Source organism: Microtus pennsylvanicus, chromosome 3, assembly GCF_037038515.1.
Source record: "Microtus pennsylvanicus isolate mMicPen1 chromosome 3, mMicPen1.hap1, whole genome shotgun sequence".
NCBI classification, from domain to species: Eukaryota; Metazoa; Chordata; class Mammalia; order Rodentia; family Cricetidae; genus Microtus; species Microtus pennsylvanicus.
The window spans coordinates 85,175,378-85,297,273 of record NC_134581.1 but is presented as its reverse complement, the minus strand read 5'-3'; the positions used below and the strand labels follow the sequence as shown (position 1 = coordinate 85,297,273).

General features: G+C 44.1%; 5 protein-coding genes, 1 long non-coding RNA gene and 1 pseudogene across 13 annotated transcripts; 3 read left to right on the top strand and 4 right to left on the bottom strand.

The window, feature by feature from the left end:
* Positions 1 to 3,421: 3,421 nt before the first annotated feature.
* On the bottom strand, positions 3,422 to 19,767 carry Tirap (TIR domain containing adaptor protein). 4 transcript variants are annotated; one of them, XM_075966414.1, is made up of 6 exons: positions 19,500 to 19,616; positions 18,911 to 19,014; positions 9,941 to 10,002; positions 9,659 to 9,805; positions 7,009 to 7,662; positions 3,422 to 6,493 (listed from the first exon to the last, which is right to left on the bottom strand). In XM_075966414.1, the coding sequence occupies exons 4-6, from the start codon at positions 9,723 to 9,725 to the stop codon at positions 6,474 to 6,476; spliced, it is 741 nt and encodes a 246-aa protein (XP_075822529.1). In that variant the 5' UTR covers positions 9,726 to 9,805; positions 9,941 to 10,002; positions 18,911 to 19,014; positions 19,500 to 19,616; the 3' UTR covers positions 3,422 to 6,473. The 4 variants fall into 4 exon arrangements, with proteins under 4 accessions (XP_075822529.1, XP_075822531.1, XP_075822530.1 ...); XM_075966416.1 differs by lacking the exon at positions 19,500 to 19,616 and adding an exon at positions 19,685 to 19,767 and having other exon boundaries at positions 3,439 to 6,493; XM_075966415.1 differs by having other exon boundaries at positions 3,439 to 6,493; positions 18,893 to 19,014.
* Positions 19,717 to 20,910, top strand: LOC142846242 (uncharacterized). Its single transcript, XR_012910046.1, has 2 exons — positions 19,717 to 19,833; positions 20,156 to 20,910. It is a non-coding gene; the product is annotated as an uncharacterized LOC142846242 (long non-coding RNA).
* A 3,603-nt stretch (positions 20,911 to 24,513) lies between these two features.
* On the bottom strand, positions 24,514 to 31,407 carry Foxred1 (FAD dependent oxidoreductase domain containing 1). Its single transcript, XM_075966395.1, has 11 exons — positions 31,252 to 31,407; positions 30,436 to 30,656; positions 29,586 to 29,699; positions 29,207 to 29,325; positions 28,098 to 28,192; positions 27,705 to 27,806; positions 26,390 to 26,466; positions 26,003 to 26,163; positions 25,712 to 25,841; positions 25,426 to 25,530; positions 24,514 to 25,194 (listed from the first exon to the last, which is right to left on the bottom strand). The coding sequence occupies exons 1-11, from the start codon at positions 31,334 to 31,336 to the stop codon at positions 24,940 to 24,942; spliced, it is 1,464 nt and encodes a 487-aa protein (XP_075822510.1). The 5' UTR covers positions 31,337 to 31,407; the 3' UTR covers positions 24,514 to 24,939.
* Positions 31,408 to 31,595: 188 nt separating this feature from the next.
* Positions 31,596 to 37,306, top strand: Srpra (SRP receptor subunit alpha). Its single transcript, XM_075966394.1, has 14 exons — positions 31,596 to 31,845; positions 32,424 to 32,507; positions 32,789 to 32,952; positions 33,159 to 33,319; positions 33,575 to 33,731; positions 33,854 to 34,007; positions 34,201 to 34,289; positions 34,395 to 34,513; positions 34,641 to 34,727; positions 34,809 to 34,981; positions 35,097 to 35,310; positions 35,745 to 35,908; positions 35,990 to 36,088; positions 36,216 to 37,306. The coding sequence occupies exons 1-14, from the start codon at positions 31,729 to 31,731 to the stop codon at positions 36,342 to 36,344; spliced, it is 1,911 nt and encodes a 636-aa protein (XP_075822509.1). The 5' UTR covers positions 31,596 to 31,728; the 3' UTR covers positions 36,345 to 37,306.
* A 203-nt stretch (positions 37,307 to 37,509) lies between these two features.
* On the bottom strand, positions 37,510 to 80,911 carry Fam118b (family with sequence similarity 118 member B). Of its 5 annotated transcripts, XM_075966400.1 has the most exons (9): positions 80,815 to 80,851; positions 67,783 to 67,922; positions 60,565 to 60,657; positions 54,250 to 54,502; positions 44,710 to 44,937; positions 42,952 to 43,080; positions 40,361 to 40,646; positions 38,233 to 38,289; positions 37,510 to 38,021 (listed from the first exon to the last, which is right to left on the bottom strand). In XM_075966400.1, the coding sequence occupies exons 3-9, from the start codon at positions 60,648 to 60,650 to the stop codon at positions 38,008 to 38,010; spliced, it is 1,053 nt and encodes a 350-aa protein (XP_075822515.1). In that variant the 5' UTR covers positions 60,651 to 60,657; positions 67,783 to 67,922; positions 80,815 to 80,851; the 3' UTR covers positions 37,510 to 38,007. The 5 variants fall into 5 exon arrangements, with proteins under 5 accessions (XP_075822515.1, XP_075822514.1, XP_075822511.1 ...); XM_075966399.1 differs by lacking the exon at positions 67,783 to 67,922 and having other exon boundaries at positions 80,815 to 80,911; XM_075966396.1 differs by lacking the exon at positions 67,783 to 67,922 and having other exon boundaries at positions 38,233 to 38,292; positions 80,815 to 80,903.
* A 70-nt stretch (positions 80,912 to 80,981) lies between these two features.
* On the top strand, positions 80,982 to 90,433 carry Rpusd4 (RNA pseudouridine synthase D4). Its single transcript, XM_075966392.1, has 7 exons — positions 80,982 to 81,184; positions 81,565 to 81,730; positions 83,010 to 83,211; positions 86,145 to 86,238; positions 86,314 to 86,458; positions 88,122 to 88,219; positions 89,525 to 90,433. The coding sequence occupies exons 1-7, from the start codon at positions 80,996 to 80,998 to the stop codon at positions 89,762 to 89,764; spliced, it is 1,134 nt and encodes a 377-aa protein (XP_075822507.1). The 5' UTR covers positions 80,982 to 80,995; the 3' UTR covers positions 89,765 to 90,433.
* A 7,001-nt stretch (positions 90,434 to 97,434) lies between these two features.
* Positions 97,435 to 97,929, bottom strand: LOC142847227 (CXXC motif containing zinc binding protein pseudogene; annotated as a pseudogene).
* Between the last annotated feature and the right edge of the window lie 23,967 nt (positions 97,930 to 121,896).

The window sequence follows — 121,896 nt, the reverse complement described above, 5'->3', positions numbered from 1 at the left end:
TCTAGAATTAGTAATTAGTACTCTATATGACCATTAATACTATGACAAATATATATATATATATATATATATATATATATATATATATATAGTCAGCAGTCAGTTCTCTTAACCTCTGAGCCATCTCTCCAGCCCTCTACTCTCATATATATGGCTTAATTTTTTTTTCTTTATGGGCCTGGGGTTAGAACGCAGCAGCCAGTTCATGCGCAGGAAGAGCTCTACTATACCCTTCAATAAACTCCTTCTTACAGTAAGTTTTTATGAGAAAAGGTTATTATAAAAAGACTGTGCGGGCTGGAGAGATGGCTCAGAGGTTAAGAGCATTGCCTGCTCTTCTAAAGGTCCTGAGTTCAATTCCCAGCAACCACACGGTGGCTCACAACCATCTGAAATGGGGTCTGGTGCCCTCTTCTGGCCTGCAGGCATACACACAGACTGAATATTGTATACATAAAAAAAAAAAAGACTGTGCTTGGCCCCCCAAATCTCGTTTTCTGTCTTTCCGTGAGATCTTATAGCTACATACTCTTGTTATTATAATGGTGTGGCCTCCTGATCTGGGACTTCAGTTTCTAAACCCAAGCTAAATAAACTTCCTTACAAAGGACCTAGGCTCAGGTATTTTATTATAGTGTAGAATAGATCAAGATGACTTCTTCTCAAGTAGGTTCTACAGTTAGAAATTTGGTAAGAATTTGTACATTTTCAGAGCTGTGTATGATGGTGTACACTTGTAATTCCACCACTCTGGGGGCAGAGGCATGAAGATCAGCCACAAGTCCGAGGCTAGCCTGATCTATACCGTGGGTTTCACGTCAGTTAAGGGCAAGGTAATGAGATCCTATCTCAAACAAACATATGCACATTTTTTTTCCTGCTGACTTCTGCCAGTTTTTCTAGGATTTTAATCTGTGGGTACCAGAGTAAATGACACATTCCAGAATCTCCTGGCTGGTTCGCCAAATAGGAGAGAAAAAGATTTTTTAGTCCTCTGTGGTTTAAATGATAAACATATATAATTACATAGGACTGTATATATGAAAGAATATAGTTTCTGGCATTGAATACTTGATTCCTGATTGATGGAGCTGTTTGGGAAGGATTGAGGTATGGCCTCGCTTGAGGAAGTATGTCACCAGAGACAGGCTTTGAGAGCTTAAGGCCTCAATGTATTCCCAGTTGCTCTCTCAAATACCTGCCCGTGGTTCAGGTGTGAGTTTCAGCATCCTGCCCCCGGCCTTCTGTTTGCTGCCAGCTTCCCTACTGTAATAAACCTGGAATCCAAACTCAAATAAACCCTTCCTTCTGTAAGTTGCTTTGGTCATGGTGTTTTATCACAGCAATAGGAAGGAACTAATCTACTCTCATACATTTAAAAATATTTATTATGTATTAGTGTTCTGGGCACCAGATCTCATTATAGATGGGTGTGAGCCATCATGTGGTTGCTGGGAATTGAACTCAGGACGTCTGGAACAGCAGTCAGTTCTCTTAACTTCTGAGCCATCTCTCCAGCCCTCTCATCTCATAAATTTATACTTGGGCATATATCTGTAAGAAATAACAAAGTGAACGGGTATGGTGGCTCACACCTATAGTTTCAGCATTTGGAAGTTGAGGTGGGAGGATCACCATGTGCTTGAGTCCGAGAAGTCTTTGCCTCTCATAATGTGGGCCTTACATCCAATAAGATCCTGGCTGGTTACTCCCACAAGCTTTGTGCCACTGTGGCACTAGAAGAGCTAGTCCACTTTGAACCTCACCTTAGGTGATTTTGGAGTAACCAGCATCAAAGTCTGTGAGAATTCTCTCTTGTGCAGTTTTGATTCCCCAGGATAGTCCTCTAGTCTTCTGCTTAGGAGACAGAAGCAGCTCACTTCCAGTCAAATACAAAACAATTCTACTAGAGCCCGGAGGGGCAGCACTTGAGCCTGCTCTAAGAAGAGAAAGTGGGGGAACTGATGGCTCCACAGACACTCATTCAACCTTTCCATCATGACTTTCAATTGTAGACACGCAGAATCCACTGACATGATTTGGCTACTTGATTTCCAAGTCAACAGTTATTCAACAAAAGGGTAGTTCAATCTACTTTAAAAAAAAAAAGATTTATTTATTTATTTATTTATTATGTATACAACATTCTGCTTCCATGTATGCCTGCATACCAAAAGATCTCATTATAGATGGCTGTTGGCCACCGTGTGGTAACTGGGAATTGAACTCAGGACCTCTGGAAGAGCAGTCAGTGCTCTTAACCTCTGAGCCATCTCTCCAGCCTCAACCTACTTTTATTTTTTCTTAAGACAGGCTTTCTCTGCGTAACTGCCATGACTGTCCTGGAACTCACTTTGTAGACCAGGCTGGCCTTGAACTCAGAGATCCACCTGCCTCTGCCTCCCGAGCTGCTGGGATTATAGGTAGGCACCACCACCACTCAGTTCAACCTACTTTTTAATGCTTTTAGTAATAAAAACTCACAGTTCAGATTGTCCTAATTTTTGTCAACCAGCTTGTAGAGTCTTTAGAATAAATAAAAACATAAAATTAAAAGAAGTCTGAGCTAGCGCCGGGCGGTGGTGGCTCACGCCTTTAATCCCAGCACTCGGGAGGCAGAGGCAGGCGGATCTCTGTGAGTTCGAGACCAGCCTGGTCTACAAGAGCTAGTTCCAGGACAGGCTCCAAAACCACAGAGAAACCCTGTCTTGAAAAACCAAAAAAAAAAAAAAAAAAAAACCACAAGAAGTCTGAGCTACAGAGTGGGACCCTGTCTCAGAAAAAAAAAAAGTAGGGCTGGAAACATGGTTCAGAAGTTGATCATGCTTTCTGCTCTTCCAAGAGACTCCAGTGGATCTCTTCTGGATTCCAAGGGTTCTTGCACTCATGTAAACATACTGCCCTTCCCTCACATAAAAACATACAGCAGGCACATTTTAAAGATAAAATGTTAGAGCATTCCCTTTAAGCAATATGACATCAGTGCTTGAATGGCTGTAGCTGTCAATTCTTTCATAATTGCACTGGAGGTCACAGGATGCACAGAAACCAAGTAAAATGTACAGTCATTTAAAATGAATAATGTAGCATGGTTCTTAATGTTAGATCAACAGATTATATATATGCTTTTGATGGCATATATATATATAATTTAAAAATACTTTATAATAGGGCTGGAGAGATGGCTCAGTGGTTAAGAGCATTGACTGTTCTTCCAGAGGACCTGAATTCAATTCCCAGCAACCACATGGTGGCTCACAGCCATCTGCAATGAGATCTGGCGCATTCTTCTGGCCTGCAGGCATACATGGAGGAAGAATGTTCTATACATAATAAATAAATAAAATCTTTAAAAAATACTTTATAATAGCAGCAGAATTATGAGGTGAGAAAAATAAATCTAATAAAAGATGAGACTATTAATGTGAAAAATATTATATAACTTTATTGAAATACATTTAAAGACATAAGTGGAGATGTTCCTTTATGGATAGGAAGGCTTTATCATAAAAGTACCTGTTTTTCCTAGTCAAATCCATAAACTAAACGTAACTCCAATAAAAATACCGACTTTTCCCTGGCAACTGACAATATGAATAAACAAAGCAGAGAAGTACAAATTAAGAAAAGATAGAGTAATTTTGATAAACAAGAAGAGCGGGAAGAATTGATCCTCAGGGTATTAAAGCTTTTTAAAGACCTGTGGTACTAACACAGGGTCTACTTGAAAGAGACCAGAGAACCAGCAACAGACACGGACATGCGACAGTATGCAGCAGCAGTGGCTGGGTCTGGTGGCACACACCTTTAATCCCAGCACTGCGCTGGAGACGCAGAGGCAGACAGATCTCTGAGTCTGAGGCCAGCCGGGTTGACATAGTGATTCTTGGCCAGCCAGGGATACACAGTGTGATCCTACCTCAAATAAACAGAAAACAACAAACAGCTATCAGTGGAGACAGGATGTAACTGATAGAAAAGAATTGGATTTCTGACTTGAAAACCAAGAGCAAACCATGCATGATAGCTTATAATGTGTGAAATCCCAGGGCTTGGGAGGCTGAGCTCGGAAGATCTCAAGTTTGTGGTCGATCTGGGCGACAGACCCTGTTTCCAAAAACCAAAAGAAAACAAGTAACAGACAAACAAAAACAACCCCAAGTGGAGGAAAGATCTAAATATTAATAGAAATACTTTGGAAGAAGATATAACCAGCTTTTTTTTCCTTCAAGATTGACTGTAGAAGGTAGGAATAACACAGGAAAGACTTTGTAAGACACAAAAGCGCTGGCTACAACTTCATAGACAGCATTTTATATTAAGATGAAAATAGAACTTTATCGTGCTCAAAAAAAAAATCCCTCATGATTTAGAGGAATGTAACTAAATGTTTAGGGAGAAAGGACCTAGAAATTGTTTTAAAGAGCTCTTAGAACAGTGGTTCTCAACCTTCCTAATGCTGTAACCCTTTAATACAGTTTCTCATGTTGTGGCGACTCCCAAACATAAAAATTATTTTTGTTGCTACTACATAGCTGTAATTTTGCTCCTGTTATGAATCATAAATATTTGACAAGTAGAGCATCTGACATGTGACCTCTGTGAAAGGAACGCTCGACCGCAGACTGAGAACTGCTGACCCAGAACAAGAGGAAGCTCATGAGTGACGTATCATAACATCAACGTACCTCACAAACAGGTCAAACAACGGAAACACACATTGTGATGCAATGTGTATAAAAGATAAAGCCATAAAAATAAATGACATTTTGCTGGGATGCATCTATCTATAGAAACCTCATACCGAAAAGCTCACAGTAAGTTCAAAATTAATTCAAAATAGTGGTTATTTCTGTTAGGAAACACGAGGGGCCTGGAACTCAGAACACGACGGAAACAAACATGTTGGGAATAAGGTTTGTTTACTGTATTTTTTATACTAAAGTGGTAGGTGCATGAGTATGCTATAGCATCCTTTAGATATTTTGTATGTAACAAAAAAAATAATAATTTAAAAATAATTTGTTTTCTATAAAGGGACATGGCAAAAGGAAGAGAAGAGGCTAAGGGTATACACCAGGGGAGACAGTGACGGCTGACCATGTTTCTGTTCTCATTGAGAAGATAGGGATGCCTTGCCTCTCCCTGGGAACACATACTGTGCTAGATTGAGAACATTGATTCCTTTCAGTTCATCATAAAGACAGGTGCTATGAAGCATGGGCTCTAGCAGATGTCGGAGGAGGTCCGATGTGTCAAAGGATCCAGGTGAAGAAGCTGAGTCCTGCACCCTGCTTTTCCTTCTCCCTACTTGTTCATGCGGTCAGAATGGTTTCCAGGTTTGTTTGGTTTTTTCATTTTGATGGTGCCAGTGGTCGAAGCCAAGCCCTCATCCGTGCTAAGCAAGTGTTCTACCACCAACTCCACCTATAACCCTAGATTTGCATTTCTAACCTTTTAGAAAAAGATTTCTTTATGAGTATGCCTGTTTTGCCTGCAGAAGTGTGTGCGTTCCATATGTGTGTCTGGTGCCTAAGGAGGTCCTGGTCAGAGAAGGCATTAGATCCCCTGGAAGCAGAGTTATAAATAAGCACGTGAGCCTTATTTATAACTACCATGTGGATACTGGGAATTGAACCTGGATCCTCTGCAAAGGCAACAAGAGTTCTTAGCCACTGAGCCATCCCTCCAGCCCCTAGGCTTGCTTTTGTTGTTATTGTTGTTTGAGAGAGGGTTTCGCTGTATAACAGCTATGACTGTCCCGGAACTTGCTTTGTAGATCAGGCTGACCTTGAACTCACAGAGATCTGCCTGTTTCTGCCTCCTAAAGGCATGTGCCATCACCGCCTGGCAAGGTTTGTATTTCAAACCTTTTTTGTTGTTCAGTAAGTGGTATTCAGTGTGGGGCTGGACGTGCCTTTCCTCCAGCTCTGTAAAGTGAGTTGATGTCTCTGGGAAAGAGCTACAGTAGTGTGAGTGTGAAGGACCTGATACCTGCCATCTCTCCCCGGTTTCCCAGGCAACTGAGAAGAGCATTGACTTCTAGTTCATCAGTCAGGCTCACCCCTTGGTGAGGAGTGGTACCTATTTACTCGGGTGCCTGACTCCCGAGAAGAAGAGCACGGTGTGTCAGCTTCCTGTTCAGTTAAGCAGCAGACAAGACACTGCTGCCCCTCCTGACGTCACAATCTCTTGACAACTCCAATTTCTGACTTCCTCGTTGCCTTCCTGGGAGAGTCCCTGGCTCCTTCTGCCCTTCTTGGGGAATCCCCATCTTCCTCCTGGTTTCCTTGGTGGTGGTGGGGAGCATCTTCCACCGGGCCTTCTTGTAGAGCCCCCAGTAATGGAAGCGGTGGCAAGCTGACCCTGTGCCAGGTCCACAGTGCAGCTGGCGCTGGCGTCTGAGGCCATAGCTACTGGAATCCAGCACCTGGAGTGAGCTATCTCCAACTTTTCTCATGAAAACTCAAGTGTCAACTTAGTGTTTCCAGATCTGAAAGAGACCAAAGAGAATCACAAGGCTTATCACTCTTACCAGACCTAGCATCTGTCATTTCTCCCCAGCAGGCCCTCCCCTGATACAGGCTGCAGTTGGTTTCTATCACCTTTTTTTCTTTACCATTTTGCAGTGTTAAACTGATGTCACTCCTTGCATCTGCCCAGCTCCTGGAACACGCCTCTAATCCAGTTTCAGAGAGAAACCTATTACGCTCACTAATACTACTGCTAATTGATGACTCAGTTTGTGCTAGGCCCTGCCTGTTATAAACACTTGACACGTACTCATTCTATACTAATGGAGTCCTGATGAAGAATGAGAAATTCAAGGTTCAGCGGGGCTAAGTGACATGCCCAAGTAACCCAAATGCTAGTGGGTGAAAGAGCCAGGGTACAAACTCAGTCTTCCCCAGAAGCTTTCAATTACTGGAGCTACAGAGACTGCGTCCTAAAGTCCTTACACAGACACTGGTTGACACTTTACCCCCTCCAGGCCCGCCTGTAGCTTACAGCGTATGACAGCCTCCTTGACTTGGTAAAAGCCACCATCCTGGCCTCTGCCGTCCACATAGTACATGAATCGGAGTTCCGGTGGGTAGGCGGCTCTGGTCAAACCGGATAGCAGGGGTATGGTGCAACCCTCTGCCCCGGGGGCCTCCGTCAGGGCCTGCAGCATCTGGTACTTGCACCAGGGGTCCCGGAGGAAGCCTGGGGTGATGAGTAGCACACGGCAGTGACTACTACTCAATGCCTGGCATAGTTCAGAAACAATGGCGCCGCCTGGTGTTGCATCCCGAAGCTGCAGGAAGCAGCGTAGGCTGGCCCTGCTACCCTCTAAGTAGGAGACCAGCTCCTGGGCGGTCTCTAGGTCCTCCTCACTGTGGCACACGCAGACGTCATAGTCTTTGCTCCAGCGGCCACTGCTGCAGCTGGTGTCCATGTGTGTTGATTGCAGGGTAGGAGACATTACTGAGCTGCAGCTCGGGGGTGAGCTTCGGTTGGAGGGTGAGTCGTGGCTCAGGGGTGAGCTTCGGTTGGAGGGTGAGTCGTGGCTCGGGGGTGGGAGACCGTCCTGTGTGGCTTTCTGTGAACCATCACTTGGGTGGCTTTCCCGGGGGGCTGGCATCTTCTTAGGCTTCTTCAACAAAGCCTGCCTAAACCAGTCTACAGGGGGAAAACACAGAGCTGAGACTTGCTGCCTGCAAGTTGAAGCCCCACTCCCAAGGAAAATGGGCGGGACTCTGCCAGCGACACCTTACCCGCTGTCCTACTGCCCACTGCCTTGCTGTTAGGCACACCCCTGAGGTCTTTCCTAAGAGTTCTTGCTGTCTTTAAAGGTTCCCCAATACTTAGAGATCTTGAATCCTGACCAGGCGGTGGTGGTGAACGCCTTTAATCCTAGCATTTGGGAGGTGGAGGCAGGCAGATCTCTGTGAGTTTGAGGCCAGCCTGGTCTACAGAACTAGTTCCAGGACAGAGAAACCCTGTCTCAGAGAGGGGATAAAAGAAAGAAAAGAAAAAAAAAAAAAAACAGGGCGGCTTTAATGGAGTCACTGTGGTGAGGGAGTGTTTGTTATAATCTAGCTACCCAAGAGGCTGAGACAGTTAGGGGTAATTCAAGGCCAGACTGGAAAAAAAAAATGATTGCCATAGAAATAAAGTAAAATTTGCTGTGCGTGATGGCACACGCCTTTAATCTCAGCACCTGAGAGGCAGAGGCTGGTGGATCTCTGAGTTCAAGGTCAGCCTGGTCTACAGAGAGTTCCAGGCCAGCCAGAGCTGCATAATGAGACCCTCTCTGAAACATAAAATAAAATTAGAATAAAACAAATTATTTGATTATAAATTAATAATTTAATTATAAAAATAATAAATATAGATGACCTTGTTCTGTTGTAGATCATCTGCTATCTGCTACCCAGAGGCCACCTTAGTCAGAAGGCTCTGTAGAGTAGTCAACTGTCTATGTTAGTGCACATCCTCAGATGGGGACTAATCAGGCTCAAGGCCTAGCTGCAGCCCTAAGAGGAGGGGAACTGATCAAGGTAAGAATGGAAAGGGTGAAGGAAAATGGGTACAGTAATATATGCCTGTAATCCCAGAATTTGGGACATAGATACAGAGGACTGGAAGTTTAGGGTCAACCTCTACTACAATGATAAGTTCAAGGCAGCCTGGTTAATACAAATGAGTAGCTAAATAAGAGAAAAAAGCGGGCGATGGTGGCGCTTGCCTTTAATCCCAGCACTCGGGAGGCAGAGGCAGGCGGATCTCTGTGTCTCTGTGAGTTCGAGACCAGCCTGGTCTACAGAGCTAGTTCGAGGACAGGCTCCAAAGCCACAGAGAAACCCTGTATCAAAAAACAAAAAAAAAAAAAAAAGAGAGAGAGAAAAAAGGTCCAAGGGGCTGGAATCTGTTGTGTTGTTCAGAGGCCAAGGGCTGCTAGTCCGAGCTCTCAGGGAACACAGAAGCCACACTTGCCCGCCCCAGATCTGACTGCAGACCTGTCATGCCTCTTGCTTGGTGACCTTAAGCAAACTGGCCTAGATCTCCATTTCCTCATGTATCAAATGAGTTTGTTAGTTCTTTTTTTGTTTTTGTTTTGTTTTTGTTTTTTTTCGAGACAGGGTTTCTTTGTGGCTTTGGAGCCTGTCCTGGAACTAGCTCTGTAGACCAGGCTGGTCTTGAACTCACAGAGATCCATCTGCCTCTGCCTCCCGAGTGCTGGGATTAAAGGCATGTGCCATCATCGCCTGGCCGAGTTTGTTAGTTCTTGAAGTTAAATTGTAAGTACTCTATAATGTTAAAACTCAGCTGTACTGGGGATTGTTACTTTTTTCTTTCCTTGTTTCCTTTCTTTGAATAGTTCTGGGAAAGAATTCAGATGTCAGGATACACCACCTCAAGCCTTCGGAACAATGGTTGTCAGGCCAATAGGCTGGAAAACATCTGAATCAAAGGCCTGCAGAACCCATCATGCATCCCTGATTCCTCCCTCTCCTCGCAGCTTTGGGTCATCTCACCAGCAGCTCTGTTCCCCATCCCAGACTTTCCGCATCTCTCCTCTGCATTTGGAAGAGTCCCTCTTCTCACCTCACCAGCAGACTGGGAATTACCCTCTCAGGGACCAGAGCGTAACTAGGAGACAGGCTCTACTCACCAGCTATCTTGTCTCGAGGCTTCTTGGACTGAGTGGAAGAGGCTGGGACGGAGGAGGACGAAGCCATAGTGCAGGCCTCCAAACTAACCCTGGGAGAGCAGGCATTGAGGGCGTGGTAGGGTGGGAGAGAGCCATGGAGCAGCCATCCTGCAAAGGACAACAAAAGTTGTACTTACCTACCTGGAAGTTCTGCTTTTCTCCTAGTCCCTAAGGGCTCAGTCTCTCACCAGGTCCATGGGACCAGGGAAATGACCCAGATCTGGGAAGTGTGACCAGACTTACAAGGTACAAACTTGGTAGAGTGACTGTTCTCTGCTGCAGCTGGCCAGGAATGCATCTGAGATCTAGGAAAACAGAGAGGACAGGCAGCTCTTTAGAAGGACTTCCTGTGTCGATGCCGAAACAGGAGAGGGACTGGCCATTTGGACAGGTAGGTGAGTGTTAAGCAGTCTTGCTACATTGTCTCTGTCTATCTTGCTCTAACCCCATCCACCCACTTACCTAGCCCTTGCCTGTCAGCTAGGGAAACAATGTCATAAAACGGTGAAGACTGCCAACTACACATACATTGCTGGGATTTGCACCTCATGCTGATCAGGGCCTTCAATAATCTTTCTAGGCTTTGGTGTCTCCATCTGTGATGCTAGGAACTGCAACTCAGCATTACCATGTGAACAACATGAAGAAATTTACTAACAGCACCTCGTGTGTAAAAAATTGTTAAGAAAGTATTGTGGATTAGTATGTCTCAGGTACACAGGAGGTTGAGGCAGCTGGATTACTTCTATCTATGAGTTTGGATCAGCTTCAACAATCTTTTGAAACACCCCCCCTCCTTTTGTTTTGTTTTTCAGGACAGAGTTTCTCTGTGTAATAGCTCTGGTTGTCCTGGAACTTGCTTTGTAGACCAGGCTGGCCTTGAACTCACAGAGATCCACCCACCTCTGCCTCCCAAGTGCTGGAATTCAAGGTGTGTGCCACCAGTGGTCTTGAGATCCCATCTTAAAACGGTCAGGTGTGGTGGTACGTGCCTGTAATCCTAGCACTCACAGGAGGACTGCTGCAAATTTCAGGTCAGCTTGGGCTACATAGTTAGTTCCTGGCTACCTAGGGATATATAGTGAGCTGTGGGAGGGAATTTAGTCCTCAGTACTTTTGTTTTTATTTCTTTAACTTATTTTTTATGTTTTGTTTTTTTAAGAAGGTTTCTCTCTGTAGCCTTGGCTGTCTTGGAACTCAGTCTGTAGACCAGGCTGGCCTTGAACTCAGAGATCCACCTGCCTCTGCTAGGATTAAGGTGGCACTGTCTGGCAGTCCTTAGTACTTTTAAAACCCAATTCCTAGTTCGAGTTTATCCCTTAGTCCTTAATTCTTTTTTTTTTTTTTTTTCCGAGACAGGGTTTCTCCGTAGCTTTTTTGGTTCCTGTCCTGGAACTAGCTCTTGTAGACCAGGCTGGCCTCGAACTCACAGAGATCCGCCTGCCTCTGCCTCCCGAGTGCTGGGATTAAAGGTGTGCGCCACCAACGCCCGGCTCCTTAATTCTTTTAAATTGTGTGTGTGTGTGTGTGTGTGTGTGTGTGTGTGTGTGTGAGAGAGAGAGAGAGAGAGAGAGAGAGAGAGAGAGAGAGAGAGGGGGAGAGGTGCAAGCACATGGTATTCCACAGCCTATGTGGAAGACAAAAGGCAGCTTTTAGAGGCTGATATCATTCATCTATCTGTCTGTCTGTCTGTCTGTCTGTCTATTTACCTATCTATCTCTTTGTCTATCTACCTATCTATCTACCTACCTACCTATCATTCATCTGTCTATCTATCTATCTATCTATCTATCTATCTATCTATCTATCTATCTATCTATCTACTTCTGCTTCCCAAATGCTGGGTAGAAAGACCTGCACCATTATACCCAGTGCTGTTTTTTAAATATTTATTTATTTGTCATATTGCCCTTTCATGTGGGAAGAATATATTTGGTTTATAAGATTCAATATTATGACATTAATCTTCCCAAAATTGATCTTTAGTTCAGTGCTATCTCTGACTAGCAGGTTTTTTAAAAAAAATTTCTATTTTTATTTTTATTTTGGGACACGTTATCAAATTGCTTCAGAATTTGTATGAAAACACAAAGGACCAAGAATGCTCTTCTGTGTTCTCTGCACACCACAAGTGTGGTTCTGATGCTGGAGCTCTCTTAGCTTTGGTTTTAGGGAGAAGACTCTGTGGGAGCAGAGCCTGTTCGAATGCAGGGGAGCCCTAGCATTCTCGAGGCAATTCTCCAGCTGAAGGAAGGTAGAGAGCTGGGTTTGGGAGCTAGTAATGATGAACACAGGGTTGTTTTCTGGCTTTTTGCTGAATCTGCAGGCGTCATAACAAAAGTTTCCTCTGGGAATCCATACAGAAACAAATCTGTAATCAGAAGTTTCAAAATTTTAAAAATGTAAATTTTGTCTGGCAGTGATGGCACATGCCTTTAATCCCAGCACTTGGGATTAACGTGCTGCAGCAAAGGCAGGCACATCTTTGTGAGTTCAAGGCCAGCTTGGACTACAAAGCCAGTTTCAGGATAGCCAGGGCTACACAAAGAAACCCTGTCTCGGATAACAAAACAAAATATATAAATTTTAAAAAATGTAAGTGTGTGTTGGACATTAATGAACAAGTACCACAGTTCAAGGAACGTACGGTGCTGCGCGATGAAGGCAGTGTGGTGACCGATCCTAATTGCTGGCCTGGTTAGGATGAGACTAGCAAGGCACTCCCATGGGGGTGTTTGTGAGGTTGCTCTCCGAAATGACTGGAACACAGAGCGCTGATGTAATGAATGCATCAATCCCTTCCCGGATTCATGATCTAATGCCATGACAGGGAGGCATGGAAGTGTAGCCTAGCGGAGAAATCAATTTTTGTTTTAATAGAAAATGTATTGTTTGCCCTTGATAAAAACTGGAGAATAACTTAATTTTTAAAAATGATATTATAAAGTTTAAGATAACATAAAAATAGTATGAAAACAAAAACATCATATAGTATGATATTTAACTTGAATATCCAGATGTAACTTTTATGAAACAGGGCTGGGGGTAGCTTAGGGGGAGAGCAAACACTTAACTGATACAGACATATTTGTGTTCACCTACACTTAACATGCACAAAGCCCTGCATGGATCCTTAGTAAAAGGAAAAGGAGGAGGGGGAGGAGAGGAAGAGTGTGTAGAAGAGGAGTAAGAGGAAGGAAGGAAGCAAGTAAGGTTTTTGAAATAACTCACCCTTTTATAGCACATCCTGATTTGGGGCAACTGCCTTTTTTTATTGCTTTAGAACAACAAAGACAAAAACAACAACAAAAAAACTATGGCTGGAGATGTAGCACTGGGGTAGAGTGCTTGCTTAGCTTGCACAGATGAGGCCTAGCGCCGAGGTCAGGGGAAGAAGGGTGAGAGAGAGGAAGAGGAGAAGAAGATGAAAAAGGAGCAGGGGAGAATTGAGTCAATAGTTTAACAGTACATCCATTGGAAGCAGGGGTGGGTGGGTGGAGGGGGATATGCCCATTAACTGTCATTATGGAAAAGTGTAAGCATAGGAAATAACAGCATTTCTGACAGGATAATTGTGCGAGATGGCAGACAAGTTCCTGTAAGCATGTACTTCCCAGATAAAACCTCATGCACCTTCCTTTTTTATTATAAGTTCTTTTGCAGGCAGCCAAGGCTGGGGAGCAATCAGGCATGACTAAACTTTTCCCAGATGCAGAGGAACTGTCACCCCCGTCGAGCAGATAAGATACTGAGTCCAGGCCTCCTGCTGGCAGATCTGATCAACAGCTCTGTCCAATCTGACTCATAGGGACTCTCAAGAGGTCACGTTCCCTTTTTAAATGCACACAAAGCAGAATGACATGAACCTCAGAGGCCCACTTTATAGAGAATGACACACATTTCACAGAAAGCTGGCAAGGAGCTCCCTCAAAAGAGAACCCGCTAGAGAACTGGGCATGGTGGCACACGCTTGTGCTCCCATTAGGGATTTAGGAAGCTTTGGCATGAAGATCACTTCTAGTTCAAGGTCAGCCTGGACTACACAGTGAGTCCCAGGCTAGCTTGGGATATAAATTGAAAACCCTCCCCAATAAAAAGCAAAACAAAACAAGACATACACACTCACACAGACACACACACACACACACAAAACAACCCCACTTGAGAAAAACAAAGTAAAATGTAAAGACATTCCTGGAGATTCTTTTTTTTAAAAATATTTATTTATTTATTTATTTATTTATTTATTTATTTATTTATTTATTTATTATGCATACAATATTCTGTCTGTGTGTACGTCTGCAGGCCAGAAGAGGGCACCAGACCTCATTACAGATGGTAGTGAGCCACCATGTGGTTGCCGGGAATTGAACTCAGGACCTCTGGAAGAGCAGACACTGCTCTTAACCACTGAGCCATCTCTCCAGCCTGGAGATTCTTATTGGGTGGTTTAGAAGAGAAGCCTAAGTTTTATGAGTTTTCTATAAAATTCTAATGCATGAAAGCATTAATCTAGATGTTAAAAAAATATATATATACACACACATACTTGATGTGATATTTTATGTGTATATGAATATATAATATACATGCATATATAAACCCATAAAATACGCATAATAATATATATTAAGACACACACATGTGTGCACACTTACACAATACTAATACACTTTCTAATTTTAAAAGCAAATAAATTGTCGATATTTATAATCAGTGAAATTTACTTATTTATTTTTATTTTGGAGGGAGTTAAGGTAGGGTCTCTTATAGTACACACTGGCCTCTACTCACTCTCTAGCCCAGAATGACTCTGAACTCTAGATCTTCCTGCCTCCACATTCCGTGTGCTGGGATTACATGCAAATATATTGTGTATGTTCTAAATATATATGCCTAAATGATGTGTTTGTTTTGTACTTATTATGCTGTGAATTTTGTGTAAATATGCAAGTAGTTAATATAGATTGTGTCAGGAGCATTCAGGAGGCAGAGGCAGGAAGATCTTTGTATGTGTTTGTGTGTTAAGGCCAGTGTGGTCTACATAGTGAGTTCCAGACCAGGCAGACCTGCAGAGTGGAAACCCTGTCTTAAAAAAACCAAACCATGGGCTGGAGAGATGGCTCAGAGGTTAAGAGCATTGCCTTATCTTCCAAAGGTCCTGAGTTCAATTATCAGCAACCACATGGTGGCCCACAACCATTTGTAATGGAGTCTGGTGCCCTCTTCTGGCCTGCAGGCACACATACAGACAGAATATTGTATATATAATTAATAAATAAATATTAAAAAAAAACAAACCATGGGCTGGAGAAATGGCTCAGAGGTTAAGAGCACTGATAGTTCTTCCAGAGGTCCTGAGTTCAATTCCCAGCAACCACATGGTGGCTCACAGCCATCTATAATGAGATCTGGTGCCCTCTTCTGGCCTGCAAGCATACATGCAAATAGAACACTATACAAAATAAATAAATAAATCTTAAAAAAAACATCAAACCATCTAGGTGGTGGTGGTGATCACCTTTGATTCCCTCACTCAGGAGGCATAGGCAGGCAGAGCTCTGAGTTGGATGTCAGCCTGGTCTACAAAGCAAGTTCTCGGACAGCCAGGGCTACACAGAGAAACCATGTCTTGAAAAACAAAACGAAGTGAACAAACAAACCAAAACCTGTCTTCAGGCATTAGTTACCCCTGGAGCTTAAAAATGGCTCTCCCCCACTCTTTTTTTAAGTAGTGCTGGAGATAGGGAATCTAGCTCATTGTAAGCACTCTACCGCTGAGCTACATCTTACAACTCCAATGAGTGCTTCTAATACACTTTCAAAAAAATTTTATTTATTTATTTATTATGTATACAGTGTTCTATCTGTATGTATGCTTGCAGGCCAGAAGAGGGCACCAGGAGGTCTCATTACAGATGGTTGTGAGCCACCATGTGGTTGCTGGGAATTGAACTCAGGACCTTTGGAAGAGCAGGCAATGCTCTTAACCACTGAGCCATCTCTCCAGCTTCTTAATACACTTTTAAAAGGCACTGTAGATAAAGGTAGTGAAAAGTACCTACGATCTTAAAGACAAGTGCTGACCTGTGCACTACCGGAGTCGTAAGGATTTACTGTAAAGCAACAGCAGCTGAGGCAGAACGACTGTTGGGGAAGGGAAAGCAGACAATATAAAACCAGAGTGTCGCTATGCAGACCTGCATCCCAGCCATCTCCTGCCTTACACAATGGTGACACTGAGATGTGCTATACAGACCTGCATCCCAGCTATCTCCTGCCTTACACAATGGACACTGAGATGTGCTATACAGACCTGCATCCCAGCTATCTCCTGCCTTACACAATGGACACTGAGATGTGCTATACAGACCTGCATCCCAGCTATCTCCTGCCTTACACAATGGACACTGAGATGTGCTATACAGACCTGCATCCCAGCCATCTCCTGCCTTACACAATGGACACTGAGATGTGCTATACAGACCTGCATCCCAGCCATCTCCTGCCTTACACAATGGACACTGAGATGTGCTATACAGACCTGCATCCCAGCTATCTCCTGCCTTACACAATGGACACTGAGATGTGCTATACAGACCTGCATCCCAGCTATCTCCTGCCTTACACAATGGTGACACTGAGATGTGCTATACAGACCTGCATCCCAGCTATCTCCTGCCTTACACAATGGACACTGAGATGTGCTATACAGACCTGCATCCCAGCCATCTCCTGCCTTACACAATGGACACTGAGATGTGCTATACAGACCTGCATCCCAGCTATCTCCTGCCTTACACAATGGACACTGAGATGTGCTATACAGACCTGCATCCCAGCTATCTCCTGCCTTACACAATGGACACTGAGATGTGCTATACAGACCTGCATCCCAGCTATCTCCTGCCTTACACAATGGACACTGAGATGTGCTATACAGACCTGCATCCCAGCTATCTCCTGCCTTACACAATGGACACTGAGATGTGCTATACAGACCTGCATCCCAGCCATCTCCTGCCTTACACAATGGACACTGAGATGTGCTATACAGACCTGCATCCCAGCTATCTCCTGCCTTACACAATGGACACTGAGATGTGCTATACAGACCTGCATCCCAGCTATCTCCTGCCTTGCACAATGGACACTGAGATGTGCTATACAGACCTGCATCCCAGCTATCTCCTGCCTTACACAATGGACACTGAGATGTGCTATACAGACCTGCATCCCAGCCATCTCCTGCCTTACACAATGGACACTGAGATGTGCTATACAGACCTGCATCCCAGCTATCTCCTGCCTTACACAATGGACACTGAGATGTGCTATACAGACCTGCATCCCAGCCATCTCCTGCCTTACACAATGGTGACACTGAGATGTGCTATACAGACCTGCATCCCAGCCATCTCCTGCCTTACACAATGGACACTGAGATGTGCTATACAGACCTGCATCCCAGCTATCTCCTGCCTTACACAATGGTGACACTGAGATGTGCTATACAGACCTGCATCCCAGCCATCTCTTGCCTTGCACAATGGTGACACTGAGGTTCAGTAGAGAAAAATTATGGTCTTTCCACCTTGTCCTCCTATTTTGAGATAGGGTTTGTTTTAGCCCAGGCTGGCATTCAATTGTTATGTAGCTGAGGATGACACTGAGCTTCTGGTCCTCCAGCCTCCACTTCTGAAGTGCTGGGATCATCGGCAAGGGCTATGAAGCCCAGTTTTATGCCATGCTGGGGATCCAACACACGGGTTTGTGCATTCTAGGGAAGAGTTCTACCAACTGAGCTACACCACCAGTCCCAGAAAGGTGCTCTTTGCAATCCATAGGATTAGTTCTCCTTAGTATTGTGGGGAATTTTAATCTCAATTTACATCTCAATATACACAAACTAAATTTCAAATAGGTATTAGAGATAGCTGTGACTAGCAAGACAATAAAGATCTTATAGGAAAACATATGACATGATTTATGACTTTGGAGTAGACAAAACAAAAAAAATATTGAGATATGGTCTCATTTTATAGAGGCTGGCCTAAAACACAGTACATAGGCCAGACTGGTCTCAAACTCACAGCCATCTGCCTGAGTGCTCAGAGTACAGGTGAGAACCATTACATCTGGCTTTAAAAAAAATTCAGATGTGATACAGTCTGTATAAGGGGAAAATGATAAATTGGAAAACATTAATGTAAAGACTTTTATCCCCAAAGATATCATTAGGAGAGTGAGGACAGAATCTGCTGAAACAGAGGTGATGTTTAAAACTATGTATCTAGCCGGGCAGTGGTGGCGCACACCTTTAATCCCAGCACTTGGGAGGCAGAGGCAGGTGGAGCTCTGTGAGTTCGAGGCCAGCCTGGTTTACAAGAGCTAGTTCCAGGACAGCCAGGGCTGTTACAAAGAGAAACTCTATCTTGGAAAACAAAAGTATCTAACGAATGCCTTTAACTCCCAAATATTTCTAGAACTCCCATATGCTGCTGAGAGGCATGTATGGAGAGAAGACTTGAACAGTCATCTCACAGAAGGGATATTCAAATGATCAGCAGACAGAAAGATAGATGCTCGGTTTACCGTCCTCAGAGAAATGCAAATTGAAACCTCAGAGCATCAACACTGGGCAGTCAGCAGAAACAGCTACAGAAAGGACACTGGCTGGAGCTTAATAAGGACAGAAGAGTGAGCATGCTCACACTGCTGCTGGGAGTGCGGGGCTAACCCAGGCTGGCCAGCCTTGACCTCACCTCCTCTCCGCTCCACTGTGCTGAGTACAGGTGTCTGCTGTGCTACCCAGGAAGCATAGCCTTCTTTTTTTTTTTAAACTTAGAAAATATTAATGTCTTTGGATGTTTTGCCTGTGTGTATGTCTGTGTACCACTTTCCTGCCAGGTGCCTGCAGAGGCCAGAAGAAGGTATTGGATCCATGAGGGTTCTGAAGATCGAACCAGGGTCCCCTAGAAGAGCACCCAGTGCTCTTAACCACGGAGCCTTTGCTCTAGCACCCAGCACAATTATTTTGGAAAGATGCTGCACACTATATAATCAAACCGAGCAATCACACACAAGTCACACTACTCAAAACAGGCCAAAGATGAAAACAAGCATGTCCATCAGTAAAATGGATAAACAATATGCAGTCCATCTTTCTGACAGAATATCATACATCATACATACGCGCATACAAAGACTTACTGTTCTGGATGCAGGTTACACAAACAAGCCTGTGAAAAGTGGTTTGGCGGGACTCAGGATCTGTGCACTTTTCCATATGTTTGTTATGTTTTGTTTCTTAAAGTCTGAAAACAAAGCAGGCAAGATTTCCACTGAGTCATTCCCGGGTAGGTGTGTCAGCCAGAGTACACCCTACTTCCTTCTCTAGTTGGCACTTCTCGGGTTTCTAGATTACCTGCCACCCAGTGGACCTAAGTCCGAACTATTACTACACCCCCCTTGGTTCTTGGCACGACAGTCGTCCCTGTGACTGTGGTAGCGACAGAACACCGCCAGAGTCAAGCCCAAGAGCAGGGGCCAGGTTGTGACCAGAGCGAGACTGCCAGGAGCCAGAGAGAGCCACCTGATGCGGCCAGGCTGCTGAAGCCCAGCCACACTAACGGCCCCGCGCCCGCTGCGGTGCCACAGGAAGGTGGCGGCTTTCCGGGAGTGCAGGACGGCGGGTTGGAAGGGGCGGGGCAGGGAAGCGGGTGTCCCGGGAAAGAAAGAGCGACTCCCAGGGCCCGGCCGCCCACCGCCCTGCGTCCCCGCGTCCCCACCGCCCGCTCACCTGCGCGACCCCGCGCTGCCGGCCGCAGGCTCGGCCGGGAAGTGCCAGCGCCCCGGCTCCCGGAAGCTCCTCGGCCGCCGCCCTCCTGCCCGCACCAGCCGCCCTCCTGCCCGCGCCCGCCCGCCGGTGTGCCCGCCCGACCCTAGGGGGCGCTCGCCGGTCCGCGTCGCCCGGGCTTCACCCACCCGCTGCTGAACCCTTGCGCCAGTTCCTCAGGGCCGCGGTGAAGTCCTCAGCCCAGGCTTGCCCCGTCTGAGCGCGTGGGAACGAGGAGAAAACTCCTCCAGCAAGGGAGGCACAGAAAAATGAGGCATTTTCCCAAAGGTCTCTCAAGGTAGGTTAAATGGTACCAAGGAGACGGACCAGCCCCGGGGAGGTGGATACCTTTATGGAAGGAGGGTCCTATTAATGTTGACGCCCACAGCCTGGAATGAGTCTTGCCAAAAGTGTTTGCCCTCAGGGCAGGGATTTCCGGATGGATATTCAACTGCAGTTCCCAGGGTACCAAACTACTGGGGGGGGGGGGGGGGGAGGTGGTTAGGCAAGACGTTGGCACGTCCTGATGAAATACTTAAGTTCTTTGCACCTACTTCCTAGAGTTCTTGCTGTGAACTTTGTGACCCTCCAAGGGAATAATACAACATTTCCTTCCACAGAAGTCTTCTTAAAATGTCAACCTCAGACTGAGCGGTGATGGCACATGCCTTGATCCCAGCGCTCGGGACACAGACAGGCAAACCTCTGAATTCCAAGACAGCCAGGGCTGTTTACACAAAGAAACCCTATCTCGAAAAACAAAAGTAAACAAAGTCAACCTGAAAACAACACATGAAATGCTGGCAGGTGGGAGTTGAATGGGCCTTATCTACCCCTCTAGACTAATTTCTTTTGCTCTCCAGCCAGTCAAAAAGGATAACTTGGTCTGAGGGAGACAGTTTGTGCTGTGGGGGCTGTTCATGAGTGATCTTTCTAGGCTTACTCACCAAAATTACACTCTTCTGGTTGCTGATGTTGAAAGAGATGGATATTCATCAGGAGAGCACTGGCAACCAGAATTCCTGGAAAGAAGTTGTGTCTGCAAACGCGGATTGATTAGACCTGTAGTGATGTGGAGAGGTTGGGGTGTTGCCTGTGCAGAGGCTAATCACTTCACCTCTCTGAATAGCCATTCCTTGAGCATATTCCTAGCTGCACACCCCAAAAGCTAAGGATGCCATCAGAAAACATGAGGCCTTTAGGAAAGCTTCTCCCATCATTACATTGGCTTGATTTATGAATTTGTTCTGTAAAACTTTAAAACTTTGTGAAGCCATTTCCACATTGGGACATGTAATTTGGGGTAACTTAAATCTGTGTTCTTGAGCCTTGGCCAACTCAAATATGGCTCAAGAATAAACGCTTATTCCCTTTACGGAAAGAGCTGTCCTGTGTTTTTGCTGTCAGCATCATCGTCGTCTGTGTTTGTGTCTCCTACAGTTGCTCACACTTGGTGAATGCTTGCTTTTGCTCCTTGGTGAGGATGGGCCTAGCTGCTGTTTGTTAAAAAACAAAACCAAACCCTCTAGCCAGGCTCATTTCTGTGCCTTAGGAAAGTCTTTCTTCCTCTTTTGTTTGTTTTTGAAGATAGGGTCTCCAGTAGCCCTAGGCTAACCTCAAACTTGCTAGTAATTTAAATGACCTTGGATTTTTCTGATCTTCCTGCTGCTGACCCCAAATTCTGGGAAACAGGCTTGTGCCACTTCACCTGGCCAGGAAAACCCTTAAAAAAGAAACTGAGGCTGAAGAGTGGTTAATATCACCTCCTGCTCTTCCAGAGGTTTGATGAGTCCCAGCACCCTCATCAGGTGGCTCACAATTGGCTGTAACTCCAGTTTTCCAACTTCCTCTTCTGGCCTCCACTCCCCTGCCCCCACAGCATAAATGCACAGACAAAATACAAATCTTAAACGTTATTACTATTGCATATGTATAGGTCATAGGACAGCTTTTGGGAGGTCTCTTCCTCTCTCCTTTTTGCCATGCTATGTGCTCTCCGCTGACTGGCTCTTTCTCTACTTCCCTTCTTGACAGGCTGAATCCTGGGAATACTGACATATGCAACCGTACCATGTTTTTTTTTTCCTTAGGTTCTTGGGATTTAAATTAAATTGTTGGGCCCAAATAGTGTTTTGAGCCCTTGGAAAGCCTTTTAAGTTCTGCCCTCCCCAGTCCTTCCCAGAAATCCCTTTGCCTTGGCCCTACCTCTCATTGCAGTATAGACTCCCTGGGTCCAGGGAAGGACCTTTGGGGTCCAGCAGGAATGCTTAGATGGACACCCAGACTACAGGACAAGCTCCGGGATGTCTGGGTTTGAGGGCCAAGTTGAGGTCTTGGTCCAGCTCCTCATATAGTTTAAAGGGCAAGACAGTTGTAATCACATGCCCATAAAGGCTTTCCCATGAGATCAAATTAAAGTCCTGCAGGAACAGAGGATTCCTTAGGCATTAACGTTTATAGCACCTATTTCTTTGGACCCTTAGACTGTGATGGCTATACCAGATCACTATGGGGCACCTAAAGAGCTACCATCCAGGGCTAAGGAGTTAATTCTCTGGCCTGACTGACCCCAGGGGCTAAATAAAGCCTATTGGCTATGCTCCTGACAAGTCCCCTCTAACATTTCAGTACTACCTGCTGATAGCTTTTCTGTTGCTTACTGCCTCATGCCTGGCTCTCTCCAAACCACACACAGACTTAAGGTCTCCCAGCTGGCCCATCTCTCCTGTACCCATCGCTATATGATGTCTGTTAGGATTTTTTCCTAGCAAGCTTTTTGCTGATGCAAAAATCCCAATCAAGCCAAATTAAGAAATATCCAGGTTTAATGGGATTCCTGTGCTCTTGGGTGGTCCCGAGGGGGAACCGGGAGGCAGCGAACAGGGGTGGGGGTGGAGGTGAGGGGGGCACAGGGGACCACCATGAGGGGACTTTCCGGGGAAGCAGTTTAAGTAGACTGGGGGAATGGTCAAGATTTTGGCGGGCTCGTCTTGACACTCTTCCAGGGAGGGGTCAAGGCTTGGTGGGCACAGGGATGGGGCCTCCAAAGATGGAGACCAGAGACCGGGGCTTGGGACTTACAACTTCTACCTTTACCTTTTACTTTTCATCCTCTCCAAAGGACTTTTGATGGAGCCATTTCCCCAGGAAGCTCTATTCTAATTCACTCTTCTGCTGCTACCATGTATGCCTTAAACTGCATTCCGTGGTCACCTCTGACCCGCTGGGTGCTGAGTTCAGCTGACACGTGACATTTCTTCTGGTGCCTACTTCTTGGTTTTCACGATTCTACACTCCTGGATTTTCTCCTGCCTCATGGGTCCCTTCCGCATTCATTCAGTTCTCTCTAAGTGCCAGTGGGTCCCTCCAGCTCTCGTGTTCTCCTTAACCCTTTACTCTCCTTTGATGATGCTGTTGTTCTATGGCCTCTCTACAGCCCAGTCACCCATGACTGGTGTGGGATGTCCTTCTGTATATGTGTTGTGTTTATTGGTGGATGAATAAAGCTATTTGGGCCAATGACTTAGCTGAGTAAAGCCAGGCCGGAAATCAGAACAGAGATAGAGAGACAGAGTAGGTGGAGTCAAAGAGATGCCATGTTGCTGCCGAAAGAGAAAGACACCCACTAGAACCTTACCAGTAGGCCACAGCATCATGGTGACACACAGATTAATAGAAATGGGTTAAGATATAACAGCTGGCTAGAAATATGAATGAACCATTGGTCAAACAGTGTTAGAATTAATATAGTTTCTGTGTGATTATTTGGGGTCTCGGCTTACACATGACACCTACCACAGGTACTTTCCTTTCAGCATGTCCCACACTAGGCTACTCATTTTGCTGTTCTTTCCTGTGTCATTTCTGTGAGAAACATGGTACCCATTTGGCTGTTTAGCCGGAAACCTAGGAAATAATGGCTCCATTTCACATTGTCATTGTCACTACATTGCTCCATGTGTTATGTGTTTCCCACCATGACTGTCACCTGCTATTTGGGCTGCAACAGCCTTCATCTAGAATTGTTTTCTGTGACTTCCCCAGATCACCTCTTGTGTTGTTGTTGAGGATCAAATCCAGGGCCATCCACATGCTGAGCGCTCTGCCACCAGGCTGCACCTGAGTCAGAGGGAGGTTTTTTTTTTTTTTTTTTAAGATTTATTTATTGGGCTGGAGAGATGGCTCAGAGGTTAAGAGCATTGCCTACTCTTCCAAAGGTCCTGAGTTAAATTCCCAGCAACCACATGGTGGCTCACAACCATCTGTAATGGGGTCTGGTGCCCTCTTCTGGCCTGCAGGCATACACACAGACAGAATATTGTATACATAATAAATAAATAAATATTTTAAAAAAAAGATTTTTTTTTTAAAAAAAATACATATACAATGTTCTGCCTGCATGTATGTCTGTTTTTGGTTTTTTTTTAAGACAGGGTTTCTCTGTGTAGCCCTGGCTGACCTAAAACTAGCTTTGCAGACCTGGTTGTCCTCAAACCCACAGGGATTCTCTTGCCTCTGCCTCTTGAATGCTGGGATTGAAGGCATGGGCCACCACCACTCTTAGCCGGAGAGAGACTTTTACAAGGGAAATCTGATCATGTTGCTCTCTATTTAAAACTCTTCTGCTGGACTTCTGCCAAGAAGAAATCCAAGCTTCTTAGGGTGACTCTTCAGACCCTGGTTCCTCGTCTTTCCCGCCATGATCCAGTCAGAATGCTACTTTGAATCTTGCGATAGACTGAATGTTGGTAGCCAGAAGCTGGAGCTTTATAGGTTGACTAAACGATTTCATTTCTCCTGTCTGGAACCATCTGTTCCTGTGGAACTCAGGGACAGGGCATACTAGCTTGCAAACAGGATGCCTCCCACAAAGGATCTGAGAAACACTCCTGAGAGGATGAGGCTGCCTTTTTAATGGCATGATACTTCAAAAGTTTCTGCTGTACAAGAGAAGCAGAAAGAACACAAGACCAGAGGAAAGGGGTTAATCACATATATTGATTAAATAACAGACGAGTCCATACATTTGGGACAGGTGATCCTAGAATGCTGTGTACCTGGGCTCTGGTCAGGGGGTCAGAGACCCATTTCCTCTACCAGGAAGGAGGCCAGTCCTGGGCCCCATACCCAGGATACCAGCCCAATTTTTTTTGGATGATGGCATTAGCCTGGGCTACAATCAGTCTGGAGCCCCACTTCACCACTTTCCATTGGCCTGGGCCTCTGTGCCTATGCTCATACCATGTCCAGAGACACACACAGGGAAGAGTGGTCCAGCTAGGAGGATGGTGAGGAAAGGGATGCAGCCATGACATGGTCCTGGGGAGACTCAGGCAGTAACCACAGCCAATGTGAGGCAAGGACAACACCTGGGCTGGCGAGGCCCAGAGAAGAGTTTCCATGCTCAGAGGATATTGTACTCCTGTAACTTCTCTCCTAAGTAAAAGCGGGTGAAGAGGAAGGAGCTCATGTCGATGGTATTGAACTGGCCATCTAGTACCATTTCTGCCACTGCTCGGCCGATGCCAGGTGCATGCTGAAGTCCATGACCACTGAAGCCCGTAGCAAAGTACATGTTGACAACTAGTGGGTGCGGGCCCACCACGCCATTCTGGTCAAAAGTGTTATAGTCGTAATAGCCAGCCCAGGATCTCTGCACCTGCAGGTGCAAAAGATGCTGAAGGTTTTGGCAAAGCTGCAGACATGCTCAACCCACACCCTTGCTTAGGGATTAGCTGCTAAAGGGTTCATGGATGGGACAGATCCACAGATTCCTTAGCAACTGTTAGGTGGAGGGAACACGACAGGTCAAAGGGACTAAGACGCTCCAGGATCATCAATCTTATTTGATTCCCAGGCCCAACAGGAACATTTATTCCCTGTTAGTTACCTTCAGAGTCTTAAAAGATGGCACCCTCTGGGCCAAATGGGGCCACACTTTGTTCTGGAAGAAATCATGGTCCACTTCCAGATTGGTTGGGTCTGGTTCTTCCTCCTAAGTGAGCGGTAGAGGCAAGGCTTATATACTGCTTATAATATGAGGGCAAACCCAGATCTGATTCCTATAATCAATCCCTTCAGTGGATTCCAGTGCTAACCTCAGTAACAACATAGAGTGCTCAAAGGCTTCCCTCTTTAATGGCATCTCGTCTCTGTCCCCTTGCAACTTAATTTACCTCAGTGGGGCTGTAGCCACCTAGGTAGTTGCTGCCCAATCCTTCTCGCCGAAAATAGACTCCACTGATGTCTGCAACCAATGGTGTCTCCAGACCTGGTCCCTGGGGGCAGTGCCATAAGTGCACATACCTGTCATGATCAGGGGGGTTAAGACATTGCAGGAATAGCACCAACCCTCTGTCCAGACTACACACACACACACATACACACGCACACACACACACAAAACAAAAGTTTAGGAACTTTTGTATCATTTCTTTCTCATCCTTAGCTGCCCTGAAGATAGTTACCTTTTCCTTGGCTCCACAGGTAGTTTGGTGCCCTGAAGGGTGCCAGGCAGTCCCTTCCCAATACCAGCCAGCTCTGCAATCTGCCCAGACCAGGGTCCTGCAGCATTGATCACTGCAGTACACTCCACTGGCTGATACTCCAGACTCTTGTCCATTTTTACCTATAGACAACAGAGGGTAAGAGGAAGGAGGCTGGGGTGTGTGAGAGATGTAGTACAAGGGCACAACAGACGATATGACGCTCAGAGTGGACCCTGAGAGGTTTATTTCCTCCTAAGCCTAACTTCGTCAGTACTGGGAAGCAGACAGAAGGCCTATATCCGGGCAGATTACTACCCTTCTTGCCCCATTACTGGAGTAAGGAAAAGACTGGAACTTGGGACTTACATGGACTTCGTTGATCCTTCTCAAGACTACCTGTTCCCCACTTGGGGTCTGCATATGGCCAGATGAAGTGATGAATCCTGCAGGAAAGAAATTAAAAAATAAGTCCTCCAGGAAAGGTTATTTCAGCAGTAGGGCATGTGCTTAGCATGCATGAGACCCTGGGCTCTATCCCCAGTGCTGCCATCAACACAGGCACGCACGCATGCACACACAGAGGTGGTTGGAGAATGGCCCCCATAGGCTCATATATTCAATGCTTAGTTCCCAGTTGATGAACTATTTGGGAAGAATTAGGAGGTGTGTTCTTGTTAGAGAAGGTGTGTCACTAGGGAGAGGCATTGAGTTCAAAAGCCCACACTAGGACCAGGGTCAGTCTGTCTCTCTGCCTGCTGCCTGTGGATTAGGATAGAACTCTCAGCTACTTTTCTAGCACCATACCTGCCTGCTCGTTAGCATGCTCCCCACCATTGCTGATAATGGACTAACCCTCTGAAGCTATAAACAAGCCCTTAATTAAATTATTTTAAAAGACTTGCTTTGGTCGGCCGGGCGATGGTGGCGCACGCCTTTAATCCCAGCACTCGGGAGGCAGAGGTAGGCGGATCTCTGTGAGTTCGAGACCAGCCTGGTTTACAGAGCTAGTTCCAGGACAGGCTCCAAAGCCACAGAGAAACCCTGTCTCGAAAAAAAAAAAAAAAAAAAAAAAAAAAAAAAAAAAAAACAACAACAACAACAAAAAAAGAATTGCTTTGGTCATGGTGTTTTTTTCAAAGCAACAGAACAGTAACACACACACACACAGTCCTTGAGGGAAAGGGGGATCACACTGGTTTCTTTTGAGAAAGCATCTCATGTATGACAGATTGGCCTCAGACTTGCTATGTAGTTCAGGATGACCCTGAACTTCTGATTCTTCTGGGATTACAGGCATGTATGACAGACTGTGCTCAGTTTCTGTGATGATGGGAATATAACCTAGGGGGATGGATCGTAGGACTTCATGCATCCTAGGTAAGCTCCCCACTAACAGCTACATTCCTAGCTCCATGACCAACACTGGTTTCTCAAGGAAAGGAGATGGGAAGGATAAGTGCTTTCTCATAGGTACCCAAGTGAACAGATATCAAGAGACCAGAATGAACTTGGCCACACAGGAGCAGGGCAGCGCAGGGAGGAGAAAGCTGAGCTGTTTAGCAGTACCCCTCTCACAGAAAACAGCCAACCCTGGGTGTGCTGTGAGCAAAAAGGCAGAGCCTGGTCTAGGCCTTGTCCTGGCTGCAAGACATAAGTTAAGGGAATGAGACTTCGGACTCACGTGTCACCTCTCCCTGGTAGAGTAAGACTCCCATTGATTGGACCTTTCGACGAAGACCCTGGAGCAAAGACCAAGCATCAAACCAACCTTCATCCTCCATCCCTGACATGAGGAAAAACAAATTCATGAAGCACTGGGACCCTCCTCTTCCTACTGATTACCCCACACACTTTTTTAGGGCTTTAGAAGCAGAAAAGGTCATCTTGACCAGCTGTACTGGAGTCTAGTCATGCTGAAGGCCAGAGATGTAGCATGATTTTGGGAGGCCCTGTTGCTCAGAAGGAATTGGTCCTCCTTCAGTGTGGAGAAGTCACACTGAGACTTCCAACCCAAGGAGATCTTCAGTGCCCATGTTCAGGGAAAGCAAGCACATGTTCTGCAGATGAACCTCACCATAAGAGGCCAGAGCCACTCCTTCTGTGTTTATCCAGGGAAACTTGTTCTGTAGCTGCTCGGGAGATATCAGGCAGACTTTGGCTCCTTCCTGCCTAAAAGAAATGTGTGCATCTCAGTTAATGTCTTAGGAACAGTATTCAGAGGGAAAGAACATAGACCCCCCATTTCTCCTGACTGCTGAATATGAAGGTTCATCTTTCCTTCCCTACACTCTTCCTCCCTTCAGAACTCTCAACTCCTTCTTGCCCAGCCTACTCCATCTTCTCTCACAACACGGTGAGGAACCACGTTCCGTCTACTCCTGTAAAACCCTCTTTTCTCTACTGCCTAGCACAACCCGGACCCTCAAGTGAGCATCTCCTCTGCAACACTTACGGGCTGGGGAATGAAAGTGCTCAGAGATACTGCTCTGAGCCAGTGTCTAGCTTAAAGTGAGCCACAGTGCCAGCTCTACTAGGTCTTCTTGCCTCAGTTTCCCCACATGTAAAATGAGATGTTCTGATTAAATGAGTTAGCATCTGCAAACATTTATCTCTTGTCACCAGTGAGATTTATATCATATCAGAAGAGAGCCTGTGAGTAACATATTACAAAGATGTCTGACCCTTAACTGATGTGAAGCTCACATGCTAAAGCGAAGCCACTGCTTACTTTTATATATGGGCCATACTCAATTAGTTGTATTTTTTGTCTGTGGCTGCTTTTGTGCTGTAATGGCAGAGCAGACAGGTTGTAACAGAGACAGAATGACAAGCAAAACCTAAAATATTTACTGTCTGACCTTTATAAAAAGAACTTTGCTGACCCCTAAATTAGGATTCTTACTAGAAGCCCAGTTCCCAAGCCACTCCCTAGAAATTCTGGGTTGTTGGGCTTGGGGTGTATCTTACATGGGTGTTATGATTTGGTAAATGCAGGAGCCACATTCTGTCCATGACTGCTCATGGGCCGTGAAGGTCTGAACAAGCTTATCTTTCCTGGTAATATGAGCCAGTGGAGAGGAGGTCCCTGTGACATCACCTTTAGCTTCCCCATTTCTATCTTGGCACAGGAGCTCATCAAGTATGGAAGCCAAGCAGCAGCTCAGGGCAGTGCTATGCACCCACCTTTGCATTTTCACGTTGTTTTCCAAGGTGGCAGCATCCTTTTCTGAAGCTAGCAAGAGACAGCCTGAGGGGTTGAACCGGAGGTCTACAAGAGGGGCATCCACTACAGCCAGGTGTTCCTGTGTGCAGAGAAAAGCTGCTCTCCAAAGAGGCTGACGTAAAGGGGAGTCCCCTGGCCTTCTCACTATAGCTCCCAGGGTCAATGCCCCAGATCAGGGCAAACCCTTCTCTAGGCATCAACCCTGGAAGATGGTCAAGGATCACAATGTCTTGCTGCCTCTAAGACTACATATTCTTGGTTCCCCTTGCCAGCTAGGCTTCTGCTCTTTATGCTAAGGAAGGGCTCCCCACCCAACCTCTCGAATCTCACTGTACATACATTTATGTTCCGTAGAAAGTCGATTGAAAAGAGGGAGAGTTGGACATTCTCAGGCACAGAAAACTGCTGCCAAATCCCACCCACAGAAGGCCCTGTGGAGGAAGCCCGTGAATACTGTGAACAACAGAAACAAAAAACAAAACTGAGGTAGATTGTCATGACATTGTATGTAATGGAATCCTGCAATGAAAAGTTCTCAGTTACATATCTACACTTAAAGGGGAAATCCTTTCTCAAGAAGCAAGGATGTATAAACCTGTATGCAAGTCAACCCACAGATCACAGATGAATATAGCATTTTCAATTGATGGCAGATGAACTGAGCAGAAGTCAATTGTCTTCATAGGGATGGACATAATAGAACAAAATAGTAATGGCCTGGAAGCCCAAGGGTAGGAAGTTAACCTGCAACACATTTACAAAAGAGTTTACAAAAGGCTATAAATGAAGACAGACAGGAGATCTGCCGCCATCTGCCAATCTCAAACAAGAACAACTAAGACCTCAGAAATAATGGTCCCTAACAGAAGGCACAGGAAGCTGCACTAATTAGTAGCCCAAATACAGGCTATTGTGGACAGACCTTCAAACACTGAAGTACAATCAGTGTAGAATCTGCTTTTATAGGGAAACATCTGGGCAACTGTGCTGGAGCACACTTGTAATCCCAGCACTTGTGAGCCTGAGACAGGATGTTGACTTGTAGACTGGCCAGGCCAGTCTGTATTGAGACCTTGTCTCCAAAGAGGTTAACCAACTGTAACACCACCTCCTCCCCTCCCCACACAAAACAATCTTGTTGCACAGGCTGTGTCCTCACTAGGATGAGCAACCTACTCCCTCATCTCACCGTGTGGTCTTGTTCCACCACCAGCACCCGAATGGCACCTCGTCTACTTTCCAGCTTCTTCAGCCAAAAGGCCACGGACAGACCAAGGATCCCACCTCCGACGATGACCACATCCGACTGTTTCGGGGGCAGGTGGCTCGTGTCGTACGGCTCTTCCCATTGCTTTCCAGGCAGAATGCACTCAATCTTCTTCTTAAACTCAGACACCTTTGCATCCCAGTCTGCAGGGCATAATTCCAGTTAGAGGGACTTATGTTTCCTTCCTACGTGGTGTGGGCTTGAAGGGTAGGCACAGGAAAAGGTGGGCTGAAGAGACTAGTCGGTTGGCATGACTCCAATGTCATCCTCGCTCCCAAGATCAAGACTCGACTTTTTAAAATACGCTTTCTACTTCCCCGGACAAGCTAGGTGACCCACATATTTAGCTCCTGCAGATCTCTCTCCCTCCTGAACCTCATTCTCAGATATTCAACTGCAGTCATCTCCAACCCAAGTATCCCATGCCCAGGGAACACGAGTTCCTAGTATATTCCATACTGCACAGGCTTGTAAAGCTGGTCACCCTTATCCTTAATATCCATTACTACCAGCAAGCTTCCATTTATATGGAATTGTCTCTGGGAAGGGCCTCCTTGAGGTCCACATACCTGCCTAAAATCTTTAATCTCTAGCAGGCAAGTCTACCCCTTTCCCCAGCTAACTCGGTGTTCCGCCAGCGTGAGACAGGGTGTCAAACCTTGAAGGTCACATATGTGGAGGTTATGGGTACCCCAGAACCACTCTGTATAGTATAGTCTCTGCTGCCCTCAGCTTTACCCAGAGTAAAGCCTCCTCTGCGTGTGCGTAGGCCACGGTTTGAGAGGCCCGAGCCCAAGCCAATTCGCAGCACTTTGCGAAGCATGGTCTCTCAGAGCCCGGCTTCTTCCAGCTTGAAGTGCCGCTCAGCCCCACTCCCGTGCCACTAGTCATCGCTCCGCGCCACAGGGCATTGACGTAAATGCGCCGATTAGCCAGCACTGCCTTTCGGGCCCCACCCCTCCACCCTATAGGCACTCAGCGCCCCGGGAGCCACGCCCACACCCGCTATTGGTCGGTCTTGCTTTACGTCAGTCGCCCGCGCCCTGGGCGGGGAGAGGGCGGGATCCCGGTGGCTCGTAGCGGAAGTGCGGTTGAGCCGGTTTCCGGGGACTGCTGGTGTGACGTGTCCCGCGCTTGGCGCAGCAGGAAGCGGCGGCGGACGCGGCCCGAGTTCCCGGCGCCGGCTTCGGCCCCAAGTCTTCTCCCGCTCCAGTCATGCTCGACTTCTTCACCATCTTCTCGAAGGGCGGGCTTGTGCTCTGGTGTTTCCAGGGCGTGAGCGATTCGTGCACCGGGCCCGTGAACGCGTTGATTCGTTCCGTCCTGCTGCAGGTACCACCCCCGCGGGGCAGAACTCCGGGCTAGCCCTCAGATCCAGTCTGTAGTCCCCCTTCCAGGCATCACCCCGTGCCTTTCGCCCTGCCCTCCGCATACTGACCGCTTACCGGCCACCTAGACTCGACCGCCTTGCCTGCCTGCCATCACAGTATCCCGAAACTTTGCGACGCCCCCCGCACTTCCCGTGTCTGGGGCTGTAGCCGTATTCCGGCTTATTAGGAGGCTCTATTCCTCCCTTCGCTTATCCGGGACAGCTTGGTTTCCCGTTGCTTTGAGGCTGGGTGAGACTGTGGATGAGAGAACACCTTTTAGGAACATTTAAGTGGTTCCCAGCTGCTAGGTCTGATTGTTTATATATGATTGTTTGTTTTCCGACTCCCACGTGTCATGCCTTCAATCCCAACATTACCCCTCGGCTCCAACTTGGTGTCTCTCTCTGTGGCGGGTGCTAGAGAGAAATGTCCCAGGACTCCTTTGCTGAGGCCAGGAATAATATCTGGTTGTTGCCCAAACGTAGTTCAAAGTCTGGTTTTGCTGTCGATTGCCTGAACGCTGAAACACTGTTTTTCCAGGAACGGGGAGGTAACAACTCTTTCACTCATGAGGCCCTCACACTCAAGTATAAACTGGACAACCAGTTTGAGCTGGTGTTTGTGGTAAGTGAAGGGTGTGCTAAAAAGATAAGTTATGTTCTCTACAGGATCCGCATTGATCAATCCAATTAACTCCATTATGTGTGTGGTGTGTGATGAAATAATAGATAAAACATTTGAAATTTGGAGGGGAGAAAGCAAGCAACTTCTGGGCAAGGTGGGAAGATTGGCTACCTCTCAGGATGGGAAACTTATATCTCTGGAGGCCTGGGTTGAGTTGGCCTCGTTCCATTCTGGGCTGCCATGTAAGGAGATCTTTTGGCTTTGTTTCCTTCCATAAACAGGTTGGCTTTCAAAAGATCCTCACACTGACCTATGTAGACAAATTGATAGATGATGTGCACCGGCTGTTTCGGGATAAATACCGCACAGAGATCCAACAGCAAAGTGCTTTAAGTTTATTGAATGGCACTTTTGATTTCCAGAATGACTTCCTGCGGCTCCTTCGGTGAGACTTCCCCATTTTAAAACCAGTGATGGTTTGATAAGTGCCTTGCTTGCAGGTGGCTCAACAATATTAACTTCCAGGTTCAAAGCAGCCACATTTTGCAGCTCATTTCTGACTGTCTTTGACGTGTGGGACCTTTTTCTGGAGGCAGATTTTTTTTTTCTCCTATGTGAGTTCAAAGACCAACCATTCTATTTTCTCTTTAGTGAAGCAGAGGAGAGCAGTAAAATCCGTGCTCCTACTACCATGAAGAAGTTTGAAGATTCTGAAAAAGCTAAGAAACCCGTGAGGTCCATGATTGAAACACGGGGGGAGAAGACCAAGGAAAAAGCAAAAAACAACAAAAAAAAGGGGGCCAAAAAGGAAGGTGTGTTTGATCTTCCTGAACATGCTAGGTCATCAAAAGTGTTAAGATGGTGCTGTAAAAGGTGTGTGGTGGCCTCTTGTCATTGCTGGCCTCCCTCAGTGTAAGTGCTCACCACCCTGTTCTTCCATCCCCCTGTGGTCCAAGTTTGCTCTTAAGGATCTGGAAGAAGTGTAGTTATTATCTGGGTGGTTAGGGCTTGTGTTGTTGGGTTTGTTTTTGTTTTGTTTTTCCTTCAGTGAGGTTTCTCTTTAACAGGTTCTGATGGCCCTTTGGCTACTAGCAAAATAGCCCCTGCAGAAAAGTCAGGTGTATCAGTGGGACCTGAGAACGGAGAACTTTCCAAAGAGGAGCTGATACGCAGGAAGAGAGAGGAGTTCATTCAGAAGCATGGGAAGGGTCTGGACAAATCCAGGTGAGCACAAGGCTAATCAGTCTCTCTGGTGACTTACCCAGCTGTGTTAGATGTTAGGGAACTCCTGTTTTTTGTTCTTTCTACTTTCTTACCATAACCCTTTCTCATATGATCCTTTGCAGCAAGTCTACAAAGTCAGATATTCCAAAGGAGAAGGGCAAAAAGGCACCCCGGGTTTGGGAACTAGGTGGCTGTGCTAACAAGGAAGTCTTGGATTACAGTACTCCTACCACCAATGGAACCCCAGAGGCTGCTTTGTCTGAAGATATCAACTTGGTAAGAGGCATAAAGATCAGAGTAAAGGTCACCATTAGCCAGAAAGCCTTGGAGGGTATACCTGGATTTGAGAGAGGAGTGAACTGTATTTGGAGTTTCTTCAAGGTCTCAGACAATGTTGACAGGGTATGGGATCTTTCCTTAGCTGTTAGTGTTCCTGATCCCATCTTCTTCCTTTACCCATGTCCTCCAGATTCGAGGAACTGGGCCTGGGGGACAGCTTCAAGATCTGGATTGCAGCAGCTCAGATGATGAAGGGGCCACTCAAAACACCAAACCTAGGTAGAAGACTTTCAGGTGGGAGGTGGTGTGGATGGCTGCAGAATTGATGAGCCATACCTTCTACCTGCTGGCCTTATGTGTATTTGTGGTCTTCTATGCTTGTAGTGCTACCAAGGGAACTCTGGGTGGCATGTTTGGGATGCTGAAGGGCCTTGTGGGTTCCAAGAGCTTAAGTCGTGAAGACATGGAGTCTGTGTTAGACAAGATGCGCGATCATCTCATTGGTGAGTTTGGAGGACTGGGCTGACTTAAGTGGCATAGAGTCGATAATGGGTAGAACCGTTTTCTAAACTGTACTCTGAGAACAGATCACTGTTAACACAGAACTCATAGCTGTCCCACTCTTCTCAGCTAAGAATGTTGCTGCAGATATTGCTGTCCAGCTCTGTGAATCTGTTGCCAACAAGTTGGAAGGGAAAGTGATGGGGACATTTAGCAGTAAGTATCTGATCAGAAAGATGTTAGGTATCAAGTATGATACTTGGTTTTCTGACTGAATCCCTACATCTCCCCTTTAAGCTGTGACTTCCACAGTCAAGCAAGCTCTACAGGAGTCTCTGGTACAGATTCTGCAGCCACAGCGTCGCGTAGACATGCTCCGGGATATCATGGATGCCCAACGTCGCCAGCGCCCATATGTTGTCACCTTCTGCGGTGTTAATGGAGTGGGGAAGTCTACCAATCTTGCCAAGGTCGGTTCAGATCTCCAGCCTGCTGCTTTTACTTTTTCACCCTGTGCTTTTAGAGTCCTGTTTCTTCTACATGACAGCTTTTTTTGTTTTTTTTTTTTTTTTTTTTTTTTTGCAGATTTCCTTTTGGCTTCTAGAGAATGGCTTCAGTGTCCTCATTGCTGCCTGTGATACATTTCGGGCTGGGGCTGTTGAGCAGCTTCGTACTCACACCCGACGTCTCACTGCCCTCCATCCCCCTGAGAAGCATGGCGGTCGTACGATGGTGCAGTTGTTTGAAAAAGGCTATGGGAAGGACGCTGCTGGCATTGCCATGGAAGCCATTGCTTTTGGTAGTGTGGGAACCAAGAGGGCTTACGGTGTCATTTTTGTATTCCCTAGGAATTTGCAGACTTAGGCTTACCAGAGAAGGCAGAATAAGTTACTGGTATGGGTGATGTTTTTGGGTGGTAATATATGTAGTTGAAGGGGGAAAAAAAGCTAGTGTATCTTAACCACAGCCTTTATCCTATTTATATCCTTTCCCTGAACGGTTTTGGTGGTGACCAAGAATAGGACAGGTTTTTTCTTACATTACCTTGTAACCAAATCCAGAGTCTGAGTAAGTAAACAGGATAGGCTTTTCAAATGGCCAGACTGGGACATCCCAGGAAGCTAGCAGTAAGCATGAGCGACAGTGGGTGACTTCACAGAGTCAGAAATCTTATTAAGTTCGCAGTATGAGTGACAGTGGTGTGCTTGGAGTTAACTATTTTTCTCTCTCTAGCGCGCAACCAAGGATTTGATGTGGTGCTGGTGGACACAGCTGGCCGCATGCAAGACAATGCCCCCCTGATGACTGCCCTGGCCAAACTCATTACTGTCAATACACCTGACTTGGTGCTGTTTGTGGGGGAGGCCTTAGTAGGCAATGAAGCCGTGGATCAGCTGGTGAGGGATTGGGCCTAGTTCCCCTCACAACTTAAACCTGGCAAATGAGATGGTTTCTTATGTTACTTTTTCCCTTTTCAGATCAAGTTCAACAGAGCCTTGGCTGACCATTCTATGGCTCAAACACCTCGGCTCATTGATGGTATTGTTCTTACCAAATTTGACACCATTGATGACAAGGTAAAGGTGGATAATACTGGAGAATGAATGTGACTGGAAGGTGGAATGAGCTTCTTTACAAAAGGAAGCTGAGGTGTTTGTGTAAATAGAACTTGAGTTGATTGGCCATCCTCTTTTCCTTCTTCAGGTGGGAGCTGCTATTTCTATGACATACATTACAAGCAAACCCATCGTCTTTGTGGGCACTGGCCAGACCTACTGTGACCTACGCAGTCTCAACGCCAAGGCTGTGGTGGCTGCCCTCATGAAGGCTTAACGTGGCTTTGCCTAATACCAAATTGCCGCTTGCCCGAAGTCCCCATTCCTGTATCAAGAATGTGCTTTAGAGTATGTGAGCAACTTGTCTTCAGTGTAGTACAAAGGCAGAGTGAGGGGACTTGCAGCTCCTAACTCTACTCCATGTTCAGCCCTACCTCCTGCAAGGAGGGCCTAATCATGTTACAATCACTGCCCGATGACCCCCCCCCCCCCCCCCATGACCACAAACCTCCCTCTTCCTTCTCAGGCATCTCCTTCACTCTGCCTAGATTCAGTATCATAGCTTTGACCAATGGTTGGAAAACCCAACACCTGGAGTATTGCTAACCAGTGTGATCACAGAGCCATCTGAGATAAGGAACAGTTTGAAGTCCCAGCTCTATTGGGTTACTTCCAGAGCCAGCTCTGGGTCTTAATGGCACCTCTCTCTAGAATATACAGCTTTCGGGTCCCTGGTGCCAGGGTGACAGCCACCTCACTGTGGCAGTGATGGTGGTCTATTTTTAATTGCTGCTAATTCTACTAAATCTGATGATGAACTCTATACCTGATTGTTGCCCCAAAGCATCAGTTAGGCCTTGTTACAAATGAGTGAAAGGTGAGTGCTCACTTCTCTCAGAAACAAAGGGAGCTGAGTTGCCTTCCAACTTGTCCCTGCTCCCAAAATCCAGATGTAAGCTTTGCATGTTTACCTTCCTGGGAGAAAACCAGTTGTCCGAAGGGTTATCGTTGTCCTATACCCCACTCCACCCAACCCTTGGCCTCCTGAGCAGGTCCTGGCTTTTCCCCATCCTCTTCTACAGTGCCTGGTAGACAAGTGCTACGTTGAAGAACACAAACCTCTTGTTAAGACTTGTCCTGTAGTTTGGTATTACAGATGTGCTACTAGTGCAATAAGGTGAAGGCTGTCTGCCCAGAGAAATACATAATTTATATAAGAAAATAAATTTCATAAAGAAATTGCCTCTTAGATCTATATTTACATATAGGATTTTAAACTAAAATGCTAACTCATTCTTGGGTTTCTTTTTGGCAAGAAGGGCATGAAAGGAGCTCTGAGGAACTGGACAACTTGTCCTAAGACCATCCTGTCTAAGATGAAAATAGAATGCAAGTTTCATGTTTAACAATCAACTCTTAAATGTAGAATCAGGGCCCTGGCATGTAAATGAACAAGCTTTTAATACAGCTCAGTTATGTAAAATACTGTACACTGTAAAAGATCTAGAAAACTAGAGCTTCAAGTCATGTTTTAAAAAAGCCATAGCTCATTTGAAAAAACCAAATAGAGTACAAAACTGCAACAGAAGCCCACGGACTCCACGACTTCTTGCTCCCCAAGTCCTGCAGAGCTGCCAACCATAGCCAGGAGCCATCATATTGGTCTGCTGTGTAGATAAGGATGCCCTGCCGTGGGGTGGGTAGGGGCTGCATTGAGTCCTGATGTCACTGGGTATTAAACTGAACCAGGCAGCAGAGTATCAAGAAACAGCCAGCATGAAGGGAAGGTGCAACACTGCTACCCCTATTCTACCCCAAGCTTCAACTTAGGGTGTTGGTACTTCCTGGGAGCTGTTCTGAGTTCTTGTATGTTTGCTTTTGTCACACACATCCACAGGAAGGGCCCATAGCATGGTCTAATGGTGATGTCTCCAGCTTGCTCATGTACTACAGCCTATGGGGAAACAAAAGGAAAAGAATGAAGTCCACAAAAGAAGTTTATGCATCTAAAACTGCTGGTGCTTGCTTAAGTCACTCAGTCCTAAGTTTTCAGAAAGCAGATTCAGAGAATTTCAGATAGGTAAGGAAAGGCAAATTTTGATTTTCCACAATCTAAAAGTTTTAGGAAGTTTCTCTGCTGACTGATAGAATAGGAAGTAGTATACCTCTTACTTCACCGTGTGCTGCAGATGAACCATTTAGCTGGCCTTCTCTTGCCATCCCTGCTAAAAACAAAACGTTGGTATAGGCATTAGGTGAAGAAGTGGAATTTTTCTTTCCCATTTTTCTTTGTGTGTGTGTGCACATGCAAGTCAGGCTACTTTTGGGTGTTGGTTCTCTTCACTGTGTGGACTGCAGAAATACAACTCAGGTCGTCAAACTTAGCAGCAAATGCCTTTACCCACAGCCTTCTTAGCTGTTCCTGGGAAAGCTAAAACTATTAATGGCAAAAATGAAAACTAAGGGGAGCTAAGGGCACAGGGTATAACTAAAGATGACATGATACAAGATGAGGTAAGAGTAACTTTCAGACTCAATACTAAACAGAAGCAGTGGATTCCTTACTGCACTAAGATTGGTTTTTGTCTGAATGGATCTCACTGTGTTACCACATTAGGCTATAGCTGCAGATCCTCTTGCTCTGGCCTCCCTAGTAGTTAGAATAAGTGTGTACTACTTCATAAGACTTTACAAGACTGCTTGTAAACTTTTTTGTTTTGTTTTTTTTCTGAGACAGGGTTTCTCTGTAGCTTTGGAGCCTGTCCTGGAATTAGCTCTTGTAGACCAGGCTGGCCTCGAACTCACAAAGATCCACTTATCACTGCCTCCCAAGTGCTGGGATTAAAAGCATGCGCCACCACCACCCGGCTAACATTTTTTTTTCCAATTTTAATTTTTAGACTACTTTTTTTTTTTAATGTGCATGAGTATTTTGACTGCATATATGTTTCTGCACCATGTGCATAGCTGGTGCCTGAGGAGGCCAGAAAAGGGTGTCAGAACCACCGGAACTGGAGTTACAGTTGGTTGTAAACCATCAAATGGGTGTTAGGAGTTAAACTCAGGTCGTCTGCAGCAGTCAGAGCTCTTACCCAACTGAGCTGTGTCTCTAGTTCCCAAAACATTTTACGTAGACAAAACTTGGCTGCTTACTTTATTCCCAGCAAGCACGCCCACAATTTGAATTAAATTTGAATCCAAATTTAAATAAAAGTATGTTCGTTTGAATTAAAAATTCTGTACCTCAGTCTCACTAGCTTTATTTATACAAAGGAGGGCATTGTGATGCATGTTTTAGGAGGGTGAGGGTGAACGCTGCCTGAGCTACACAGCTATTTTCAGACAAATATTTTCATAGAGTGAAACTCTTGTGTTTTTATTTTTTAAAGTGTACAAGATTAAGCTTTGTTTACAACTGTGAAAGAATACATTGGTGAAATCAGTTATTTAGTTAAACTGGTTATTTAGCTAACTTAAGTAGCTGAAATAACATTGTACTAATAAGATAGGTGCTGCTATAGTAATGCTGTACACTTTTCTGTTCCCCTTGATGACATCTTAGCAGCATGTATCGACTGAGACAGAAAGCATAATAGATGGAAGACAAGCTTGACTCCATATTTATCTCCATTTTGAAATCTGAATTTTAATTGAACCTCACTTGAACTAAGCATCTTCAAAATTTTATGTGTGTGCAGGTATGTGTGTGTGTGCACACACGTGTGCACGCACGGAGACCAAAAGAATGAGTCAGATCTCCTAGAATTGGAGTTACAGGAAGTTGTGAGCCTCCTGACATGGTTGCTGGACCTAAACTTGGGTCTTCTAGAACAACAGCAAGTGCTCTTAACAAGTCATCTCTCCAGTACCTCAAAGATTTTTTTAATTCTGTGTATGTATGATACATGAGCAGGGCATGCATGTGCCACAGCACAGGTGTGGAGGTCAAAGGACCACTTTCAGGAGTAGGTTCCTTTCCATAGTAGGCTAAGAGACTGAGTTCAGGTAGTCAGGCTTGAGTGGCAAGTGCATTTTCCTACTGAGGAAAGCTGGCTGGCCTGAAGCTAAGAATACTTATGTGTTTTTCTTACTCTCTATGTGTATGATGACTTGCAAGGGTATATATTATGATTATTTCCCATTATCAAAGTGGTACTTTGGCGTGACCTGAAGGCTGACACTTTTTCCTCTTCCCAAACTGGTCAACACAACACATCCTCATCTTGTCTTTAGCGATTTTATTCCTCACCAACACAAAAAGCCAAAGGGTTGCTGCTTTTTGACCTTCCTTACCTGATCTGCCTCTTGTGGAGATCTCACATGTCAGTCTCTTGAAATATTCCGGAAGATCAGCATAGTCATTTCCATAGGAGATGACCTTAATCCCCTTGTCCAGCATGTTTTCTCGAAGCTTCTTGAACTCATCTACATCTCCTCTCCGAACCAGCATGAAATGTTCTAGGTCAGATTTATGCTTGACAGCCTCTAGGAACAGGGCCTGGAAAGTAGTGTCGTCCACCGTCCAGCCACAACCCAAGAAAAGAAATGACTTGTTTTCATAGAGTTTCTGAATCTCTCTCTTCAAGGAAAAGAAAACAACAGATTACTGACACAGAAGACAGACAAAAGATTTGGCTGAAGCAAAAAAGGTCAATAGTCTATAACTGCTACATTTAGCAGACTGAAGTGGTCCACTGACCAAAATTTTATTTATTTATTTATTATGTATACAATATTCTGTCTATACATATGCCTGAAGGCCAGAAGAGGCCACCAGACCTCACTACAGATGGTTGTGAGCCACCATGTGGTTGCTGGGAATTGAACTCAGGACCTTTGGAAGAGCAGGCAATGCTCTTAACCACTGAGACATCTCTCCAGCCCCCCACTGACCAAAATTTAAGAGGGAAAGAGATCACAAGGTTTGATTTCCTAGTTATTATTACAATAATGCTGCTTGATCTAAAACTACTTCTTATCTGACATTCATCTGAAGGTTCTTTTGTTTCTTTAAAAAATATACATTATTTTGTGTATATGATGTAAGTACATGAGTGCATGCCACAGGATGCACGTGGATATCAGAGAACAACTATGAATTCATTTTTCTCTGTCCTATCTTTACATGGGTTCCGGGGACTGAAGTTAAACTGCAAGGCTTGCACAACTGAGTCATCTCACTGATTTTTCTGTTTTGTCTTTAAACAGTTCACCACATTGGCACTAGTTTACTGATTTTGCACGTTTAATTTTTTAGATTTATGTACTTGGTTGATTAGACAACCAACGGGTCTTTGATGTATCTTACCCCTTTCCACTTTCTGGAGAAAAAAAATTGACAACTTTAAATTTTTATTTGTTTTTTGAACGTGTATGTGTACATGCATGTTACATGTAATCTGTGGAGGCAAGAAGTTGACGTTGGGAGTTCTTTTCCATTGCTCTCCATTTTATGTACTGAGGCAGGTCTCTTATTTGAACTCTTAACTTGCAGATTCAGCTGAACCAGATGGTCTGCTCCCCTGTCTCTACCTTCCAAGTGTTGGGATTATATACACATGCCACTGTCTTTGACATTTATGTCAGTGCTAGGGCTAGAACTAAGTTCTCATATTGTGGAGCAAGTGCCTTACCCACTGGGCCATCTTGCCAGCCCTCAAATGTTTTTTGCTTTAAAAACTGAACCACTCGCCAGGCAGTGGTGGTGCATGCCTTTAATCCCAGCACTTGGGAGGCAGAGGCAGGCGGATCTCCGTGAGTTCGAGGCCAGCCTGGTCTGTAAGAGCTAGTTCCAGGACAGGAACCAAAAACTACAGAGAAACCCTGTCTTGAAAAAATTAAAAACAAAACAAAACAAAAAAAAACCTGAACCACTAGTCATCAGAAAACATAATTCTATCATTAGATATGGTCAAAGAAACCTTACTAAAAAAGCATCACCGTGAATGTATACATAATTTGTGTCTGTGCATATAGTACACACACACACACACACACACTCAGTATCAATGATGGATATAGTTATAGTAAATATTGGGGAAGGATATGGCCCTTATACTTCAGAAAACATCATGTTTCCTGGTTTTTCTCTGGCCCCGTCCTGTAAAGATTCCATGTGACACTGTTCTGAAAATTTGTAGCACTGAGCTGGACCCAAGAAGCATTTCCAGTTTAAATATGTATATGTGAACAAGTTCAAAACTTGAACCCCAAAGATCAACAAACCCAAAGAAGAAAACCTCCATTTTGTCATCCAATCAATTTGCTTTTCAATTTTCTAAGTAAAGAATTAAGTGTGAATAAGTGGATAGTCTTTTTATAATCTATGTCCCAACTATAACTGCTTTTTAAATATTTAATTATTTATTAGGTATACATTATTCTGTTTGTTTGTATGCCTGCAGGCCAGAAGAGGGCACCAGACCTCATTCCAGATGGTTGTGAGCCACCATGTGGTTGCTGGGAATTGAACTCAGGACCTTTGGAAGAGCAGGCAATGCTCTTAACCACTGAGCCATCTCTCCAGCCCCTATAACTGCTTTTTAAAAAGTTGCCTAAATTATTTTGGACATGGACTTATTAAGAAATCAAATAATGAAGAAGGAAAGTAATATATTCTTGGTATGTGAAGGTGCCAACGAGAGAGTGCCGTCTGCTGGCTGATCACCAAGCATAGGCAAATAAATACCTGTCCTTTGATCTGACACCTGAAGTAAATTGTCTGCGTTTCTCAGGATGGCATGCAAACTCAGGGATAAAACACAAGGGAGTAAGGTCTAACTTTCTTCTTGTTTTGATTGAAGTAAATGCTCCCATGTTAATATTTAGAATATGCTTAGAAATGTCTGCAGGAGTGAAAGCCCAGCTAGATCAGCACCACTTACCATAACTTCAGTGTTCCTGAGCACGTTCTGATATCCAGCTGGGTGGAGGACAATGCCACTAGGATTGGTATAAACCCCATGGATGTGTAGCACACTTAGCTTCCGCTTCTCCTGAGCCCACTCCAGAACCTGCACAATACATACATAGCTTGACAGGATGGCAAGGCGAGCACCTGCTTCAAAGTCACAATGTGTAAGAGGCTGCCTAAGGATTAGACTTCTGACATAACTGTCCAGCTTCACGCTATCATAGGGACAAAAACTTGATGGGCCCAAGTTCCTATGTTAGGACTGTTAGGAATGATGGCAACAAATCTAGTGACTTCTCTTTGAAAGTAGCTGTCAGTAGTTAGAATCTGTCAGCATTTGCAACTCAATACGGATAGTTTCCTCTGGTGATGGTTCAAGCACTGGTACCATCTTCCCATCTCTCCCTCATGGATATCTCTGTGAAGCCCTGGCTGTCCTCAAACTCACAGAGATCCACCTGCTTCTGCCTCCTGAGTGCTGGGATTATAGGTGTGCACCGCTATACCCAGCTTATTTTCATTCTTCTTCGCTCATTATTTAACACAGGCTGGCCTTCAACTTAAAATCCTCTCACCTCAGCATTATGAGTACTAGGATTACAGGAATGCATCCCCACACCTTGTTCAATTCCCAATCTGGGTCCCAGGTCCCAATCAAAGTAGTATTCCAGCTACTACCCTAGCAGAGGCAGGTCTGTGGCACTGAGGGAATCATTTATTCAGACTATTTATCTGGGCACTAACTAAGCTGGACAAAAAGGCAGGTTCCAAGGAAACAAAACAATGAAAATGACAAAATCACAGAGCAGGGCAAATGACCATAAAGGAATCATCGCTTCATCAACACCTTTCAAATTTGTGTGTGTGCGCGCGCATGGTGCATGTTGGGGGTGGGGGGTGGTATCATGGCACACATGCAGAGGTCAGAGGAAAACTTGCTGAAGTCGGTTCTCTCCTTCTAGCATGTGGGTCCTGGCAACTGAACTGAGGTCATTGGGCTTGGTGGTAAGTGCCACTGAGCTATCTCACAGCTCACTCCCATTTGTCTTCTTAAAATTTTGAAATGGGATTTCTCTCTTTGCCTCACTTGCTGGAAACTCCCAAAGTTTGGTTAGATAGCCGACCTGTTGAACCACTGTTCCAGTATCTTCAAATGACTAACCTCATCCTTATGACTGGGCAAAACTGCAATACTCATAACTTTAAAATCTTTGTATTTTATTGTATGTATACTGATTTTACCTAAAAAACCAAACAACCAAAAAGTACAAGCAAGGAAAGCAGCTTTCTTTCTCACTGTTACAGCTTTAACTGGAGATGTCTATCACAGGTTCATGGTTTAAGTGCCGGCCCCCAATTCATGATGCTATTTGGGGGGGGGGGTCTTGCCAGTAAATAGAGCACTAAGGGAGAGCTTTTATGAAGGTTATAACCTGGTCGATTATGGTCCACTCTCTTGCTCTGTTCTGCTATGATGTGAATGGTCTCTACCACATGCTCCAACCGCCACAAAAGGGAGCCTTTCCACTGTGCTCTTCTTACTGTGATGCCTAAAGTTCCCTGCACTAGTGAGCTCCAAGAAGCCTTTCCTCCTTTAGCTGGTTTCTGTGGGATATTTTAGTCCTAGCAATGTGAAAGTATTACTGATACTCTTCTGCTACAGAAGGTACATTTTCTGGGGAAGATAAAACCCATTACCCTAAGAGAAGACTACTGGTTAACATTTTACCTTTTTCTCGTCAGTAAGGTCAAGGGATTCAAGCTGTTTTCCCTGGTCAGCTGCATAGAGTTCTAGGAGATTATCAAAATTTGTAGTTAATACTAGGGCTCCATTTTCCATCAGATGGAGAACAGACTGAAGGAGCTGTTTTCCCGAATCTTCCATCTTTGACTCCAGGTCATCAAATACTTCATATAAACAGTCTTTGAAAAATGTGGACCGCACATTACTGGTACGCTGCATGTGTGGGAGATTTGAAAAACAAAACAAAACAAAAATTCATAAGTGCTTTGTTAACTTGTTTCAGTTGCAGAAATTATAAATTTTGAATACTTTATAACTTAAAACGTCATCAGCTCACATTGCAATAATGCAAATAGGATGGTACATGCCAAACACAATGTCTAGCAAACAGTAAGTGATCAATACTACCACATCAGACAGAAATGAGCACAAGCCTTTTAGACAGACATTTTGAATCTGGAGAAATGGTCTGGCTGCGGATTTCTGGCTGGCCTAGAATTCAGTTCACTTTGACTAAGCTCGCCTCACATTTTCAATGATCTTCCTGTCTCTGCCTCCCTAGTGCTGGGATTACATGGGTTATCATGCCCACCCAGCTTCTAAGTTATCATTTTCTAGAAGGCAGAAAATGGACAAGGCTAAGAGATCAGGACTAAAGGATGAGGGTAGAAAGCAAAGTACCAACTACCCTTCAATCAGGCTTCTGATCAGAAGGCAGCACTCAGACCTAAGGTGGCTTAGTATTTTCTGCCCCCTTTATTCTTTTAGAGAGTCTGCTTTTTGGCAACTTGACACAGGCTAAAGTTATTTGGGAATAGGGACCTCAACTGAATAAAAAGCTTCATCAGACTGCCCACAAGTCTGTAGGGCAGTTTCTTGATTAATGATTGATATGGGAGGGCCCAGCCCACACTGTGTGTATGGAGTGGGGTGACACCCTGAGGCGGGTGAGTGGTATAAGAAAGCAAGCTACAGCACAGCGGTGCACACCTTTAATCCCAGCACTCACGGAGCTCTGTGAATTCAAGGCCAGCCTGGTTTTCTAGGTAAGAGAATTCCAGGACAGATAGACTATATTGAGAGACTGTCTCAAAAACAAACAAACAAACAAACAAACAAAAACAAAAACCATCCTGCCAGAAAAAGAAAAAAAACCAAAACAAGCAAACAGAAACAGCAAACACGCAGCAGGCTGATAAGGCAATGAGGAGTAAACCAGTAAGTGACACTCCGGCACGACTCTGCTTTAGTTCCTGCCCTGTTGGAGTTTTTGCCCTGACTTAACCTGGACAAGAGACCTCAAGCTGTAAACTGAAATAAACCCTTTTCTTCCCAAGTTACTTTTGGTCATGGTGTTTTCATTATAGAGAACACGGGGAAGAATACGCAGCTCATGCTAGCTTTGAACTTGTTCCATAGTAGACTGACACTGGTCTCAGACTCATGATCCTCTAGCCTCAGTCTCCAAAGTGCTAGGTTACAGGTATGTATTGCCACATTCAATTTTGCATCTCTTTTTCAATTACAGATACTTGGTTGCTTATGGAGTTAGGAAAACCACTTAATACTTCCTTGTATTGTCTTGCTCTGACCTAATTCAGCAATCTGTTTATAGATTTGCTGTGAAGAATATCTATTAAACGACAAAATTATGAAGAGATTTAAAATAAATTTCACAATTAAAATCTTGGCATTTTGCAATTGTTTTAACAGGGCTGGGGATAAAACCTACAGCTTTGGACATGCGTGACTGGACTATATCCATAGCTATCAATGATTAAAAATACTAAACCCAGGGACTGAAGAGATGCCTCCAAGGTTAAGCTTGTGTTCTACTGTTGCAGAGGATCTAAGTTTGGTTCCTGGTACCCAGACCAGGTGGCTCAAACTGCTACCTGTAGCTCTAGCTCCAAAGGATTCAGCACCTTCTGGACTCCCCAGGCATTTTCACTCACTCATACACACACCCACATATACATAATTAAAAATAAAATTAACCAGGTTAGAGAGATAGCTAGTTGGCTAAGAGCACTTGTTGCTTTTCCAGAGGACCTGAGTTCAGTTCCCAGCAGCCACATTGGGTAGCTTACAACCACCTGTAACTCTACCTCTAGAGGATCTGATTACCTCTTCTGGTCTTTGCTGACAATAGGAACACATGTGGCGCATATACATACAAACAGGCAAAACACACACAAAAGTAAGTAAAACTAAAAAAAAAATTAAAAAAAGAAAAGAGGGGCTGGAGAGATGGCTCAGCAGTTAAGAGCATTGGCTGTTCTTCCATAGGACCAGGTTAAATTCCCAGCACCCACATGGGCAGCTCACAACTGTCTGTAACTCTAGTTCCAGGGGATCTGATACTCTCATACAGACATGCATGTAGGCCAAACACCAATGCACATAAAAATAAATAAAACTAAAAAAGGTTTTATTTATTAAAGAAAACCAGGTGCAGTGCCACGCACTTTTAATTCCACTATTTGAGTCAGAGGTAGGCAAATCTCTCTGAGTTTTAAGTCAGAATGGTCTAATGGTGAGTTCTAAGACAGCCAGGGCTTTATACAGCAACCCTTTCTATAACAAAAGAAAAAAAGAAGAAAAGAAAGAACAGTAATAATTACTAACCACTAATGAATTTGAAATAAACCATTTAAACATTTGGTTTACCTACCTCTCCGGCTTCATGTGGAATATATGCATAAATAGATTTTGTGCTGCATAACAACTGCACATTTATAGTTGGTCCTGTACAACTATATCATCTAAGTAGTAATCTTGATTTGAACAAGTACACTCTACCAGATTTTCTTTTTTGTTGCTGTTATTTTGTTTTGCTTTTGTTTTTCGAGACAGTGTTTCTCTGTAGCTTTGAAGCCTATCCTAGAACTTGCTCTGTAGCCCAGGCTGGCCTCAAACTCACAGAGTCTGTCTGTGCTGGGATTGAAGGTGTGTGCCACCACTGCCCAGGCACTCTACAAGTTTGTACAGCAGCAAAACAGCGTAAGAATGTGTTTCTCAGCATGTACCCACTGTTAAACAATGAATGAGCATATTTCTGAGGATGGAGGAAATACAATGCCACTCTAAGGTGAGAAGTTGATTTTACAACCAAGAACACAGTAACTCCTGGGACAAAAGAAATCTGAAATGGGAAAGTAATTAGGTGAAGTGTTTTAACAAACACGGATCCCTAGTCTATTCTTGATGTTATTCCATTAGATGAGCTCAGAGGAAGAACTGCTACACTGCTCAAGCTGCCCTTGAACTTCTATACTCAAATGACCTTCCTTCCTCAGCACCCAGAGAAGCTAAAGCTACTGGTTCAAGAGATGAGTTGCCGCACCTAGCTACCAGGGCATAGGTTTCAAGCTCCTTGGAATAGAGAGTTCCTTCTAGGTTCCCTCAAAGCAGCCCTCTACACCTTCCAGGTTTCCTTGTTTCACAGGAGTGAACCACTTAAGCAGATACAGCACATTCAGTGTTCCTTTCCTACTGTGACACAGTATTTTATAAAATAACCTTTTTTCAGAATACTTACTAAGTAAGTGTTATTTTCTCAGTGAAAACAGAGCACAGTTAAAATTGTCCCTCAGTCTGCTGGAAACAAGCCATTTCTCTATGCTCTGTTCATCATGGTTCTATGCAGCTCTATAGGACAGCACAGAGTTCTTTCTGCCACCTGCTGTCAGCAGCTGCAAGATTCTTTTCTAGTGTGTAAACAGATCTAGAACTCATTTAGCTAAGAATGCAGGTCATGGTCTTAAAAGTTTACCTAGCTTCGTACACAATCACATAATTACACCACACTAATGGCGCAAGGCAGTCAACAGGAGACTCTAATACTACTTAATTAGATGAGTAACCCAATCAAAAACAGAGAAAGGAGGCTGAAGAGATGGCTCAGTTATTAAGAGCACTTGCTGTTCTTATAGAGGATGCAGGTTAGATTTCCAGCATCCAAATGGCTCACAATCATGTGTAATTCCAGTTCCAAGGGATTTGAGAGCCTCTTATGGTTTCCACAGGTCCTAGTCACACACAAAGTATGCATACATACAATCAGGCAAAAACTCATATAAAATTAAAAATAAAAATCTATCACCTATTAAAACAGTGATGAGTATTAACTCTAGTTACTAAGTTCACGACACACAGCAGTCAACAACTATAAATGTTAGCACTAGATTTACTATTAAAGAAGCATGATGCCCCCTTAGTTTATCAAACTCACAAGTCTATTCACCCAACCCAACATGCTGCAGCTATTTTATTTCTTGGATGGAATCCTGCAAATATAACTGCAACTGGATAAAATGACATACACAAGGCTATCACTGCTTTGTTATCTCCAATAGCAACAGACTACGCACCCATACATGGAAGACTGGTTTGGTCCAGGACCATATCTTATCATTGAATGTATCCCAAAAGTCCAAAGTATTAAAGGCATGAGAACATGGGTTGTTCCGTTAAGAAATTATGGAACCAAGTGAAAAATCTTTGAGTCATTGGGGGCATATTCTAGGAAGGTGAGTCTGGGGCCCCAGCCCTTCCCTTTAACTTTTTAATTTTTTAAGTATTTTTGTTATACTACATGCTCCTGTCATGATGTACTGCCTCACCACAAGTGCAAAGTAGTTGGAAAAACTGACCATAAAGTGAACCTCCTCCTTTCTTTTCTTTTTATAAGGCAATTAGGTATTTTGCTATAGTGACAACACTGACTTACACTCTATACAGGAGAGCAATACACTGCTAGGTAAACAAACTAGAGGATAGTTATGCACTATTTTTTTTATTTTGGAGATGGCAGCAGTGAGGGAAGGATAGATATATTGCTGCTTACATTTGCAAAGCTGGAAGGCTATATAGAAATACATACGAATGCTGACTTAGGGCAGAGAGGAAATGAGACAAATACACCAACAAGAACAAGATATCTCAGTAGATATAAAGAACTACATCCTTTTGATTTTTGCAACGTGTATACCAATACTTATTCAAAAAAGCAGAATTAATCCAGGTGGTGGTAGCACATGCCTTTAATCCTAGCACTCCGGAGGCAGAGGCAGAGGCAGAGGCAGGCAGATCTCTGAGTTTGAGACTAGCTTGGTCTACAGAGTGAGCTGTTTCAGGACAGTCAGGGCTACACAGAGAAACACCATCTCCACACACACACACAAAGCAAAATTAAGTTTCAGATGAATAAATATAGTGACTTCTTACTAAAAAGATTTTGTTGTGTTTTCTAACTTTGTAACTCCGATGTGTACTTAGCTCCTTGATACTTACAATCACACATGCTCTATTCCTACACCGGTCTGCTTACCATGAGCACAAGTAGAAGGGCCTCGGTAGACCATGAGTTAGACATGGGTGAAGAACATGAGGGGTTTTTTTCTATGAAAAGACTAAAACTTGGAAATCCCTTGAGTCACTTGTTTTAGCTAAATATCTTTTAGTCCCAGTTCTGTGAATTATTAAATCTTCTATAACAATATAGAAGACTGCTGCTTCGAGATGTGGCTTCACTATCTAACCCAGGCTAGCATTGAGATGTGATCTCTAGCTTCTCAGTGCTTGAATTACAGGTGGTAGCCACCACTCTGTGCTTGGAAAGATGCTTTTGTCATTGTGTTGATTTCCTTAGATTTGAAATCTGTTTTTGTCCGAGAACTAAATTTCCCACCAGTGGCCTCTCTAAGCTGAGACAAAGGAATGAAAACATAAACAGGGAGTTCAAAAGTCAAAAGGAAATGCCAGACTCCCACACAACCTCTAAGAATTTTCCTCCTTCACTTAAAACAGTGCAGTGAATCCCAAGCTACTTCATGTGTTTTACCCTGTAACTCATCCTTCCAGTCCCACACAGAGTAAAGGGAAAGGCAAGCACTCCTGGTCACCTCTCTCCAAGTCACTGACATTTCTACCGCATTTACTTTGAGCACTCATTTAACTGAAGTAAAACTGATGTTTGATGAAAAAAGGTGGCTAGGCTGCTCCACCCTTCCAACACTCAAGCCTTGCTAGTGCCATTTATTCTTCATAAAACCCCATGAAGTAAGTAATACCACAAGTTGTTGGAACTCACCGATAAGCTCATTCTGGGAGTGGGGTCTTCCCTATTTCAGACACTTGTTTCAAACTGCCCTCCAAGATCTGAGCTAGGCAGGCTCACTTCCGTTATTTTGTGATGGTGAAGAGAACAGTAAAAGAGCCCAAGAATAAAACACCGTGCCCTTGAAATGAGCTGTCGTAGCCTCTTCTAACAGAAGTTACTACTGTTTATCCCTTGCTATAAGAGCATCTGCAGGGGAAAAGAGAAGCTCAAGTCCAGAAGTTCAGCCATGGAAAGAAAGCTCAGCTGTTAAGGATTTGTTGGATTTAATGTTTCCTTTGATCAATAAGTCTATTTCCTCTACAGCACCTGAGATTCTTCTATCTTCAACACCTGAGATTCTTCTATCTCTTGTATTCTGTTGGTTATACTTATCTCTGTAGTTCCTGTTCGTATACCCACGTTTTCCATACCCAGAACTCCCTAAGTTTGTGTTGTCTTTATTGCCTCTATCTCAGTCTTCAAGTCTTGAACTGTGTTTTACCTGTTTGATTGTTTTTTTTTTCTTGGTTTTCTTGAGGTTCTTTGAGGGATTTATTAATTTCTTCTAATTTTTTTGTTTGTCTTTTCCTCAATTTCTTTCTTTCTTTCTTTCTTTCTTTCTTTCTTTCTTTCTTTCTTTCTTTCTTTTTTTTTTTTTTTGGTTTTTTCGAGACAGGGTTTCTCTGTGGCTTTGGAGCCTGTCCTCAATTTCTTTAAGGGAGCTTTTCATTTTCTCTTTAAAGGTCTCTGTTATTTTCATAAAGTTATGTTTAAAGTTGTTTTCTTCTTCTGGGTTCCCTCCTAATTTGGTGGTGGTGGGATTGAGACAGGGTTTCTCTGTGTAACAGCTCTAGCTGTCCTGGAACTCAATTTGTTGACCAGGCAAACTCAGAGATTCACCTGTCTCTGCCTCCTGAGTGTTGGGATTAAAGGTGCCACCACTGCCCAGCTCCCTCCTAAGTTTTTAAAGATTTATTTTTATTTGTGGCACATGCATCTATGTATATTATGTGCACATGTATGTGAGTGCCTGAAGAGTCCATAAGAGGGCAAAGATCCTTTGGAACTGGAGGTTGTCTAACATGTGTTCTAGAAACTGACTTGAGGTTTTGCAAGAGTAGCAAGCATTTTAACCACTGAACCATCTCTCTAGCCTCCTTTCTATTGTTTTTTGGTTTTTGTCTTTTGAACAGGGTTTCTTTGTGTAACAGTCGTAGCTCTCCTGAAACTAGCTCTGTAGACCAGGCTGGCCTTGAACTCACAGAGATACATCTGCCTCTGCCTCCTGAGTGCCAGGATTAAAGGTGTTAGCTTTTTTTTTTTAAAGATTTATTTATTATATATACAATGTTCTGCCTGAATGTCAGACAAAGGCATCATATCTCATTATAGATTGTTGTGAGTCACCATGTGGTTGCTGGGAATTGAACTCATGTCCTCTGGAAGAGCAGGCAATGCTCTTAACCTCTGAGCCATCTCTCCAGTCCCTATACCTGGATTCTTATTAGCCCGCTGTATCTATTATTCTTGGGAGAAATGTCTACTCAAGCCTATTGTTCTCCTAAAAGATTATTCTGTTTGTGATTAAATCACTGTCAAACTCTGTTTTGTTTTCTTGGAAGAATTTTTAAATTTTACCTCTGATAATTAGATTTGGGATACATTTTGAAGTAATTTTACATACTGAATAAAGACCTCATGGGCTAGAGAAATGACCCAGTGGTTAACAACACTGGCTGTTCTTCCCAAACACCTGGATTTGGTCCCCAGCAACCACACAGTGGTTCACAACCATTTATAACTCTAGTCCCAGGGGATCCAACTCCTCCTTCTGGCTTCTGAAGGCACTGAACATACAAGGTACACATATACACACAAGCAAACAAAACACCCATACACACACACACACACACAAAATGATAAAGGTGTGTGTTACCACCTTGGGCACAGCACTGGAATTAAAAAAACCTCATGAACTCTTTTTCTGTTTGTTTGTTTGTTTTGTTTTTTTGGGATGGGGTTTCTCTGTGTAGCCTTTGTTGTCCTAGAACGACTCCGTAGACCAGGCTGGCTTCGAACTCACAGAGATTCATTTGCCTCTGCCTCCTAAGTGCTGGGATTAAAGGCGTGGGACACCACTACCTGGCATGTGTGTGTTTTAATTTAGTTTTTTTTTTTAAAGTTAAATTAGTCTAAGATGGTCTCAAACTCTCCATTACTCTAACTGGCTTCAAACGTAGCAATTCTCCTGCCTCAGTCTCTTAGTGTGGGAAGTATAGGCATGCACTACTTATATCTGATTTCTTTAAAACCCATTAATTCTTTATGTGGTTTTAAGTTAGTAACAGTTTGTTCCAGTTAAGGACAAGGAACTGAAAAGAGGAAGTAAGAAATCCTAAGGTCTATGGTAAGTTTTAGGCACATTTCTTTCTACAGTCTTGAGAAAAGGGATAAAAATTACTGACAGTTAACTTTTAAGGGGTAAGTGTCCTATTTCTTCCAAAGTGTATTTAAATTATTAAAAATTGGAACATGTGGGCTCAAGTACAGGTTTGTGGTTCCATTCCAAGCAACACACAGCCTGTAATTCAGCACTTGAGAGGTGGCGACTGTAGAACCAGGCATTCTAACCTATCCTTGTCTTCACAGTGAGCTTTAGGTTGACCTTGGCTACATGAGACTGTTTCAAGTAACATACAGTACCAATAGTTCTAGCATAAGTGAATCCTAATTTTCAAGTAATTTTTCAGGTAAAGCAAGAAAGACAATTAGGTTCTTTATCCAACTTAGTTGAATAAAATTCTTTGTGACTATTTTGAGTTACAGCCTCTAAAAAGAACACTAAAAACTGGTTTCATTTTATCCCTCTGATGATAAAGAATTATCTGCAGCTGGGCAAGGGGTACATGCCTATAATGTTAGCACCCAGGAAACTGAAGCAGGAGGACTCCAAGTTTGTGGCCAGCATGGGATACACAAGATGCTTTCTCAAAACACAAAAACAAAATCCCAACTTAAATCTTTCTAATATTTCCTTAAAGTCATGAATATAAGGGCACCTTTTATAACGAGCACAGAAAAGTAAATTTGCCGGGCAGTGGTAGTGCATGCCTTTAATCCCAGCAGTCAGGAGGCAGAGGCATGTGGATTTCTGTGAGTTCGAGACCAGCCTGGTCTACAAGAGCTAGCTCCAGGACAGACTCCAAAGCTACAGAGTAACCCTGTCTTGAAAACAAACAAACAAACAAAAAAGTAAATTCACAAACAGAATGAAATGGGCTCAGGATAATTACCCTGAACAGGCTCTATAGATACTTCACAGGTTATAAATACCCAAGCTATACAAATATTCCTGCTTGAGTAAGAAACTAATCCTATTATGAGGAAATTTCACAGACCATGGCATACAGCAGACTACTCACGGGGGAGAGTTTCTGAATGAGGTCATGGGCAACATGGACAAGGTTCTTGTCTTCATGGAGACACTTTTGAAATTTTTTGCTTTCCTCGTCTTCCAGAAGATCAAAATCAATAGCAGCATCCAGCAAGGCCTGAATTAACCCCTTCCAGGATTTCAGGGCTGGGACCTGTGGTGCAACTGCAGCGCTAATGCCTGTGCCAATCACCAGCACGAGTTCTCGAGGTTTCTTGGTTTTCAAGCTTGGAAGCAGCTTCCTGAAAAGGAAAAGGCACAAAAAGATTGGAGCATCCAGCAGACAAAGCACACAAGCCAAGACGCCTGACAGAGATGTAGCTGGCTCTCATTATTCAACAGCTCAACTTGTTGTTTGCTTTGTTCTGTGAGTCAAGGTCTCACTGTGTAGTCTTAGCTAGCCTACAACTCACTACGTAGACCAGGCTGTCCTTGAACTCAAGACATCAGTTTGCTTCTGCCTCCCTACTGCTGGGATTAAAAGCATGCACTTACTAAGTTTTAGTTGTAAAACCGAGGATTCCAATTTCTGACACTTTTCCAAAGTAGATGAAATGAAACACCATAATATTATTCCAAGTTCTTGTAGGAAGACAAAGCAGTAGCTATTTCAGGAATCCTGAGATATAATCTTAAAATCAACTTTCTCTTCCATAGTCGTCTCTAGCTAAGAAAACCACTAACATTACAGCAGGTTCAAATGTATTACAGCTGAAGTTCTGCCAACTAAATTATTCTTTAAGCCAATGGTAATTTGAAAAGGACACGTTTGATTTGTTTTCAAAAAGAAAATATTTTCATACAAATTAAGTTGATATTGTTTGTTGAGATATGAATGTAAAACAAGAAAGGCAATGAAAAACTTGATTCCAGATTTTATAAGCAAACATAAAACTCAGCATGAAAGCCAAATCCAGCGGACAAATCTGCATGGTTTGGTTCTAGACATCACTGATTTAAAAAAAAAAAAAAGTGTTCAGCAGGCTTCTGAAAACATGAGAGAGAGCCTCATGTTTTTGTCACAACAAAATAGCCCGTTCTCATGGCAGTGAGCAGAGTCCTGCTGAGAGACAGCATGTTTCAGCTCCCTTTCCCCTCTCACTCTACGGCTACATTAAAATCATTACTTACCTTACCCTTCTTTTTCAAAATAGTACAATGAATAGAAACATGACCAGCACTTAGACAAAACCCAACAAAGACACACTTTGAAGTCCTGGGAAACAACCTCTATAACTGCCTGTCCTACTCCAGTCTCTACACTCAATGACTTAACAAATAGGAAAACCTGCAAACACGCAGAGACGAGAGATGGCCCATTTATAAAATAGCTCATATGCTAGGGGTAACCAACAAAACTGTTCACAGCTATTAGAGACACATAATGGAGTACGCTATAAAAAGGAGAATCAAGATAATGAATGAAAATTGGATGTGATAACCAAGGCTGTACACAGCTATTAGAGACACATAATGGAGTATGCTTTAAAAAGAAGAATCAAGATAATGAATGAAAATTGAATGTGATAACCAAGGTCTATAATCCCAGAATTTGGGAGGGAGAGACAGGAGGATTGGAAATTTAAGGTCAGTTATAGAAATACACACACCCATACAATACTTTCACAAAAGGGCTTTCAGTAAAAAAGAAAAAAAGTCGCAGTTGTGTTTTATGATCTCTGCCTAAATCACTAAATAACCTAAAAAATCCCCAACATATTTCTTTCTTTAGTGTGTGTGTGTGTGTGTGTGTGTGTGTGTGTGTGTATGTATGTAGGAGACGGGACAGCCATGCTGTGTGTGGGAACAGCCATGGTGTGTGTGGAGGTTAGAGGACAACTTTGGGTGTTGTGTCTCTCTTCCCACCATGTTGACGCAGGGACCAAACTCAGGATACCAGGGTTAGCATCATCTGCAGAGCCATGACAATGGCCCTAATAGTTATTTTTAAAGACAGAATTAAGGCAAGATAAAAAGGGAAAATCAAGGGGACATGGGCAGGGAAAAAGCCTTTCACTGAAGAATCTGGCTGGGTGTCAGAAACTTGGTCACAAATGACAAATCCAAGATTCTCTATAGACACAATATTCTCTTTTCTAAGAGGTATGTCAAATGAGGATGTTAAAACAACAAATGAAACTATATACTTGAGATTAGGTTTGTCATCTTGACTTTAGATAGTAATAATACCCAAATATCAACAAAATATCTTATAAAACTACCTTACAAACTCATTTGTAAAAGGAAGCTCAATAGGAAGAAAAATAAGAAAACCAGCTCAATTTAATGTGTGTGTGTGTGTGTGTGTGTGTGTGTGCATGCTTTTAAGACAGTGTCTCAGATGACCTGGGAGTCCTTAAATTATTGATCCTCCTGCCTCCATCTCACAAATGTGAGAATTACAGGCATACACCACCTTACTCAGCTCAAACTTTACTAATCTTTAAGTTTTAAGTAATCTTTAACTGCTGGTATAAATTATACTGAGAAATTTAACATAAAAAAGCCATCGACTCATATGAACAGCCATTGTAAAGACAATTCTCAAGCAGCTTACACTGAGCAAGTACTATCCTTTCCCTAAAAGCAGCCCCCTCTCACAAGTCTCCAAAGTAAATGAAAATGATGTACCTACTACCCCTTGTCTTAATAAGATCAACAGCTTTGCTTGTACTGAGATTCTTTGCTGCTACTTTCTTTTCCTGTACAGAGGTCTCTAAAGTGTAACTCCTTGGGCTGTTGGCAGAGGTGCTGGGCTGGAATACCCTGCCACAGCACGTATAAAAAGTAGGGTAGAACAAGATGACAGCAGCAAGCAGACAACAGACATCAGAAGGCAGCATGATTTCAGAAGTTCAGAATAAAACCCAATTCTCTTTGCAGAAGCTCAGCAATGTTGAGGCATATGCTCAGGTGGGCAGGCAGGTCACACTAAAACTCAGCTGTAAGTCTGGAGAAAGTCAGCCAGAGGACGCTGCATTTGAGAACACTGTGTACAGTGCCAGGTGGGAGGGATTAAGGAAGAATCTCCGTAGGAAATCTAAGACTTCCCCAACCAGTCTCCCAGTCTCTAGGATTCAACCGTTTCTCTGCACCCAGTCTCCATGCATGTAAGAGATGGGAAGATTTCTCTCTGTGGAAATAGCCATATGGCAGAAAAGGCCTCAACTGCCGAACTTGCTCCAGGATTCATATTCAGAGGGAAACTCCTCAGCATGTTGGGATGATGAATACTGGTTCCCAATTTGACAGAATCTGCTGGAATCAACTAAAAAAAATCCCTGGGCAAACCTGTAAGGAATCTGCTTGATCAGATTATTCAAAGTGGGAACATCCACCCGAAATGAAATGTACCTAGTGGCAGCCAGGTTAAAAAAAAAAAAGGTGAGCATTGCCCTCCCATCCTGCTGACAGGTGCATTTACCCCGTCCATGCTTCAGTTCTTCACCTCCTTCTGTCCTCCAATGTGGACTGAAGACCAGTGTTTCCAGGGATCGAGTCCTTAGGCCTTCAACACCAGACTGGGGCTGCTGAGAAGCTACGGGAGTCTCAGTCCCTCCAATGTGAATTGAACCACTGTTGGACTACCCAGACCACACCATGCAAGCCAATCTAATAACCCCATTAAATAAGTATTCATCCTGTCAGTTCTAGTCCTCTAGAGCAGTGGTTCTTAATCTGTGGGCTGTGACTGATTCCTCTGGGGGTTTTATAACCCTTTCACAGGGCTCACATATCACATGCCCTGCATATCAGATAATTACATTATGATTCATAACAGTAGCAAAATTAGTTCTGAAGTAACAATAAAAATAATTTTATAGTTGGGGAACACAAGGAACTGTATTAAAGGGTCCCAGCATTAGTAAGCTGGAGAATCACTGATCTAGAGAACCCTGACTAATATCCATACTCACATAGACTCCTAACTGCTTCTCAGTAACTTAAATATGAATGGACAAACTATATGGTCACTTTACATCTGCAAAAGGCCCACATAAGCCAGGCAGTGGTGGCGCACACCTTTAATTCCTGTACTTGGGAGGCAGAGATAGGTGGATCTCTGTGAGTTCATGGCCAGCCTGGTCTACAAGAGCTAGTTTCAGGACGAATCCAAAACTACAGAGAAACTCTGTCTCGAAAAACCGAAAAAAAAAAAAGGCCCCCATGATAAGAGGTACAGAGGTACGTACAAACAAGCTAGCAGGTAGTCAGGAGGCTAAGGCTGCAAGGTCACACTTGTAAGACAACCTGGGGCTACATAGTGATACCCTGTCTTCAAAAGGACAAAAGCAGTAACAATAACAAAATTGAAGAAAATTAAAAATGTAACCGCAATTTTTAGAAATCCCTAAGAAAAACCGAGAAAAACCTTTAATAAAGTAGAACTGAAACAAAGAACAGGAAAAAACAGAGCCAGGCACAGAGGTGCATGCCAGTAATCCAAGAACTCAGGAGGCTGATGCAGGAGGATAGAGCTGGAGCTCAGGATGGGTTACCCACAAAGACCTTGGCACCAAATAGTGAGAGATGGGGTGGGGTGGAGAGAAAACATGAACACACAATGACAGACGGTTCAACATCTGAACAACAAAAGCTCTACAGACACAGAAATGTTTAATATCAGGTTAACACAAGATAATTACTTCAAAATGAAGTTATCACGAAGTAGTTTGAAGGTACCATACTATTTAGTTTGCCAGATATGGCATTGTACAATTTTCTGCGTTCCTGAGAATAATCTATTTTTGTAAGATTCTAGTAAGCAAAGGCAAAAGATCACACAATACAAAAACGGTTGTTTTGATTTGGGACCAAACACCCCCTGGTCAAGTTCAACTGCAAAAGGTTTGGTTCCCAAGGCAAGTGTTCAGAGCTGGGGTTTTGGGAAATTAACTGGATCAACTTATCACCGGGTTAATCCACTGGTGGGTTCAGAATGTGAAAGCATTTCTGACTGGTAGAGACTCTCAGTCACTAAAGATGTGACCTGAAAGAATGCTATCTTGTGTCTGGACCCTTCCCTCGTGGCTCTTTGATTCCCGGCAGGCAGAAGGTAGGCCACTCTGTTCTACACGTTCTTGAATGGCATTCTACCTCACAATAGTCTTAAGAGCAATGGAGTCAACAGACCATAGGCCAAAAATCTCTCAAATTTTGGCCAAATCACTATTTCCTTTTTCAAATTCATTTCTAAAACAACTGCTAATCAGAACAGAGTGTCTATCTTGGTAAGAACACTTTTCTCTCTTACCAGAGAAATGAGTGGTACCATCAAAATTCTAAGAAAAAAAAATGTTTCATACCTAAATTCTATTCTCAGCCAAACCATTAAATAAATGTAAGGAAATGATAAGGCCATTTAGTATCTCCAACAATTACTCCTATGTATTCTTACTAAGGAAGGCACCTGAGAGCATGCTTCAGTAAAATGAGTACATTAAAATCAAAATTTTAATGAGTACATTAAAATCCTAGTCCAGGAGTAAGAATCCACAGAATCAATTAGCATATGATAGATTAATTCTCCTTTCAGCTTCTAAAGATGAAAAATGACATAGAAAATAAAAAACCCAAGACACACTTTAGTAATATGGAAGTTTAAAAAAAGTCACAAAAGGAAATAAAATCCTAACACTTTAGGCTTGGCTATTAATATTATTTATGTTTGTTTTGTGTTTCGAAGCTCTGGCTGTCTTGGATCTTGCCTTGTAGACTAGGCTGGCCTTGAACTCAGAGAACCACCTGCCTCTGCTTCCCGTTTCCTGAGTGTTGGAATTAAACCACCCAGTTTACTAAAACTATGTAAATATTGAGAACTGGTTGATCAAGTAGAGAGATAAACATGAGAAGATAAGGGTTAAGCCGGTAGGGCAGTAATACACGGGGAGGAACAAACAGAGTCCTTATCTGTTACATGTGTTGCTCGTAGCAGAACACAGCATTTAAAATGTGTGCTGTCAGGTGCATGCCTGCAAACTCCGCATCTGGGAGGCTAAGACAAGAGTTCTAGACCAGCCTCGGTTACATATCAAGACCCTGTCTCACAATCAAAAACAAAACCAGATGTCAAGATTAGAAAAAAACAGGAAACTATTATCTCTGCTGAGCAGGACATTTTAACCTTTAAAGTAACAAATTTTAAAATTATGTATTAGCTTAATAAAAAAATTAAGTCCAATGTAAAAATAATTTAATCTTTAAATGAAGGCTATATTAGTCAGTGAAATCCCCAATAGTTCAGGGTAAGTACCTCCCACTAATGGTAATTTTCTGTTCCTTTGATTCCCTTTCTCTTGTTTACCTGGGCTTTTTGGTGGGAGGTTCGCCATCATTGAAGAATCCAAAAATCTTGTCTATATCAGAGGCCTGGCTCCCTGTAGAAGCCATCCAGTTTCTAAAACAGATTAAACATCATGTACCATGATTAGATCTGTAAAGTACACCATTTATAACAGAACATACATTAAGCATTTTCATAAGTCATATGCTCATTAAGGTATTGAGGGGTATCCTCTACTTAACAGAAACCCATTCATTAATGAGCACACCATGCTTAAGGAATGAAATTAGTCTAAAGGAAGTAGTCTTGACATTATAACTCATTGATAAGTGCTCCCTACTGCTCCATATGGCTTCTGTTCCTCAGAATCCCTTGCCCCCCTCTCCCACTAAAATCCAGCCATGTCAACTCATGTAAGTCACTGGCCATCACTCTGTACAACTTACAGCAGAGGACTTGGGAATCACTGAGGACATCAGACAACCCAGAGATCAGTATGTTAATAGTGCTTAATCATCCATTACACTCAGCAATACAAGCAGTACCATTTATTCACTGTTAGACATTCTTCGTGAGCAACTGTCCCCACAGGCTGAAGACAGGTCTCTCTGACTAAACTAATCACAAGTCACTGTGATTAATGGAAGGGGTATTAAGCAAAGATATGTAAAGACAATGAACATCAGTTGCTGGGATACCCAGCATAAGAGTCACTACAGATTAGAGTAAAAACTACCACGGATTTTAATTGCTCAAAACTTTAAATGGTGACATTTAAAGATTGATATTAGCAACTTTTCTTTTGTTTTTTGAGACAGGGTTTCTCTGTGTAACAGCCTTGTCTGTCCTGGAACTCACTTTGTAGACCAGGCTGCCTTGAATTAGAGATCCACCTGCCTCTATCTTCCAAGTGCTGGGATTAAAGGCGTGCACCACCACCTGGATTTTTTTTTAAGTTGTGTGCTTTTGTGTGTGAGTATGCATATGTTGGTGTATCTCAGCATGTGTGAGGAGGTCAGAGGACAACTTTCAGGATCTGGTCTCTTCTTTCACCATGTGTGTCCGAGGGATCAAACTCAGACGGTCAGTCTTGGCAGCGAGCAGCTGTACCTGTTGAGCCATCCCACTAGCTCACAAGTAATATTTTAACACTGACAATGTGGAAGATGATAGAATTCTGGACATGCTACTATGCCCTTTATGTCTGGCTTTGAGTGGAACGCTTCAGAAAGCCTTGCTATGTTTGGGTTAGTCAGCAGAGGCTGAGTCTGCACTTGGTGCTGCTGCATGACAGTCTGCAGCTGCACCAACCTTGGTCCTAAGACACTCCTGGCAGCCCTGGAGTTCTTACTTTTGATTATGTCTCGCCATAGTCAAAAGGCAATGAGATTGTGTGGGTTGTCTGCTCTCACCGGCAGCAAGAGCAAGATGACTTTGGTAGTTGGAACCTTTCCAAGCCCCTATTAACCTCGTATATTTTTGAATAAAGTAACTGAAGTGAGCTGGCTGGGTGTCAGTCCTTCGGAAGCTTAGCATTTTGGTGAGCTTCTCTCTCTACTGAGATATCTATTCTCTTAAGTGTGCGTTTCATTTCTTAGAGTCTAAAATTGCTGATAGTCAAGAGTTGACCATCACTGAAATGATTTTCATCAAATTCTAACATATTATAAAAGACATTTTCTCTCTAACATTAATGTTTTATGGAGAACCAGTGATTTAAAAAGTGGTTATTTCTTTCACAGATACCACAATCTCTCGTTTTGGGTATATGATTTAAAACAACACTAAAGAAGGCAAACATATTAATGCCCTACTCCCATAAACATGGTTCTGTAGACCCATCATTTAAACAAATTAAACTCAGCCAGGTGCAGTGGCATACACCCTTAACCACAGCACCCAGGAGGCAGAGTCAGGCAGATCTCTGAAACCAGACAGCCTGGTCTACTAAGCGAGATCCAAGACATCTAGGGTTACACAGATAAACCCCATTTGAACCCCCCCACCAAAAACAAAACAAAACAACAAAAAAATTAAAACACACAGAAAAACATGAAGTAAATAGAATTTAACATACGTTTTGAAGCCTGGAATAGTCAGAACTTAGTGCTCAATTCAAATACTAACCCAGTTTTGTTTAAAAATTAAAAGAAAAAAAAAAGGCCAGGTGGCAGTGGTGCACACCTTTAATCCCAGCACTCCAGAGGCAGAGGCAGGCAGAGTTTGAGGCCAGCCTGTTCTACAGAATGAGTTCCTGAACAGTCAGTGCTACACAGAAAAACCTTGTCTCAAAAAACTTGAGACAGGGCTGGAGAGATGGCTCAGAGAGGTTAGGAGCACTGACTGCTCTTCCAGAGGTCCTGAGTTCAATTCCCAGCAGCCACATGGTGGCTCACAGCCATCTGTAATGAGATCTGGTGCCCTCTTCTGGCCAGCAAGCATACAGACAGACAGAACACTGTATACATAATATATAAATCTTTAAAAAAAAAAAAAAACTTGAGTCAAAACAAAACCAAAAGCAAAATTAAAAACTGCTGGGCAGTAGTGGGCATAGCACTCAGGAGGCAAAGACAGACAGAGCTCTGAGTTTGAGGCCAGTGCGGCCTACAGAAAGAGTCCCAGGGCACTCAGGGCCACACAGAGAAACTTTGTCTTAAAAAACCAAAATAACAACAAAACCAAATTAAAAACAAAACAAAACATACTACTTACCATAGGCCATGTAAAATTTATAAATATTAGCTCACTTAATTCCTACAACTTTATTATTAGGTATTATAGATTGAATATCTGTTTTCTGAAAATCCAAAATGTTCTAAAATCTAAAACATCTGGACCACTGACAAAATGCCATCAAGTGGGGGCTGGAGAGATGGCTCAGAGGTTAAGAGCACTGACTACTCATCCAGAGGTCCTGAGTTCAATTCCCAGCAACCATGTGGTGGCTCACAACCACCTATAATGAGATCTGGTGCCCTCTTCTGGCCTACAGGCAGGATACTGTATAAATAAATAAATAAATAAATCTAAAAAAAAATGCCGGGCTGGAGAGATGGCTCAGTGGTTAAGAGCATTGCCTGCTCTTCCAAAGGTCTTGAGTTCAATTCCCGGCAACCACATGGTGGCTCACAACCATCTGCAATGAGGTCTGGTGCCCTCTTCTGGCCTGCAGGCATACACACAGACAAAATATTGTATACTTAATAAATAAATAAATATAAAAACATGCCATCAAGTACAAAATTTCACATCCATCTGACATTATGTTATAGTAAAAATGCAGGTACACTATGAAATTGTACACAACACCATCAGGCTATGTGTATATACAGAATAAATTAATACTGTGTTTTAGGCTTGTGTCTCATCTCCAATATACCTCATTATGTAAACCCAAATATTAAAAAAACAAACGAAAAACATAAAACCCTCAAACTTGAAGTATTTCTGGTCTCAAACATTTCACATAAAGGAATCACCACCTTCATTATTAACCTACTTTATGGAGGAGAAAGCGGTGACACAAAAAGGCTGGGACTTAGTTTAGTTGTCCCAGAATTCAAACCACAGCAACTCTGCCTTGCAATGCCATGTTCTCAGCAGGAGAACTACTAACGAAAATGTCCTCCAACTACTGTTTTCAGCCTTAAAATATTTTTGAAGCCCAAACCTATTTTTTAAGTGCTGAAATTGTAGCAAGCAGATTTACTTGAAATAATAGTGTGCAGAGCTCAAGGGCCATGTCACAATTAGTTATGGTGGAGGCATGCGCTCATGCAGCCCGCTCAGTTTGCTATACACCTTTCACACCGAACTCGAGACTAGCTCTGCCATTTTCTCTGGTTAATTTCTGATGCTTTTCTTTTCAGAACCCTTCTGCAGGCTCATTTCGGCTGCTCTAGCTTAAGAAACTTAAACATGCACAACAAGCTCTGGCTGGAATGTTAGGTTCTGTTACTGAGAAGCTGAACAAAAAGTAATTCTGTATGCCCTTATCACAGCTGCTCATCCATTATCTTGTGTTTTGAAAGGACTAATATTTTGCCCTTAGTCAAGGGATGTCTCATATGAGATATCTCCCAGTGTCTATCCCAGTACATATGTTATAAAAATCGTATCTTATTCATTCTAGAATATTGTTTTCAAGAGGGAGGGGTCCCTTTTAGCATTTATCCTCAACAGTATGCAGTGCTGCTAACAAGTCTCAAAGCTAAGTATGGAAATCTGGCACGGAATTCCCAACATGAATCAACTAGCTAGTCCACACATGAATTTCTCTATATGACTACTATTTCAGCTTCTGTTTCGCTGGAATTTGCTGTAAGGCGTGAGTGAAGTCCTGAGTAAATGAATGTGTGTTGTTGACATGGGTACAGCCATGCCAAGGGCCTGACAGGAACCCCAACAGGAGAAAAAAGCCTTCCTCTGGTCTAAGTATGGATGTTAATAGCATGTACAGAAAATGTCCACTGTAGCTTTCCACCCCAAACACTTACGGCCTGAAGACTTCTGTCCTACAGAGATTAACTAAACCTGTCCCCTTGTTCAGCTGGATGAACAGCTGTATGTCTCCAGGTTCAGCAATATAACAGCAAACACACTGAGCTTGGAGGTAAGGAGATGGCTTTGGCTTCTCCATAAGAGAGTCTAGACCATCCAATCCCAGCTTTTCTTTCTGTCTTTCTTTGATTTCCTTACTGCCCTAGTAAGGTCAATCCCTGGAGCCATGAAGAGTACAGGAACTACGTACAGCTTTTGTGGGAAACACAAAAGTAAAGTAAACAGGACCTGTGACAGTGTCCTCATTACTCAAACGACTGTTCCACCACTGAGAAATCCTTCAAGGCTAATAGAGTATTGCAAAGTCAGTCATATGCTCAGTGAACACTGAAAACAGTGTCATTAACAAAACTTTCAGGCCAAAATCTTCAAAAGACAGAGAACACTTAGCAACCTTGTAATCCCTGATCTTGAAAGGTAGAAACAGAAGAATCATGAGTTCAAGGCCAGCTTCAGCTACTTATGAGTTCAAGGCCAACCAGGGCATATGAGACCCTCTATTAAAAATCAAGAAAAGACAGAGCATTTATAATTTGCAACCTATCGTTTTGGCAGAAATAGAGCTGGGGATGGGACATTCAAGATAACCTAAGAAAAACTTGAAAGAAATGGGGAAAAGAGAGGGTAGAGAAAAGGGACTGGTTATCTGATAACAGAGAGGTTGGCATTTAATGAAGGACCCAGGATCTGAAACCCTCAGAATCCCAGCAGCTCTTGCTTGCCCAGCGTCTTAGAGGTAGCACAAAGGGCAAACTCTGGCTCTTCTCTGCACTCAGCATCCAGCTGGGTCTGTTAGCTGCTTCCTCATTCTCACAGGCTCCCAACACACACGCACAGCACTCAACTCAGCCAAGCCCCATTGCTATAGGGAATAACACCATGTGATAGATAGGCAGATGGAACAAGTCAAGAGGAGGGAAAGTCCAATATTTTGGGGGGTTTTGCCAGAAAGCAAAGGATTTACAAATAACTAATATAGAAGACTGGCACATTTCTTGCAGCAAGCTTCTCCATCTTTGTTTATAAAAAAAATGAGACAGTAACTAGAATAAAGAACACTATTTCTTCTGCCGTAAAAAGGGTTAACTTTTTTTTTTTAAAAGGAAAACAATAGTCATCCTGTATGTCTTGAGAAAAACCCAAACCCCTCTAATTGTGGCTATTGGACTAATTCCAGCACATCTGTGATTTAGCAACTGTCGGAAAAGGGAGAAAAAGATGCCCAGTATAAGTAAGGTACCACAAAGGAGCATTCCACAAGCTTATTGACTGGAACACACGCAGTAAAATATTTGCCTGGATAGTTGATAAATTCAGTCTATAATGTGCAGTGCGGCTTTTCCTATTGGTATATAAAAGCAAGCTTACTGTGTCCTCCTAAGACTCATACAGAGATAGGAATGATGTCCAGTGAGCAGGGCCAGGCTTAAAAGGTTTTATCTACCCACGGTTAACTTAGCTCCTATCGTTATTCTTGAGCAGCCTGCTAGAAACCTCTGGCTTTTGTCAGATAATCTCTGCATCAAACTCATTTCTTGAAAACCCGCACTGGTAACATGCTAGATTGATGCTGCTTATTCTTTTACCAACAGTCACTCATATTCAATGTGAAAAAAGCCTCATCAGTAGCAAGGCTTCTGAAAGAGCCCAAATTCCAGCGAGTCATTTCACTCAAACCCAAAATAAATCATATTGATATTTCAGGCTCATAATCTTGGATGGTTTTTTTATCACCATATATATGTATATATACATACACATATACACATACATACACATATATACATACATACATGTGTCTGCATGTATGTATGTGCTTGCTCTCAGAAGCCAGAGGGCGTCAGATCTTCTGGGACTGGAGTTACAGATAGTTGTGGCTGCCATGTGAATAGCGGGAATCAAACCTAGGTCTTCTACAAGAGTAGGCAGTGCTCTTAACCACTGAGCAATCTTTCTAGCGCCTTTATAATTAATTATTTTTAATTATAAAGGCAAATTGATAGCTCAGTTGATGAAGTGCTTACCTTGCAGGCACAAGGACCTTAGTTCAATCCTCCAGAACCTACAGTCTTAAAAAGCCATTATGGTGGTACACACTTGAAATCCCAGAGCTGGAGAGAAGGAACGCAGCATCCAAAAGTGGTGGTACACACTGTAATTCTAGTACCAGGAAGGCAAAAACAAACCTAGCTTACTCAGCCAATTGAGGAAGGTCAATGAGAGATCCTGTCTCAACAAACAAGGTGGAAGACTCCTGAGGAAAAATAGCTAAGGTTGACCTCTGGCCTTCATATGTAAGGGCAAATGTACATGTGCATCTAAACACGCATTCTCATGGGGGGATGCATATATGTATATATACAATCAAGTCCAATTATTTACATTGAGTTCATCTATATCTATCTATCCATCTATCTATCTATCTATAAATATAACAGATAAGTAAAATTTTATCACACGTTTTCTCTGTATAAAAACCAATTTCCAGAACACACAAAGAGTTTTACTAATGAGCTTATTTGAGTACAATTTTTTGTTTTCGTCTAGCAGTTTTAAATGTCTACTATATGCTAGGCTCTTGAATTCTCTATTTCAAATGGAAATAGAACTGGAGGCTAAAGAAGTTGTTACATGTCCTTTTAAGGAAAGAGGGTAGTCAGGCATGATGGCACATACCTGTAACCCCAGCATTCCAGAGATGGAAGCAAGAGGATAGTGAGGTGGCGGCCAGCTTGGGCTTTGTAGAGAGACCCTATCTCCAAGAAATTACAGCAGGAGAACTATTAAGCGTCGGAGGTGATATCTGTAAGTTCTGTCTGGAGGAGAGAAAAGGCATGCTGAATTTCAACAGTCCTTCTAATTTGTGCTTATATGAACATGTACCACTTTCTTTCTTTCTTTTCTTTTTGCTATTAGCAGAAAGTATAATGTTTTGTCTCAGACCCGTATTTCTGAACACTCTCTACTAATTTTATTTCAGCTCCAACCACCTAGCAAACTAACCTAGAAACTGAATGGCAATTTGCAGAACAGGATTCCAAAAGAAAACAGTGATAAATGGAGAAAGAATAGAAGTTTTACAAAGTACAAAAAGCCACTCTAGCCATGACACAAAATTCAGAGCATCAAGAAAAGATGAGCTGTGGGCCACGAGGGCTAGAACAGTCCCAGCATCCTCTGAACAGATTACAGGGCATGGGCATTTCAAACGAGGCACTCCAATGCACAGAACCCACTTGATACACACAACTCTGCCAATTTTCTATTATGGACAGTGACGATAGTGTGACCAATTCAAGACTTAAGGAGCACATAGAAAATTTTACTCTATGAAAATAGAAAATATTCATCACCAAGTTAAAAACATTTAAAAGATTTGGTGCTACTGAGCTAGAAAGAACAGGGAACATTAATAAAACCTGATTATGTATATTAGGTAACTGCTCTACCAATGAGCTATATGTCCAGCCGTCTTTTTAAAACTTTTGATTGCATATGCCTGTGCACATGTGCATACACACTCAAACATACAGGAGTACAGACAATTGTGGAAGCCAGAGGCATTGGATTCCCCAGAGCTGGAGTTACAGGTGGCTGTGAGTCTGACATGGGTGGCAAGAACCAATCTCATGTCCTCTGCAAGAACCCACTGACTCATCTCTCTAGCATCCCCAGGCCTCTTTTTCACTTCCTATTTGAGAGTCTCATTAAGTAGTCCAGACTTGAACTCACTCTATAGCCTAGACAAGTCTTGAACTTGTGATCCTCATGACTTAGCCTGTAGAGTAGTTGGAATTACACAGCTATGGATAGTCAAAACCTTCTTCCCCTCCTTTTTGAGACAAGATCTCACAAATGTGGCTAAATATGACCCTGAACATGAGGATCCTCCCGCCTCTACCTCCCAAATATTGGAATTACAGGCATGCGTTTTCAGTTCTGGGGAGTGAACTCGGGGCTGTGCGGCGGTAGTGCACGCCTTTAAACCCAGCATTTGGGAGGCAGAGGCAGGCGGATCTCAGTGAGTTCGAGGCCAGCCTGGTCTAAAAAGCAGGTTCCAGACAGTCAGGACTGTTACACAGAGAAACCCTGTCTCGAAAAACCAACCAACCTGTGGGTGACAGTTGTATGGCTGGGGCAGACTGTGGGGCCACTGGCAGTGGGAACAGGATTTATCCCTACTGCTTGTACCGTTTTTTTTGGGAACCTATTCTCTTCGGATGGATACCTTGCTCAGCCTAGATATAGTAGGGAGGGCCTTGGACCTTCCCCCAAAGCAACGTGCCTTACCCTCTCTGAGAAGTGGATAGGGGGTGGGGTGGGGGACTAAGTGGAGGGAAGGGGAGGAGGGGAGGGAGTGGGAACTAGAATTGGTATGTAAAATGAAAAAAGATAGTTTGTTTTCTTTTTAAAGAAAATAAAATAAATTTAAAAAAAAAAGAAAAACCAACCAACCAACCACCACCACCACCAACAAAAAAAACTAGACTACTAAAACCTGCTCTTAAAAGACAGTTTTCCCATGCTGAGCATAGGGGAGCAGGCCTTTGATCCCAACACTTGGGAGACAGAGGCAGGCAGATCTCTGATGTCGAGGGCAGCCTAATCTACAAAGTGAGTTCCAGGACAGCAAGGGCTACACAGACAAACAAAACAACAAACAAAAGGCAGTTTCCCCTTTACTAAACCCAATCTTAACTCTTTCATTGTTTGTCTTAGCAGCTTTACCATAAAACAGACTTTTGGCCTCTAACCTGACCATCTGTAAGCAGAAATGATCAAATCCACTTGTCTCCCTCGGAATTATGGGAGATGAAAAATAGGACCTTGGGCACATTAGGCATATACTCTACCACCAAACTACATCCCCATTCTGGAAAGGTAAAATTTTTAGTTTTGGGATTTTTTGTTTTGTTTGTTTTTTTGTTTTTAAATGTTGGGTCTATAAGCATGGTTTACTTACAGAGATCCGTTTGTTCAGCTGCCCTATGAAGTGAACTTAGGAAACTCTGCATCACTTTGTTAAGATTTCAAGTGAAGGCATGAGTGTAGGTATTTAAAGACTACATCTGGAGGACACTTGTGGAATGGAAGGTCCATGCCTAACTACTGCTTTATTTTGGCTTAAAACTCAGGAAAAACTCATTTCTGGAAGCTGACACATTCAACCTCCCTGCAGCTTCTACAGAATTCCTCAAACAGGCTTGTGCATGCTAGCTTTGAGGTATGTCTTTACTCAGAATGTTCTCCCCATCTATATGCATAGGCCACCAAACTTATTCAAATCATACCTGATGGTCTGAGCTACCCTACTTACTGTGCCTGACTTACACAAGCCCTGGAGATCTTAACACTAGCAATCATGCTTGCGCATCCTCTGAGCCATCACCTCAGCCAAGGGAGGATTACTTACTTACTTACTTACTTATTTATTTATTTATTATATAGGCAGTGTTCTGCCTGCATACCAGAGGAGGGCAGCAGATCTCATTACAGATGACTGTGAGTCACCTTGCAGTTGCTGGGAACCGAACTCAGGACCTCTGGAAGAGCAGTCAGTGCTCTGAACATCTAAGCCATCTCTCCAGCCCCAAGGGTGAATTCTTAAGAGTAGAACTCTTTCTGTCAAGAGACTCAGGAGTATTATTACTTGGGGGCAAGAAACTAGTGTTTCTTATCTCAAAACAAATTGGGTTAAATAAAAGTACTCCATGACTTCTCATCTGTGATTAATAAAATTAAATTCTTCAACATGGTTATAAAGCCCTAGATCTATCACCATCCGCTCTTCATCCTTGTCCTCCATCACTCCTGTCCTTTCTGATCCCCTCGTTTCAATGCTACCAGTAGACTGCCTGTCCATCCTTTTCCTCTAATTGCCTTTGCTATACTTTGACGTCTTATTTGTATCTTTTAACACTTGCAATTACTGGCCACGCTCACAAGAATAACTTCTTTCAGGATAAGGAGAAGTTCTATTATCCTGTTCTTAGGCCAGTTTCTATTACACAGTGTAAAACAACAGAGTAAATGTTGAATATGTGCCGACTCAACGACTGTGTACCTACTATGAGTTAAAGTCTAGAAGATAAACTGATATGTCTAATGTTCTAAACTGTTAAAACCCAAGATGAATAAATAAAGTTACAGTATTTTCTTTCAAGCCAACCAAAAACCTCCTGTGACTAATGCTATCAATCACCAGTTTAAGCCACCACTGCCGGTAAGTAGTGTTTTTAAGGGTGGAGGCCAGTTTGTTTTATATAACAAGATCCTGTCTTGAACAAACAAACAAATATGATAATATGGTGAGATCTACCTATAATCCCAGCTATGCAGGTAGAAGCAAGAAGGTCAAGGCCAACCTAGGCAATTTAGCAAGACTCTCGTTTCTATAAAATAAATGGAGGAAAGGTCTGTCGGCTCAGCAGTAGAGTGTGTGTGCGGTCTCGGGCTCCCTCTCTGCAGCTACAAGAACAAAACCAAGCAGTGGCGAGACTGGGCAGCAGTGCACTTGTGAGGGCCCACAGATGTGAATCTGTTCCAGCTTGACTGGAGGTCAGAGAGTTTGAGTTTATTTTTGTTCTCTTGAAATTGTTGACAACAGGTGTGGCTACAAACAAGAGATCCTGACCTAGGGTGTGGTTAATTAGTATTTGTGGTATAGAGGCAAATCCACTCCACCTGGACCAAAGGCTGGAGAATTCAAGTCTATTCCTTATACCATGTTAATGAAGTCTGTTGTCTCCCCACTCCCACTTTGAAGTGAAGCAAGTGGAAATTAAAAAAAAAAAAAAGGATTCGGGATTCTGTATTCACTGAAATGTCCCTCCCAATACTGTTCTGTATTTGTCTCTTATATCTCTGTTCCTTTTGCTTAATAATTCTAATCCTCACGCTCCTACCTCGGAACGTGGTCTTTGACAACAGCTACAGGAACAAAAACAAGCAGTGACAAGATAGGGCAAGAGTGCACGGCTACCGCTGGCTGGGGGCTGTGAGGCACCAGAATGAGCGGGACCCCAGTGAGAAGGCGGCTGAGGAGCAAGCGGTCTCTAGCGCTGATCCATGGGTGAGATGCCGATGGATTCCGGAACACTGTAACAAAGCACTAACTTGTAGTCTAATCTCAAGCTTTCCAGCCAGAGTTAAAAAGGCTGGCTGACCTTCTGAAAACAGTTAAAGAAATTTATGGGTAATTTGTGTATCTTTGCAATGTACAGATATCATTGTGCCCTCCCCTGACTTTGGTCCTAAAGCAATTAATACTTTCTTTCCCAGCATTATCGTCAAAATGACAAGAATTCTGTAAACTATAAAGCCAAAACTGAGAGAGGGGAGAAGACTGCAGCAGCTGAGAACTTTCAGTGAATTTTTAGAGATGGCAAACAGAAACTTTAAAGGCAGACATAAAGATATATATAAGGATTATCGTGATGTTTGCTCACTGCACAAATTCTTCACCCACTGCTAAGTCAGAAAATGATTTTGTTTTCTCCACCTCCCCATTCTAAGGTTTAGAGAAAAACAAAGTGAACTTTGAAATGACTTGAGTCAGATACAGTCAGGACCATTACACATCCAAAGAAATCACAAGATAAAGGAGCTCATTTGTTTCTCAGATTACGAAGTGCAAAGTCCCTCTCTACAAAGGTGAACAGAAGAGACCAAAACCAAACCCTGGGGAAGTCCATTGTAGCAGTGAGGTTTTGTCAGGTAAGAAATGCTGGAAACAGGGAAGGAAAAGAGAGATGGGTCTGACTTTAAGCAGAGAGGGCACCTCATCCAGGTTCTCTGAGGCCAGCCTATGAAGGAACACGTCATTGCTATCGGAGACTGAGAATTTCCAGCAAAAGCCCTCCAGTCACTTGCAGGAAATGAAGCTAAAGCAAAGATCTGAGAAAAAATCTAAAGAACTATAAATGGACCCACTTGTACCCATATAGCAAGAGTAGATATTGTTAGAAAAACAAAAACTCAGACCCTCGCATGGTAGCACATACTTGTAATTCCCAGCACTTAGGAGGTGAAAGGAAGATCAAAAATTCAAGGTTAGACTCAACTACTTAATGAATTCAAGGCCATCTTAGGCTACAGAGAGAGGAAGGAGGAAAGAAAGAGAGAAGAAGGGGGAGAAGAGGGGTAGGGAAGAGAGAGAAAGGGCTAGAGAAGAAAGGAGATGTGGGGGGAGAGGAGGAGAAGGGACGGAGAGAATAGCAACAAAAGAATCAAAGAAAGGATGGGAGAAGAGTCTGGCAAATGTCACAGAACTGGAGGCTATGAATGAGCCCACTATAACAAGGCAACACTGGGGAAAGCCCTATCCCATCGTACACCACCATGAAACTGCATAATGCCAGGGACAGAGAACATCCTAACAGCTTGAAGGAGGGGGAAAAGGTAACAAGAGCATGTGAAAAGGATGTGAAATAGCCAACTCCTGAAGAGAGTGCAGCAATGTCTCAACCTCCGTGGGAGAATGACTTTAAACCTTCATTTGTATATGCTACCGAACCAACAAATGGGCAGGCAAAATCCAGTCATCCAAAGACTTCTCAGGAAATTCCTGGAGTGTGTGCTTCAATAAAACAGGGAAACAAGCCAGAAAAGGACATGGCTCCACACAGGAAGGAGGTGAAAGAAGCAGGTCCAGTACAGCAGCCGGGCAGCATGCCTAAAAAAGAGTGAAGGCAGGAGGAAGAGGCCGGCGCCAACAGGCAGGGTGCTACAGCGGGGCACAGTGTTACTGATAAGTATGTGAGCAGTATGTTGGCACACTTGGGGGAAATGAGCAGCAGGCAGGTGGAAACTGAAGTGCAGGCCAACCTAAACACTGAGGCGCACAGGTGAAGAGACTGTACGGCTGGCTCTACAGCCAACGCTACTTGACAGAGAAGTGAAGGAACAATATTTAACATTAGCTATTCCTTTTCTTACATTGTTCAGGAGCCTGATCTTTTTTGTTTTGTTTTGTTTTTGGAGACAGACTTTCTCTGTAGCTTTGAACCCTGTCCTGGAATTCGCTCTGTAGACCAGGCTAGCCTCATGCTCATAAGTCCCCCTGCACCTGCCTTCCGAGTGCTGGGATTAAAGGCGTGCGCTACCATTACCTATCTAGGAGCCTGATGAACTTACAAGTCCCAATATATTGGTCCTGCCATTTCTGACGTGGTAAGAGTTACTGGGGAGCATGGGGGCGATGACTCAAGTTTGCTATTCAAGCTCTTGGGAAGTTGAGGCAAGAGAACCGCTTTAAGTTCATGACCAGCCCGAGCTACATGGTGAGATGGTTCCAAAAAGGAATCAATTGATGAATCTCTGCTGTAGAGATTCTGATTTGGTGAGTTGGAATTAAGTAATCAATTCCTTTCCTTTCTGCTTCCCCAAGCTGACACTCTGAGACTAGTAATTGAGTACCTACTGCATGCCAGACACTACACATATTTATCTTGCTTGCTTATCAAATAACCTTAATAGGCAAGTATTATAAATTCATTTTACAAATGAAGAACGAAGATGTGGAGCTTAAATGCACAACATTTAATAACTTTCAATTTAATAAAAGACAAAGTCCCCAACCCCCAATCTATTTTCTTTTGTGAGTATGAGTATTTTGACAAAATGTATATATGTGTACCATCTGAGTGCCTGGTGCTGTGTAGAGGGCAGAAGCAGAAGCTGGATACCCTCAAACTGGGTTACGGATGATTATGAATCACCAGGTGGGTGCTCGGAACTGAGCCCGGGTCCACTGCAAGAGCAACGAGTTCTCTACATCACTGAGCCCTCCCAATCTGTTTTCAGATCTCCTCACCTTTCTAAATATCAATCTGTTTACTTCAAGTAAGCACGGGAATTTCAGTACCACACAGTTGTTAACCCTATCTTCTTCTCTGGTGAGAAACTGAAGGTAGAAAACTCTAAAGTAAATAACCTAAGAGACAAAATTAGAGTGAACTCTGTAATTTTTGACTCCTAGTTCATTTACAAGCTATCTGACAAGTATTTATGCAAATATATATGCAAGTGCTATACTATGTGCTGAGACAGCGGATATTGTTTCAACACTGGCAATGGCTGGGCTTTACAAGAGTACTTTAACATGCATTAACTTATACCTCAAGCAGCTAACACTGAAGAGTATAAAACACACTAACGTAGGCTGCAGATGTAGCTTAATGGAGAGGAACATGTTTACTTTGTTTAAAGACCAAATGATATGACATGCTTATTCCAGCATGATGGCTCAAACTTGTACTCCTGGTACTGAGGAAGCTAAGACACTGCGTTTGAGAACAGCTGTGTAGTAAAATTTTGTCTAAAACAACAACAACCACCACCAGCTAGGCATGAGTAATCCTAGCACTCAGGAAGCTAAAACAAGGGAACCATCTCAAGGTTGAGGACAGCCTGTTACATAGTGACTATGAGGCCCCACCATGGCTAACCACAAGCCCCTGATCTTAATACACAAATAAATTAATACCCCCCAAAGTGAAAGATGAAATTATATAAAACTGCACAGACTGAAGCCAGTTTGCCTATGTCCACATGGCTCTTGGCCACCATGTACTCTAGTATCTGCAAGGCTTAGAGACCACAAGTTTAAAAAGAAAACTGTGAATGCTACCCCTCTTCTAATTTTCATACTTTTCATGTTATAACCATTACTTTTTATAACAAAAAGCATAAAATAAAATTATTTTAAAGAAACATCCATTCCTTGTATGTCATCTTTGACTTTAATTTAGGTAGTCTCTACTTTTTCTAAATAGGCAGACCAAGATTGTCCACGGTCGCACATGGTCAAGCTTAACAGCAAAAACCACTTTTCATCTCTTTATCAGCTACTGCTGTGCACACACTTTTAGAAAGCCACTATACTAGAACAACTACGACCTTAAATAGAAACTAGCCAAGAGTAACTAATCGGGGCACAAGCATGGCAAATGAGAGACCAAGCTGAGAGGAACAATGGATGGCACAACACCTCTGCGTGGTCAGCCAGCTTTCAATAAGGACCTTGAATGGGCAAGGTCAGACGTAACTCACGGGAGGGATGTATTATCTCCTCAGCCTTTGGTGCCACCAGGTTGGAGACTGTGAACAGAGAGAACTAGGTCACAGCTTCTAGGTCCACCTCTAGCATCCTCTGGAGACAGAGATGTATTTCCATGACCAAAGTCCAGAAAGCACTGGTGTAAGGTACACCTCTGGACCACCGGTCAAAAGGTAGATAAAAGTATGAGGCGACAGAACAAAGGAATTTCTTAGAAATGCCTGTCAGAGGCTGGGTGTGGCAGCAGGCTTGTAATCCTGGCATCAGAAGACTGATTCAGGAAGACAAGAGTTCAAGGCCAGTCTGGGTGATACAGTGAGCTCTAGGATGGCGTGGGCTCCATATTGGTAAGCATCCTGTTTCAAAAATAAAAAAAGTAAGATGGTTTGGAAAAAAATAATTACTATCCACAACCAACATTATAGGGTTATAGGATTCTCTTCTTTTTTAAAAAATGGGGCAAGCCGGGCGATGGTGGCGCACGCCTTTAATCCCAGCACTCGGGAGGCAGAGGCAGGCGGATCTCTGTGAGTTCGAGGCCAGCCTGGGCTACAGAGCTAGTTCCAGGACAGGCTCCAAAGCCACAGAGAAACCCTGTCTCAAAAAAAAAAAAAAATGGGGTCCCACTATGCAGCCCTAGCTAGCCTGGAGTTCACGGTAGAGACCAACTAGGCTGGCTGCCTCTGCCTCCTGAGTGCTGGGATTGAAGGTGTGTCACCACACCGGAGCCTAGGAAAGCTTCTCTCTCTCTCTCTTAAAATTATTTATATGGGGTGGAGGCGGCATATGTGCCATAACAAGTACATGGAGGTGAGAAGACAACTTGGCGGAATAGGTTTTCTCCTTCCACCTTTATGGGGTTCTAGGTTTTTGAAGCAAACACCTTGTGCCATCTTACCAACCACCACTTAATAAATCCCCCAATACCATTCAATTAGGTAAACTCCAATACTTAAGTCTCACTCCCAATATCATTCAATTAGGTAAACTCCAAATATAAACATCAGCTCAGTAGAGAGAACGCTACTCTCTGGGGTGGGTCACTTGGGAGGAACACAATCTAGAGTCTTTGTACTGGTGCTAAATACATTCAAGGTAAGTCTGCAATAAATTTCACTTGTTAAGAGGCTTTTCACTTACTAAGTGCCATTTGAAAACCTTCACAGAACAGATACTTAAGAGTTGTATAATCAAAACTCAGAACCCAAATTACCTGTTAAATTCTTAGCAACTAAACTGGGACTAGTCCCCAGATAGATCGCCTGGCCCCCAAGACCACACTTTCCAGGAAACTACCAGTGAGTTCTTGCTGATTGCTTCTCCCGACTTCCCTAAAATCATAAAACAATGACCAAGTACTTCCTGCTCCTCAGGATCCCTGGTTAATCTGCAACCGGCAAATCTTTGTTTCAGGAAGCACAGGTTAGCACTCTGTGAACTAATCAATCTTCCACGTATGGGGCTTAGGGTTCCTCCTTACTAATTAGCTATTTTCTATATTCATGAAATACTAAGGGAGCTTTTTTGCTTCTCTATAGAATAGACAACATCTTTAAATGGTTCTTTTAAAAGATTATTTTTAAAATTATTATATTTATTTAGTGTGTGTGCGTGTGTATAAGTGTGTGCTCATGTGTGTGCATGTGTGCCTGAATGTGCTCAAGTGCACACACACACACACTCTTGAGGTGAGAGGACAAGCTGTGAGAAGTCACTTCTCCTTCTATGTGGGACTCAGGTCGCCAGGCTTAGTGGCAAGCACCTTTACAAGTCAACAATCAAGTTCTTTATGTAGTTATATAAATAAGCCATGTTTGTATAGTCTGTACTCTGTAAAGTTGATGACACAGTAACAGAATGTCCTTCTACTTCCTTCCTTGGACTGAGAAAATCAAAAGGTGCCGCTAATCAAAAAGACAACATCAAGTTGGTGAGGAAGTAATAAAGAGAATGCCTGAAATAGCTCTGACTGAATAAGGAAGAGGAAGAAGACAGGACAGATCGGAAGGGGAGAAGGATGTAAGAGTATAATTGTTCACAAACACTAACTCTATTCAGTTTTTTTTTTTTTTGAGACAAGGTCTCTTTACGTAGCCCTGGCTGTACTGGAACTTGCTATGTAGACCAGGCTAGCCTTGAACTCACAGAGATCCGCCTGCCTCTGCCTCCTGAAGGCTGGAACTAAAGGCACACGCCCAGCTATAACTCTGTTTTAGACTGTGAAATGCCAAGATTCATAGGAGAAGCATTAAGGGAACCACAACTTTCGTAACCACACGTAGAGATAAACAGCAAAACTGAATTCTTTAAATTCTTCCTAGAAAATTGCAGCAAGAAAAACCCTAAAAGTCTCTTTTTTTTATTTTTTTATTTTCGAGACAGGGTTTCTCCATAGCTTTTGGCTCCTGTCCTGGAACTAGCTCTTTTAGACCAGGCTGGCCTCGAACTCACAGAGAGCCGCCTGCCTCTGCCTGCCGAGTGCTGGGATTAAAGGCGTGCGCCACCACCGCCCGGCAAAAGTCTCTTCTTTTAAGACAGTGCCTGGCGTCTTTATTTTCAGGCATTATAGTGTCCCACAGCACTATAGAGTGTGCCTTGCATTAACCTGAAAACAAGAACATAGCTTTGTCTCACTAGCAATGACATCTGAGTTGCCTCTTCGCTTTGTCTCTTGCCACAGAAGGCCAATTCTGTAAAAACAAGTATTAATCTTGAAGCATGCAAGAAAGGTAATGGTATAAACAGGTTTTTCCACTTTCTCCCAAACCATAAAGGTACTACACCTGGTATAGGTGTGTGATTAAATTCACTTAAAGGTGTGAATTTAAACCCTGATGCCCCTTCTCCCAAGACACGGTGATGCTCAACAGTTTAGTGACATTAGAATCTGCAACTGGAGCTTATCAGAAAGGGCAATAATTCTCAAGTGGAATTTCTCAACTTTTGTAGGTGTTCTACTTGTGAATTTATTGTCGAGAGGGGACAGAGCCACTGACAGAAGAAACAGTGTTTCCCAAACTGTTCCCAGGGACTCTATATTCAGACCTCTTATTTCAGAAAGACAGATAGGTCTCCTTTCCACCATTCTCTGCTTTCCTTCAAGACAAAAACTGACCATAGTAAAATAGTTCAAAACACTCAGAAACAAGCTGGGTGTGGAGGTATAGTCTTTAATCCTAGTGCCAGGGAAGCAGAGACCAACAAAGCTCTGCGAATTAAAGGCTAGCCTGGTCTACAGTGTGAGCCCCTTAGAACAAATCAAGTGACAAATAAAAAGCCCAAGCCAACTCAGTATTGTTCCAATTTTAGTATATGTGCTGCCGAAGAGAACAACCAACCCAACTCAGGAACACTGCAGCCAAATAAATAGTTGTGAACTTACTATATTAACAAGCTTGGGGATTAGGGAAAAAAAGTCCTCACGTAATTCTCGTCACCAGCAGATACCAATGGACAACTGGACTGCAGAAATGGCAATTCACATCCCAAGGACAGTACTGGGCAGCAGGGGAAAAGACCATGGAATGGGGACGTGATCTTATCAATAACGGCCTACACTGCAAGAGCCTAGTTGGTTTCCCGGCTACAAACCCTCTTTTCCATCTGTCCAGCACTGCATTATCAGATTCCTATCTACAATTCCACTTACAAGGAATTTCTCAAGAAGTTTCAAGGACTCTCAACTACCTATCACATTAAGTTTAAACTCCTCAACTTTTAGTCTTCTGTAAGATATCTATCTGCTCAACTGCTTCACACGAACTGTGGTCTCCCTTTGCTAACCCTGTTTTGGAGGGAGAAGGACCCAAGCCTAATTCAATTACTTATTCTCCAACTGAAACGCAATCCCTCTATCGTCAGAGAAAAGTCACTAGTTCTCATGGCATCCTTTTAGCATCAGCTTCCCCAGCAAATGGCATGCGCATCCCAAGTGTTTTCGAAATCACCATTCCAAACAGCTGCTCATACTTCCAGCTCTCCTTTCGTGATAGGCAAGCCGCAGTTTGCAGTTCGGACATGGGAGTCCCTTGTAGGAAAGGGAGAGAGGGCTGGACAGTTTCAAGCTGTGAAGGGAAAGACTAAAGGAGGCAAAAGTGAAAGGTCTGGGCTCTGCACTTTCCGCCAGTTCTTTGGGAAGAGTGGAGAAGCGACAGCAGAGCCAAAGAGGCGAACTCCTGAGGAAGGTCAGAAGAAACCCGTGGTGCTCTCGAGGTAGGTCATATGGGGTAGGGGTCCTGGATCAAGGAAAAGAACCGTCATCCTCGGGAGAAGGGACTGGTTACAAACAACGCGAAACAAAGGGGCTGGCAGTCGCAAAGTGAGAGGATGGAATGAGAGATCCGGGGATCTCCGGAGGGCGAACGGCAAGAACACGAAAGGGGACACGACATGTCCCTCCGAGGACCCGCCGAGGACGTGGTTGCTAAGAGGGACGAGACAGGTGCGGATGAAGGCTGAGGAGCCAGCGTCTCCCCGGCTTCGCTTCTAAAGGGCGCGGGGGCGGGGAAGTGGTTTTGAGTGGGATCGCGTCCCCAAGCGAGCCTCGGTTCCCAGGGCAGTGCTCTCCAAGAACGGAGATCCGGGCCACGAGGAAACCGTTGAGGCACCGGCATTTCCCAGCCCCAGCCCGGCTTCCCCAACACACTCACCGCGTCTGCTCCAAACGCCACCGCTCCAGCTGCAGCTACCGGCCGGCGCAGCCGCACTGAGCGCGCACTGCCCACGTGACCCGCGGGCTGGGCACCCACGTGACCAGCAGAGCCCGCCCCCACCCCACCCCCTCCGGGCGCTCTCCTCCGCGCGGCGTGGTCTGACCCCGCCCTCGGCAAGATGGCGGCGCCCAGGTTGGGTACGCCTGGTCTCCGGGTCCTGAGTGGGACGTCGCGTCCCAGGAGACCGTTCACTCCCGGATCCAAGCCGTTTTGTTCCAGCGCTTCTACCTCTAGGCCCCTGAATGCTCAGAGATTGGCGGAGAAGCTCCGAGCCCAGAAACAAGAGCAAAAGACGAAGAAAATGCCGGTGAGCCTGGGAAGACCACAACTCCCAAGAGGCAATGCTCTCAGGATTTCCCAGGTGTGGGGTGCGGTAGGCAGGTTCTGTATCTGCCGGTAAGTCAGTGTTGGGTGGGATATACAGTGTGATAGTCGGAATACCGCTGAGAAAAAAGGACAGTGCTTGCACAGTGTCTTTGTGAGCACTTTTGCTACTGCCAGGCTCAGACCCAAGCACCGCGTGGGTATGTAGGTGAGATAGATACCGATATATGGTCCCAAAGGAAGGCATGAATCTAATTCTACAACACAGCCATTCCCCGCACGAATTTTCACTTAAATCTCATTTAGGCCACCCCTAGAGCTTCGCTTCCTCATTAAGATTTTGCCGCCCTTCTCTCTCCTTAGGGCTCTACAAACCTTGTTCAGCGGAGGGTGCAGGAACTCGTGCGATTCACGCAGCAGCTACAGCGAGTTCACCCCAATGTGCTTGCTAAGGAACTGAGCCGAGGGATTCTCCACCAGGACAAGGACATTCTGGTCATTAATAAACCCTATGGTCTCCCTGTCCACGGTAAGAACCACGTGGGCAAGGGAAAGGAACCTGCTGCTGCTTCTACAGCTAACGGTACCTCTGAAGCCTTACTTACATGTGAGGCATTCTTGAATTCAAGTTAATTAAACCTTTCTACAGTATTATCCCTTGTATATGACTACTGGTAACACAAACCAGTGCCTAGTCCCCACTTCCACATATTTGACAGTGGGCTGTATGCCTCCCACAGGGATTATTGCAGAGAAATACAAACGCTGAATTCTGACTGTGGGCTGTATGCAGCCTCCCACACAGATTGTTGCCGAGAGATACAAAAAGCCGTGCGCTGACAGTTTAATGGTTATTTTCTATCAAAACGGGGGAGAGGGAGAAAAGCTGGGTGCTAGTGTTCCACTGTCATCCCAGGTCTAGGAGAGTCTGAGGCAGGAGGATTGGATGTTCAGACCAGTCTCAGCAACTGCAAAACCTCATTTCAAGATGAGAGAGCTAGAGAAACAAGAACAAACAAAACTGGGAAAGAGGAAATAATGTAAGAGGGGGGATGTGTTTGTGTTTAGGATTATACCTAACGTGAAACCCCAAAGTGTCGGGAACTTAATGGATGTCCTGAGTCTGTTGAATGCCGTGATGAGGACAGCTGAAGGGAGACAGAACTGAAAAAAAGAAAAATAGGGAATATCAAAGACTTATAGGGGGAAAATAAATATTTTAGCTAAAAGTATTTTGGTTGAAATAAATAACTCCCTTGGTGGCAGTACAGAGAAATAAAATAGGCCTTGCCAAATGCATTCTGTGATTTTTTTCCCCCTCTTGATTTCCTAACAGTTTTTTTTCCTTACTATTCTCTGATGAGGTTTTTGGTTGTTGGTGTTAATTTTTCAAAGGCATTTTTAGATAACAAAGCAGAGTTGGAAAGATAGTGCTCTATGTTCGGTCTAATGAAGAGTACAGAGAGTAAAATCTAGGAATATCTGTTCTCAGAGCCCCTCACCTTAACCTTTCTTCTATAATGGCTCAGTATAGCTTCCCAGTCCCACAAAACCAGAAGAGAAAGCCACAGTTTTGTCCAGACTTCAGTTACTTTGAGTCCTCGGGATGCTTGTTAGAATATGAGTTCTTACTTAGTAGTCTCAACTGGGGACCTCGAGTTCATTGTCTAGCTAGTGAGTTCTCTAGGCCTATTATTGTTAGTAATCTCTGCCGTGTTTTCATAGCACAACTGTCGAAAATAGGGACAATTTCTTACTCAGTAAGGATTGGTCTCTAAGAAGAGTTCCTCTGGCTCTTTGCTTCCTAGGTGGCCCTGGAGTCCAGCTCTGCATCAGTGATGTACTGCCTATCCTGGCAAAGATGCTTCGTGGCCACAAGGCAGAGCCTTTGCATCTGTGCCACCGTCTGGACAAAGAAACCACGGGTGTGATGGTGCTGGCTTGGGAGCAGGATATGGCACATCAAGTCCAGGAGTTGTTTAGAGCCCGCCAGGTGGAGAAGAAGTACTGGTATGGGCCTGTTAGTGGAATAAATGAGGGCCTCTCTTTTGTCTGTCTGCTGTACTACAGGGACTATTAATAGAAGGCATTGTACTAGGACTCATGAGGATATAAAGAGTCTATGAAATAGCTTACTGCGAATATTGAATGATAAAATAGTCCTTGTCTATGTGCATGTATGTATGACTGTGCGTGCATGCACACTCATGTATACATGTTGAAGTCAAGTAGGACGTCAGACTTCATTCTCTATCACTCCTTATTTTATTTTACTAAGCTAGGGTATCCCTCTGAACCTGGAATTCACTGATTGGTTAGACTAGCTGAAAAGTTAGCTTCCAGGCTGTGCCTGGCTCTGTCCCCTCGAGCCCTGGGATTACAGATGTGCACTGCTGTACTGGGCTTAGCATGTCTGCTAGAGCTCCAAGCTCATTATCATGCATGTGCAACCAGCTGAGCTATCTCCTCAACCCTTTTTGTTTGTCTGGTGTTGAGATGAAGTTTTACTTTGTACCTTTGGCTGGCCTGGAACTTGCTACATAAACCAGGATGGCTTTGAACTCTCATCTCTCTCTCTCTCTCCCTCTCCCTCTCCCTCTACCACTCTCTCTACCTACCTATTTACCTATCATTCATCTATCTACCTACCTACCTACCTACCTATCATTCATCTGTCTATTTACCTATCTACCTACTTACCTATCATTCATCTATCTGTCTGTCTGTCTATTTACCTATCTATCTCTTTGTCTATCTACCTACCTACCTATCATTCATCTGTCTGTCTATCTATCTATCTATCTATCTATCTATCTATCTATCTATCTATCTATCTATCTACTTTTGCTTCCCAAATGCTGGGTAGAAAGACCTGCACCATTATACCCAGTGCTGTTTTTTAAATATTTATTTATTTGTGTTTCTGTGTGTGTTTGTGTATGCATTTAGCCACATGCTTACCACTGTGCATGTGTGGAAATCAGGACAACTTGGAGTCAGTTCTCTCCTTCCATCATGTGAGCGCCAGAGGTCAAATCTTTATCTGCTTTGCCATCTCAATGGCCTCTGATTTGTTTCCTGAGACAGGGTCTCAGGTAGCCCAGGCTAACCTTGAACTGCTCATTCTCCTGCTGGGATCATCAGCACACCCTGTTCCGTAGCAGTGTTTTTAGGATATAGCCCTTTAAAAATAGGATTGCAGATTTGAATGATATGCATGCTTAAAATGTTTTATCATTTTTTGAAATTTAACTTTATTTCGTGTGTATGTGGGGATTTTGGTTTGTGCACCATAGTCATGCAGAGCCTGTGGAGGCCAGAGAAGGGCACTGGGTCCTCTGGAACTGGAATTGCAGATGGTTGTTAGCCGCCATGTGGGTGCAAGGAGTTGAGTGTACATCCTCTTGAAGCCCAGTCAGTGCTCTTAACCTCTGAGCTGTCTCTCAAGCCTCGTGTGTAAAAATTTGATAGTATTAAACTGCTGTCCTAAATAGTTGTATCAGTTTCCACTCTCACCAGTGGTGAGTACACACACCTCAAGTTGTTTTAAAAAGCCTCCCAGATAGGGGTTTTGTGTTAATTTCTGTTTGAATTTCCCTTTCTGAGAATAGACTATTTTTCCTAGGCTATTTTCCTATTGGGTTATGATTTAAATTTGATTTATAAATTTCATTCTATGCTTTGGATATACAGTCCTTTTTTGTTTTAGAAATTGTGCATTAACTTTGTGATCAAGGGGGCCCTTTAAAAATTAGATACGGGAGGTGGGTGGTGGCAGTGCACACCTTTAATCCCAGCACTAGGGAGGGAGAGGCAGGCAGATCTCTGTGACTTCGAGATCAGCTTGTTCTACAGAGCTAGTTCCAGGACAGAAAGAAACCAAAAATTAAAGTCTCAAGAATTAAACCAAACCAAAACAAAATAAAAACAAACAAAGAACTGGTGAGGGACCTGTAGAGGTGGCTCAGGATTAAGACCACTTGCTACTTTCAGACATCTGAGTTTGGATCCCAGTACCCACAACAGGCAGCTCACAACCACCTGTAACTCGAGCTTAAGGGGACCTATCTCTGGCCTCTGTGGGTACCTGCACTCATATGACAGATGCAGCATATCGAAATAAAAGTATTTTTTTTCTTTTGAGAATCTGTTTATCTCTGGCCCATCCACAATGGTTCTCATTCATATCTAGTAGCTGTGGATTTGGCATTTGTATCTTTTAAAGTTTCCAAAAGCTTAGTGATAGAGCTAGGGCATCTAATATGCCTGAAGCCCCAAGTTTGGTCCTCGTACTAAGTATAGCAAGTTCCATAAATAACTAGAATGTGCAATCAGATTTAAGAGCTACTGGAATAGTTGGGGACGCTCCCATATGATTTTCATGATGTAGCGCCTAGCCTGACAGCTGGATACTTCTAAGCTGAAGTCTTCTAAGCTAAAGTTATACATATTGATTGTAGAATACTTTGAGAAAAAAAATTAAATGATCTTGCACCGATATGTACAGTTAAAGGAAAATTGAGGAAATAAGATTTTGTATCCCATTTCTCTTTTGATTGATTATAGTCATTTGGGGTGGAGGGCAGATGGGGGTTGGGGGAGATGGGTAGAATCGAGATGCATGATGTGAAAACCACAAAGAATCAATGAAAGGTAACAAAATAAGTAGGAGTGGGTTCTAATCACATACTATGTGAAAGAATGTGGCTGAGTGACAGATGGATATGGTAAAAACTCACAGGACTGTTCCTCTACTCGTTAGTCAAAGAAGTCATGAAACCACAGCCATCATTCAGTGACCCATTTTAGATCTCTTTTACATAGACAGGAAGTTGCAAAAATGGTGGTAAAGATGGTCCATTGTGAGGTCTTAGGTGTCTAACTCCCAGCAGTCCCGCTCTGATTTTTGTGACTTCAGGCAGCAATCTGTGTGTCACCCCCAGGGCCATCACTGTGCGTACCCCCTTGCCCTCGGCAGGAATCATAGAAATCCCGATTGTGGAGAAGAAAGTACAAGGCCAGCAGCAACACCACAAGGTAGGGGAGCCGCCTCCCGGAGCCATGGGTTCCTGTCTTTTCCTAGGAATCCCATCTTGATTTCTCTGGCTGCAGATGACGCTGGCCCCAAGTTACCGTATGGACAATGGGGAAATGGTAAAGGTGCGGGCTAACCGGGATGCCCATGTCGCCGTCACTCAGTACCAGGTGCTCTGCAGCAACCCTTCTTCCGCCCTCGTGGAGCTGCAGCCTGTTACTGGTAAGGATGCCCCCTTCCACCATGCTCTGCCAGGGCCTTGTGCTGGATTTCCCCTTATGCTGAGCCACTGATACTGTGCTTAGGCTGAGGGTACAGCTGACTTCTGTGACTCTGTGTTTCTGATGCAGATCTGAAACTAGGGTCCCTGTGGGGATGATTGTGGGGAGTAGAATAGATGAAATGACACACTATGTATCCCACACTGCTGGAGCTTGTGAGCCTCCTGCCTCAGCCTCCCAAGTAAGGAGAACACAGTTTAAATGGCTTTATTGAAAAACATACAAAGCATTTCTTCAAAAAAAAAAAAAACAAAAAAAAACCCATTTCATCCAGCAATTCTATTTTTTAGTTAAAAACAAAACAAAAAACCAAAAGCTAAAACTAAAGGCAGACATTTGCATCCTGTGTTCATAGCAGTAACCCCGGATGGATGAATAGAGAAATGACATGGGATGGGTATGTGTGCACAAACAGTGTTATTTTTAGCCTTAGAAGAATGATGGAATTCTGCCATGTGCTACGTGGATGAACCTTGAAAACATTATGCTAAGTGAAGTAAGCTACATATAAAGGGTATATTCTGTATGATTTATCTCACATGATGTACTTAGAGTAGTCACATTCATAGAGGAAATAGAATGATGCTTGCCAAAAACTAGTGGTGAGGGGAACCAGAGGGGAGGAATGGTCAGCTATTGTTTCAGTTGGTGGATTTTAGATTGGAAGAATAGGAAATTTCTAGATGGGCAGTGTTGATGGTTGCAGACCAGTGTAACTGATGCTACTGGACTGTGTCTTTAAAGTGGCTCAAGTGAGAAATTTATATAGATAAATATATTTTAGAGAGAGAGAGAGATAGAGAATTAAGAAATGTGGGAGGCCAGGCAATGGCACACGCCTTTGATCCTAGCCTTTGGGAGACAGGAGCAAGCAGACCTCTGTGATTTCAAGGCTAGCCTGGTCTACAAGAACTAGTTCCAGACAGCCAGAACTACACAAAGAAACCCTGTCTCGAAAACACCCTCCCAAAAAAGAAAACTCGGGCTGGGTGTTTAGCTTAGTAGTAGAGTACTTGCCTAGCCTCCACAAGACCCTTAGTTCAATCCCTAATACTGCAAAAGAGAAAAAAAGAGAAAGAAATGTACAAAATAACAGTTTACCACCATATAGTAAAGTTGTAAGAAGTTAGGGTAGTCATAGACATAAATGTCATGGTGCTGGCTGTCCAGAATAGGTATGCTTATTTCCCCAGCTGGCTGGTCCTGCGTAGCTGATAGTTTCCTCCATTACTCCTTTGGCTGGTCCTGCGTAGCTTGTAGTTTCCTCCATTACTCCTTAGGCTGGTCCTGCGTAGCTGATAGTTTCCTCCATTACTCCTTTGGCTGGTCCTGCGTAGCTGATAGTTTCCTCCATTACTCCTTTGGCTGGTCCTGCGTAGCTGATAGTTTCCTCCATTACTCCTTTGGCTGGTCCTGCGTAGCTGATAGTTTCCTCCATTACTCCTTTGGCTGGTCCTGCGTAGCTGATAGTTTCCTCCATTACTCCTTTTTGCATTTGGTGCTGCCAGTTTACTCTGCTTTAATTTAGAATGTGTTGAAGCAGATGTCAGCATAGCATCGTTTCTATTGCTCCTCATACATATTTCTTTCCTTTTTCTCCTAAGGAATAAAGCATCAGCTTCGGGTTCACCTGTCTTTTGGGTTGGATTGCCCGATCCTTGGTGATCATAAGTACTCAGACTGGAATAGGTTGGTCCCTCAGGTAAGACTGGTTGTATTAGTTTTCTGTGATAAAACACCATGACCAAGGCAACTTACATATGAAAGAGTTTATTTTAGCTATTGTTGGAGAGGGATAAGAACCCATCATGGTGGGGAAGCGTGACAGCAGGAACTGGGTGCCGAGAGCTCTTATCTCAAATGTAAGCACAAAGCCTTAAGTTCCCAAAGCCTGCCCTCAGTGACACACTTCCCCTAGCACCACCTAAACTTCCCCAAATAGCACCACCAACTATGGATCAAAAACTGAGTGTTCAAAAGCCCAACCCTGTGGAGGCACACTTTCAAACCAGCATTGGTTTAACTCTGTGTGTTTAACAGGTAAGTGAGAGAACGCTTAACCACCACCACCACCACCACCCTGCCCCTGTGTTTTGTGGTTTTTGGAGATAATATTTATTGAGATAATAAACAAATGAATGGCCTTACCCTAATGTGTCAATGCCGGGAGTCCCCTTGGTCATTTTGAGACAGGGTCTCATTGCGTAGGGCTTGGAAACCCCTTTGTAGGTCAGGCTGGCCTTTGAACTCATAGGGATCCACCTACTTCCACCTCCCCAGTTCTGGGATTAAAGGCACGTGCCACCACTGCCTAACAAGGACTTCTTTCTTCCATTTGTTTCCAAGTAACAGTAAAGTTTACTAATAAATGATTTTATTATAAATACAAATATGGGCATCAAGAGACAGGGAGAAACACATATAAGAAGACATCCATTAGAGCAAGGGAGGGTTCTCAAGGAGAAATGTGACATTTAAGTGTCTTAATAATAGCTTCTGAAATTACATTGTTCAAGAAGATTTAAAAAAAAAAGATGTTTTGGTAAACTTACTATTTTTTTTTTTTTAATTAAAACCCTGAAGTAGGTCATGACAAAGTATTGTCACCAGACGCGGGAACATACTTCTAACTTTTAGAGGCATCAGAGTAGTTGTTGTCTTCATGGAGCCACAGGATGTACTGGCAGAGCCTTAATGGTTCATTTGTTTGCTTTCAGATATTGTTGGGAGGCTGTGATAAGATAAAAGCTGCCTTTCCTGCTTTCTAAAGAACCTTTTTCATTAGCTGATAGTAGCATCCATTTTCTTAAAAGGCCAGAAAATGTTTCAATAGGAGTTTCTCTGGTATGGTTGTGTTTTTCTTACCTAGGTTCTAAGTCCTTCTTAGACATGTCCCTGGAGCAGGCTAGGCATTACTGGGTTATGGGTTATAACTTGCAGAGGTTAGTGTGGTCGCTAGTTAAAGGTCACTGGCCATGCCCTTAAGGTTTGTCTTTGCTCTGTTTAGAAGCTTTCTGCTGGCACACTGAAGAAGCTGGGGCTGCGGCAGACAAAGGCCCGCTACATCCCCCTTCACCTGCATGCCAGGCAGCTCATCCTGCCTGCTCTGGGAGCCAGAAGAGAGGAACTCCTCCTGGCCTGCAAGCTTCCTCACTTCTTTGCGAGTTCTCTGCGTCGTCTGGGTTTAGACATGCCAAATCAGGATCAAAGCGGAGGCAGTGAGGCCAGGCGTGTAGAAGCAGAGTGAAGACTATTGGCCAGGCTGGCCTCAGAGCTCTGCTGTATTTCATGGATTCTGTGATCTTCTCACTTGGAAGAGACTACAGAACCACTACCTGGCTAAGTTGAAGGAACTTGGCCACTTCAGGACTTTTAATGGAGAATGAAGTCGTATTTACTGTCAGTTTGGCTGTGATGTGGAAAAGCCTACTGAAAGTCTCTCCTTGATAGGTCTCTTCGCCAAAATGGAAGAGAGCCTAGGACCAGACAGATTGTACCAGTAAAGGAGAACCACAGGCTGGAATCTGTGGCCAGGAACTGTCTTCATCCAACAGGAAGAAAAGCTTCTGAGCTGTCAGGAGTGCTCCCTTGGAAAGAATGGCTTGGATAAATGTGTATCATGGGACCCAGGGATTTTGTCAACTAGAACATGGGTGCCATACTGCCTTAGCATGAACCTGTGAGAGGGTTGTTCAGCTGAGACAAATGATGGGCGGCTAACCTAAGAGAGTGAAGTTGGTAGGGTGGAAGGTAGTGGCTGGATCAACAGACCAAGCACACAAACTGTCTAACAGCTCCAGCTGATTGTTGCCCTGTGGGCAAATTTTCTATTTTCTTTTAGAGAACCAGGAAAATCCAGATACTTCTGTGAAATCTCCCAACCTGTTAGCAACTAAATAAAAACATTCTAAATTTTTTTGAGATTACAATTGCATCATTTCCCTTTTCCTCTTATGCTTCCAGACCCTTCCATGTACCCTGCTCACTTTCACATTCATGGCCTCTTTTTCTTTGTTATTGTGTGTGTGTGTGTGTTCCTAAATACATGAATACAACCTGCTAAGTCTATATAATGCTGTGTGTATATGTTTTCAGGGTTGACCATTTGTGATGGGGAAGCCTTGTTAATCAATTATCTTTAAGAGGTGGGACCAATGGGCTGGAGAGATGGCTTAGAGGTTAAGAGCATTGCCTGTTCTTCCAAAGGTCCTGAGTTCAATTCCCAGCAACCACATGGTGGCTCACAACCATCTGTAATGGGGTCTGGTGCCCTCTTCTGGCCTTCGAGCATAGACACAGACAGAATATTGTGTACATAATAAATAAATAAATAAAAATTAAAAAAAAAGAGGTGGGACCAAGTTAGGGTGTGGCTTTCTGGGATCTGGAGAAAAACAGGTGCATGGCCCAGGTGCGCTCTCTCTCTCTCTCTCTCTCTCTCTCTCTCTCTCTGGTTCCCTCGCGGCACAGCTGAGCTTGGACTTCTCGTTCCTGTTTTGTGAGTTTTCCCCTTATAATAAGTACAATATAGTCGTTTCATCTTTTAGCTAGTCTAATTATTTCCCAAATTGAGCTAACTTCTACACATTTGGTATTGGATAACCAGTTAGTGTGTTCTTCCCACTATTTCTCCCAATCTCAGCATTCCTTAGGTGCTTGTAGTTCTTTGTGTAGGGTTAAAGCCTCGTGAGCTTTCTCTCTTCCACATTTGCATGTCCACTGGTATCATCCTTGTGTAGGTCATGCTTAGGCACCCACAGTGGTAAACCCTCAACGATGTAGTTTCTGGCATTTCTAAGAGACATGATCTCATAGCAAACCTGCTGACCCTCTTGCCTTTACAGTCTTCCCTCCCCATTCCACAGTAATCCCTGGCCCTTAGAAGTTGGAGTTGTGTTGTAGACTTTATTAGTTGGAACTGGCGCCACCACTCTACTTCTGATTGGTTGTGGTTTTCTGTAATGATTTTCATCTAGAAGTTTCCTTGACGAAGGGTAAGAACACTTACCTGTGGGTATAAGGACAAATACTTAGAATGTAGTTAGGGACTATGCTGCTTTAGTGAAGTGGCTACACAAATATTGAAGATAGTAAGGCTGGGAAAAGGTACAAGCCAAGTGCTTGCTGTGCCAACGTGCAACCCTGAGTTTGATCTCCAGCGTCCATGTAAGTGCCAGGCACAGTAGCATACCCAGTGCTGAGGAGGCAGAGCTGGATCCCTGGGGCTGGCTGGCCAGGCAGTTCAAATTATCAAGTTCCAGATTCAGTGAGGTACCCTTTCTCAAAATGTGGAGCATGGTTGAGGAAGACCGTGTCACTGTCTGGCCTTCACATGAAAACGCACCTGCATGTACATACACATGCATAGATGCACAGATACGCACATTCACCAGCATGCACACATGGCACGTGCAGGCAGCCAAGCCCATATTTGCAGGTTGAATTTGGTTTTTAGATTACTAGTTTGGATCTGTTTAAATGAGTGATTTGGAAGTTTAGGGAGAGGCATCTTGAGAGTTGTGATTGACATTTCTGCTGCATGCAATGCTTGGCTTTCTCGCCGAGGGATGGCTCTGGTTAATTCGTGACTGTGCTTATAAGGGTGCTGCTTTCAATAAGTCCTTGGTTTGGAAACGAAGGAGATGGCCATGCTGAGCACCCTAGAGATGGAAATTTCATTGGCCTCCCTGCCAGTTGGTATATCCAACTCTTATCTTGGTCTTTAAACAATCTTTTACACCAGTGTTTCTCAACCTGTGGGTTGCAACCCCCTTGCGGGGGGGGGGGGAGGGGTCAGCCCTTGGACCGGGATCACCTAAGAACATTGGAAAACAAATATTATGATTCATAACAGTAGCAAAATTACAGTTACGAAGTAGCAATGAAAATAATTTACGGTTGGGGCCACCACAACGTGAGGAACTGTATAAAAGGTCTGCAGCATTAGGAAGATTGAGAACCACTGTTTGACACAGATGTAACTCATAACTGCGTCTGGGCTGAGCTGAAGAAAGTTGGAGTGACAGCCTTCAGGACAGCTCTTATGTGCCCTCTCTACGGAGTAGCCCAACCTTAGCTGTGGCTTCTTCTCCCACGGTTTTGGTTACCCATGTGTAACTGTAGTCCAAACAGATTAAGTAGAAATTTTTAGAAATAAACAACTGGTGAGTTTTATGCTATCCATCATTCTGAATAGTGTGATGGACTCTTTCAGCACCCTGCTTATGCTGCCTGGGTGGCGGATGTTCCCTTTGCCATCATGGTGTTGTGTAGACTACCACTCCCCAGTGGTCACTTTAGTCACTTAGGAGCTGGGGTATCAGATTTGATCAGATCAGTCATGTCTGTCATAGAGTTTGTCAAGTAACATTTTACAAAGATCGCATTCACTCGTTTTATTATATTATAATTGTTTTTATTAATTTCTTTTTTTTGGAGCCTGTCCTGGAACTAGCTCTTGTAGACCAGGCTGGTCTCGAACTCACAGAGATCTGCCTGCCTCTGCTTCCCGAATGCTGGGATTAAAGGCGTGCGCCACCACCGCCCGGCTTTTTTGTTTTTATTAATTTTTTACTGTGCCTGGTTTATAGATTAAACTCAGTTACAGATATGAAAAGAAAAACAGGGTTTTGTAGGGTTTGGTCACATCTATGCTTTCTTTCTATTTAACGTAGCACACACCTTAAACCCCAGCTCTCAGGAGGTGGAGGCTGTCGGATCTGTGATTTTGAGGCTGACAAATGAGCTCCAGGACACCCAAGGGGACATAGACCCTGTTTCAAAAACACAGGCAAACAAAAGAAAAATTGTGAGTGTGTATGCACGTGTGTGCGCGCCACAGCACATGTGTGGAGATCAGAGGATCACGTAGGGGGTCAGTTCTCTCCTTCCACTGTTTGGGATCTGGGAGCTGAATTCACGTTGTCAGACTTCGTGGCAAGCATCCTTATTTACCAAGCCATCTCATTGGCCCCAATGTCTGTGATTTTGAGCATCCACTGAGAGTCTTGGAATATATCTTTCAGGGACAGAGGAATTCTGGATTGAATATGCAATTTTTTAACCCCCTTCCCTGTTTTCTTGCTATCGATCACTCTGCACAGTAAATGTAATAGCCCACCCAGGAGAAGTGACTATCTTCTGTTAGTCACTTACATATTCTGTGTATTTTTTCTCGAGTTTAGCACACCGTGTTTCTCAAGATAAAGTGGTAAAAATGACACTTGGGAACTACTGATGACTGCTTCGAGGAATTAGTTGAACAGGGATGCCCTTAAAATGGAAACCTGCAGAAAAGAGCAGGTGATAGAAATAAAAGTTCATTGGAAAGGAAAGAGGGAGTGAGTACTCGGGGCATGCGAGAAAAACTGACCAGATTTGTGTCCTTGTTTATCCTGTTGGTGTCTCCTCAGTGAGACCCTTTAGTTTGGCAAACTGAATAATTAGTAGTCTCAGAGCACCTGGGACTGTTCACAGTTCTCAGGAACTTTCCCGAGAAATGGGAAAATGTGATTAGCTCCCTGATGTCCAAACAAGGGAGGGCCAGGAAGATTGTTCCCTAGGCTCTGGCACAACCTCAGACTGGTCTGAGAACTAAGCTTCATTGTCTAACCTGCTCAGTATCGCCATGAAATGCTATACTGCTATTTTATGTCAGCTTTCAAAAATTAATCTTGGATTTTTTTTTTGGTTTGGTTTTCCAAGACAGGATTTCTCTGTGAAGCCCTAGATGTCATAGAACTTGTTCTGTAGACCAGGCTGGCCTCGAACTCAGAGATCTGCCTGCCTCTGCCTCTCAAGTGCTGAGATTAAAGGCATGGGCCACCATACCTGGCAATTTAATTTTTTGATACAAAGTCTCAGTGTATAGCCATGGCTGATGTTGAACTTATGGCCTTTCTCCCTCAGCCTCCTGAGTGTTGGGATTAAAGGTGTGTGCACCCACTCCCTGGCCTCCGTGGCTAACTAGTGTGACTAGCTCTACACTCTTATCTTCAGGATATTTGTTAAAGCACAAGCAAAATATCACCATGTCTTATAGTATTTAGGATATAATATTAAGAAAGTATCCTTTAAAATTAGCACTTAAACATACTATAAGAAATACCAACTATCGGATGATGCAGTCCATTTGTAATTAACACCCAAGCATTAGCAGAAAGGAAACCATTGCTGACCAGCCCCCAACACAGGAAAGGATTGTTTTCTTAGCGTTTCTACTACCGCAATGAACACCATAACCAAAAAGCAGGTTGGGGAGGAAAGGGTTTATTTGGCTTACACTTCCCTATTGCTATTTAGCATCGAAGGAAGTCAGGACAGGAACTCAGACAGCTACAGGAACCTGGAGGCAGGAGCTGATGCAGAGGCCATGAAGGAATGGTGCTTACTGGCTTGTTCCCCATGGCTTATTCTTTCTTGTAGAACCCAGAACCACCAGCCCACGGGTGGCCCTATCCACAATGGGCAGGGCCTTCCCACTGATCACTAACTAATTAAGAAAATGCCTTACAGCCAGATCCTATGAAGGCATTTTCTCATTGAGGTTCCCTCCTTTTAGATGACTCTAATTTGTGTCAAGTTGACAAAGACTAGCCAGCACATCTACGTTCAGAGTGTGGCAGTGACTCACAGGCCAGGGTGTAGTTTCAGGAATTCCAGGGGCCATCTGGTGTGAGAATGTACTCTGCTTTGAATGTGTGGGGAAGATAAGATATAGTCTTAATTGCTTATCAGGCCATCGGGCAAAGGACATTTCTATAGTGCTGAATCCCAGAGAAGTTGGACTTGGAACCTGGTGGAGTAGTTTGAAGGGACCCCTGGATGCCAAATGCTGCAAATTGGCAATGTGAGTGAGATACCAGGAGGAGTCCACAGACATTCTCTGCAAAGGACCAGCTAGCAAATATTCCAGACTTGGCAGGTCATACAAGTCATTGTACCAACTGCTTGATTGTTCTGACAAGGAAACCAACACCAGACAAAATGTAAATAAATGGGTGAGGTTGTGCTCTAATAAAATTTTATTAGTGGACTCTGGAATATGAAAGTAACATAATATTCAATTACATGTCACTAAGTATACTACCTCAAGCTGCCAATGCAAAATACCACAGATAGATGGATTCAGTAGCCCACAGTTTTAGAGGCTACAAATCCAAGATCCAGGTATAGGCAGGTCTGGTTTCCCTTTGGTCTTCGTCTCCTGTCTTAACAGACAGCTGACTGTCCATGTATGTCCCTGACATCTCTTTCTACACAGACACCAATCACATTAATCAAGGTGGTGTCCTTATGGTATCCTTGGCTATAATTATCCCTTTAAAGAGCCTTTCTACAAATATAGTTACATTTGACCTTAGAGCTTGTATAAGCTGCTTTTTCTGTTGTTGGGCTAAAACGCCATGCCCCAAAGCAGCCTATAGAAGGAAGATTTTATTTGAGTTACTGTTTCAGAGGATTAGAGTTCATAATTGTATAAATTGACGACATCACCATCAATTTATACAATTACGGTTATAATCATACAATGAGGGCTGAGGGAAAGGTTTTTGTTGTAGGTCTGAGGGAGGGAACTGCCAGAGGCATCTGGAAGAGTCTAGGACAGAGAAAGAAAGCAGTAGACTGAACATAGCCGTCAGACTGGGCCTGGCCAGGAGAGAAACAGGAACAGAGGAGAGGGGTCAGGGGAGATCAAGAGATGGAGAGAGAGGCCCAAGAGAAGGTATAGGACAGGGCCAAGCGTGAGCAGAGCGAAACAGCAGGGCTAAAAGGAGAATGAGCAGCTGAGGGAGGAAAGCTCGTGGGCTGGGGGAGGTCTAGGGAGGGTGGGGACAGAGAAGAGACAGGACTCGGACTACTCCACAGGTACTGAGGGAACCTGGAGGCCAGCACCGGGCTTTGGTATGCTAATAGGTACCACAGATAGCCTTTGTCCTTTCCCCTAGAGGTAGGGGAAAAGCCTCCTTTTGATAGAGGGGAACCCGCTTCACAAGTTCCTGAAGAAGGCTGGCTTTAGTCTAACCACCAGACTTTGGACCTGACAGTACTACTGGGCAGGAACAGCATTGCAGCAGACAGCTGAGAAATCACATCTTTAACCAGGAGCCCCCAAAGCAGAAGAAGAAACTGGAAGTGGGGTGAGGCTATGAGCACTCAAACTCTGCTCCCAGGGATGCAATTTCCTACAGCAAGGCTGCACCACCTCCCCAAACAGTGCCATCAACTGGGAAGCTAGTGTTTAGATACACTATCTTATTGGGGACATTTCTCATCTGGACCACCGCAGGGCAACACATGAATGGGGGGGGGGGAGAGCATGAATTTGTTGTATAACATTGTCATTCTTTTATTTTTTTAAAAAAAATATTTAAAAATCTAAAAACTAGAACTAATTTTTATCTTCACTTACAGTACGTTTTATGTTCTAGGTTCCTTTTTATTTTAAGCAATCCTGGGGGGGGTTCTTTTCTTTTAAAAATTATTTTTATTTTATGTGTACTGGAATTTTGCCATGGGTGTTGGGTCCCCCGGAATGGGAGTTACAGACAGTTATGAGCTGCCATGTGGGTGCTGGGAATTGAACCTAGGTCCTCTGGAAGAGCTCTAAGTGCTCTTAACCGCTGAGCCATCTCTCTGGTTCCTGTAGTTTGCTTTTTGTTGTTATGATAAACATCATGACGAAAAACAACTTGAGGAGGAAAGGGTTTCTTTCATCCTATAGCTTACAGTGCATCATTGAGGGAAGCTAAGGCAGGAACCTGGAGGCAGAAAATGAAGCAGAAAAATGATTCTTTTTTTTTTTCCTTTTACACACCAGTGGGGGCTTTATTGGTGGGACTTAGAACTGTGGCAAACCCCAGCATGCAGACTGTGAGGGCTGGTACAGGTGCTAGGAGATCATGAGGAGAAGCCTCCGTGGGATTTGCTGCTCAGTGCCCCTTTTCTCCTCTCCGTTCTTCCGGGAAAATTTGTAGTAACACAATTCAGCACTTCACAAACTGATGGGTGACCTCGAAGACTCCTGAGCCTTCTCGTCATAGTCTGTCCAGTCCTTTCCTTGCAGATTGATGTCACTGAAGACTGTCCCTGACTCCACACCTTCAGAGGCAAACCTGGCTTGGAGCTGGAAGTCAGTTTGCCCAAGGCCACGACACTGACACTCAGACTCTACTTTCGTCTTGAACTTCTCATTGTCTTCAGCACTGTAAGACTTGACCAGCGCTGCTCAGAATTGCAATGGAGTTTCCCGGTGCACACAGTTCGCACTTCTGGACCGTGGAGGCACGGCCACGGCCTCCTTTCAACGCCACACTGTCCATCAGTCGGATACATTGCCACTTCTCTGAAATCTCACCACAGTTGCCACATTTCATTTTCAGATACTACCGGAAGTCCTCACCCACTGGTCAAAGGTTGGTGACGTTCTCCCGACAAATGACTCTTAGAGGCTTCCTTTCCATGGCCCTCGCTTTCTTGTGCAATCCAGGCCCACTTGCCCAGGGGTAACATAGCCTACAGTGGGCTGAGCCTTCCCATGTCAATCATTCATCAAAAGATGCCCCTCAGCCTTGCTTTTAGTTGATTGTAAAAATTAGTAAGTTTGGTAGTCACATAGCTGAGCAATATGTTGGTAGTCTCTCCCAAGCTTAGAAACAGGTGTCAGCTTGCTGTGGGTTATGATGACAATGGTTGCTTAAGTTACCTTTCAGGGACAAGATGGCTTTCTTGTGGACAGCATGCCCATTTAGACACGTGTCTACTGGATGACAGGATGGTTGAAAACTTGGCATCCTTGTGTTCTTACCGGATCTGCTTGGCATCTCTGCGTTAATACCAGATCTGCTTAGCATTTCTGTGTTTTTACTGTATCTGCTTGGCATCTCTCCTTTCTTACCGGATCTGTTTGGCATCTCTGCGTTTTCACAGGATCTGCTTGGCATCTCTGCATTCTTACCAGATCTGCTTAGCATCTCTGTGTTTTTACCGGATCTGCTTAGCATTTCTGTGTTTTTACTGTATCTGCTTGGCATCTCTGCGTTGTTACCAGATCTGCTTGGCATCTCTGCGTTTTTACCGGATCTGCTTGGCATCTCTGCGTTCTTACTGGATCTGCTTGGCATCTCTACATTCTTATCGGATCTGCTTGGCATCTCTGTGTTCTTACTGAATCTGCTGCTTGTCTTGCCGCCTTCAGCTTGGGGCCAGATGCTGCTCATCTTAGCATGCAGACCTGTTAGACCCTTAAGAAAATGTTTGTCCAGGACCCAGAGTCCTAACCTTTTCTAGTATCTTTTCTGCCCCTTAAAGGACAGGGAAGTTTTTGGCTCCTAAGGTCAATGGATTACTTCTATCTAAAATATGATGCTTTCAGTGTTTACGGAGGCAGCATAAGCTTGTGACTACATGCTAGCAACCTTTAGGATGGTCCCACTGGAGATCACCCAAGAGACAACTAGATGTCCCCAGTAACTGAATATTTCTTATAAGCCTCAGAGCTTCCCTTTAGCTAATGATAAAAGGGCCACAAACAGGGAGCTGAGACAATCTTTGTCGGCGACAAGATCTTTATGATCTTTATTTTTAAGCCTGATATCTTTTCCTTTTGCTAGCATTCTGGATAAATCTTTTTCCTTGTCCCTGTCTTCAGTTAATTAGATACCTTTCTAGTAAAAAAAAAAAAGTTCAGTAACTCTGGGTCATCTAAAATCATGGTGTCCCTTCATCCAGCAGTGGGTTATAGATGTAAGGGGCAGGGAAAGCCATGAAGTTCTCTCTCTCTCTATCTCTCCCTTCTCTCTCACTCCCCTCTCTATTTTATGACTAAAAAAGGAATTAAATATTCCTCTTATTCTCACTGGGTTGGCCTGCTAAGCAGTGGGACTGGCTGCATAAGGTGGCATCTGTAGTTGTTGCAGACACAGTGAGAGTCTGTGTTATGTGGTATGAGAAACTGGAGTCCCACAATACAGGAACTTGTAACATGCCTAAAGTGAACTTCAGCTGCTTAGAATGTTGATCAGCAGCAGTTAAATGAGTGTGTGAAGATGGTGTTTCATTCTTTTTGTCCCCCTTAAAGTTCTACATGCACATAATTGAAAATAAGAACGAAAGGCTTATGATGAAAATGGCAGTTCATTGCCCAAGTGGAGCTTTTGTCTTTAGCGTTCTATGCAATGTGTTTGTGCCTCTGAGAAGCGCTTGTTCTCAAGATGCTGGAGGTGTGTGTCGCTCTCCCGGCGCCCACTCTGAGAGCAGTACCTTGCCTTCTGTGTATTTAGGAGTTTTGCAGCCTGAGCATGCTAAACCTAAACCCACAAATCACTTTTCAGACTTCATCTCCTGCGCAGGGGCTCCTAGCTGCTTCGATTGATTCAAGAACCATGCAGTGCCTTCTCATTTGATTTGCATCTAGGCTCCTTGCAGGGTTCTATGTGGACACCCCACTGAGCTCCACCTTCCCAGCCTGCCTCCCCCCAGTAGTTGTAGGTACAGGTAAACTTGGAAATCTCTGCCTGTGTGCTGTTGACCTCAAGTCTGTCTCTTTCCTTGGTCTGTGAGATCATCTGCCAAGGTCATGTCCCTTAGGGAGCTCCTCATTGGCTTCCTCACACCCTGCAGACTGCTTATCAGTCCACCCCAGGCCTGCATCTCCTCTTCTACCACCTGCCATAGCTAAACTTGTCACTAGAGTCCTGGGGATAACTCCTTTCTTTTCCCTTACATCTGTCCCTAGTCATATAGGCAGTGTATTCTTTTCCCCAAAAGCTCACATCCTGAAAATTTGGTCTCAACTGGTAGAGTTATTGAGAGATGATTAGATTGGGAGAGATCTAGCTTCATCAGTGGGTTAATCCACTGATGAGTTCATAGCCAAACAGGAGTGGGTGGGGAACCAACAACCGGGGAACCTGTACGGGATCAACCTAGGCCCTCTGCATATATGAGACAGTTGTGTAGTTTGGTCCTCTTATGGGACTCCTAACAATAGAGTGTAGGAGCCAACCACGATAAGCTGATAAGCTTAATAGAAACAGACCACCCAAAGGAAGTTCTTCCAACCATTACCATCTGCCAGTGTAGGACTTCAGCTTATGAAGGCCTGAGTCTCAGTAGTTTACCCTGAAGCAATACCTGGCTGCAGGAAGAACCACAAACTGAGATTACCCAAGCACCACCCAAGAACAGACCATCCAAAGGAAATTCCTAACGTTGCAACCATTGTAGATAGGATCACTTTCCAGCACACTCTCATCAGGACATCCCTAGACAAATGTCAGCCAACCAGGGGTTCTGAACCTTAGAAACCCCTCATCCCCACCTTTACTTCTATAAAAACCCAACTCTGGCTGAGCTCGGAGCTCTCTGAATATTCCAATACATTGGACATGTGGACAGACCGAGTTTGTATAAAATAAAGGCTCTTTGTTTTTACGTACGGGATTTGGTCTCTTTGTTTTTTGGGGGACTTCACGGATCCGGGCAGAACAGAGTGCGGAGTTATCCCTGGTGCTTTGGCTGGAAACCTATTCCTATTGCTGAATTACCTTGCCAAGCCTGAATACAGGGGGAAGTGCTTAATCTTACCACAGCTTGATAAACCCAGCTTTGTTGATGCCCATGGGAGACCTACCCCTTTTTGACTGAATAAGGAGGAGGGGTGGATTAAACTGCAGAAGAGGGGAGGAAGTGAGAGGAGAGGAGGGAGAGAAGGCTGCAGTCAGGATGCAAAATAAATAAATAAACAAACTAATTAATTAAATTTTAAAGAAGATAAAAATGAGGGAGTGGGGTCTTGATGGGGAAGCAGGTCACTGGGGGCCTGATTTTGAAGGGTCTATCATGTACCTAGCCCCTCTTCCTACTCTTTATCACTTTTTTCTGGCTGCCATTAAGTTGGCAACTTTGCTCCACCACGTATTCTCTGCCATGCTGTTTTGCCTCAGAAATCGTAGCATCAGGTAACTGTGGACTGAAACAGTGAACTAAAAGAAATCTTTTTCCTTTTGGTCAGGTGTTTTAACACGGTAACAAAAACTAATCCAATTGCTAAGCTTGTACTGTTCACTCTACTTTGTTTAATTAAAATGAACTCTCTTTCATGCTATGGCCCTGAAGAGCACCGCCTTCACTGCCCCAACCCCTCACCTGTGACAGAATAGCTCTAGAAGATCGAGGGCACAGTGGCCTAGAAATGGCATCTGTGATGGTTGGTTCTGAGCTGTCAACTTGCCACAACCTAAACCGCCTGAGAAGAGGGCTTCAGTTCAGGCATTGCCCAGATCAGGTTGGCCTGTGGGCACATCTGTGGGGGATTATCTTGATTGCTGATGTCAGAAGATGCAGTCCTTCGTGAGCAGCACCATTCCTTAGGTATGGGATCCTGAATTATATAGGACAGGAAAACGTTAAATAAAACAAGCAGGCAGTGTGGGTGCATTTGTTTCTCTCTGCTTTTGATCTGATGTGACTAGCTGCTTCAGTTTCTGCTTTAAGTTCCCTTCAAAGATGGCCTGTAACCTGGGGTTCTAAGTCACATAACCCTTTCCTCCCCTATGGTGCTTTTGGTTGGGGTTTCATACAGGAACAGAGAGAAATTAGGACAGAATTGGGCTCACAGATATTTCGTGTTTTCTCTCTTGTGGACTCTATGGGTGGAATGGGGGGGGGGCACGAATGATGTCGCCAGGAGGAGAAAAGGCAGCTAAAGGGAGCTAAAATAGGGAAATGTTGAGAGATGGGTGTGAATCTGATCAAAGTTCATCACATGCATAAATGACGTTTTCACAGCAAAATTTGTCTCTTTGTGCAACTAGTCTACACTAAAAGAAGAAATAGGAACATAAGCAACCTGTCAGGTCTCTCTAGTCAAACTCAGAAAGAGTGATGAAGCTTTCCCCAAGTTCCCTGGGGCTTTTTAACCAGGACAGACAGACGGAACACCTCCCTAAGTTTCTATTTGGTTGTCCTTGACTTTCCAGGCTGCTCTTAGCATGAACTGCACATACACAGACAACCATCTGTACCCATAGGAAACATGTCGTATAGATGCAGATAGCATCTCCCCAGTCGGGTGCAGAGTTTGCTGGCTCAGAGCAATGCAGTTCCGACAACAACTACTTAGTTGGGCCACATATCACAAGCTAAGCACACACTTCGCCTAAGCTCCCCTCACTTCACATACCAGCTGTGGTTTAGGACCTACTCTGACAACTAGCTACAAATCCAGGAGTTTCCATAAACCTATAAGATTTGATTGTTTTCTAGAACGACAACCAGAACTCAGCACATTGCTATGCTTATCACAGGTTTACTTTTGGCCATTCAAGCAACCAAAATGGAAGAGCTTTACAATGTTGTAAAAATGGCTAACATTCCTGATTTGTTTATATTAGATGAAAAAAAAGGTGTGTGTGTGTGTGTGTGTGTGTGAGAGAGAGAGAGAGAGAGAGAGAGAGAGAGAGAGAGAGAGAGAGAGAGAGAGAGGAGAGAGAGAGAGAGAGATCCTTGTGATTCCTTTCTCAACCAAGGGGGGCATTCTCATCAGGGTGGTCTTGGGGAAGACTCTGGTATCAGAAATCTTGGAGAAGGATCCTGTGTGTGTGTGTGGGGTCCCTTCCTCATTGTCTTCCTAGCCCATGAATATCTTTCTAATATCTAGCTAACATTTTTGCATTCAAAGTTGAGACTCTAAAATAATTGGGAAATGGATATCTACTCAGTCTGACTGCTTCTGGCTGATGATAGGGAGACACAGGGGTTTAGGGTCTTCATTCCTGCTGACTTTCAGACATGGAAGGTAATTAGGGGCCCCAGACAGATGGAGTGAGATCATAGCACCTTCTAAGTGCAGATCAATTGTAAATGAGAGTGAATTCATTATTCTTTTTTAGAAAAGGTTTCTTAAAGATTTATTTTATGTATATGAACGCTCTATCTGCATATATGCCTGCACACCAGAAGAGGGCACCAGATCTCACTACAGGTTGTGGGCTACCGTGTGTTTGCTGGGAATTGAACTTCCAGGTCTTTTTAACCTCTGAGCCATCTCTCCAGCCTGACCTCATTATTCTTTATGGAATAATTAAACTTCATTGTGGATATAATAATATAGCACATTTTCTTTCTGTATTCATCTGTTGATGGTCATCTAAGTTGATTTTATACTGTGGCTATTAACAGTGCAGCCATACACATGGTTGTACAGATATTTCTGTGACACACTGACTAGATCCCTTCAGGTATATTCCAAAGTGTTGATGGAGACTGCTTATTTGTTTCCTGGCTACTCAGACCTGTGGGTTCTGCATGTCCAGTTCATACAGCATACTGTCAAGCAGTCCAGGTAAGAGCAGTTTCTTGTCTAAATGCCTAGCAAACTCCATAAACTCTTTGACACCCATCATTTTCTTGAAGTAGATTAGTGTTACCAGGAGCAGAAATGTCTCTTTGTCATGGAAAGTCCTAAGTTAACAAAACATTTTAAATGCTATATTTTGTAGGTCTTTGAAAGGTTTGAAGAATACCTATCCCTCTGAAATATATTCTATATATCTAGAAAACCTAACTAACATGGCTACAAGCTTGACTATTATAAATGACTATCTATTAATCTGCAATTTTTAAATATATATTACATTTTTAAATGAGCTCCATAAACATAATACCTTAAACAGGAGTAGAAATATATATATATATATATATATATATATATATATATATATATACAGAGTGTAACAAAATCTACCTTAAATTTGTATCAGTAGACCAAGATCCAGGTCAATGCAAAGTATTTATCTCTATATCATATCTCCCTTATTATTTTGTTTTTTAGAAATTGGCCATGACCATTATCATTTATAAACAACCCTTTTAAAATGAGAATAAACATTTATAAATAATCGTTTTGGAAATTTAGGTGTTGTTTTCTCCAAACTGCTTTCTGCTGTTTGTTAGATGAAGTATTTTTAGGGTTCACAGAGACCTTTTGGGGAGTTTTGTTCCATCAAACCACATTAACCTGGAAGAAATTCATAGGTTCTCATCTGCTGTGTAAACAAAAGCAGAACCTCTTTTACAAAGTAATATATCCTTAGACTCAAATTTTGAAGTCAAGATATCTTAGCATAACAGCCTCCAAGTCAAATGTCTCTCTGCAGTCAAAAATATCCAAAGAAAGCACAATAATTTACATAACCCAGGCTCTGTGTATTTTTCATTTTTACGTGGCTTTTAAAACCTGTATTACTTTTTACTCCTTTAATATATGTCTGTCTGTTTCTTTATAACTGTCTATATATTCTTTTTCCTCTCTTTCCCAAGCCTACATACATTTTTTAAACACACTATGATCTGTTCAAACGTCTTTTTCATCTGAATCTGCCTTCATTGTGTATCTGTAATCATTTTCTGACCAGGAGCTCCTTTTTTTCCCCTAGATGCTAAGCGGGCATGGCTAAGACCAACTCTGCTGCCCTGCCTGTTTGATCTGCCCAGTCCAACATGGTGGAGGTCTGTTTAACGCCTCTGCAAGCCATGCTTACCATCCCAGCTCAAGGGACACAGTAGATCTATGTCGCCCTCAGGGTCTATGTCACCATTAAGCAATTTGTAACACACTGCCCACAGACCCCATTTAAGTGCTCTGTAACAAGACCAGCACGAACCAGGAAGCAGGTCTAAAGGAGCAGAGGAGTTTTTGCAACTAATGTTGAGTCAGGAAGCCTTCTCTTAAAGGAATCATGTCTCTGCTTGCCTCTAGCAAACAGAGCCCACCTGAGAAAATGCTGCTACCAAGAAGCTGTGCTTAACTTTCTTTTTTTGTGTCTATAATTCCTTCCCAAGCTCTCTCAGGTTTTATGTGGGTATAGTTGGTCCACATTGGTGCCATTTTGTAAACAGAGACTTCTTGTTTGTTTCCTGGTCACCTAAACCTAAATAATCACATTGGTTACAACACTGTTTGACTGATGACTGAGGCATATTTCTAGCTAGCTCTGACATCTTCAATCAACCCTTTTCTATTAAACTATGTAACGCCATGAGGCTATGGCCTACCAATAAGGTTGGCCTACCAGTAAGGTATGGCATCTTTCTCTTTCTGCAGCTACATGGTGTCTTCCTGACTCTACCTACTCTCTCTCTATATCTCTGTTTGGATTTCCCACCTGGCTTTATTCTGCCCTGCCACAGGCCAAAATAGCTATTTTATTTACCAAAGGTAATAAAACATATTCACAGCATACAGAGGGGAATTCCACATCACTGAAGAGTGATAGAACTGAATTGTATGATAGTTCCATTTTTTACTTAACTTTTCAAAAGATTGTGTGTGTGTGTGTATGTGTATGTGCATGTATGTTTGTATGTGTGTGTGTGTGTGTGTGTGGTTTTTCTAGACAGGATTCTGATATGGGATCTCCTTCTGCATATGTATTGCTTTTATTGGTTGATAAATAAAGCTGTTTTGGCCAAAGGTTTAGCAGAATATAGCAAGGCAGGCGTTCCAAGCAAAGATAGAGGAGAAAAGAAGGAAAAGTCAGAGAGACACCATGTAGCTGCTGAAGGAGACAGATGCTGGAACCTTACCAGTAGGCCACAGTTTCATGGTGATACATAGATTTATAGAAAAGGGTTGATTTAAGATGTAAGAGCTAGCTAGAAATATGTCTGAGTCATCAGTCAAACAGTGCTGTAATTAATACAGTTTTTGCTTGATTATTTGCATCTGGGAGGCTGGAAAATGACCAAGCAACCTTCATTTACAGGATACTACTCTGTATCCCTGGCTGTCCTGAAACTCACTCTATAGACTAGGCTGGACTTGAACTCACAGAGATCCACCTGCCTCTTTCTCTTGAGTGCTGGGATTAAAGACACGCATCACTGCTACCCAGCTAGTTTCTGATATTTTTATTTTATTTTAAGGTATATGAGTGTCTTTACTCCAAATAATTACATGGAAACTGTATTCTTTTAAACACTGCCTCTTTAACCTCTTACTGGCTAGCTCTTACATATTGATCTAACCCATTTCTAATATTCTGTGTAGCACCACGAGCTGGCTTACCAGGGAAGATCTTAACCTGTGTCTGTATGAAGTGGTAAAATCATGGCAACTGCCTGATTTAGCTTCTTTTTCCCAGCATTCTGTTCTGTTTACTCCGCCTATCTAAGCTGCTGTCCTATCAAAAGGGCCAAGGCAGTTTCTTTATTAACCAATAGACATATGACCCTCCTCCATCACATGTGCATACAATGTCACAGAGGTCAGAAGAGGGCCTAGGACCCTGGGCCTGGAGTTACAGATGGTTGTAAGCTGCTATGTAGGTAATGGGAATTGAACTTGGACATCCGGCAGAGCAGCCAATGCTCTTAGCCTTTGGCTATCTTTTCAGTCCCCTCATCTTAGACTTTTGAGGACCCTCCACATTTATTTCCACTCTGGCTGTTCTAATATACATTGCCAACAGCAGTGCAAAAGGTTCCCTTTTCCCCATATCTTCACCGGCATTTGTTTCTTTCTTTAAAGCTGGGTGGTGGCGCATGCCTTTAATCCCAGTACTCAGGAAGCAGAGGCAGGCAGACCTCTATGAGTTTGAGGCTAACCTGGTCTACAGAGCTAGTTCCAGGACAACTAGGGCTATTTCACAGAGAAACCCTGTCTCGAAAAGCAAAAAAAGCAAAAAAATTAAAAAATTTATTCTTTGACCATTTCATACATGTATGTAAGGTATTTTGATCATATTCTCCCAGCATCCCCTTATTTTATTTGCTTCTCATTCCCAACAGTTCTGCCTTTCTACTTGCATGTCTTAAAGAAAAATAAAGCAACAATTGGCGTTTCACCAATGGCTAAGGCCCCTGAACATCTTTGCTGCAATTCAAAGCCACTCATGTATTTTATTTGCAACAGTTACTTGAACTTTTTGTTCATTTTTAGTTGGTCTGCCTTCTCATTATTGAGGTGTTCCTTACCTACCAGTAGCATGTCAGGATAAAACTTGCAAATAATTTCCCCTCTTCCGTAGCTTGCGCTCACTCTCCTGTTGATACCTTGCACTCTGAAAGCGCTGCTGTCTGTGTGGACCAGTCCCTCTGTCTTTTGTCAACTGTGCCTTTTCTCAGCAACTACTGACTAACACAAACTCATAGTAGGTATTTGCCCTTACAGTTTTAAGGCTCTTTTAGCCTAGGTCTATTATCCCCTTTAAGCCCATTTCTATGTGTGGGGGAAGGAAGCTGTCTAAATAGGCAACTGATCATCATAAAACCACTTGTTGAAAGAATATCATTGTCGGGGGCTGGAGAGATAGCTCAGAGGTTAAGAGCACTGACTTTCCTTCCAAGGTCCTGAGTTCAATTCCCAGCAACCACATGGTGGCTCACAACCATCTGTAATGAGATCTGGCGCCCTCTTCTGGCATGTAGGCGTACATGCAGCCAGAACACTGTATACATAATAAATAAATAAATAAATAAATAAATAAATAAATCTTTAAAAAAAGAAAAAGAAAAAAAAGAATATCATTGCCACACGGTGTTGTTTTGGTAAATTTTGTTTTGTTTTGTTTGAAAGCTACGGTGGGTTGAATATAAAACATTGTCAAAGGGCAAGATTTCATTTTACTTCGGCAGTGAGCAAGTGACAAGACTTGTTCAGTACTACCACCAGATGGCAGCAACGCCCCATATGTGCCTATCTCTTGTTTCTACTACCTCCAAAAGTGGGACTAGGCTTTAACCAAGTAACAATACCCTCACAAGCCATTCTTTCTCTTTCTCATCCTCCTGATGAACTTGACTTTGGCTACTCCAGTGTTGTGAATCTTGTTCCTTTATCGTTTTCTTTTTTGTTGTTTTTTTGTTTTTTGTTTTTTTAGATAGCGTGAACCTGGCTTTTCTGTTCCATGGTGAGGAGGTGAAACTCACAGGGAGAGGCCATGCTTCGGGTTGCTGGAGAGGATGTGAATAAAATTTGATACAGACTCAGTGATAAGAGGCTCATGAAATGAAAATATGGAGAGTTTGATCCAGCTGTTCTCAACTAACCAAAGGCCTAGCAGGAATGCGCTCTCACGGGTGTGACACGGCTTAAGTCAGACGTGGAGTTTGCGGCTCCTGCCTAGTTAACTAGGGGTTACTGTCTAAAAGCTGCCTTTTCTGTTGACTAGATGGACCAGCTGATAGGTAAGCATGATTTTGACTTAGTAATGTGTAGATAAATCATTAGTTTATCAGTTAGTAAACAGCAGAGGGAAAGCGAAGGCGGCAAGTTCGGAGACTCTCGTGGTTCCAGGAATGGGTTTGGGTGAGGAAGTGAACGTGAGGAGCTTGCTTGTTGGGTGAGGACGTCTCCCAGGCAGGCCTCACTGTGTTTCTCTCCCTCGGGATCTTTGTTGCTCCTAATGCCAGTCTGACATGAACTTAGGAACCCTCAGCTCCTTAGACTTCTGCACCTCTGCAACAGACTTCTGCATCTGTTGGCCTTTGACCTTGGGGTTCAAGGCGACCTATGCACTCCCTTCCCCAGCAGGAGCTAGTCAGATTGCCCCAGGGCACTCAAAGAATGAGCAGAATATTCAGCAGTGGAGACAGTGGCTTCCCCCAGCACAGGACCAGGCAGGGGCTGGCTCTGACCTGAAGTCTGCATCCTTCAGCACTCTGGGAGCTATTATCATCTGTCCGTCAGTCAGTCAGCAACATCAAGGAGCCGGGAGTGATGACCTGGACAGTTCAGGCTGTGGGAAGAGGTCCTGGCTTTGATGTGAGCCACAAGGTCAGGGAGGGAGCAGGAGGTGAGGGGTGCTTCTGAACCCAATCTTCTCTTCCATCCTTGGCTTCTGGGGAAGACGCCAGTCTGTCCTCATCGCCCCTTTCATCTCTTGATTCTCCGTGAGCAGCTTCCTCCTCCCTCACCTCGGCATTGCACTAGGCAGTAGTGTGGGACTCTTGGTTCTAAATCTCCAGCCTGTTCTTAGTGGCCAGACCCACCTGTCTATTTCGGTTACAGTGGACATTAGGTGGCACATGGTGAGTATTTTATGCAGGAAACACCCAAGTCTTAGAACCAGAGAAGATGATTTTCCCTGGAAAGTGAAGCATCCTGGTGCATGGAGGGGCTGCAGGAACTGGTGCATGGAGGGGCTGCAGGGGACTGGTGCATGGAGGGGCTGCAGGGGACTGGTGCATGGAGGACCTGCAGGAACTGGTGCATGGAGGGGCTGCAGGGGACTGGTGCATGGAGGACCTGAAGGGGACTGGTGCATGGAGGACCTGCAGGAACTGGTGCATGGAGGACCTGCAGGGGACTGGTGCATGGAGGACCTGCAGGGGACTGGTGCATGGAGGGGCTGCAGGGGACTGGTGCATGGAGGACCTGCAGGAACTGGTGCATGGAGGACCTGCAGGGGACTGGTGCATGGAGGACCTGCAGGGGACTGGTGCATGGAGGGGCTGCAGGGGACTGGTGCATGGAGGGGCTGCAGGGGACTGGTGCATGGAGGACCTGCAGGGGACTGGTGCATGGAGGGGCTGCAGGGGACTGGTGCATGGAGGACCTGCAGGGGACTGGTGCATGGAGGACCTGCAGGGGACTGGTGCATGGAGGGGCTGCAGGGGACTGGTGCATGGAGGGGCTGCAGGGGACTGGTGCATGGAGGACCTGCAGGGGACTGGTGCATGGAGGACCTGCAGGGGACTGGTGCATGGAGGACCTGCAGGGGACTGGTGCATGGAGGGGCTGCAGGAAACTGGAAACTTTCTAGCCTTGGACTCTGGGACCCTTTGCTTCTGTTTCTAACCGGCACCAGCTAGGCCTGATCTCACAGGAGCAGTTGCAAGGAACTCACCAACTGGAGAGGCCCCCCCCCCCCAGCCACACTGGTAGATAGAGAAGAGGAGTAGTGAGGGAGGGGACTGCCTCTGGGAATTTGGCCCTTTCTCTGTCTAAGGTCACAGAAATTTCCAGAAGTTTCTCCTGATTTTTTTTAAAATTTATTTTTTCATTTTTAATTATTATTTGTGTGTATGTTCAAGTATATGTCACATGCATGGGTACCCATCGAGGTCAGAGAGGATGTAAAATCCCCTGAAGCTGGAGTTAACAGACTGCCTGTCCTGGGTACCTAACTTAAATCTTCTGGAGAAGCAGAAAGCTCTCTACTGAGTCAACTCTTCGGCACCTCCCTGCCCCTTCCCTCCAACTAAAACCAAGTTTGTCTGCCAGCCCCCACTTCTGTGATCTAGGAAGAAAAAAAGAAAGGAAGAAAGCTTATAGGGCCTGAATTCACAGTGGAGCCTGGCCTTCCCCACTCACCAAGACTTGGGAAATTAATAGAAATGGGATTTCAGTACTTGGCATCCCTTACCTGTCAGAACATCCTACATGTATTAGCTTGCTTAAAGTTTTTGATAGTAGCCGTGCAAGGAATTTACTATTCCCTTTCAATTTCACTGAGGGAAGACACAGAGCCAAAGAAGGACCAAATGACATCTTAAGGCCACATCTGTATGCAACAGAACTAAGTCTGGGCTCACTTGGGAACCCTTGCTCTCAACCTGTGCTGCCCTGATGATCCAAGCATCTCAGGAACTAACAAAGGTTTCCTATTATTTTTTTTCCCAACTGTCCAGATCCCAGCCTTGGGCTGGATGGACAAAGCCCCCTGCAAAGCTGGAGGCACGTGACTAGAGCAGGAAGGGGGATCATACCCATCATGGGTCTCTGTGTCCATTCTGCCTCTAGCTGGCTGTGCCACGGTCTCTCTTGGCCTCATGGTCCTTGTTCATCAAATGGGAGGATGAGATGGAGGCTCTGATCTGTGTCTCTAGACAGTATGATCCCCGAGGTTCCTTCTATTTCCAGGACCCTGAGTTTCATAGCAGAGATTATTTATTTGAAAGAAGGAATGATAACCTCAACCATTTGCCTGGAGTTCATAGTTCCATCATCTCAGAGAACAGAGATGGAACTGATATTTCGGTTCAACTAAGAATTCCAACTCCATGTGTTTCCAGAAAGGGCTCCAGATACAAGGCTGTGGACACTTCTGTGCAGCTTCTGGATGCCCCTCTGTTCTCAGCACTGTGCGTTCACATTGTGGGTGACACCTGGGGCTGTTACAGCAAAATATCTCATCAGGTGGTGTGTACCATATCTGTGCGATCTCATGAAACCTTCACCATAGTTCAGGAGGGAGAAATTTTGGAGACGGGGGAGAAAAGAAGCTGGACAAATTGTCTTCTGGCTTGCAGCTAGGATGAGAGGCAAGCTTGTGTACTAAGGTACTGTATTGTTGCCCGTCTTGAGAAGTAGCCTAAGATTTCCACCAACTTTCCTAGAAAGGACAGGGATCTCAGGGCTAGCTTCCTTGGGGGTATGGTGGGTCTTTTTTTTTCCTTTTTTTTTTTTTATGAGTTCTGGGGAGAATACAGAGCAGCCCTAATAGTTTGGGAGAGAAGCAGAAAAAGCACAAAGAGAAAGGAAGAGGCTCTGCACCCCACCCCCGTGTGTGTGGAGTCTAGGATTCAAGCTGGTATGTAGTATCCTTGATTTGGGGCCATATGTGATGAGCACCCAAGCTCGCTTGGGAGATAGCTCTGAGAACAGGAATCATCCACCAAAGATGGAGCTGAGGAGGAGAGAGCCTGGGTGACACCCAACGGGTCCCCTCGACTCTGGAAGCAGACGATATAATGACGTACACAGCGTCACCAACTATCCTTGAGATATGTATTTGGGGGCAGGAAGATAGTTTGAAACTACTGCCCCAAACAGGCACTTTGGTTCTGTTTTATGTTCAGAGCTCAAAATACTGGGGCTAAGGCAACCCTTACCCAAAGACTTGGCATCAGTCTCTCCCCTATTCTCTGAAGGGTGGGATGGGGGAGGGTTGAGGTTGCTATGTCAAGCATGTCATGGTTTTCTTCCCATCCTCCTAAGCACGTAGCATCACTCATCCCTGGACAATTTAGCTGTTATCAGTGCTTATTTGGAAGAGGAAAGAGAGGGCCACAGTAAGAAGGAGAGCAGAGGGGACACCAGGGCCTTTGTTCTCCATGCCCAGTTCCTAGGGGAGGAGGGGCAGGGGTCAGTTCAACCTCACTCTATCTGGCAGGCAGCCCTATGTCTGAGCCATGGAATTAAACTGTCCTCCCCTTTCCAATATGAATGAAACAGGGGCGGACTGTGACAAGAACTGTCAGTGCTGGTATCTTGTCCCAGTAATCACTGAAAAGGCCATACATACAGCTCAACATGGCTGGGAAGGACCACTGGGAGGAGGGGTGGGCAGGAACACAGCCACCTTTGTACACCTCTTCAGCGAGGGGTTCTAGCCCTGTCCTAGGGACGCTGTGAGAATCCAGGCCTGTGGCCACACGTGACTGCACACTGAGTATAGCCCCAGAGTTCGTCGGAGCCAGAGTCTGAACTTCCGTGAAAAGCTCACTCACCCTGGAGAAGATTTTGGGATCTTCTTGCCATTGAGGGCTGCCAACAGAGATGACAGAAGCAAGCTTCAAAGTTAAGCAGATGACAGCAGATGTCTGAGACTTGGAGCCAATGGGTAAAACTGCTCAACACCAAGCCTAATGATCTCTCTTCTCTCTCTCTCTCTCTCTCTCTCTCTCTCTCTCTCTCTCTCTCTCTCTCTCATACACACACACACACACACACACACACACATACACATTCTTACTCTCTCATGCACATAAATAAGCAAATAAAACTGCAATAGATGTCTGAACATTGGGAAGGACACTTGCTACCTTTTCCTGCTGAGCCCCAACCAGAGAGGAACAGTGTCTATATCCTCTGGGCTACATACCTGGCAGCCTTGATCAAACAGGACCCACCTGGAACTCCCCTTCCCTTCTGCCTACCCAGAACACTCTGGGTGCTAGGAGCGCTTGGTTCCATGCTCAGTTATTTTCTAAACCATCTGGCCAGGTAGCCACCCCAGTGTAGTGCCCAGGTGAGGGCCAGGCAGCTGCAGGCAGTCCTCTCCCCAGAGTACGGACATCAGAGCAGCATGCCCACTGTGGCAGAAAGCCCCACCTCTGCGAAGGTTCCGTTCCTGCTCTTCTGATGGTCTCATTATTTTCAGGAAGGTTCCCCCTCACCAGATCTGCAGTTTTGTCTCTTTCTTAAGCCTGCTCTGAAATCTCAGTGGCCTCCAGGCCAGGCTCCGGGGTACTAGAAAAAGGTTGGAGGCATGTCTTCAACTTTGCAGTCCGTAGTACAGTGTGAAGCCCCAGCAAACTTGACACTTCCCTGATGCCTGGAGCTCGGGGTCCTGGGAAGATCTGAAGAATTCAGAGAGATCCTTTGGGTGCTGCATAATCTAGACCCCTCTGCAATGATTATGTGACGAGAAAGAGAGAGAGAGAGAGAGAGAGAGAGAGAGAGAGAGAGAGAGAGAGAGGCAGAGATATGCAATTTCTGTACCAGGGACTTGCAGTCCATTTGAAAAGATAGAAATTAAGTAGAGAACCAACCACTGAGCGGTGGCTTATTGTCTTATTGGTTAACTCTCCGTCCATCCAGTTGTCCAGGGTCCCGGCTCCCTGTGGGCTGTGTGGGGAGTGCTGGGGGAACCAGCAAGAGAATCTGCTTCAGATATATCTTAGGAGGGACACCCAGGACGAGGAGACGTCAAACAAAGAGCTGTTCAGTGTGGGAGGGGAGAATTCAGAGTTTTCTAGATAGAGACAAGGGAAGGATACCCCGGAGGAAGGGGCTGCACAGTGGGTCTGCAAGCCAATTAATGCTACTGCGACTTAGCTCCTGGTCTAGCTCACCTTTCCCCAAACAAACAGACTCTAAGGACAGACTGAGCTCGGGCCTTTGGTTCAGCAGCCCCTCTGTAAGGGGCCTTCTGTAAGTGCTCTGTGCCCCTCTCCACTCTGACATCGGCCCTACACTGAGCCCCAGGAGGCAGAACTGAGATAGTATTCTCCAGCTGTGGGTGTGTGCGGCTTGGGAGGAGAGGGCGTTTCTTTTTTTTTTAATTGATTAATAATTTTATGCGTTTTTCACACCATGTGTCTTGATCTCATTGATTTCCCGTCCCTTCGCATTTACTCTCTATCCCTGCAACCCCCATGAATAAAATAAAATTTAGGAGAAAAAAAAATGAAGAAAAAAAATGAGCAAAATAAAAAAAGCGGGGGCAGAGGAATGAAAAATCTCATCCTGGAAACTGCAGTGTGGCCTGACAAGTCACGCCGTATACTCACTCCTTGGTCCATACATCTCTACTTGCAAGTGTTCCCTGCAAAGACTCACTGGTCTGGTTCAAGGCCTCTGGTCTCCATTACACGTTTGATGCTGGATCCCCACTAGGACTCTTCCTGAACATCCCACTGATGCCCTGTATTGTGGAGATTCTGCAGCTTTGGATCCACAGGTCAGGTCTCTTTACACGCTCCAGCAGATCAGAGATGGGGTGGATGTTGGGGCAGGCTCCAAACCCTGGTTCTGCAGGTTTGGTTCACTAAATTGGAAATGGGGACAGCTCTCCCATGGTCACAGTTTTGGAATTGGCTCACTTACACCAGCACTGACTGTGGTGGCTCAATTGTGCTGCTCCGGTGAGATGCAGGACCTGCTCTCCCAAGTGTCACAACTGGTAGGGGGGGGGCAGGGATGGCTCTTCTACTCTTAAGACGACAGAGCCGTCTCTCCCACCTGCCTCCAGCATTGGTGGGTGGGGGTGCACTTCTCTCCCACCCACCTTACCTTAAGGCAGATGGGTAATGGGGACAACTGTCCCATGCTCAGTGTTTCGAGGTTGGCTCACCCACACCTGTACCACTTACAGGGCTGACCCTATCGTGCCGTGCCTCTTGGGCAAGGGGCAGGGACTCCTCTCCTGCATGCTGGAGAGGGCATTTCTCTACCCAAGGATCAGATGAGTGCTTCTACAAGTGTGGCTGACCCAGAGTCCTTGGTCAGCTCATGGGCCGGCATGAAGACTAAAAGGCGTGGGGTGTGTGGGGGAATCCATTTGTGTCATCGCCCCAGCTAGCGCACTTCGGCAGCTTCCTCTACACGCTGACTGCAACCTGGAGTTCTTCCTTAGGTTCTGGAGGGACTGTGAGCATCTAGCTGTCCTCTCTTGACTTTCCCTTGGTTCAGGTCCAGTCGCGCACCTGTCGCTCACAGGAGACACCCAGGTGTGCCTTCCCCAAGTCCAGCTCCGTCCTACCCAGGGCCTCACTAATGACTTCTTTGCACCAACTCTGCCGTTGCCTGGCCAGGCTAGCATCTATCTTTCTGGTCTCAACTCAGGCCTCTCTGGTCTTTCTGTATCACCCACCAGCCACAGGGGCCTTCTTGCAGTCTCAGAACTGGAGCTCATTCTGTGTGATGCTCTGTGCCCTTTAAACACTCGGAATTCAGGGTATAGTGTTCACCCACTAGTGACACCCACGCTAAGCTGGGTTCTTTCTTGTGAGCTGTTTCTTACAACTGTCATAGTGCTTTGCCTTCATAGACCAAAAGGGTCAAGCAGGTGAGAAGTCAGCGCAGGACACATAGCAGGTCGCCAGGGTCCAGTCCGCTCCAGGTATTGTGTCTTTTTCTTGCTCTACAAGACTCTACTTGAAGGAGTCCTTGCTGAGGCCCACGTCCAGGTTGTGCTGTGGCTATCATACTACCACTTGTATACATTCATAGATGCTCGAGTTTAACAAACATCTGTTGAGTGCATTCTCTATGCCAGTTGGGAAAGTTTGGAGGTGGGGGTGAGCTTGCCAAAGGAAGTGTGGGGAGGTGTCTCCATGAATTCTTCTGTCTGCCTCTGGACCCCAGAATATCCAATCCAGTTCCGTGTCGCCGCCCAGCCAAGCTGAGGAAAGAGAGGCCTGGGTGTGAGATGTGAGGGGTGGGCTATGGGGCGAGGGAGGGTGGGGAAGAGAGACCTGGTTTAATGAGGTGACAGCCACTCGTAAATGAAACAGAAGGTGGTGCAGCTTTGTGAACTTTGACCCCTCCTGTCCATCTTGCCCTTTGTTACGAGCGGTGCCTCCCTCAGAAGGGACCCACCACAGCCTGGGCCAGGATGCCAGGGCTGGAGTGGAGAGGGCGTAGGGAGGAGGCATGGCCTAGCAGTTGGTGGATCTCCTCCTCTATTGTCCCTCACAGGACTTTGGATAGATAAAGGGCCATTTTGGATTTGCGAAGAGGTACTTGTAGACCGCAAACCCGGAAACTTCCAAAACCATAAATTCCCATGCCTCTTGCAAATAGATTGGGGGTCGAGTCTTGGAAATTTACATTGATTTTTCTTTTAGTTGTCTGTGTGCAATGTATATGTGGTGGGTGGGACAGTAAGGGTAAAAGTGTCCATGCATGTGCCTGTGGACACTTAGAGGGCCATGTTGGGTGTCTTCCTCTATTGCTCTTCACCTTCTGTGACACGGAATCTCTGACTGAGCCCCGAGTTTACAAGTTGGCTAGACTAGCTGGCCAGAGAACCCTGAGAACATCTTGTCTCTGTGCTCTCCCAAGCACAGGAATGACAGGTTTGCACTGCCATGCCAAGCTTTCCATGTGGGTGCTGGGTCTGTGAACAGGTCCCTTCGCATGCTCCAGCAGATCAAAGATGGGGTGGGTGCTGGGGATGTGAACTCAGGTTTTCATGCCTGTGCACTTCCCCTGCTGAGCCATCTCCCAGTTCAGAAATTTGTAATTAAAAAATAAAACAAAACAAAACTCCCATGTGATTCTTCAACCAGCCATACCTAGCAGTCATGACGTTGGGTCCTAAAGTGGACCAACTGGCCTTAGGCTCACTGGTGAACTGGGGTGCAAAAACCAGTACTTGCCTCCTAAGTGTTCTGGCGCCTGACTTTACACTCCATGTCCTCATCAGAGCCTCCAAATAACCCCATGCGATAACAACATTATCAAAATTGCAAAACAAGATGGAGAGCCAGCAGCTTGCCAAGAGCAAACAGAACTGAGAGCTGGAAACAGTTCCACATGACTCTGGAAGTTCTCCTGCCAAATTGTGTCATAGATACTCCCCACTCCCAACACACACACACACACACACACACACACACACACACACACACACACACACACACACCCTAAGAGTAGCCATTAGCATCCAGGGATCCACTGTTTGTGAACCAAAAAGTCATTGTCTTAATGTATTCTAACTGTGCTCCTGGGGCCAGCCATGAACCTTGTGATTAAAGACAACCCTCCGTGACTGGACACAGCTGTGGTGTTCACAGTGGCATGTTAAAATCAGAAGAACCCTTGACTGGAATCAGGCAGTCCCATCTTTGTTGTATACCTCTTCAGAAAGGAGCACTTGCTTTATGGTTGGAGCAGAGGAAACAGGCTTTGCTGAAGGGTTCTGCGTGAGACAGACAAGCAGCTCTGAGAATAGAAAATGATGTCTCTTCCTTCTGCCTTGCAAGTTCTTGCCTGGCCTACAGTGTGGTGGGGGTTCCAGTGAGAGCTGCCCCTTAGTGCTATCTCCATGGGGAAGATGGCTTTGTACTGCCCACACCTAGAGGTCCAAGCTCTGCAGGGTTTGAGGTCTTGTGCAATAAGTTGGCACCTTTAGCTTAACCAAGCCAGGGCTTCATTTGTCCAAAAATCACGTACTGAGAAGAATTCTTAGCTGGACATGGTGGTGTGCCTTTAATCTCCAACTTGGGAGGCAGAGGCAAGAGGATTATCACAAATTCAAGGCTAACATAGTCTGCATATCAAATTCCAGGCCAGCCGGGGCTACGTAGCAAGACCCTGTTTTGAAAACATAAGAAAAAAACAAAAAAACACAAGGCCACCCACTTTTTACCAGGCCCTAGAAATATAAAATAGATTATTTTCTTTTGTTTTCCTTTTTTGGGTGTGTGTGTATTTGAGATAAGGTTTTGTTATGTAGCCTAAACTAGTGCGCTTGCATTAATCCTCCTGCCTCAACCTCCAGAGTCTTGGGATTATAGACATGGGCTACTGTGCCTGGCCTGCATTATAAGATGATAGAGATGCGGTTTGTGGTCTTTAGGAGAAGAAAGGCCTTTCGGAGAGTGGAGGGGGAAAAAAAAGGGTTGAGACTTTTGAGCCTGGGGAAGAGAAGGCTAGCTGTTGCCAGGACTACTGAGAAATGCTACCCTTGTCTTTAGGTAGAGTTGCTTTGCTCAGTGGGAGGCCGAGGACCCTACTCCATGAGAACCTTCGATGAGGTGGGAGGTGAGGCCTGGTGAGAAGAACAATCCTACTGATGCTTAGAATGAAACCTTGTGAGGAAGATGAGTGAGTCGACTAGGGACAGCTGCGAGCTGCTTGCTCCATGGCCATTCCCCTTTGGCTGAGGAGACAATTAAGTGAACCTTACACAACGATTGTGCTTTTTTGCAAGAATGAGGATTGAACTCCTCAGTCATGCTAAGTTAGCAGCCTTGAAAGCAAGAGTGTCTGCAGCTGACCAGAACTGTGACCCTACTTCTGGGCCATTCCAACTCTAACGTTGGAGTCCAGGGCCCTGGAGCTAGCTGTCTACACGTCTCTTTCAAACTGGAAAGAGAGCGGCTATCCATTTTCGGGGAGCTCGGCAGGCAGGTCTCAGCAGGCACATCTGGGAGAAGGCTGAGTGGCAAAGTGCCACAGAGGGGACGGTGCTGGGAAGAGCAAGGGCCTGGGCTGCTGGCTAACCCAACTCCACACAGCTGAGTGGAGATTAAACAAACAGGAAATGAGATCTGGCCTTGAAGCCTGTCCCTCCCACACCAAGCCAGAAGGAAAATCCGAAGGGGCTTCATCAGGGATGGAACCTCCGAACCACCACCACTCCAGGCCAGCTTGAGGGCGGTAGTTCTGTATTGTGGTTTGACTCTCTGGAAAACATGAGGAAAGCTGCCGTCTTAAAAAGAAAACAAACAAATAAACAACAAAACTGTACAGATGCTCTTCCTTATATGCTGCTTTAGAGAGTTCAGGACCCCAAGCTGAAAATTGCTGTCCTAGGAAAGTAAGCCTGCCTTGATCTTGTTCTTCTTCCTCTGAAAAAACCTTGTGGATTTTAGGGTGTCCACAGAATTATGCAATCATCACCTTCAACCCTCCCATTTTCTTCAGTTTTTCCTGCCTACAGCTCGGCCTATTTTAGACATTTCATACGAACAGAATCATCTGCTTTCACTTAGTGTGATGTTTTCAAAGCTGAGCCATGTTGTAGTACCCATATGTACTTCATTTCTTCGGAATATTTCCCCATCAAATGGATAAGCCCAACTTTTCCTCATTCATCTGGGATGGGCAAATGGACAGACAGACATGGGAAAGGCTCTATTTTGGGCCTTTTTGAAGGAATGCTGCTTTGAGCTTTGGTGCATAGGATTTTGTGTGGACCAAAGCTTTTAGGTCGAGTCTAGGAGTGAATCAATGGGTCACACGGTAAGTTGGTTTTGCCTTTGGAAAACTGCCTGGTTTTTCCAGAGAAGCTGCACCAGTTTATATGCCTGCCAGCAGGTTTACACTGGCTCTAATTTTACATACATTCTCAGCAACACCAACACCAGCACCTTCTCCTTCTCTTCCTCTTATTATTATAATTATTTTACTTTTGACACTCTTACAGTGTAAAATATTATTTCATTATGGATTTAATCTGAATTTTCATGGTTGCCAGTGATGTTGAGAATCTTTGGGTGTACTTTTTGGACATATGTTCATCCTCTGGAGAAATGTCCACATGATTTTTGACTTATTTCTAAATTATATATTTTGTCTTTTTATTATTGGGTTATAAGAGTTCTTTCAGAACTGTTTTAAATATTTATATGCGTTGGTGTTTGACATGCATGTCTTTGTGAGGGAGTTGGAGCCACAGGATGTTGAGTTACAGTCAATTTTGAGCCACCATGTGGGTGCTGGGGATTGAATCCGGGTCCTCTGGAAGAGCAGTCAGTGCTCTTAGCTACTGAGCCATCTCTCTGGCCCCATAAGAGTTCTTCACATGAAAATTCTCTGGATAAATGAATTGAAAACATTAGCTCCCATTGTGTTGGTTATATTTCCCAGAACTTCCTTGCTGCTATTCTTTGATGCACAAATATATACTGTTCCTATTATTATTTGTTGCTGCTATTTCATTTTATTTTTCCAGGCAGGGTATTGCTATGTCACCCTGGCCTCAAACTGAAAATCTTCCTGCTTCAGGCTTCTAAGTGCTGGGACTACAGCCTGTGCTGCTATAGACAACAAAGATTTAAATGTTTGTGATGATCAATTCATCCACATTTCCTTTGGATGCCTGTGCTTTCAGTGTTTTAGAAAATGTTTAGCTCAAGATCACAAAGGGACTGGGAGTATAGTCAAAGAGACACATGCCTTAGCTTCATCCTATCTGCTGTGAAAACTCCTTCAGCCTTTAAGATACCAGCCCACTTTGGGCGTGGTCTCTAGTACTATAAATGTAGATGAAAAGTGTGCTTCTTGGCTGCTGGATTCAGTTCCAGTTCCCAACACATGCAAAGAACTTCAGATTGCTACTCTTTCTGTGAGTTTATCCCTGGATAAATAAACCTTTTTATATTCCATTCCGGGCTATTGTGGAACTCTTTTGTGTGCCAACAAATTGGCTCCCAACCCCACAAAAACTTCTGCTTATTTCTGACTGTTTCATCAAAGAGCCTTGTAGGTTTAGCTGTTGCATAGGACTTTGATCCAACTTGTGTTAATTTTTGTATATTACATGAAATAGGGGGCAATGGTGTGTGTTTGCCAATGGGTACCCAGTTGTTCCAGCACCATTTGTTGGAAAGCACCCTTTTTCTGTACACTTCTTTCTTCCCGTTCATATCTTCACACTGGAGCATTGCCTAAGTCATGCAACTTTGGTCAAGTTAATTCATCAGACTCCTGAGTTTTCATTGTGAATATAAGACAGACATATCTACAGCTGCTGTCTGACATGGCAGGGTGTGAGGGACACTCCAGAAGATAGAGGAGACCACGGATAAACACGTAAGTGCTCCTTGTTTGCTACAGTCTCTGTTATTCTTCCCCTTGGCATTTGATGGACATGCCCCTGGAGGCATAAGCCCTTCCACTGGAACTCTTTTGGACCCTTCCTTCAAAAAACAACTCCCTTTTATATTTTGAGCTGCATGAGAGTAGGCAGCTGTTTGCTTTTCTTTCTATTTTAAAAAAGATTTATTTATTTATTTATTTATATGTATATAGGGTTTTGCCTGTGTGTCTGTCTGCACACCAGAAGAGAGCACCAGATCTCATTATAGATGGTTGCAAGTCACCATGTGGTTACTGGGAATTGAACTCAGGACCTCAGAAAGAGCAGCCAGTACTCTTAACCTCTGAGTCATATCTCCAGCCCTTGCTTTTGTTTCTTA

Coding starts and splice junctions, on each gene's coding strand:
- Fam118b (XM_075966396.1), bottom strand. CDS start 60,650: ATGGCTTCTACAGGGAGCCAGGCCTCTGATATAGACAAGATTTTTGGA. Junction 44,938..54,249: donor TCATTCAGAAACTCTCCCCC/GTGAGTAGTCTG, acceptor CCACACATGCAG/CGTACCAGTAATGTGCGGTC. Junction 43,081..44,709: donor ACCTTACTGACGAGAAAAAG/GTAAAATGTTAA, acceptor TGTATTGTGCAG/GTTCTGGAGTGGGCTCAGGA.
- Tirap (XM_075966416.1), bottom strand. CDS start 9,725: ATGGCTTCGTCCTCCTCCGTCCCAGCCTCTTCCACTCAGTCCAAGAAG. Junction 7,663..9,658: donor GCCTCGAGACAAGATAGCTG/GTGAGTAGAGCC, acceptor TTCCCCCTGTAG/ACTGGTTTAGGCAGGCTTTG. Junction 6,494..7,008: donor CAAGGAGGCTGTCATACGCT/GTAAGCTACAGG, acceptor GGTCTCTTTCAG/ATCTGGAAACACTAAGTTGA.
- Rpusd4 (XM_075966392.1), top strand. CDS start 80,996: ATGGCGGCGCCCAGGTTGGGTACGCCTGGTCTCCGGGTCCTGAGTGGG. Junction 81,185..81,564: donor AAAAGACGAAGAAAATGCCG/GTGAGCCTGGGA, acceptor CTCTCTCCTTAG/GGCTCTACAAACCTTGTTCA. Junction 86,239..86,313: donor GCCAGCAGCAACACCACAAG/GTAGGGGAGCCG, acceptor CTCTGGCTGCAG/ATGACGCTGGCCCCAAGTTA.
- Srpra (XM_075966394.1), top strand. CDS start 31,729: ATGCTCGACTTCTTCACCATCTTCTCGAAGGGCGGGCTTGTGCTCTGG. Junction 32,508..32,788: donor AGTTTGAGCTGGTGTTTGTG/GTAAGTGAAGGG, acceptor TTCCATAAACAG/GTTGGCTTTCAAAAGATCCT. Junction 35,909..35,989: donor ATGAAGCCGTGGATCAGCTG/GTGAGGGATTGG, acceptor TTCCCTTTTCAG/ATCAAGTTCAACAGAGCCTT.
- Foxred1 (XM_075966395.1), bottom strand. CDS start 31,336: ATGCTTCGCAAAGTGCTGCGAATTGGCTTGGGCTCGGGCCTCTCAAAC. Junction 26,164..26,389: donor GAAGGATCAACGAAGTCCAT/GTAAGTCCCAAG, acceptor TGTTGTCTATAG/GTAAAAATGGACAAGAGTCT. Junction 25,531..25,711: donor GTGGCTACAGCCCCACTGAG/GTAAATTAAGTT, acceptor CCGCTCACTTAG/GAGGAAGAACCAGACCCAAC.